The sequence below is a fragment of the Bombina bombina genome, chromosome 5 (assembly GCF_027579735.1).
Source record: "Bombina bombina isolate aBomBom1 chromosome 5, aBomBom1.pri, whole genome shotgun sequence".
NCBI lineage: Eukaryota > Metazoa > Chordata > Amphibia > Anura > Bombinatoridae > Bombina > Bombina bombina.
The window spans coordinates 106,924,576-107,068,754 of NC_069503.1; the positions used below are offsets into that span (position 1 = coordinate 106,924,576).

A 144,179-nucleotide genomic window follows, 5' to 3' on the forward strand; every position below is an offset into this window, starting at 1 on the left:
TATCCAGCATAAAGAAGCTGTGATTTTGCAGTAGCTGTATGAACAGCAGCCATCAGATAGTAGAGCATGAAGCAACTGATTAGCAGAATAGTTTTGCTTGCTACAATCTGTATCATCTGAATGTAGTAGTTACGTATCTACTGCAACATTACTAGTTCTTTAGCTGGATGGGAGCCAGCTGTTACCAACCCAGTTCCCAATGTAGCAGAGTCAGGAAAGTAACTATAAGCACTGTGCCTGTTTTGTAATCTATGTGTTTATTTAGCAAGGATGGAGGGTTGTGTGTTAGAGAGGCAGAATAGCAGCTGGGTATAGATGACTGAGAAGTGGCTGTGCTGGTACATGGTAGTCACAGATAGACATACAATAATGTTATATATCTGTATGTATCTCAGAAAAAGAAACTGAGTGAACTGAGTTTCCGGGATAGTGTATGTAATTTGCGGTGTCAGGGAGCTGCTAGTACAATGTGGGAGACTCCCGGACCTTCCAGGAGACTTGGGATGTCTGATATAAATATCCTATGCACAGTAAACCATTTAATTACTGTAGTGGTCACAGAGATGCTTACTTCTAAAAGGAAGTGTTTCTTTGACAACTGTTCTGGCTAGAGGGGAAATTATTATCCAATAAAAGAAGATGTTATACACTGATTATTATTTAAGTTTCAAATATCACTTATAACCCAGTTGTGGACTATAATTCCCATTATTCTAAGCCAGCACAAAACCTCCCATCATGCTGGCTGTGCATCATAAGAAATGTGTTGCATAGCATCATCAACAAGTCTTAACCTTTGTTCCATAAAATTCAAAAGAGAGAGAACAGCACTCCATGAGATAGAACAGAAGCTGGAATAACTTCCATGCATGTTCATTTTTATTGTAATTCCTCAGGGTGCGCGTTCTTTTTGCACACTATGCCCCTTCACAGAGAAAAAATATCCAGTAGCATATCAGTCTGACCCTGCCCAATGACAGTCTTGCGCCGAAATACCAGGCAATTCTTCTCTGAACAAGGAAAGCAACAACCCCAGTTTTTTTCTTTGTTCCATACCTGGGGGAGGTTTACCAGTGTGATCCATGGAAATGAAGGAGGGCTAATCTCATAAAGTATTAACTTCCATATCTCTTACATCTTGAAAGTTAATACTTATTATAATAAAATCAGCAATATTAAATATGATAATAGGAGATGCATTACTTGTAATTTTATAGAACACAATACTAAATAATTTATTTCTTCTGTTATAGGACAAGTGTATAATATAAAATAATCCAATAATGTGTAGAATAGCCTTCCATTCCCTGCTTCCTACACCCTGGTGGTATGTGGGTGGTGCAGTTTGTCACTGCTGAATGTATCTTGGTCTTGTGCAGAGCTTTGGGGCAGGGTTATAATAACATCCCTCACAGGCCAAATGGACACAGTGGTGTGCAAAAGCACTGAATGGTCTGTGCATGGACATGCACTCCTGCATGCTACCGAATACCGCCTCTTGCATGATAGATCTAACGGAAAAAATAGTTGATCTGTCCTGATCTAATGTATATCTATCAAAATCAATAAAATTTGGTCCAGATTTCAGTTAAGGGTGGGCTAGCCCAGTGATAACCCCTCCCAGGCACACAAACTAGGATTGTGAATACTGCCTCTTGCGTGATTGATCTACAAAAAAAAACTGTTGATCTAACGTATATCTATCAAAATCAATAACATTTGGTCCAGATTTCAGTTGAGGGGGGGGGGCTAGCCCAGTGATCACCCCTCCCCCGCACACAAAATAGGATTGTGAATACCGCCTCTTGCGTGATAGATCTAACAAAAAATAGTTGATCTAACCTGATCTAACATATATCTATCAAAATCAATAAAATTTGGTCCAGAATACAGTTGAGGGGGAACTAGCCCAGTGATCACCCCTTCCCCTCACACAAAAAAGGATTGTGAATATCGCCTCTTGCATGATAGATGGAATGAAAAAAAAAAATGTGATCTAACCTGATTTAATGTATATCTATCAAAATCAATAACATTTGGTCCAGATTTCAATTGGGGGGGCTAACCCGTGATCACCCCTACCCGCACACAATATAGGATTGTGAATACCTCCTTTTGCATGATAGATCTAAAGAATAAAATTGTTGATCTAATGTGTATATATATAAAAATCTATCAAATTTGGCCCATATTTCTGTTGAGGGGGGCTAGCCCAGTGATCACCCCTCCCCCGCACACAAACTAGGATTGCGAATACCGCCTCTTGCGTTATAGATCTAATGAAAAAAACTGTTGTTCTAACCTGATCTAATATATATCTATCAAAATCAATAAAACTTGCTCCAGATTTCAGTTGAGTGGGCCAACCCAGTGGTCACCCCTCCCCCACGCACAAACTAAGATTGTGAATACCGCCTCTTGCATGATAGATCTTATGAAAAAAACAGTTGATCTAACCTGATCTAACGTATATCTATCAAAATCAATAAAATTTGGTCCAGATTTCAGTTGAGGGGGGGGGGGGCTAGCACAGTGATCACCCCTCCTCTGCACACAAACTAGGATTGTGAATACGCCGCTTGCATGATAGATCTAACAGAAAAAACTGTTGATCTAACCTGATCTAACGTATATCTATCAAAATCAATAAAATTTGGTCCGGATTTCATTTGAGGGGGGCTATCCCGGGATCACCCCTCCCCCGCACAAAACTAGGATTGTGAATACCGCCGCTTGCGTGATAGATCTAACGAAAAAAAAACAGTTGCTCTAACCTGATCTAACTTATATCTATCAAAATCAATAAAATTTGGTCCAGATTTCAGTTGAGGGGGGCTAGCCCCCCTCATTAAAAATGCAATATCTCAGTAATTAGACTAGATCTAACAAAACTTTTGGCTGATCAAACCTGATCTAACATTGAGGGGCTGGCTATGGGTTATCCCCCCTGAAAAAGATTGTTAATATTTCATATTTTTAGAGTAGATCTAACGAAAAAAACAGTTGATCTAACCTGATCTAACAAAGATCTAACAAATGGAATAATCATTTGTTAAAATTTTGAATATGGGGGGGCTAACCCAGATGAGGTGTCATTCCTTAGTCACTGCAAGCTGTACATTTTGCACAATAATTGTAAGCAGCTGCCTACCAAGACAGAGTCTGATAAGCCCCACCCTTCACCCACCTATGTAGGTAGCACGAAATCATAGTCAGTAGTTTATTAGGGATCTTTTTCTATGGGCCTCTGACAGTGTTGGAATCTGCTTAATTTTGCAAACTTGAGCCTCAACGATTATTGTCTTATTTTGAAATAGACAATTGGGGCACGATCCGATATACGGCGCAGGTTTCGGCGCAAGCATGGAAACCTGTGCCGCCCGTAGTTTCAGCTCGCACAGCGAGCTATCACATATACGGCGCCGGCAGTTGCTAAAGTGCCGTAAGTCGGCCAAACTAGCAATGTCCAGAAATAAGCGTAAGTACAAATTTCTGGAGTCGCCAGTGACTTACGGCACTTTAGCAACTGCCGCTGCATAAAAAAACTGACTAAAGTATAAAATCTCCCGTTACTGTCTAACATGCCTCCCAAAAATAACCCAACACGTATACCCCTCTATCCGCAATCCCCCCTCTCACTCCTAATAATAAATATATTAACCCCTAAACCGCCGATCCCAGACCCCGCCGCCAGCTACATTAAATGTCTTACCCCCTAATGTGATCCCCTTACACCGCTGACACCTTTTGTAATATAGAGTAGTGTATTTAACTGTAATTTAGTTGAGATCCTTGTAGTTTATTTAATTAATTTATTGATAGGGTTAGGTGTAAAGGTAACTTAGGTTAGGATTTATTTTACAGGTAATTTGGTAATTATTTTAACTAGGTAGCTGTTAAATAGTTATTAACTATTTAATAGCCATTGTACCAAGTAAAAATAAATACAAAGTTACCTGTAAAATAAATATAAACCCTAAAATAGCTACAATGTAATTATTAATTATATTGTAGCTATGTTAGGGTTTATTTTATAGGTAAGTATTTAGATTTAAATAGGAATAATTTAGTTAATATTATTAATATTATTTAGATTTATTTTATTTTAATAATAATTAAGTTAGGGGGTGTTAGGGTTAGACTTAGGTTTAGTGGTTAATAATTTTAATATAGGTGGCTGTGGTGTAGGGGGATTAGATTAGTGGTTAATAATTTTAATATAGGTGGCGGCGGTGTAGGGGGATTAGATTAGGGGTTAATAATTTTAATATTAGTGGCGGCGATGTAGGGGGATTAGATTAGGGGTTAATATAGTTAATGTAGGTGGCGGCGGGGTAGGGGGCTCACATTAGGGGGTAATAATTTTAATATAGGGGGCGGCGGTGTAGGGAGATCACATTAGGGGGTAATAATTTTAATATAGGTGGCGGCGGTGTAGGGGGATTAGATTAGGGGTTAATAAATTTAATATAGGTGGCGGCGGTGTAAGGGGGTCAGATTAGGGGGTAGTACATATAATATAGGTGGCGGCGGGGTAGGGGGCTCACATTAGGGGTTAATGTAGTTAAAATACGTGGTGGCGGGTTAGGGGGCTCACATTAGGGGGTAATAATTTTAATGTAGGTGGCGGTGGGGTAGGAAGCTCACATTAGGGGGTAATAATTTGAATGTAGGTGGCAGCGGGGTAGGGGGCTCACATTAGGGGGTAATAATTTTAATATAGGTGGCGGCGTTGTAGGGGGATCACATTAGGGAGTTAGACATTTAATGTAGCTTGCGGCGGGGTCCGGGAGCGGCTGTTTAGGGGTTAAGCACTTTATTAAAGATTGCGGTGAGGGATTGCGGTTGACAGGTAGATAGACATTGCGTATGCGTTAGGTGTTAGGTTTTATTTTGCAGGCAGTTTAGGGAGTTACGGGGATTCAATACTCAGCGTAAGGCTTACTACGCCTGCATTTTGTGGCAAGGTGAAAATGGAGTAAGATTTTCGCCACGTAAGTCCTTACGCTGTATATTGGATACCAAACTGCCCGGGTTTGGTATACCAGTCTATGGGCCAAAAAACTATGGCCGAAGACAGAAATATACGAGCGTAACTTCTATGCTTCTGCGGGCGACACTGCATATCGGATCGGGCCCTTGTAGTGTGTTTAATCCAGATGCTCCAATATTTGTATTTTTAATTTTTGAGAGTAAAAGTTGTTTTATTTTTTGGCTCCCTTTCTGCCGATCTACCTATGGGTTTAAGTATGTGCCAAATAGTGGTTTTCTTTTTTCTTTTTCCTTGGGATTACACTGTATACCAACCACTAGGGCACCCACTGCACTCCCCTAAGGAATATGAGTGTATGGGTTATAGAGGGAACCATAATTTGATGAATAAGGCAGTTCTATACCTATCTCATTGATATACTTCATATATTTTACCTTTTCTGAATAAGTAACTGGTATTTTAAAAGGATTAAAATCATTTGGGCCATTTATTTCTGCGTGGATACATACACGACATAAAGCCCTACATAGGATAAACATATTTTCAGCCTGGCCCAAAGGTTTCTATGGCAAAAAAAAAAAAACTATTGCCAACCTTGCCACTTCATATATTTGACCTTTTCTAAATAAATAACTGGTATTTCAAATGTCTTAAAATCCTTTGGGCCACTGTTTACTGTGTGGATATATACCGGGAGTGAGCCCCTTCATAGGATAAATATGTTCTTAGCCTGGCCCAACGCTTTTGTAGCAAACAAACTGGTGCCAACATTGCCATCTCATATATTTATAAATTTCTGAATAAGTAACTAGTATTTTAAAAGGTTTAAATCCTTTGGACCACTCACTTCTTTGTGAATACATACAGGGCGTGAACCTCTACATGGATTAAACATGTTCTCACCCTGGCCCAATGCTTTTTGAAGCAAACTGGTGACAACCTTGTCACCTCATATAGTTTACCTTTTTCTAAAAAGGAATCAGATATTTTAAAAGGGTTAAAATCCTTTGGGCCCTCATTACTGTGTGGATATATAAAAGGAGTGAGCCCCTTCATATACAAGGAGTGAGCCCCTTTATAGAATAAACATGTTTTCAGCCTGGCCCAAAGCTTTTTGTAGAAAACAAACTTGTGCCAACGTGGTCATCTCATACATTTACCTTTTCTGAATAAGTATCTGGTATTTTGAAAGGGTAAAATACTTTGGGCCACTCATTTCTATGTGGATATATACAGAATGTGAGCCCCTTCATAGGATATATATGTTCTCAGCCTGGCCCAACACTATTTATGGCAAATAAACTGGTACCAACCTTGCCACTTTATATATTTTACCTTTTCTAAGTAAGTTAATAGTATTTTAAAACAGTTAAAATCCTTTGGGCCACTGATTTCTGAGTGGTTATATAGGGCGTGAGCCCCTTTGTACAATCCAAGTGTTTTCAGACTGTCCCAAAGATTTATATGGCAAAGAAACCCTTTAAATAGCAGTAACTTATTTAGAAAAGGTAAAATATGTGATTTGACAAGGTCGGCACCAGTTTGTTCGTCATAAAAAGCATTGGGCCAGGCTAAGAACATGTCTGTGCTATAAAGGGGCTCATGCCCTGTATATATCCACACAAAAATGAGTGGCCCAAAGGATTTAAACCCTTTTAAAATACCACTTATTCAAAAAAGGTAAAATATGTGATTTGACAAGGTTGTCACCAATTTGTTTGCCATAAAGAGCATTGGGCCAGGCTGACAACATGTCTGTCCTATGAAGGGTTCATGCCTTGTATATTTCACACATAAATGAGTGGCCCAAACCTTTTCAAATGAACAGAAAAGATCAAATATATGAGATGGCAAGTTTGGCACGTTTGTTTGCTATAAAAATCATTGGGCCAGGCTAAAAACATGCTTATCCTGTCACGCAATGTATGTATCCACACAAAAATTAGTGGCCCAAAGGATTTTAACCCTTTTTAAAACACCCGTTACTTATTCAGAAAAGGTAAAATGTATGAAGTGGCAAGGATGACACCAGATTGCCTTAAAAAGCAGTGGGTCAGGCTGAAAATACGTCTATTCTATAAATTGGGTTAAAGCTACGTTTGCCTCCCACCCCCGGTTTCACCGGGACAGTCCCGGTCAGAGGCTCTTTGTCCCATGTCCCGGAACTAGCCTCAAATGCCCCGGGCTAAGCGCTCCCCTGGCGCAGCAAGCAGCAGTGAGCACAGACTTTTACTTTACAAAAAACAAGCTGGCCAGAGGAGCGCTTAGCCCAGGGTAGTTGGAGTCTGCAGTAGAGACAGAAGATGATGTGGGAGTGGGGGGCGCTTCTATACTTAGTGGGTGTGTTTGTGTGAGAAACCAATGGGCTGATTCATCTGAGTGCTGGGAGAAAGAGACATTACTCCAAATGTTGTCACTAACGGCTGCAGCCGCCTAACACTCTGTCATAGGTGTGTTACCAGAAGGGGGAGATGGAGGAGGTGCCATACTCAATGCATCCTGTGAAATAAACCAACATGGGGAACAGCTCCGCCTCCAGGCATAGCAATGGCTCCTACATGTCCAGCCGCCTGGGCCTATGAGCGGAGCGCGGGCACGGCCGGAATCAAGCCCAGGTAAGGCGGGGTCTCTATTGGGGGAGGTGCTTTAGGAAAGTCTGGGGATGTGTGGCCTTTATGATTTATTTTATTGTATAATGACCAGGGCTTCCCCCACTTTAGTGTACACAAACCACAACAGGTCTGACCTTACACACAGGCTAGTTCCAAACCAGATAGGAAGGGGCTCCCGGAGCGGCTCATGGGGAGGGGATAGAAGCAGCCAGCAAAGGCTGAGGAGGCAGCATAAGCTTGGGACTGGCAACCTCTCCCCAATATATATATATATGTTATATATATTTTATATATATATTTAATATATATATATATATATATATATATATATATATACATATTATATATTATATATATATATATATTATATATATATATATATATATATATATATATATATATATATATATATATATATTATATATTATATATATATATATATTATATATATATAATATATATTGATTTCCTAATGAATTTGAGGCCGCGAGAAGCCACGCCCCAAGCCACACCCTGAGACATACCCTCTCCACGCCTACTTACAAAGTGTCCAGGAATTTTCAAGGCAAAAGGTGGCAACCCTAGTTAAAGCCCTGTATATATCTACACAGAAATGAGTGACCCAAATTATTTTAACCCTTTTAAAATACCAATTACTTATTCAGAAAAGGTAAACTATATGAAGTGGCAAGGTTGGCACCAATTTGTTTGCAATAAAGGGCACTGGGTCAGGCTGATAACATGTCTATCCTATGATGGGTCACGCCTTGTGTATATATACACACATAAATGAGTGGTGCAAAGGATTTTATCCTTTTTTAAATACCAATGACGTATTTAGAAAAGGTAAAATATATAAAGTGGCAAGGTTGGCACCAATTTGTTTGCCATAAAGAGCGTTGGACAAGGCTGATAACGTCTGTCCCATGAAGAGGTTCACGCATTGTATATTCCACACATAAATGAGTGGCACAAAGGATTTTAACCCTTTTATAATATCAGTTACTTATTAGAAACAATTATGCCATGTTTGCCATCTGATTATTGCAATATCATTTTTTTATATATATAAAATGTAAGTTTGTATAGGTTTTTGGAAAGTGTATTATTTTATTTAAAATAAAAATAATGCTAGATATCTTTATTTTACAAATTGTAATCAGTTGCAGAATAAGAAGCTGACTGAATAAGAATCCAACTTCAGCCTTGTACATTTTCAGCTTTCTTGTTCTTAATGTTTATTCACAGTAGTTACCTTATAAATGACAGTCACAGTGGTTACCTTATAAGTGACAGTCACAAGTAGTTACCTTATAAATGACAGTCACAGTGGTTACCTTATAAATGACAGTCACAGTAGTTACCTTATAAATGACAGTCACAGTGGTTACCTTATAAGTGACAATCACAGTGGTTACCATATAAATGACATTCACAGTGATTACCTTATAAATGACAGTCACAGTAGTTACCTTATAAATGACAGTCACAGTGGTTACCTTATAAGTGACAGTCACAGTAGTTACCTTATAAGTGACAGTCACAGTGGTTACCTTATAAATGACAGTCACAGTGGTTACTTTATAAATGACAGTCACAGTGGTTACCTTATAAGTGACAGTCACAGTGGTTACCTTATAAATGACAGTCACAGTGGCTACCTTATAAATGATAATCACAGTGGTTACCTTATAAGTGACAGTCACAGTAGTTACATTATAAATGCCAGTCACAGCGGTTACCTTATAAGTGACAATCACAGTTGTTACCTTATAAATCACAGTCACAGTGATTACCTTATAAGTGACAGTCACAGTGGTTGCCTTATGAATGACAGTCACAGTGGTTACCTTATAAATGACAGTCACAGTGGTTACCTTATAAATGCCAATCAGCAAAAACCACTGTGTCTATAGGTTGTTTGCTACATTAAAGTTGATTTAAAAAAAAAAAAAAAAGAAAAAGCTTTGAGTGGAGGTCACATGTTTCTTGTCTAGAGTGGAGCTCCAGTCTGCAGCTATACTCCCTTTGCATCTGCCCTGTGTGTTCTGTCATCATCAGCTACAGCCCTGCATTCCATCTGCCTGTGTGTTCTGACATCATCATCAGCAGCCCTGCATTCCATCTGCCTGTGTGTTCTGACATCATCATCAGCAGCCCTGCATTCCATCTGCCTGTGTTTTCTCACAGCTACGTATTCAGGAGATAAAGTAGTGTTTGCTAACACAGGATTCATCTGCCTCCCTCTACTCACAGCTCCGGTCTGGCTCTTCACACAGCTGAAGTTTCCTTTGTCTCAAGTACTAGCAGGTATTGCTAACAGCTCCTCTACATAGCTCTGCAGTGACTATTAGCTAAGTTTTCATTCTGTGTCAACTCTTTTCCCCACCAGTAACTCTGCCAGATCTCCATGGAAGAAAGGTCTGTTAAGTTATTTCTATTTGCTTTGCATGTAATATATATTCTCACAGCTCTTATCCAAGTCCTGAAATTTATATAAACTCAAGCTTTATTCTACACAATCCATACCTGCTTGTGCATAGTCTGCAATATCTTTGTAGTACCATTACTGCACTTTTGGTTTTGTTTGTCACAGGATGTACTAAAAGGAATGACAAGGGTGAATGACAAAATGGAATGCCCATAGACAATAATGTGATTACATTTAGTGCTATAGCAACAAAAATATCAGACATGTCAAATAGATATTTACCAGATATGTTCCCCACGTACAGTAGCATATTCTGAAAGTGAGACTATAGCTGCTTTCTATGGAATGACAAGGGCGAATGACAAAATGGAATGCCCATAGACTATAACAGGATTACATTTAGTCCTATAGCAACAAAAATATGAGACATATAAAGTAGATACTTACCAGATATGTTCCCCAGGTACAGTAGCATATTATGGAACTGAGATTACTTCAGATTATAGCTGCTTTCTATGGAATGACAAGGGTGAATTACAAAGTGGAATGCCCATAGACTATAATAGGATTACATTTAAAAGTGCTATAGCAACAAAAATATCAGACATGTGAAATAGATATTTAGCAGATATGTTCCCCAGGTACAGTAGCATATTCTGAAAGTGAGATTACTTCAGATTATAGCTGCTTTCTATGGAATGACAAGGGTGAATGACATAATGGAATGCCCATAGACTATAATGGGATTACATTTAAAACTGCTATAGCAAAAAAATATGAGACATATCAACTAGATATTTACCAGATATGTTCCCTAGGTACAGTAGCATATTCCGAAAGTGAGATTACATCAGATTATAGCTGCTGTCTATGGAATGACAAGGGTGAATGACAAAATGGAATGCCCATAGACTATAATGGGATTACATGCAAGAAGTATATATAAACTTCCCAGTTATCACATAAAGTATTTCACAACGGATATAGAACCAACATATTAAAATATCATAGAAAGTAAGTGGTATATAGTTGTACGTACAATATATAATACAGAGAATATAGGGTAAAACTCCAAAGTGATCTGTATACTTATAACCAGATCAGAAAAGTGTATATATTACCCCTGTTGGTATGTAATTTCCTGCATATGATGGAAGCAGAGGAAAAAGTATTTACCAATATATGTCCCTGGAAAGAGGTGTGGACAATTCCAAGCGATGGCCTCTGAAAATGCTGTCAATGGATGCTGCTCTAATTATACTGAGAGGACTGTGATCTTCCTCCCAAATGGACCTTGAAAGACAAAAACAGAGAGCGCAAACCACTCTAAGAGTAAAAGTATTTAATACAAAATGTGAAGCGCAAGTAAAAAAATATACGTACAGGTGGAGCTAGCCAGCAACCAGAGTGGCAGCACTGGAGAAGAGCTCCATAAAAAAAGTAGAGATATAAGTGTTTATAGCTGATTTCTGCAAATAAAATTGCCAGAATCCAGCTCCTAATATTATCAACATCTGATGGGAACTTGGTGGAGTGATTTTGAGGCAGTTTGGAGGGACCGCAAAACAGACCGGAACAGAGGACCAGGCCACAACTAGGAAAGCCCATGGATGCGGCCTTACCCCGGGCCTCACGGACATAAAAACAGGGCTTAAAATCAACCAGTTCCCTGCCCTTCAGACCCCCGACAGGTAAAGTGCACTAAAAGTACCCAGAACTAGTGACATTAAGCTATAAAAAGCTCTACCAGAAGCACCAGAATCAGGGTAAGTTGCGGGAAAATCGCCATCTTTTCTGCTGAACACACTCAGACTTACACCGCACTTCAACTCAAGGACTCACAAAAAATTGTAGCATACAATATAAGAGGAGTTTATTAATCACTGGTGTACATTCAGTCTGGTTGAAACTGACTCACCGAAGCATCTATTCATCAATAGCAATTGATATAGATAGAGGTGCATTCTGACATCTACTACTACCCTGACATGGCAACTTACTCACACAACTGATAAGGTGCTTAGATACACCAGCAACCTCACAAGCCTCTATCCATTTATGAGAAAATAATAACATTTGGCTAGGGACCTGGCCTTTAAAAGTTCTTAATACACCACTATTTTTTCCAACTTATATCTCATTAACCAGGTATTGCATGCATAGTGAGCAATATCAGGACACACTTAAGGAGACTTGGAGTGGTATTGGATGTCAATCAGATACAAGAACACCAGGACCCTGACCGCTAAGTGGGCACACACATATCATATTAGGAAATTCCTATCTATAAATGAAGATCTAGAGGCTTAACTTGGAGTGGTCTCAGATAGATGCAGACGACATCGGCAAAAAGGATGATTACACAAGTAATAACATGGAAATATTGCAAGCTAGAGTGAGGAGAGGGAGATGTGGGGGCTGCAGGGGGAGGGCAAGGTGACAATAATACAGTTTGAACAGCTTTTGGATTCACTTTTTTTTTACACACTATTTGAAAGAAACCACTTATCAATATGAAAAGTAGAAACCTAAACAGTAAAAGACTGTTTATCCAAGTCACAGTTAAAGGTCAAGGCTATGGATAAATCAATATCCCCGCTGAAACAAATTAGTGGAATGGAAACCACAGATGAAGATACTTCTTCAAGGAGAGATATCCCGAACAACAAACTGATAACCCAAATCAAATCCTTCTTCTCATGAAGAACTGAAAAACTGCAATACATGACCTTAAGCAGGATATAAGAGAAATAGGTGGGGAGAACCACAGAACTTAAAAATAAAATTGATGACATCACTGAGGAAATTCCTCAACTTCAAACACCCCCTTGCTCGACCACTCCATCTATATTAAAAAGCTCAAAGATCAGGTGGAAGACTTTAGAAAATCAATCACAAACGATCAAACCTGTGCATTAGAAATCTTCCAGAGGATTATAAAAATCTTCAGGCAGATGTTACTGAGATATTTCACCAACTCATACTGACATGGAACCTAACATGCTATTATTTGAACAGAGTTCACAGAGCCCTTCACTAAACCCTCCCAAATCCAAAACCAGGGACATAATAGTTAAGCTTTACTATTATCACCGTCAAAGAGCTGATCCATTCAGGCAGCAAGAGACGCAAGAACAGTCACCTATGAGGGCCATAGTATCCAAATCTACTCTGACTTATCTCCCATAACATTAAGGAGAAGAAGAGAGATGAAGCCAATAGTGAATGTTTTGATCAAAGAAAAGATTAGATACTGGTTGAACTTTCCTTTAAGCTGATCTTTACTCATCCCCAAAACCACAACTTAGTCCCCTGTTCTTCGGTAGAAGAGGGCCAAATTATACTCAGCAAACTCGAGATACAATACGAGTAGTCAGAACCACAGACCCTTCAGAAGATGACAAAGAAATTACCCCAGAGGGAATAGACACTTGTATCCAAAATGGAAAGGCCTATTTGATCAAAACCAACTACATCTCCCCAGATCAGATATCAGTTCTTCCCAATGACAAAGAACCCTTCAGTCCCCTAAAACACAAAATATTCTGGACCTTATATCGTAAAGACCTAGAGGCGAATGCGTCTATGACATGCTATGCTGAAGGGTTATAAGTACAATATGAGTGTCCAATGGTCCACAAACTATCTCTATAGCTAAAATGACAGGTACAGTGATGTTTTTACTCCACATCCTTGCCCCTTTGGGGCTTTGCTCCCTCTGTCCTCCTACCCCCTCCTCTCTCCCTTTCCTATATCCTTCCACCTCCCCACCTGAACCGATGTCTAATAATGATAAAAAGGTGTACTCTCAGAAAGAAGAGATGATACAACTATTATGAGGCTACTCCATAATAGATTTTGGAAGTAATGTTTTCAATGCATTTAAAGGCACCAAGGTTTATGTTATGTTAATTTGTTATATGTTAATTTGTTCAGTCTTACATGCCGACTTTCAGGAGTCAAAAAATCTAAGGTTACTAGAAATGTTTCAACATGGGGTTTCATCCCAAGCCTCTGCTAGTCCTATAACCCTATAAGGGAGAAGGATTGCCCACAAATCCTAACAGTACTACTCATTAGCATAAAATTTAGGGGACAAATATGCAGATTTAGAATAATATCCCCATAACACTAGGGGTCTCAATTCCAATTTAAAGAGGGAAAAAAACCATAATTGATTATAAGTCACAGAACGCCAAGATAGTGATGCCTACCGGAAACCCACATATTAGTTAAACTAACTTAAAAAATAAAAATGAGTCGTTTAGACATAGTCCTCTTTAGGCAGCTTCTCATAGAACAGCTAGATACCAAGATGGATACTAGCAAGCGCCCTAAAGCACTTTTTAAAATAAATGGCGGGTTTATATAGCTACACTAAGTATTGAACATCAGAGGCGGATCTTGACACCCTTTGCCATACTGAACTGATGCCTCCCCTGAGGGGTGAATGGGGATTTCTATACCAACAAATAGGCGGTGGAGGGGGAGGGAGGGATTTAGAGACATATCAAGGTGCTTTCCTTTTTTTTTTTTTTTTTTTTTTCTTCCTCCGCCATCATTAAGGCCAGAGATTTGTGTAGACCACAACGGTGCCAATTAGAAGGCCTCATATTGTCAACAGTAGACTCATACTAAAAGATTATGGTTTGTTATAGTTTATAAAGTTAAATGGAGGATGAGGTATATTATAGTCACCATTGAAGCTTAATCACTAAAGAACACAGAAATCTGTATGTAAGAGTGAGGCAATCTCTTACTAATTACTGAAGTATGATGCAATGGATTCTACTGCCCTCACCAATGATACACTGCTAATTGTGAAATCTATCTGTACTTCTTTATTGTAAGCATTACTGAAGGGTACACTTGAAATTGTAATGTTTGTAATGTGTATTTCATTTCCTATATCCTCAATGAAAAGTTAATTTAAAAAAAAACTCAACTCAACCAACTTTATCTAGATAAAGAGGCAATTCTCCCTCATGCAAAGCATAGACACAAGATACTACTCACATACGGCAACAAACCAGATAAAATGCTGGCAAACAAATTGAAGAACATAACCAGAGCAACTTCTATTCCACAAATCCAATTAGCAAATGGGAAAGTTACTAATGACCCCCTTCAAATTGCCGATGTATTCGCCAGTTATTACAATACATTATATAACTTACCTAAATCTACACATAAGCTTGATAAAATAATGGAACTAGACAATTTCCTGGAAAGCTGCTCACTCCCAAAAATCTCTCAAGGAGATCTTGATGCTTTAAATAAGCTTATAACACTACAGGAGGTCTCTCTAGCCATTTAAGAATTAAAGAGAAATAAAGCCCCAGGCCCTGATGGGTTCTCTGGAGCCCTTTACAAAGACCTTCAAACTTCCTTAGCCCCCCATTTAGTGGTTATCTTCAATAACATTTTACAGGGAGTCTACATACCACAGGACATTTTGACTGCGAGGGTGACAGTAATCCCAAAACCGGGAAAATGTAAACAATATTGCCAGAATTATAGACCAATTTCTCTAATCAACCAGGACCTCAACTTGTTTACCGAAATCTTAGCGAATCGGCTAATGTCCCCCATCCAAAGCTTAATAAATACGGACCAAATTGCATTCATTATGCAAAGGGAAGCCCCGATAATATAAGAAAAGTTGTAGATCTGATAAATTGGGCTACAGTTAGAGGAGTACCTTCTCTGTTCCTGACTCTGGATGCAGAGAAGGCCTTCGATAGGGTCAATTGGGACTATATGTTGGCAGTACTAAACAAAGTAGGAATAAGTGGCCCTTTCCATTTGGCCCTGCGGAAACTATATTCAAGCCCAGATGCTTTTATCAGGCTCTCAGGATACCAATCAGTGCCAATTACAATTAGAAACGGAACTAGGCAGGGGTGTCCATTATCACCGTTGTTATTTGTGATATGCATTGAACCCCTCACACAGAAAATTAGAGATAATCCCAATATTGCGGGAATTAGAGTGGGGGAAAAGGAATACAAAATTTCATTATTTGCCGATGATGTCATCCTCGCAGTCACTAAGCCCCTACTATCCCTTCCAGTAATTTATTCAGAAATAAGTAAGTTTGGATTGTTGTTGGGATATAAGGTAAACAAGAGTAAGTGTGATATTCACTTACCAAATCACACTAAGAAATTACTAGAAATTAATTTTGCCTTCACATGGGCAAAGACCTCTATTAAATACTTGGGTATTAACCTTACAAATAATGTTAAAACACTCTATAAAGAAAACTACACGTCTATGTTCACACAGATTAAGAAGCTAATGAACAGTTGGTCCAAACATAATCTCTCATTATACCGGAGAATTATATCCATCAAAATGACAATACTACCTAAAATCCTTTATATGTTCCGATCACTCCAGATAACTGTACCGATAACAGAGCTACATTTGCAGAAAGATATCCTTAGATTTATATGGCAGGGGGAAAGGGCGAGAATCAACAAAGATATACTGACTAGGCATAGGGAGGGTGGTGGAGTGGGCCTCCCAAATGTAATATCCTATTACCATGCAGCTAGAATGGCCCAGACCCTACATTGGTATAAGATAGCTAATGCACCACAATGAGTTCAATTAGAAGCAGACATCATAGGAATTGGAAGGATAGATAAATTGCTCTGGACAGGTAAACAAAGTAGACCTCATTGTATTAGACAGTTCATCTCAATTCACCACACCACATTTTTATGGGATAAGCTGATTAAGACCTATTCTCTGATCACTAATAGATCTAAAGTAACTCCTCTGGTGCATATCAACTCAACAATAAATTTACAAATACAGAGAAAATGGGAAAACAAGGGCTTGTATCGTATCACAGACACATTCATACACAATAAAATAATTTCATACGAACAATATGCAGAATTGGGGGACCCTGACCAAAACATATGGTTTCACTACTTGCAACTCAAGTCCAGAGTTCAGGAGATTTTGGGAGGCACACAACCATCTAACCACACTATGATTGAATCCCTTTGTTTATCAAGGGAGCCCAGGAAGGGTATGATTACTTTATTATACCCAATATTTAACATTAAGGATAAAGACAAAAAAAATAGCACCAACATCAAGTGGGAAAGAGACCTGGGCAGATCATGGTCGGTGAAAAATTGGGTTAAAAACATTAAGAGAGGGCTAATGTTCTCGCCTAATGCATCACTAAAAGAAAAATATCTGAAAGTTTTATATTAATGGTATATTTATCCTACTAGACTATCCAAGACAGGAGATCTAACTCAACACCTTTGCTACAGAGGTTGCGGGGAAATAGGTACCTATCTACATATGTGGTGGCACTGCGACAAAGTTAAACAAGTGTGGGACCATATATCATCAAATTTAAGTGCAATACTAGAGAGGGAGGTCAATCTCACACCAGAGCAAGCTCTGCTTCACTTTCCCCTAGAGGAGTCCCTAAAGAGACATTCCAAACTAGTGAATATGATATGCACCGTAACAAGATTAAGTATTGCAAAGTACTGGAAAACTGATCACCCCTCATTTGCTTATATTGAAAGTAGAATTAAATATCACTATAACATGTCGGGTGCTACAGAAGAACTCTTGAACTCTAAAGACCGTTTTATTGCGGATTGGGAACCCTATATCATGTACATTGAAGGGGTAAGAAGAACAAGTCTAAATACTACATAACTTATTTAATAGGATAGGTTGTCCAGGAGATGATGTGGGATGGGGGGGATCCCCCTATATTCTGTAACTACCCAAACCAAGAAATTACATATGTTTGAAGGGGATTAATACAGTAGTTGGTGGTAATTCTAAGAGAGGACGTAGCTACAATTTGCTTGGTAGTGTGGAAGATTATCCATTTTGTATATCAAGCAATACCTTCTTGTACCAAAATTTAATTGTATGTTTTTCTTAATTTGATTTTTATTTTTTCAAGGCATATTTACAGACTGAACCATTTTTGTTTATGATTATGTTTGTACTGAATTGTGTAAAGTTGTAAACTCAATAAAAATTATTTCAACAACAACAAAAAAATATACATACAGGAATTAAAAACAACAAAGCATATAGTGCTCTTACTAAAACTAGATTTAGTGAACATTGCTGTAATATCAAAAACAAAATCGAGACCCATAGTGTACCTGACCATGTCAGACACTTTCATAATGCTAATTCTACAGGACTAAAAATCAAAGTCATTAACTGGATTCCACCTAATAGTTCCAATAATAGATTAAAAACTCTATGACAGCGTAAAACATACTGGATTCATGAACTCCAGACTCTGAACACAGTCAATCATAAAGGTCTTAATATAGACTTAGACCTTCAGGCTTTTATGTAACTATGTTGCAGCACTTTGGGTGTTCTCATTTGAATTTGAAGATTAGGATTTGGGGGATTCTTTGACATAGGTTTTTCGCCTTAGTTATATGTAACATTCCTCTATGTCTCACATACTTTGTATTGCATGTAGGCACACTGTAAGGATTATTTACACATGTCCTTTTTAATGTTCATTTCATAATCCGTATAGGCTTTTGGAGTCTAGCTAGTAGCTATTCCCATAAGTACATACATATTTTTGATCTTTGGTTTTACACGCCATGTTGTATCACAGAGAGTAGTGTTTCTATATCTCATCTCTCCCCTCTTTTAGTAAGGACAGTGTTTTAGCGGTAGCAGCTGATAATCTTCAAAGCTATCTGAAGTCACATAATAGTCACCATTTTTGATAGCAGATATGATTTCAAATTTAGTATCCTGGATCGTTTTCTCATATCACAGTATACAATTACTTACTTAATTAATTAACTATTGATAGTTTGTATTTTGTCTGCCAGATAGCCTTTTACGTATTCTAATGTTTTCAATCATAAGCATTTTATTTGCTTTGCAATGTTTTTATATTACTGATTTTTTTTTTACATTGTACCCCTTTCACAGTGTTACTTAATACGTGCTTGTATGTGTATAGCTATATAAGTATTGTCCAATAGCTAGGTATATGCCTTCTTAGCACTTTATGTATTATATCACATATTGCTATGACAGCTGCTTGTGAGGATTTCATTGGCATTCAGTAGCCAATCATTAAGTGACACGTATTCAGCCAATCAGATGCTGCAACATAACTGACCTTTGACAGCCCACTGAATTCAAAAGGAAGTAAGCGGTTTGTTGATACATCACCTCTTGATGAGGAGCTATATCTTAATCACATGATCTCCAGACACAGGCTATTACAACTTTGAGTAGATCTGCACCTCCAAGTCTTCACAGCGTTTCAGTTGTGCTTAGACTGTACAAAGGATCGAGTGGCACAAGTCAACACTCATGTGGCCTGAAACTAAGTTTCTGTGGTGATATGCACTATATGCTTTGTTGTTTTTAATTCCTGTACATATATTTTTTACTTGTGCTTCACATTTTGTATTAAATACTTTTACTCTTAGAGTGGTTTGTGCTCTCTGTTTTTGTCTTTCAAGTTCCATTTGGGAGGAGGATCACAGTTCTTTCATAATTAGAGCAGCATCCATTGACAGCATTTTCTGAACACACTCTTTCCAGGGACATATATTGGTAATTTTTTTTTCCTCTGCTTCCATCATATGTAGGAACTTGCATACCAACAAGGGTGATATACTTTTCTGATCTGGTTTTACATATACAGGTCACTTTGGAGTTTTACCCTATGTTCTCTGTATTATATATTGTACGTACAACTCTTACTTTCTATGATATTTTAATATGTTGGTTCTATATCCATTGTGAAATACTGTATGTGATAACTGGGAAGCGCAGATTATATATACTTGTTGCATGTTATCCCATTATAGTCTATGGCATTCCATTTTGTCATTCGCCCTTGTCATTCCATAGAAAGAAGCTATAATCTGATGTAATCTCACCTTCAGAATATGTGCTACTGTACCTGGGGAACATATCTGGTAAATATCTAGTTGATATGTCTCGTATTTTTGTTGCTATAGCACTTTTAAATGTAATCCCATTATAGTCTATGGGCATTTCATTTTGTCATTCACCCTTGTCATTCCATAGAAAGCAGCTATAATCTCACGTAATCTCACTTTCAGAATATGCTACTGTACCTGGGGAACATATCTGGTAAATATCTAGTAGATATGTCTCATATTTTAGTTTCTTTAGCACTTTTAAATGTAATCCCATTATAGTCTATGGGCATTCCCTTATGTCATTTACCCTTGTCAATCCATAGAAAACAGCTATAATCTGACATAATCTCACTTTCAGAATATGCTATTTTTCCTTGGGTACATATTTGGTAAATATCTAGTTGTTATGTCTCATAGTTTTGTTACTTCAACACTTTATTTTACATCTCATTATAGTCTATGGGCATTCCATTTTGTCATACACCCTTGTCATTCCTTTTAGTACATCCCATCAGATTTGTCTCAGAGTTTCTCCATACTGTTGGTTTATCACTAACAACAGCTGGAGTTATTTTAAACACAAAAACAATTATTTTTTACTATTGTTTAGTTCAGCAGCTGAGTTATCCATAACTAAGAAATTGTTGCAGAGAAAATAGACTTTCGATATTTTTGCGTAAAAATGTGGTGAACTGAGCGCTGTAGTATCCTAATGCTCTCCTCCAAATGGTCCCCTAGCGGACTGGGTAAAACAGAGTAAATAGGTAACGGAGGGAGCGCTAAAAGCTTAATAGGATGTAGGATAGTGCGGCAATACTATAGCTGCATAAAGAAGATGTCTAGGCTGATGTGTGAAATAAGTGACAACAGTGAATCTGCTGTGAAAATAAAAAAACTTTTTATTTTCACAGCAGATTCACTGTTGGAATTATAGCGAAGAAAGTTTTTTAAACTTAGTGTAGACAAAAGCTGCAGATCCACTCCAGTGGATTTCCACGTATAGTATAGTGGGGTAATCCACGATACCGAGGAGTACAGTAAGATTACAGGTTACATTTATATAGCAGCACCTTCAAGGGACATAGATATTTCTGATAAAAACTACCAATTGAGGGCATTATGTTAGAGCATTACTACTAGCGATTTCGCTATTTGGCTCCACATACATCTCCCTTCACTGCACACAACTCACGAATGGGGTGACCTGTTACAGAATTGGAGAGAAATTCAAGCCTATAGGGCGCTGCAGGAGGAGTGGCAAATACGTCATGTTAGTAAACTATTATACACACACTCCACGCAGCTTAGATCTGATCCGCAAATATGAGTGTTTACATTTGATATATCAGCCAGTAGCAACGGACCAAGTCATTTTTTTTCTTTTTTCTTTACTCTTTATTAACGCAGTGACGGTCAAAGAACGCATGATACTTGTGAGCATATTTAAACAAAGTAAATAGTCACAGTGATATACAATGGTAATTTATAAAACATGTTATACGAAACAATGCCTAATTAGATGTATAACACTTATTTGTTGAACAGAGGTGGCGATGAGCAGTTTCATGCTAAAAAGTGTGACAGCATTGGAAAGTTTATAGTTAAAACTTTATGAGGGCTGAACCAACATCGCCACATCTGACAGCAGTGATGTCAGTAGGGAATTCAGGTGTCTTGTATAAATGAATGTTTGTATTGGTTAACGAATTTAAAGGTGTGAACTTCACATCCAATTGAAACACAGAGGTGGATTTTTAAGTTGTGAACTTACAAACACTTTTTAAGCAGGCTAGGATTAAGGCAGACGCCGAAACCGGTCAGCCTTTTTGCTCTCTGTACTTCAATTATATTTTTATTCACTCTTAATTAACCCTTTTGTCAAACAATAAATTTTTGTTTTTCACATGCTTTTTGGTGCTCCAAACATTTTTTGTTTTTGAATTCTACATTTATTAACCCCTAATCTGCCGACCCCAATGACGCTGCCACTAGAATTATTATTATTATTCTTTATTTATAAAGCACCAACAGATTCTGCAGCGCTGTTCATAGGTAACAAAGATAAAAGGACAGTACAATATGAGACACCAGACAAAATTTAATAAACAAATACAGGAGGAATTGGGAGACCTGTTCCCGTGGGAACTTACAATCTAAATGGGTAGGAGGGTGAGAAACAGGAGGTGGGGACTGCAAAGGTGGGAATGATGTTAGTGTGAAGTTAGATGAGGGCAACTATTAGGCAAGTGGAATTCATTAGTTACTGATTTGGTGATAGGCTTCCCTGAACAAGAAGGTCTTTAGGGAACGTTTAAAGGAGGAGAGGTTGGGGGAAAGTCTGACAGCTCGAGGAAGTGCGTTCCAGAGGGTTGGTGCCGCACGAGAGTAATCCTGTAGTCTAGCATGAGAGGAGGGGATGGTAGAAGAGGCAAGGAGTAGATCGTTGTTGGATCTTAGGGGACGGGCTGGGCTATATTTGTTGATGAGTGAGGAAAGGTATGGGGGGGCTGCATTGGTAAGGGCTTTGTAGGTCAGAGTGAGAAGTTTGAATTTAATTCTGCTGTGAATGGGGAGCCAGTGAAGGGACTCACAGAGGGGTGCGGCAGATACAGAGCGTGGGGAGAGGTGGCTTAGCCTAGCAGAGGCATTTAGGATGGATTGAAGGGGGAGAGGCGGGAGAGAGGAAGGCCAGTTAGTAGGTTGTTACAGTAGTCAAGCCGGGAAATTACTGGGAATGGATTAGCTGTTTAGTAGTTTCAGCACTCAGAAAAGGACGAATTTTGGAGATATTGCGTAGGTGGTTGCGTCAGGATGAAGAGAGCGATTGGATGTGGGGTATGAAGGACAGATTGGAGTCGAGTGTAACTCCTAGGCAGCAGACTTGGGGTGATGGGGAGATAGTGGTGTCACCGACAGTGATAGTAAAGTTAGAAACTGGAGTAGAATTAGTTGGGGGGATTAGAAGAAGCTCAGTCTTGGACATGTTGATTTTTAGGTGGTGAGAGGCCATCCAGGAAGAAATGCCAGATAAGCAAATAAAAAATAAATTTATTAACTCCTAACACCCCCTAACTTAAATATAATTTAAATTAATCTAAATAAATATCCCTATTATTACCTAAATAATTCCTATTTAAAACTAAATACTTACCTGTAAAATAAACCTTAATATAGCTACAATATAACTAATAATTACATTGTATCTATCTTAGGGTTTATTTTTATTTTACAGGCAAGTTTGTATTTATTTTAACTAGGTAGACTAGTCATTAAATAGTTATTAACCATTTAATAACTACCTAGCTAAAATAAATACAAATTTATCTGAATAAAAACCTTACCTGTTCTACACTAACACCTAACCTCACAATACAATTAAATCAATTACCTACATTAAATACAATAATCTAAATTACAAAAAAAAAAAAACACTAAATTCAAAAAAGAAAAAAGAAATGACAAGTTTTTTTAAACTAATTACACCTAATCTAATCCCCCTAACAAAATAAAAAAGCCCCCCCAAAATAAAAAAGCCCTACCCTACACTAAATTACAAATAGCACTTAAAAGGGCCTTTTGTGGGGCATTGCCCCAAAGAAATCAGCTCTTTTACCTGTAAAAAAATACAAATCCCCCAACATTAAAACCCACCACCCACACAACCAACTCTACTCTAAAACCCACCCAATACTCCCTTAAAAAAACTAACACTAACCCCTTGAAGATCACCTTACTGGGAGAAGTCTTCATCCAACCGGGCCGAAGGCCTCATTGAAGCCGGGAGAAGTCTTCATCCAAGCCAGGTGAAGTGGTCCTCCAGACGGGCAGAAGTCTTCATCCAGACGGCATCTTCTATCTTCATCCATCCAACGCGGAGCGGCTCCATCTTCAAGACTTCCGACGCGGAGCATCCTCTTCATCCGGAGTCTTCTTACTGAATGAAGGTTCCTTTAAGGGACGTCATCCAAGTTGGCGTCCCTTGAATTTAGAATAGAATTTTATCAGCCAATCGGAATTAAGGTGGGACAAATCCTATTGGCTGATTGGATGTTAGGGTTAGACAGGTTTAGGGCTTAATATGTTTATTCTAGTGGCAGCGACGTTGGATTAGGGGTTAATAATTTTAATGTAGTTGTCGGCGATGTTAGGGATGGCAGATTAGGGGTTAATAAGTGTAATATTGTTTAGACTCGGGGTTCATGTTAGGGTGTTAGGTGTAAACATAAGATTTGTTTCCCCATAGGAATCAATGGGCTGCATTATTGACCTTAACGCTTCTTTTTTGCAGGTGTTAGGTTTTCTTTTCATCCGGCTCTCCCCATTGATTCCTATGGGGAAATCGTGCACAAGCACGCAAACCCATCTTACTGCTGACTTAAGCAGCGCTGGTATTGGAGTGCAGTAAGTTACGCAATAGGGCTGCAACAACTAATCGGTAAGATTGTTCATAAAAATAGTTGTCAAAGAATCTCATTATCAATTAGGTGGTCAGCGATTAGTTGGTTAATTGCACAGCACCAGCTGCTTCAATCCGATGAGCTCCTGCACATGATATTGTGCAAGCATTTTTATTCATTATTATTTTTTCTATCCGATTAATCGGATGATTATTGTCCGATTAATCGGATAGAAAAAAGATTTAAAAAAATAAATAAATTCAAGTTTTTTTGCACAATCTTAGTTGCAGTAGATCATCAGATTAAAGCAGCTGGTGCTGTGCAACTGACCAACTAATCGTGGACCACCTACTTGATAATGAGATTTGTTGACAACTATTTTTAAGATCAAACTTACTGATTAGTTGTTGCAGCCCTATTACGCAATGGAGCTTAACGGCATTAAAAAAAAAAAAGGTGCAATGCAATTACTTACAAGTTATTATCACACCCCATACCGCAAAAACCTAGTAATCTAGCCATTAGTTATTAAATAACCTTATAATAAGTGAAATCTGAGATGGGGGGGGGGCAATTGACTAGTAACATTGCGTCATAGAGAAACCTTTTGTATTTGTACTTTGAGAACTTTAGAACCCAAAGGTATGAACAGGGACATTGATTTGAAAGCCTTTTTAATTGAGGAGTAGCTCCAGGTTTCAGGAGCTTGCTTGTATGTTAACTTTATAGATGATATAATATGTATTTTTGACCATTTTTAATCCGATTTACTTATCTCTTGATATCTAGTGGTTCTGACCGAAGATTGGTATTGTTTTTTGGAAATTTTCTTCAAATGCTTCCCTTATTTAGGTGTTTGATCTATTATATTTATTACAATTTGGCCCCTAAAACTTTATATTTCGAGTGGAGGGAATATATTTTATTCATACATAAATATTTGATACTTGTCTGTCTGTGTTTTGAGGAATATTCTTATCCATATGTTGGTATTGTGTATTTGTGTGTGTATATGTATATGTGTGTGTGTGTATATGTATATATATATATATATATATATATATATATATATATATATATATATATATATAATGTGTGTGTGTGTATATATATATATATATATATATATATATATATATATAAATATGTGTGTGTGTTGTGTATATATGTATGTATATATATATATATATATATTATATATATAATATAAAAAAAATTCAAATGATGGGAAGGCACTCTCCGTATTAGAAAAATTCACTTTATTTAAGCGGTAAACTTTTTTGCGGTCTCCTTGTCCTCAGACCAACAGAATAAAAAAACGCTCACCCATATATGCAGAACCCTCCACTGTGAAATTCCAGGCAGCTGTGCTCCTTCACATCTAACCGGCGCCACTGCGCATGTGCTTGGAAGCTATGGAGCGTCGCAAAGGAAAAACATCTAAAAGTATATAAAAGCAATCACCAAAGTATTCACCAACATATTGTGCACAGTATACGCAATGCAATCCACAGGAGATGAGCGGAGTGTCAGCCGCTTTGGAATCAGTCCGGGATGCAACCCAACTGCTAGCGTGAATAGAAAGCACACGCTAGCACACTGAGAAATATCCAGGACGTGACCCACTCAGGAAACAGATGAGAAAGATTACAAAAAATAATAGTTGCTCCAGAATGCAGGGAAACCACAAAGGAAAAAACGTCCCTTTAAGCAGGTCAAAGAATATAAAGGAAATGCTCTTATTTGCAGCTTAGAAAAAAGGTCCTCATTAGCAGGCTTGTAACAAAGTTCCCTTTTGCAGCTTTGAAAAAGTAAATGTCCCTTTAAGCAGGTTATAACAAAACAGAAAGTCAAAGTTCTCCTTTGCACTTGTAAAAGAAAATGTCCCTTTAAGCAGGTTATAACAAAACAGAAAGTCAAAGTTCTCCTTTGCAGTTTGTAAAAGAAAATGTCCTTTAAGCAGGTTTTATTAATCAAAGAAATGATTGTGGAATAAGGCAAAAGCAAGGTCAGGCAGGCAGAAGTCGGCATCCAAACATAAGCAAAAAGGGTTAAGGCAAAAGGCTTGGTCAGACAGGCAGAAGTCGGTATCCAAATATCAGCAAAGGGTTAAGGCAAAAGGCTTGGTCAGACAGGCAGAAGTCGGTATCCAAATATCAGCAAAAGGGTTAAGGCAAAAGGCTTGGTCAGACAGGCAGAAGTCGGTATCCAAATATCAGCAAAAGGGTTAAGGCAAAAGGCTTGGTCAGGCAGGCAGAAGTCGGTATCAGGAAAACAGATTTTGACAAGGTACTCACAAACTCCAAGGGAAACAAACAAACGGGCCCCGATTCAGATCTCCCGCCGTGGTTTAAAGGCAGGAGCGGCAACGTCATCAGAGGGGTGTGTCGAGAAAGCGTCACGTTGCTAAGCAACATGACGTCAGTCACACAGAGGAGATCCGGGAGCCGCGGCGACACGGCAATGAACGGACGAAATCATGACAGCACCCCCCTCCTCAAGGACCCCTCCGGGGGACAGGACCAGGCCTATCAGGATGAGTCTTGTGGAAGGTCTTGATCAAAGTAGGAGCATTTACTTGATGAGCCGGTTCCCAAGAACGTTCGTGACTGGATAACCTTTCCAATGAATGAGATAATACAATTTCTTGCCACGCAACTTGGAATCTAGAATATGGCTGATCTCAAACTCAGGGTGTCCATGCACAAATAACGGTGGAGGTTTAGAAAAAGGCTTAGAATACCTGTTAGTCATCACAGGTTTTAAAAGAGAAACATGGAATACCGGATGGACTTTGAGAGTCTTGGGTAAAGCCACCCGATAAGCAGTAGAACACACCTGACCCAGTATTCGGAAAGGACCCACGTATCGTGGTCCCAATTTGTTAGAAGGTTGTTTCAGGCGAAGAAATCGAGAGGAAATCCAAACTTTATCACCAGGGCGATATTTGGGAGCTTTCTTCCGTCGAAGGTCTGAAAAGAACTTGTAACGTCTAGAAGTTACAGAAAGAATACGATGTATTTTCTGCCAATGTCGAGTTAATCTTCGGGCTGTAAGATCAGAAGCAGGATTCACTGTGGAGGAAGTATGCAAAGGAATGTTCTGGGCTGATATCCGTAAGCTGCATGAAAAGGAGAAGTCTGAAGGGAGGAATTGTACCGGGCATTATGAGCCAATTCAGCCAAAGGAAGGTAAGAAGTCCAGTTAGAGTGATAATGATCCACATAATGTCTAAGATATGTTTCAAGACACTGGTTTACTCTTTCAGTCTGGCCATTCGATTGTGGGTGGTGAGAAGTAGAGAGAGATATAGTAGTTCCAAAATGTTTACAAAGTGACCTCCAAAATCGAGAAACAAACTGTACCCCTCTATCTGAAACAATATCTAGAGGAAATCCATGGATTCTTACAATATGTGAAATAAAAAGTTCAGAGAGTCTTTTGGCAGATGGTAATCCTGGTAAGGGTACAAAATGGGCAGTCTTAGTGAACCTGTCGACCACCACCCAGATAGTATTGTTTCCAGCGGACAAGGGAAGGTCGGTAATGAAGTCCATGGATACATGAGTCCAAGGCTGGTGAGGTATAGGCAATGGTTGGAGCAATCCTGAAGGAAGTTGGCGTGGAGTTTTGTTCATGGCACATTGTGTGCATACTGAGACGTAATCCTTCACATCTTGAGAGAGAGTAGGCCACCAGACATGTTGTTTGAGGTTTCGAGTGGTAATACTGATGCCAGGATGTCCAGAAAGGGACTATCATGAGCCCAAAATAAAATCTTGGAACGAAGGCGTTCAGGAACAAAGAGTAAACCATCGGGAGGTTTACAGGACAAAGGAAGATTCCCTTGAGCAGACTGTAATTCTTGTAACCAGGAAGTTGTTAACTGGGCTATGACTTCATGAGGTTGGAGAATGGTACCAGACTCAGGAACTGGGGAATCTTGAAATTGTCTGGAAAGGGCGTCTGCTTTAATATTTTTTGAACCAGGTATGTAAGACAAATTATAGTGAAACCGGGAGAAGAATAATGACCAGCGTGCTTGCCTGGAATTCAATCGTTTGGCTGTTTGGAGATACAGAAGGTTCTTATGATCAGTGAGTATAGTAAATGGCAAAGAAGTACCTTCCAGCCAATGTCTCCATTCATCCAATGCCATTTTGATGGCAAGCAACTCTTTATTCCCTACGTCATAGTTAAATTCAGAAGGAGTGAATTTTTTAGAGAAGAAAGCAACTGGATGAATCTTTCCAGTCTCTGGTATTCGTTGAGACAGAACAGCTCCAGCAGCAACAGAGGAAGCATCAACTTCCAGGATAAATTGAAACTCAGGATTTGGATGACGGAGAATAGGTGCAGAGGAAAAAGCTTCTTTGAGAGACTCAAAAGCTTCTATAGCCTCAGGAGGCCATTTTTTACAGTTTTGTCCTTTTCTAGTGAGAGCAGTAAGAGGAGAAGTAATAGTAGCAAAATTCTTGATGAACTTCCTGTAGTAGTTGGCGAAGCCTAGAAAACTTTGTAAAGCCTTCAAAGAATCAGGTCTAGGCCAATCCAAAATGGCAGAAAGTTTAGTAGGGTCCATTTCAAATCCAGATGCCGATATTACATAACCCAGAAAGGGTATGGATTTTTGATGGAAAGAACATTTCTCCAATTTAGCAAACAGATGGAATTCTCTTAAACGTTGAAGTACTTTCTTGACGTGGTGCACATGATCTTGGTGATTCTGAGAAAAAATTAAGATGTCGTCAAGGTATATGATGACAAAATATTCAAAAAATCACGAAAGATCTCGTTTACAAAATGTTGAAAAACCGCCGGAGCATTGCATAGCCCGAAGGGCATGACCAAATATTCATAATGCCCAAATCGAGTGTTAAAGGCAGTCTTCCACTCATCTCCTTTGCGTATACGGATCAGATTGTATGCACCACGTAGGTCGAGTTTGGTGAATATGGTGGCTCCCTGAAGATAAGTAAAAAGTTCAGGAATAAGGGGTAGAGGATAACTGTTCTTGATGGTAATCTGATTTAATCCTCGATAATCAATACAGGGTCTTAATCCGCCATCCTTTTTTCCTACAAAAAAGAAACCAGCCCCTACAGGGGAAGAGGAGGGTCGAATAAATCCTCTAGCCAGATTGTCTTTAATATATTCTTCCAAAGCCATGTTTTCTGGTTTAGAAAGTGGATATGTCTTGCCTCGAGGATAGGCAGCCCCGGGAAGGAGATCAATGGGACAATCAAAAGGGCGGTGAGGAGGAAGACGTTCAGCTTCTTTTTTGGAGAAAACATCCACAAAGTCATGATAAGGCATAGGTAAGGAGTCCGGGTTTCAACTGTGAGAGAATAGTGAGTGGTAACTTGATAATCTTTTGAAGACATTTAGTCTGGCATGTAGATCCCCAGGAAGTGAGTTCACCGAAAGTCCAAGAAAAAATGGGATTGTGAATTTGGAGCCAGGGTAATCCCAAGATAATAGGAAATTGTGGAGTGGGGATGACATCAAAACAAATTGTCTCGGAATGAAGTATTCCTACGGTGAGGAGTAAGGGTTGAGTAGAAAACTGAATATATCCAGAACCCAAAGGATCTCCACTGACCGTAGAGACTGAAATGGAATACTCCTTCTTTAGTAAGGGTATAGAGTGAGTAGAGACGAATGAAGAGTCAATGAACACTCCTCCAGCACCAGAATCAATTAGAGCTTGGGTATAAATCTTCTTATGTCCAATTAGAAGGGTTACTGGAACAAAGAGTTTCTTGTATAGGGAATGGCAACTGTTTTGGCTTAACTCAGTTCCCTGGACTAGAGTTAAGCCCTGGCTTTTACTGGCCTAGTAGACAATCCCTTAATAAATGCCCTTTAAGGCCACAGTACAGACATAAGCCAAAGAGTCCCCCCCCCCCCCCCCCCCCCCCCCCCCCCCATCCCCCCCCTCTCTCGCGTTTAACAGTCTCAGTTAATTTTATACTTCCCACTTCCATGGGTTCAGCCTGATCAGTAGTAGGAGAGACTGGAGTGACTGGATTAGAAAAACGAGGAGCCAAACGAAAAGGAGTTCGAGTTGAAGACCTCTGTGTTCTATCCTTTTCTTGTTGGCGTTCACGAAACCTGGCGTCGAGACTGATACAGAGATTTATTAAGGCTTCTAAGGACTCTGGAAGTTCACGATACACCAATTCATCCTTGAGACGCTCAGAAAGTCCTTTACGGAAAGCGGCTCTGAGTGCTCCCTGATTCCAAGTGGTTTCAGAGGCAAGGTGCGGAACTCAATAGCGTATTGAGAGACTGGTTGATTACCTTGACGTAAATCCAGGAGAGTGGCTTCAGCAGCGGATGACCTTCCAGGTTTATCGAATACATTTGAGAACATAGATAGAAATGTATCAACATCCAAAAGTATAGGATCATTCTTTTCTAGCAAAGGTGATACCCAAGCCAAGGCTTTTCCTTTCATTAAGGAAATAAGAAATGTGATTCTAGAAGAGGAGTAGCAAAAAGAGTAGGGCTATTCGGAAATGAAGACGGCATTGATTCAGAAAGCCTCTACATTCTTCAGGATTCCCATCATATTTATCCGGAAGAGGTATCCTGGGACTGATTGTTAGGAATCGAAGGAGGTAATGCCTCAATAGGATTGGATTGGGATTAGGATTGGGAGGTGCGGTAGCAACCAAATTTTGTAATAGAGCAGTTATTTGATCAATTTAGTGTCCAGAGACTGCAAGTGAGTGGCATGAGATCCCAAAAGCTGTCCTGGTGAGCCACGGCCATGGATAATTCAGTGGGGTCCATTTTTAAGGCCCGTTTGTAATGTCAGCCGCTTTGGAATCAGTCCGGGATGCAACCCAACTGCTAGCGTGAATAGAAAGCCATGCTAGCACACTGAGAAATATCCAGGACGTGACCCACTCAGGAAACAGATGAGAAAGATTACAAAAAATAATAGTTGCTCCAGAATGCAGGGAAACCACAAAGGAAAAACGTCCCTTTAAGCAGGTCAAAGAATATAAAGGAATGCTCTTATTTGCAGCTTAGAAAAAAGGTCCTCATTAGCAGGCTTGAACAAAGTTCCTTTTGCAGCTTTGAAAAAGTAAATGTCCCTTTAAGCAGGCTTATAACAAAACAGAAAGTCAAAGTTCTCCTTGCAACTTGTAAAAGTAAATGTCCCTTTAAGCAGGTTATAACAAAACAGAAAGTCAAAGTTCTCCTTTGCAGTTTGTAAAAGAAAATGTCCTTTAAGCAGGTTTTATTAATCAAAGAAAAGATTGTGGAATAAGGCAAAAGCAAGGTCAGCAGGCAGAAGTCGGCATCCAAACATAAGCAAAAAGGGTTAAGGCAAAAGCTTGGTCAGACAGGCAGAAGTCGTATCCAAATATCAGCAAAGGTTAAGGCAAAAGGCTTGGTCGACAGGCAGAAGTCGGTATCCAAATATCAGCAAAAGGGTTAAGGCAAAAGGCTTGGTCAGACAGCAGAAGTCGGTATCCAAATATCAGCAAAAGGGTTAAGGCAAAAGGCTTGTTCAGGCAGGCAGAAGTCGGTATCAGGAAAACAGATTTTGACAAGGTACTCACAAACTCCAAGGGAAACAAACAAACGGGCCCCGATTCAGATCTCCCGCCGTGGTTTAAAGGCAGGAGCGGCAATCTTCATAGGGGTGTGTCGAGAAAGCGTCACGTTGCTAAGCAACGTGACGTCAGTCACACAGAGGAGATCCGGGAGCCGCGGCGACACGGCAAATGAACGACGAAATCATGACACGGAGAAGTATATACAAAATATAACAACAAGCACTCAAAAGTGTTAGTAGTGGACTTCCAGCTATGTCAAGCATGATATACTATGTCTAAACCATACTTAATACACGTGAGCATTAATGTCAACATAACAGTGGCCCTCAATGGTATCCTAGTAACGGACAAACATCTATGTTAAGCGCTATTCACTAAGTCTGAATCACACTGCATAAAAGCATTACCTATTTAGCCATCCATAAACTGTGCAAATGAAATATGCAATCAATCTGATGTAAAATTTCTAAATGGCATAGGCTATACAAAGATTACATTATACATCGTACTGTCCGTAAATGTGTTATACTAACCTATCAGCACGTACATAATCTAATGGCAATGATCCAATATTAAGCAACCATTAATGTACTATAATATCAGGACTAGTGGTAATATATTACATCTATCAATCTTAAATAAACCAAAAAGATCCTAAGCCAATTCATAATATCGCCTATGGTACATAGTGTTCCATCCTTCCTATTGGATTCCATAGAGCTGATCAAATTACTACAATCCTGGCATGACTATTCGTTGGATGATGTGCTGCTCACACTGGATGTGACCAGTTTATATACTATAATTCCACACGAACAAGGTATGACTGCTGTTTGCAAGCATCTACTAAGAACCCCTTACATTGGTCCCCCAGTTGATGTCATCATGCAGTTATTGGACTTCTGCTTGAAGTCCAATTACTTCAAATTTGAAAAATACTTTTTCCTACAGATCTCTGGCACAACGATGGGGTCGAATGCAGACCCATCCTTTGCCAATTTATTTATGACATTTTTTGAGATGGAGGAAACAGACCTGTTCAAGGACATGAGGGTCAAACTCTTTAGGAGATATATAGATGACCTCTTTATATTCTGGGGTGACTCTATTGCAGATCTCCACCTGTGGTTTGAGGATTTGAACAAGGTGAACAACATTCGTGGCTAATCATAGCATATAACACACATGCATAAACATATTGCTTGATTCTAGTATGATAGTATATATGGCGGTACATAGAAAAGTAATGAGCGCTTTGGCACTCAGTCTATTGCCATAAGATTAGACTAAGTATACTACCATTATTGTGTGTTAAAGTCCTTGAGTATATGTAGCCTGCAACATGAGCTGTTAGTTTTAATGTTCTGAGCCACAGCGTAGCAGATAGTTGTTACTAATAGCTACATATTGTTACCACTGGAGGTTAAATTATAATAGTTACCATATACTATACTTTGGTTATATGGTAAAATAACACCTGTTTTCATATTTTGCGTTTAACTAACTGTTAATTATAATACCCTATACCACTCACCTAAGGGTAACAATGTATGTGAACTGTTAGTTCAGTTTAGCGTTGTGCTAAAGGTATTGTTGGTCATAGCCACTCAGGTGCTAGTGATTGCTAATTTTTAACCTGGTTACTCAGCATTGCTAAGAATGGTATATTAAAGTGCTGTTACTATGCTTCCGTTGATAACACTGTACCTCTTAGAATATTATACGTTAAGTAAAGCCACATAGCCTTGCAAGACGTATATATGGTGTTTTGTGCTCAAATCAGTAGTGCGTGGTTAATTGGTAGTACTTGAATGAAGCGGTACAGGTTTCTCCTTACTCTGATACAAACAAAGTCATTGGATTAAACACTTTATATCAGATATAGACCACAATGGGCATCTAATCAAGCCCCATTATTAAGATTGCCCCAGTTGTAAAATTAACACTACAGTAAGGTTATGGTAGCCTAAGGCTAGCTAAAAACACAGGAGCTTCTAGGACTCCTCACCAATGCCCTAAAGTTCCTGACATGTTTTGCCAAAAAATGGCTTTCTCAAAGGGTAAGCGCGCTGCACTGTAGTCGGCTATTTAAGGCAATTTGTATCACGCCCCCAATGGGCGTGTTAGTATCCGTCAGCCAATCTGACTCCGATTAGTCCCTGCTTGTCTTGATCGGGTTGTCTGGATGAAAATTAACCTACATTTTATTAAATGTTAATGGTGGAATAGCTAAACGATGTTGAAGGATTCCGATATTGTTATTATCCTAATGTTTGCTACTGGTTGTGGTGGAAAATATATATGCCCAACTTCTAAACACTTTGTAATATGACTATAATGATAAGTTAGCCTATGTGTATCTGTTCCGTAACAACTTGTGTTACTTCAACAAATATAATATAATATGTGGTTTGAATTGTTCTAGTGTAACAGTGTATTTACTATTTATATCTTTCCGTTTTGTGAATACCATATGGTATGGTATTCACAAAACGGAAAGATATAATAGTAGACTAATAGTTAACACTCTCTAAAGATATGACCCAACCGATCAAGACAAGCAGGGACTAATCAGAGTCAGATTGGCTGACAGATACTAACACGCCCATTGGGGGCGTGATACAAATTGCCTTAAATAGCCGACTACAGTGCAGCACGCTTACCCTTTGAGAAAGCCATTTTTTGGCAAAACATGTTAGGGACTTTAGGGCATTGGTGAGGAGTCCTAGAAGCTCCTGTGTTTTTAGCTAGCCTTAGGCTACCATAACCTTACTGTAGTGTTAATTTTACAACTGGGGCAATCTTAATAATGGGGCTTTATTAGATGCCCATTGTGGTCTATATCTGATATAAAGTGTTTAAAGGGACACTCAATCAAAATTAACCTTTCATTATTCAGATAGAGCAGCCATTTTAAACAACTTTCCAATTTACTTCCATTAACTAAATGTGCACAGTCTTTTTTATTTAAACTTTTTGAGTCACCAGCTCCTACTGAGCATGTGCAAGAATAAGTGTGTAGGCATTTGTGAATGGCTGATGGCTGTCACATGGTACGTGTATGCATTTGTGATTGGCTGATGGCTGTCACATTGTACAGGGGGAGTGGAAAAGACATAACTTTTAAAATTGTCAGAACAAAATCTACTACTCATTTGAAGTTTATACTAAGTGCTATTGCATTGTCTTGTTATCTTGCAATTGTTTATTATGCAAATCTACTGTGTTGACTGATCCTTTAATCCAATGACTTTGTTTGTATCAGAATAAGGAGAAACCTGTACTGCTTCATTCAAGTACTACCAATTAACCACGCTATACTGATTTGAGCACAAAACACCATATATATGACTTGCAAGGCTATGTGACTACTTAACGTTATAATATTCTTAGAGGTACGGTGTTATCAACGGAAGCATAGTAACAGCACTTTAATATACCATTCTTAGTAAGCTAGTAACCGGGTTAAAAATTAGCAATCACTAGCACCTGAGTGGCTATGACCAACAATATCTTTAGCACAACACTAAACTGAACTAACAGTTCACATACATTTTCACCTTAGGTGAGTGGTATAGGGTATTATAATCCCAGAGGCAGAACTTTTTTTCATTTTCTGCGATGAGATTTTTTTTGGTGAAAATTTTTCTGCAGTGTCTTTAAGAAGCTGGTGTTGCTGTGTTTGTTGCCCTTACTCAGTGTTGCATGAGGACAGGTTGATGTACAGCCTGTGTATATACCATATACACACATACCACCAGGGCCGCCACTAGAAATTTTGGGGCCCCTGACTTAACCATTGATCAGGGCCCCCCCCCCCACTTGACATGTGCAATTTTTGACCAAGTGAATAAAACGTATATGCACTTTATTCTTAAGTGTCTATTTAAACTTGGAAATGTTGTAAAGGTAGTAACATACAAACACACAGACACACTCATACACTGAAACACAGTCACACACACACTCACACATAAGGATTCACATATAGACACTCTAGCAGACACGCAAAGAAACACACAAACACACTCAGACACAGACACCCAAACAGACACTCAGCACTTGATTACATTGACCTGACAAGTAATGAGGTAGACTACAGTTTTGAAAAAAAAGGAGATTTAGAAAACAAAATATGGAGTTCTGATTATCTTTTTGTAAAGGAAGATGCCAACTAAATGATGACAACAGCATGCAGTGGCTGAAAGGAAGGCCCTGAACTGCCTAAACAATAATTTAAAGGTAAATTGGGGTTTGGTGACTTCCGTAAAGGTCTCATTAGTCTCAAAGTCTGTAGAAAGATGTGAATAATCAGTAGTAAGGTCAAAATGTCCTAAAAAGGAATGGACACACACAAACTCAAACTTGCACATACACCCAAGGAAACACCGAAAGAGACAGCCTCAGAAACAACACAAAGACATATACACACATACACACACAGAGACACCCATAGAAAACACACAAATACATACACACACACACACAGAGAGACAACCACATAAAACGCAGAAAGACATACATACACACACCCTCACTGAGACACCCACAGAAAACAGAGAAAGACATACACACGCCCTCACAGAGACACTCACAGAAAACACACACCCTCACAGAGACATCCACTGAAAACACAGACATACATACATACACACACACACCCTCACAGAGACATCCATAGAAAACACAGACATACACAACCACCCTCACAGAGGCATCCAGAGAAAATACACAAAAGCAAACATACACACATCCTCGCAGTGACACCCATAGAAAAAAGCTCAAAGACATATGTACACACCCTCACAGACATCCACAGAAAATGCACAAAGACATACACACCCACCCTCACAGAGAGACCCACAGGAAAAAAAATACATACACATTCATAGAGACACAAACCAAAGCACAAAGACATAAACACAGACACCCACAGAAACACTCACAGGAGGAAACATTTATGCACCTTGCATCCCCTAAATCAACAGTGTGTGGCATGATAAAAAAAAATCGCAGAAATTAAGAGATTACTTTTTAAAGAATCATATTTGTAAATGTGTAAACAAAAATAATTCTGTGAATTCAAAATTGTACATTAATAATCTGGGTAGATGGCTAAATGAAGAAAAGTTCTTTTAAAATGTTGACATATGTTTGTTTGTTTTGTCCCCATTTTCCCCAACCAAGAGCACCACTTCAAATATAGTGTACAAATGTTCCCATCTATCAGCTGTACTTATGGATTTTGAAAATGCTGTATTCTATATGGTCTTGGTGGAACCATAAGCTGTGGTACTCATACCATTAGATCTGGTTAAATGCAGGATTTAGGCTTGTTGGTATGTATTTCAAAATTAAAGGGACAGTCTAGGCCAAAATAAACTTTCATGATTCAGATAGAGCATGTCATTTTAAACAATTTTCCAATTTACTTTTATCACCAATTTTGCTTTGTTCTCTTGGTATTCTTAGTTGAAAGCTTAACCTAGGAGGTTCATATGCTAATTTCTTAGACCTTGAAGGCCACCTCTTTTCAGAATGCATTTTAACAGTTTTTCACCACTAGAGGGTGTTAGTTCACGTATTTCATATAGATAACACTGTGCTCGTGCACGTGAAGTTATCTGGGAGCAGGCACTGACTGGCTAAACTGCAAGTCTGTCAAAATAACTGAAATAAAGGGGCAGTTTGCAGAGGCTTAGATACAAGATAATCACAGAGGTTAAAAGTATATTATTATAACTGTGTTGGTTATGCAAAACTGGGGAATGGGTAATAAAGGGATTATCTATCTTTTAAAACAATACAAATTCTGGTGTAGACTGTCCCTTTAAGTCAGCTGTAGTGTAAACTGAACAGTTTTAAGTTAACCTGTCTTATTTCAAACACTGAGCAATCTTCGTCTGAGAGTATAACATGTTATGTAGATGTAACATCTTAGATAAAATGCCTCCTTGCATCTGGAAAGACCTTGCATAAAGGGGCAGTAAACTGGAATTTTATATATATATCTGCCAAAAGGGCACCTACCATTTGTGTATTGAGGAGGAAACATTTCTGCATGGTTTTAAATATAGAATTTCTACAGCATTGTCAAATAATCATAAATACACTGCTGCTAAAACAAATTGTTTTAATGGACCCCTGGCCCCACCATACAACTACTACCACACTGAAGTTACAATCCGAAAATGCACAAATAAATAAAAAAACATTTGCTAAGTAAGTCCTCCTCTGCAAATGAAAGTGATCTGCCGTGTGACTCAGGAACACACTGTGCAAACAAAGTGCCAAGTCAGTCTCACACTGTGCATAGTGTTTTAGTGCACACTCAGAAATCCTCTCAAATGCTAATACTTTACTCCTTGTAATAACATTTCCCATGCTCAATTAGCACTCTGCTGTAGTACCCACTGGTGGCTGCCAAAATATATTTTTTTTTTAAGTTCTTGCCTGATGGGGCCCCCCTGGCCCATTGGGCCCCTGACAAGAGTCACCCCTGTCACCCCCTGATGGCGGCCCTGCATACCACACACACACACACAATATACACAACTACACACACACACACACACACACACACCATATACAAACACCATACACACACACCACATATATATATATATATATTATATATACACATACACACACACACACGCTATATATACACACACACAACATGTAGTGTTGTGCTTACTATACACTCACAACATACACACACACCATATATACACACACACACACACACACACATACACACACACCATACATACACACACACACACACCATATACACACACAACATACACACACAACACACACACCATATACACACACACACCATATATAGCCTTTCAGTATGAATCGCCTTTTCTTATTTTTCACTCTGATAAGGTAGTTCTGCGTACTGCCTTGGGTTTTATTCCCAAGGTTGTTTCTGATAAGATATTAATCAGGAGATTGCTGTTACTTCTTTGTGTCCTAATCCTCCTTCTCATAAGGAGCGTTTGTTGCACAATCTGGTCGTGGTTCATGCATTGAAATATTATTTGCAGGCGACTAAGGATTTTCGCCAGTCTTCTTTATTTGTTGTCTTTTCTGGGAAGCGTAAGGGTCAGAAAGCTATGGCTACTTCTTTCTTGTTGGTTAAGGAGTGTTATTTGCTTGGCATATGAGACTGCTGGTCAGCAGCCTCCTGAGAGAATCATGGCTCATTCCACAAGGGCTATTTCATCTTCTTGGGCCTTCAAAAATGGAGCTTTTGTAGATCAGCTTTGCAAGGCTGCGACTTGGTCATCTTTGCATACTTTTTCTAAATTTTACAAATTGGATACTTGCTTAAGAAGAGGCTTCTTTTGGGAGAAAGGTTCTTCAAGCAGTGGTGCCTTCTGTTTAGGTTTCCTGTCTTGTCCCTCCCTTATCATCCAAGTCCTCTAGTTTGGGTATTGGTTCCCAACAGTAATTAAGATGATCCGTGGACTCACTGTGTCATTAGAAAGAAAGCATAATTTATTCTTACCTGATAAATTTATTTATTTCTTGACACAGTAAGTCCATGGCCCGCCCTGTATTTTCCAGACAGTTTATTTTTTTATAAACCTCAGGCACTTCTGCACCTTATATTACTTCCTTTCTCTTTTCCCTTTGGTCGAATGACTGGGGATTGTGGGTAGGGGGCAGTTATATTTAACAGCTTTGCTGTGGTGCTCTTTGTCTCCTCTGCTGGTCAGGAATAATATTTCCAACAGTAATTAAGGTGATCTTGGACTCACTGTGTCAAGAAATAAATTTATCAGGTAAGAATAAATTATGTTTTGGTTCTCAGTTGGCTTCAATCATTTTAACTATCACTGGGGGAGGAAGGGAGTTTTTTTTGCCTCAGAATAAAAGATCTAAGGGTAAATCTAAAGCTTCTAATAGTTTTCGTTCTTTTCGACAGAATAAAGAACAGAAAACCAGTCCTTCCACCAAAGACTCTGGTTCAAGTTGGAAACCTTCTTCAAGTTGGAATAAGTACAAGCCTTTTAAGAAACCAAAGCCAGCCCCCTAGTCTGCATGAAGGTGCGGCCCTCATTCCAGCTCAGATGGTGGGGGCAGATTAAAATTATTCCAAGACATTTGGACAGATTCTGTTCAAAATCAGTGGATTCAGAGTATTGTCTCTCAAGGGTATCGAATAGAATTCCAGAGTAAGACCTCCCTGTGAAAAGATTTTTTTTCCCTTTCATGTTCCAGCAAATCCAGTGAAGGCTCAGGCTTTTCTGAACTGTGTTCCATATCTAGAGCTTTCAGGGGTAATCATACCAGTTCCATTTCAGGAACAGGGTCTGGGGTTTTATTCAAATCTATTCATTGTACCAAAGAAAGAAAATTCATTCAGGCCAGTTCTGGATCTGAAGTTTTTGAATCGTTTTATAAGAGTCCCAACTTTTAAGATGGTGACTATAAGGACTATTCGGCCTTAGACTTACAAGATGCATATCTTCATATTCCGATTCATCCAGACCACTATCGATTTCTGAGATTCTCTTTTCTAGACAATCATTACCAATTTGTTGCTCTTACATTTGGTCTAGTGACAGCTCCAAGATTTTTTAAAGGTTCTCGGTGCCCTTCTCTCTGTAATCAGAAAACAGGGTATTGCAGTGCTTCCTTATTTGGATGATATCTTGGTACTCGCTCACTCTTTACATTCTACCGAATCTCACACGAATCGACTAGTGTTGTTTCTTCAAAGACATGGTTGGAGGATTAATTTACCAAAAAGTTCCTTGATTCCTCAGACAAGGGTCACCTTTTTAGGTTTCCAGATAGATTCAGTGTCCATGACTCTGTCTCTAACAGACAAGAGATGAATGAAATTGGTTTCAGCTTGTCAAAACCTTCAGTCTCAATCTTTCCCTTCAGTGGCTATGTGCATGGAGGTTTTAGGTCTCATGACTGCAGCATCGGACGCAATCCCCTTTGCTCGTTTTCACATGAGACCTCTGCAGCTTTGTATGCTGAATCAATGGTGCAGGGATTATACACGGATATCACAATTGATATTCTTAAATATTTTATAACTCTGCTAAAGAGAGAACCATATATTTGTTTTTAGACAGACAATATCACAACTGTGGCATATGTCAATCATCAGGGTGGGACTTGCAGTCCCCTAGCTATGAAAGAAGTATCTCAAATACTTTCTTGGGCGGAATCCAGTTCTTGTTTTATTTTTGCGGTACATATCCCAGGTGTAGACACTTGGGTAGGGGATTATCTCAGCCATCAGACCTTACATCCGGGGGAGGGGTCTCTCCATCCGGATGTGTTTTCTCAGATTGTTCAGATGTGGGGTCTTCCAGAAATAGATTTGATGGCTTCCCATTTGAACAAGAAACTTTCTAGGTACCTGTCCAGGTCCAGGGATCCTCAGGTCGGAGACAGTGGATGCTTTTGCAGTTCCCTGGTTTTACCAACCTGCTTATATCTTTCTACCTCTAGTTCTTCTTCCAAGAGTGATCTCCAAGATCATCATGGGACAATTGTTTGTGTTTCTGGTAGCACCAGCGTGGCATCACAGGTTTTGGTATGCGGACCTTGTTCGGATGCCAGTTGCCAGCCTTGGCTACTTCCTTTGAGACCAGACCTTCTTTCTCAAGGACCGTTTTTCCATCAGGATCTCAAATCGTTAAATTTGAAGGTATGGAAATTGAACACTTAGTCATAGGGGTTTCTCTGATTTCAGTGATTAATACTATGCTACAGGTTTGTAAATCTGTTTAAAGGAAGATTTACTTTTGAGTTTGGAAGACCTATATTTCATGGTGTTCTTCTCATAAATTCTCCTGGCATTCCTTTAGAATTCCAAGAATTTTACAGTTTCTTCAGGATGGTTTGCATAAAGGTTTGTCTGCAAGTACTTTGAAGGGAATAATCTCTCCTCTTTCTGTTTTTATTTCACAAAAAGATTGCTAAGCTTCCTGATATTTACTGTTTTGTGCAGGCTTTGGTTCATATTAAGATTGTTATTAAATCAATCTCTCCTCCTTGGAGTCTTAATTTGGTTTTGAAGACTTTGCAGGCTCCTCCTTTTGAGCCTATGCATTCTTTGGATATTAAACTACTTTCCTGGAAAGTGTTGTTCCTTTTGGCCATCTCTTCTGCTAGAAGAGTTTCTGAATTGTCTGCTCTATCTTGTGAGTCTCCTTTTCTGATTTTTCATCTGGATAAAGCTGTTTTGCAGACTTAATTTAAATTTCTTTCTAAGTTTGTGAATTCTACCGACATTAATAGGGAAATTGTTGTTCCTTCCTTGTGTCCTAATCCTAAGAATTCTCTGGGCAGATCCTTACATCCTTTGGATGTTGTATGAGCTTTGAAATATTATGCTGACGCTTCTAAAGATTTCAGAAAGACTTCTAGTCTATTTGGGTTTTTTTTCTGGTTCTAGGAAAGGTCAGAAAGCTTCTGCCATTTCTTTGGCATCTTGGCTAAAGCTTTTGATTCATCTGGCTTATTTGGAGGTGGGTCAGCCCCCGCCTCAGATAATCACAGCTCATTCTACAAAATCAGTCTCCACTTCTTGGGCTTTTAAGAATGAAGCTTCGGTTGATCAGATTTCCAAAGCAGCAACTTGGTCTTCTTTGTATACATTTACTAAATTCTACCATTTTGATGTATTTGCTTCTTCTGAAGCAGCTTTTGGTAGAAAAGTTCTTAAGGCAGCTGTTTCAGTTTGATTCTTCTGCTTATGTTTTTAAGGTTTTTTTTTTTTTTTAAATGTATGAGAAAAACTTTATTTTTTGTGTGGATTTAATTTTTTTCAGCAGAAAATGGCTGTTTTTATTTTATCCCTCCCTCTCTATTGACTCTCCTGTGGATTTCCACATCTTGGGTATTTCTATCCCATATGTCACTAGCTCATGGACTCTTGTCAATTACATGAAAGAAAACATAATTTATGTACGAACTTACCTGATAAATTGATTTCTTTCATATTGGCAAGAGTCCATGAGACTCACCTTGTTTATGGTGGTTATGATTTTTGTATAAAAGCACAATTATATTTCCAGTTCCTCTTTTTGCATGCTTTTTACTTCTTTTTTTCTATCACCCCACTACTTGTCTATTCATTAAACTGAATTGTGGGTGTGGTGAGGGATGTATTTATAGGCATTTTGAGGTTTGGGAAACTTTGCCCCTCCTAGTAGGATTGTATATCCCATACGTCACTAGCTCATGGACTCTTGGCAATATGAAAGAAATGAATTTATCAGGTAAGTTCTTACATAAATTATGTTTTCCTTTTACACAATAAACCATCTAAATACTTCTCGGCCTCAAATATTGTACTACTATTAAAAAAAGATAGAGATTCTGAATCAATGGATTTATATTGCCCCATCTTTCTTCTTATTTCAGATTACAAGCTATTAATGAACATTATTTCAAACAGACTTAAAATAATATTAGGAGACATAATTCACCCTGATCAGACAGGATTCATGAATGGTACAACTTCCCTGAAAAACATAACAGTTGTGACACTATTTGAACACTCTCAGAATGGTGATAGATCTTAAACTAAGCAGAGTGACTTTGCTTTACTTACTGTAGACGCAAAGAAGGTTTTTAATTCTATATCATGGGATCACCTGTTTACCACTTTAGGCAAATTTTAGGTTCTCAGGTAATTTTTTCATAATCTTATTACATTTATTTATGACAAACCAATTTCTTTGTCAAGTATCAATAGTACTCTCTCGCCCAATATAACACTGCAAAAGGTAACTAGACAAGGTTGCCCTCTATCTCCGTTATTATTCAACATTGTATTAGAACCTTTTTGCAGTATGATGTAGAAAAGAACTGGAAGGGGTAGTGATTGGTAAAAGGAAATTTGTTCTTTTGCTTAATGCAGACGATATTCTATTCTTCATGGGTAACACAAAAATATTTTTTCCCTGACTCTTAGATATAATATCCGAGTATAGCACTTTTTTAGGTTACAAAATTAATTTAAATAAATCAAAAATCTTGTAGATTATCAATCAAAAGGAAAGATAGTGGTGTTTTTTAAACAATCCTTTTGTCTTAGCAGAAAGGAAAATAAAATATCTGGAAATAATCTTAACTAAAAATCCAGAGTGGTACCATCAGCACTTTTCACCAATCTGGAAGAAGTTTTCTGCCTCTTTTAGGATATGGTCAAGGCTTTCCCTTACTTTGTCTGCTAAAGTGACCATGATCAAAATGATAATTTTTCCAAAAATACTATTCCTTTTCCAAAATATTCCCATATTTTTACATAGTAAAGACATAAAAACTTTAACTACCCCTGCTCTAGATTTTTGTGGGGAAGGGGGAAACCACGTATCTCGTTATCCAAACTCTCACACAGTAGGGAAGACGGAGGCCTTGCACTTCCAAACATAAAATTGTATAATTGGTCATGTATGACTAAAGGGCACTAGACTGGCTTACAGGAGCTAATTATATTACACACTACGATGAAGAAGAGGCCATGATTCAACCTTATTCTCTTAAGGCACTTCTGCATAAATTTCAATTCTCTAAAAAAAAAAAATTCCATAGTGTTTATTTCAAAACATAATTCAAGCTTGTATGAAATGATGCAGAATACTACGGATTGAGAACACGAGTTCTAAATATTTACCAATCAGAAGTAACCCTGACTTTATACCAGGGCTTAATTTTTTATGTATTCAAAATTTGGTCTCAGAAAGGCTTAAAATATATCTCACAATTAGTAGAACCCCAATCCAAAACTATTAAATAATTTAATCATTTATCTCTGGAATATACTTTAAATAAAAAGCTATTTTTTGCATATTTACAAATCAGACATTACATATCTAAATTAAATGTGGGGGGAAATTCTACTTGGTCCTTGGGGTCCCTGTAGCCTATTATTAATTGTTATTGTATGGGGTTACACTCCATATACTTAACATATAAAACCTTAATAGCACAAGTTGCATTGACCAATCTAACTCGCCTCTATCAAAAGTGGTTATACGAGTGTGAAAAATTAGAGTTTGAGGCATTTAGTAAGAGTATCTCTTCTATTTTGAAATATTTAACTGCATTTTCAATAAAGGAATCTCATATGAGGCTAATGCACAAATCTTATATGACCCTAAGAGGGATGGCCAAATGGTGTGAGCAAGAGAAAATCTGTCCCAAGTGTATAGCCCCTGTAACGGAACTCGTACATGTATTTTGGTCCTGTCTGAAGCTCTAAAAATGTTGGCATCAAGTTGCCTATTGAATTAATACATTTATACCTGCCAAAATAATTCTTGACAACTATCATATCTTCTTCCTGGTTAAACAAAGCTCAATTCAGAATAAATCTTTAATCAACAAGGCCATTCTTACGGCCAGACAAATGATACTAAGAAAATGGAAGAATAGAAGGCCACCAGGTTTAACGGAGTAAATTGAAAATATGCTATGCTAAGTTATTATAGATCAACATGACCCAATGATTTATACGGAGGAAAAATTTGAGAGCTTTTTCTTTCTAATGACACAGTGAGTCCACAGATCATCTAATTACTATTGGGATATTCACCTCCTGCCCAGCAGGATGCGGCAAAGAGCACCACAGCAAAGCTGTTAAATATCACCTCCCTTCCCTCCAACCCCAGTCATTCTCTTTGCCTACGTTAGAGTAAGGAAGTGGTAAAGTTAGGTGCTGGACTTCAATCAAGATTTTATTATTTTATTTGCATTACTAGTATGTATACTAGTATGGGCTGTTTTTACTCCAGGGTGTAGCTGTAGTCCATTTCAGTCTCTTCAGTAGATCATTGGTGGCTTTTGAGCAAAGGGAACTTGTGGGACATAATTCTCATTGCGCCTCCCTCATATTTAAATAAAAAATGCTGCCCTTATTATTTTCCACAGGTCAATGTGAGGGAAAGGCAGATTATTGAGGTAAGTGCTAATTTATTTTCTTAAGCAGTTTTAAGGAAAAGACATGGCACTTTACTATTTCCCTAACAGGGATATTTAATACATTACTCCTAGTGTTGTAAGGGGATTATGTATGGCAGTTTTGCAGGCACTGTGGACTTGAGGAGAATTTGGCTCATTTTGGTGGTTTTATTATTGTTTTTTTCATTAATAGGTCTACTGAGATGTTATAATTGACTTGTGTGAGGTAAAAATGTATTTTTTTCGCACTTATTTTTCTCTCACTTCCTGTAAATGGAGGAGAGATATCTGCATCTTAACGTTTTTCAAATTAAACGGTTTTTGCTAACCTGACATTTATGAAACAGCTCCAGTTTGAATTTTAAGAAACAGCTATTTTGTTATCCTGCAAGGTAGGCACCTCAGCAAAGCTATAGCTGAGGTGTAGATGTTGTTTTAGGTATTATTAAGATGTTTTTATTTCACATAATCTTGAAAAATAAAGCAGTAACATTTTTATTTTATTAAAAAAATAAAGCAGTTTTTAAAAAAAAAAAAATGTAAATAGACAGTAACTTTCTTTATTAAATTTCAGCTAGATTACGAGTTTTGCGGTAATGTGAAAAAGCAGCGTTATCAGGTCATAACGCTGCTTTTTCACCACAGCTGCTATTACGAGCCTTGGAAAAAAGGCTGCACCGCTCACTTTTTTTTTGCCTACCAAAAAATACCGCACATCACCTTATGCAATTTACGTAAGGATTTTTTAACATCAGATTTTCCTAGCACCGGTAATTACAAGTTGGTTTTGGAAGCCCAAAAATGTGAAGCGTTACAGCCCTTAACGCCAAGGTCCATAACGCATTCTGAGAGCAGTAGTTATGAGTTTTACGCTTACAAATCTGTAACATAAAAACTCATAACTAAAGGGTTAGAAACTACACTAAACACCCATAAACTACCTAGTAAACCCTAAGCCGAGCCCCTCCCGCATCAAAAACACTAAAACATTTTTTATTAACCCCTAATCTGCCACATTGCCACCAATAGAATAAACATATTAACCCCCTAAACCGCTGCACTCCCACATCAAAAACACTAGTTAAATATTAATTAACCCCTAATCCTGCCATCCCTAACATCGCTGCCACCTAACCTACATTTATTAACCCCTAATCTGCCGACCCTAACAACACTGCCATTATACTAAATGTATTAACCCCTAAACTAAGTCTAATCCTAACACCCCCCTAATTTAAATATAATTTTAATTATTCTAAAAAAATATTAGTATTAATAAATAAATAATTCCTATTTAAAACTGAATACTTACCTATAAATAAAACCTTAACATAGCTACAATATAACTAATAGTTACATTGTAATCTTTCCTTACGGTTTATTTTTATTTACAGACAAGTTTTTATTTATTTTTACTAGGTAGATAGTTTTATTAAATAGTTATTAACTATATTTACCTGTAAAATAAAACCTAACCTGTTCTACACTAACACCTAACACTACACTACAATTAAATAAATAACCTACATTAAATACAATTATCTAAAATTAAATACAATAATCTAAATTACAAAAAAACCACACTAAATTACAAAAAATTAAAAACAAATTACAATTTTTTTTAAACTAATTACACCTAATCTAATCCCCCTAACCAAATAAAAAAGCCCCTCCAAAATAAAAAAAAAGCCTACCTATGCCTAAATTACAAATAGCCCCTTAAAAGGGCCTTCTCGCAGGGCATTGCCCCAAAGTAATCAGCTCCTTTACCTGTAAAAAAAAAATACAACCCCCCCCAACATTAAAACCCACCACCACACAACCAACCCCACTCTAAAAACCCGCCCAATACCCCCTTAAAAAACCTAACACTAACCCCCTGAAGATCACCTTACCTGGAGAAGTCTTCATTCAAGCCCGGCGAAGTGGTCCTCCAGACGGGCAGAAGTCTTCATTCAAGCTGGGATGAAGTGGTCCTCTAGACGGGCAGAAGTCTTCATCCAGGCGGCCTCTTCTATCTTCATCCATTCGACGCGGAGCGGCTCCATCTTCAAGACATCCAACACGGAGCAATCCTCTTCATCCGGAGTCTTCTTACTGAATGAAGGTACCTTTAAGTGATGTCATCCAAGATGGCGTCCCTTGAATTCCAATTGGCTTATAGAATTCTATCAGCCAATCGGAATTAAGGCGGGACAAATCCTATTGGCTGATTGGATCAGCCAATAGGATTAAGCTTCAATCCTATTGGCTGATTGGATCAACCAATAGGATTGAGCTCGCATTCTATTGGCTATTCCAATCAGCCAATAGAATGCGAGCTCAATCCTATTAGCTGATCCAATCAGCCAATAGGATTTGTCCTGCCTTTATTCCTATTGGCTGATAGAATTCTATCAGCCAATCGGGAATTCAGGGGACGCCATCTTGGATGACGTCCCTTAAAGGTACCTTCATTCAGTAAGAAGACTCCGGATGGAAGAGGATGCTCCGTGTCGGATGTCTTGAAGATGGAGCCGCTCTGCGTCGGATGGATGAAGATAGAAGAGGCCGCCTGGATGAAGACTTCTGCCCGTTTGCAGGGACCACTTTGCCCGGCTTGAATGAAGACTTCTGCACGTCTGGAGGACCACTTTGCCCGGCTTGAATGAAGACTTCTCCAGGTAAGGTGATCTTCAGGGGGTTAGTGTTAGGTGTTTTAAGGGTGTATTGGGTGGGTTTTAGTGTAGGGTTAGTTGTGCGGGGTGGTGGGTTTTAATGTTGGGGGGGTTGTAAATTTCTTTTACATGTAAAAGAGCTGATTACTTTGGGGGCAATGCCCCGCAAAAGGCCCTTTTAAGCGCTATTTGTAATTTAGCATAGGGTAGGGCTTTTTTTTTTATTTTGCGGGGGCTTTTTTATTTTGTTAAGGGGATTAGATTAGGTGTAATTAGGTTAAAAAAAACTGTAATTTGTTTTTTATTTTTTGTAATTTAGTAGTTTTTTTTTTTGTAATTTAGATTATTGTATTTAATTTAGATAATTGTATTTAATGTAGGCAATTTATTTAATTGTAGTGTAGTGTTAGGTGTTAGTGTAGAACAGGTTAGGTTTTATTTTACAGGTAACTTTGTATTTTTTTTAGCTAGGTAGTTATTAAATAGTTACTAACTATTTAATAACTATTCTACCTAGTTAAAATAAATACAAACTTGCCTGTCAAATAAAAATAAACTCTAAGATAGCTACAATGTAACTATTAGTTATATTGTAGCTATGTTAAGGTTTATTTTATAGGTAAGTATTTAGTTTTAAATAGGAATTATTTCTTTATTAATACTAATATTTATTTAGAATAATTTAAATTATATTTAAGTTAGGGTTAGATTTAGGGGTTAATACATTTATTATAGTGGCAGCGATGTTGGGGGCGGCAGATTAGGGGTTAATAAGTATAATGTAGGTGTTGGCGATGTTAGGGACGGCAGATTAGGAGTTAATAAGTGTAATATTAGGGTGTTTTAGACTCGGGGTTCATGTTAGGGTGTTTGGTGTAAACATAACTTTAGTTTCCCCATAGGAATAAATGGGGCTGCATTATTGACCTTACGCTGCTTTTTTGCAGGTGTTAGGTTATTTTTTCAGCCGTCTCTCCCCATTGATTCCTATGGGGAAATCGTGCACGGGCAAGCAAAACCAGCTTACCGCTGACTTAAGCGGCGCTGGTATTGAAGTGCGGTAAGTTACGCAATGGAGCTAAACGCTGCCATTGTTCCAGCTAACGCACGCAGACTTGTAATACCGGTGTTACAAAAAAAGTTGTGGTGCGAAAAATTTGAGCATTAGCACCGCAACTCATAATGCGGAAAACTCGTATTCTAGCCGTTTGTTCATAATTGAATTATTTATATTTATTCTGTTAAGATGGACCAAGACTGTGTTATAGATTACAGATGTCCTTTATGTTTGAGTGATAATATTGAACCACCAATCCCTTTTTGTTCCTCGTGTATTGAGAGAACATTAGATTTTAAAGATAGACTTTTTGAGCCTATATTGTCTAAGACGGATGCTGTCCAGGAGTCTTCTGACAATATTCAAAATATGTTGCATTTTTCCTTTTAGGTGTCCCAAATTTTAGTACCCATTAATTCAGTGCCCTGCACTTCCTCTCAAGCTCCGTCTGGGGTCTCTTTGCAAGACATTGTCCTCTGCAGTTTCTGATGCATTGTCTGCTTTTCCCATGCTACAGGGAAAGTGCAAGAGGAAGTCTAAAGAATCAGTGCATAAGGTGTCGGACTCAGTAATGGCTATTCTGAATATTCCCTCTCATAGATCTGATGAGGAGGATTCTTCGGTGGCATCTGACTGTGAGATCTCAGATTCTGACAGTGTAATTCCTTCCTCCTGACTGACTGAGGTTGTATCCTTCAGGTTAAGCTATGAGCACCTACGTTTACTACTCAAGGAGGTTTTGGCTACTCTAGACGACTCTGACACTACTGTGTTCTCGACCCTAAAAGTCTAGTAAACTTAACAAGTATTATGATGTACCTTCCATTTTAGAATGTTTTCCCATACCAGAACGGTGCTACAGAAATTATTGTTAAGGAATTGGGAGAAGCCTGGTATTCCCTTTTCTCCCTCTCCTATTTTTAAGAAGATGTTTCCCATTGATGACTCTATCAAGGAGTCTTCTCAGACAGTCCCCAAGGTGGAAGGGGCAATTTCCATTTTAGCTAAAGAGAACTACAATTCCTATAGAGCATAGCTGTTATTTTAAGGATCATATGGATAAGAAACTGGAGGGTTTTCTTAAGAAAATGTATGTTCACCAGGGTTTACAATGGCAACCTGCGGTGTGTATTGCTACCATTTCTAGTGCGGCGGCATACTGGTTTGATGCGTTGTCTGATTCCATTCAAACAGACATTTCCCTTGAAGAGATCCAGTACAGGATCAAGGCTCTTAAATTGGCCAAGTCTTTTTTTTTCTGATGCTTCCCTCAGGTTATCAAATTGGGAGCAAAGATTTCTAGTTTTTTCCATTTTGGCTCGCAGTGCCTTATGGTTGAAATCTTGGTCTGCAGATGTGTCGTCTAAGTCTAAGCTTTTGGCTATTCCTTACAAGGGTAAGACCTTGTTTGGCCCAGCTTTGGCTGAGATTATTTCTGAAATTACAGGAGGAAAAGGACATTTCCTCCCTCAGGATAAGAGAAATGAGCAGAAGCGACATTAGAGTAATTTTTGTTCTTTTCAAAACCTTCAAGGGTAAACCTTCCTCTCCCTCTACAAACAGGAACAGTCAAGCCTTCCTAGAGACCAACCAATCTTGGAATAAGGGAAAGCAATCAAGAAGCCACTAATGATCCAAAGTCAGCATGAAGGGTCTGTCCCCGATCCGGGACCAGTTCTTGTGGGGGGCAGATTTTCCTTTTTCGCTCAGGCTTGGGTTTGGGATTTTCAGGATCCTTGTGTGATGGACATCATGTCCAGGGATACAAACGAGAATGCAAGACTTTTCCCCCCAGGGGCTGATTCTCCTCTTAAGATTATCCTGTTGACCAGATAAAAAGATAGGTGTTCTTACGTTGTGTTCAGGATCTATCCGAAATGAGGGGTGATAGGTCCTGTTCCAGTTCAGGAGCAGGGTCTGGGATTTACTCCAATCTGTTTGTGGTTGCCAACGACAGAGGGAACTTCTGACCAATCTTGGATCTCCTCAGTGTACCGTCCTACAAAATGGAAGTTTATTCATGCCATTCTTCCTTTAGTTCAAGAGGGTCAATTTATTTGGGTCTTAAGGATATTACAGCAGCAGCAAAAATATGGGGAACATTTATTGTTCTTAATGAAATAAAAGTTAAATAATTTTTAACCAGCGATGGGACAATTTGCTGCTGAAGGATCCTATAAAATTTGATAGGAAGACAGTCTGGACCTGCAAGCCTTGTTAGTTTTGGCTGTCATAATTGCCGCAAGAGTCTCCTCTTCCGTTATAGGAACATTGATCTCTGACAAAATTTCGGTAGAGATTTTAGGGACCAGAATTTTATTCCAAAAGATTTTCATCTTATCTACTTCATGTTCCTCTGCTCTATATAATTCTGTAAAATAGTCATAGAAGACTTTAGTAATATCCGCATTATTAGTGAATCTTTCAGTACTGGTTCTAATAGCTGTTATGCTATTTCTATTAGTAGCTTTAGTCAGTCTAGCCAAAAAATTTGGCAGATTTGCCCAGCAAAGCCGCCCATAGAGAGCTTTTTGTCTTTGTACCACTAATGTGGTCTTTTGTTTAATAAGTACATCACGTGCCGACTTAGCACTTATGTATTTCCGCCAGTTAACCATAGACCCTCTCACCCAAATATGCTCTATATGCGTTCTTTACTTAATTAGACATCTGAGATTCCTGTTGTCTGATTCTTCTTCTTTAAGGTTGCACATATATGCCTTGATCTTGCCTCTTAACACAGCTGTCGCTGCTTCCAATACACTTTCAGGTCTGTCTTTATAAACACTATTATAGCTATCATATTCTCTCATTGATTGCCCAACACAGTTATGAAATTTAATATTATCATAAGTATTTTTGGGAAAAAAAATAGTCTGATTAGCAGACATATTCGTCCGAACTGGGTTAAGTGTTAATGTAATCACTGCGTGATCCAAAATCATTATAACTCCAATGTCTGTTTTCCACTCTAGACCAATCAAGGGCTCTGCAATCAGAAAAAAATCTAATCTGGACAAAGATTGTTGACCCCTTTGAGAGACACGTATAGGATCTCAAATAAGGATTTTGTGAGCGCTAAATATCTATTAAGCCCAGTTGAGAACATAATTTCTGCAAAATATGAGTTTTCCTATCACGTGTGACCGTAGGGACTTTATTAGCTCTATCCAGGATAGGGTCCGCTATTAAGTTAAAATCTCCTGCAACTATAAGATTTTGGCCTGTAAATTTGTATAGATATAACACCATCTTATCCCAGAATTCTTTATCTATTTTATTGCCCTTCCAGATCTATAACAGAAGATTCTATTTTATATTATAGGTTTTTATTAAAAAGGATTGCCACTCCTTTCTTACGTGCATTATAGGGGGCAGCAACAACCTCACCCACCCAGTTGGTCTGAAGTTTCGGAATTTCAACCGCTTTTAAGTGAGTCTCCTGTACAAAAGCAATGTCTGGTTTCATTTTCGCTAGATGCTTAATTATTGCTTTCCTTTTTATTGGGGAGGTTATGCCCCCTACATTCCAGTAGGTCAATTTAAAAGTAGCTGACATAGGCCGTACGTAATACAAAATCTAACAATCCTATTCTGTACAGTATATAAAAATAAAAAGGTGGGAGAAGGGGAGGAGGGGGGGGGGGGAAATAAACCCCAAAAACACAAGCCTCACATTCCTGTACATATAAAAAAAATCCAAAACCTAAAAAAACAATATACTCCATTCTTAAACTTAGAGACAATGTCCCAATACAACTTTCCTACTGTATGTATATATATACTCATGGGGATGCCCATCTCTTTACACAAGGCTGTCACTTCGTTGCTATTATTTAATGTATAGGCGATACCTGCCTTAACAACTAAAAGTTTGGCAGGATAAACCCAGTCTAACACTGCATTCTGCTTTCAGAAACTTTGCAAAAAAAAGGGAGACATTATTTTTCTTTTAGCCACAGTCTCGGAGGAAAAGTCTTGGAAAATCAAAATTTTATGTGTATCAATATAAAGGGGATTCAGTTTTCCTATAATGCTTCAAATATAACACCTTATCTTGATAATTCATAAATTTAAAGATAATGGGTCTTGGTTTTGACATAGTGTTATTTTCTCTAAGTGCGTCAATTCTACGGGCTCTCTCGATCAGGAAGGGTATAGGGGGAGGGGGGATCAAAAGCGCTGAGGTAAAGTGACAGAAGCAAAAAGTAACAAGTCTTGGAAATCAGCTGTTTCAGGAAGGGCTAATAACCCCTCAAATTATTACATCTTGACCTGTCTTCAAGGTCCTCTATCCAAGCTTATAGCTGGGAAATGGCCTTACCCTGAGCAGATTGTAGCTGAGCCATAGCTATTTAATTTGTCCTCCACGTCAGACACTCTTGTTTCCCACCTCCTCCATTCTAGCTGTAAATTGTCTAATCTCATCCGTCAGATTAGATATCTCTGCTTTTATTTCGTGCTTAATTACATCCAGGTGAGGTGCCATCATTTTGGCCACTTCCACAGCGAATTCTGACATATCATTAACACAAAAATTGGCTGCTCTGCACTCTTGTGAAGTATCAAGGGACCCGTCTATGTTTTTAGTATTGCCTCGCTTGTCTTTTTGTTTTGGCGGCATATTAGGTGAAGAACCTTTCTGATAAGAAATAAATCTGTCCATTCACTACAGTGAGGTTGTGACTTATAGTGTGTAGGGAATTATCTAGTGTCTTTAAAGTGTATCGATAGTCCCCTAAAAGCAAATAACTATAGTTATATGTATACATGCACAAATCTACATACGTGTTAAAAAAAAAAAAGTGAATACGGGCTGCGCTCAGCCCAAAATATCAACTAAGGTGAAATATTTTACGTGAAAATACAAAAAATGGATCTGGATTGGACCCTGTGTAACGTGTTTAAGGAAAATAGATGCCTGCAAAAGTCTCTGACACTGCGGTTCTTACCTAATACTACCCTACATTCGACCCCTTCTTTCCTTTTCTTTCCCTTTCTCTTTTAAGATTAAAGATAGCAGGCCCTCACTTAAAGTCTGAACTTCTTAATTCAGAAAACCACTAGTTACTTTGCAAACTTAAATATAGTAATGAACTACGTACCTAGGCCTTGCTACTTTAGGGGCCTGATACTGAATTGGAACATTTAGAAACATTTGTATCAAAAAGCAATTACTCACTAACATCCTTTCCCCTTTCTGATTCCTTACTACTTCCTCCCCCTCTTGCCAAACTCTTCCTTCTCTTACATTGAGATTTACCCTATTTACATGCTTCACAGGAAGTTAAGTAGAGGTTAATTACATTCAAACAGCTGGAAAATATACAATAGCTTGCACATAAAAACAGACAAACAAATTTTGTTAATCCTATGTGGTTTCCTGTGATTAATTCATATTTAAGGTGCACAAAACTAGTTTTATAGTACCACCTGGTACAGATCTAAAGTAATCAGTTTAGGGTAAACTTTAAGAAGGCCTTAATTTAACACAAATATCTCTTCAGATCTTATTGCACGCTAATCAAAAAACTAAATAATAACAATTCACTAAGGGTTAACTGACACTCACTACTTAGGATCAGATATTTAAATGCATTAATTTGAAAACATTAGTTTCATAAATTTGCAAAACAGTATTCAAAACAAGCTTTACCCTTTCACAAGAAAAGAAAAAAGAAAAAAAATACCACCTAGCGATATTAACCCCAATGATAGTTATTACACATTCTGTCAATTTTGTGCACAATTATGAATGAACACAATGAGTCCCACCTTCAGGGCACTCCTGCCCTAACCCCACAGGGACTATATTGTGTAAATGCCCCACTTGAGATATAAAATATAATACTTCCCTCTGTAGAGACCTAAAAAGAACTGAATTAAAGCAAAGTTTCTATCTTAACGTCTTTTTTAAGGATCACTTACGATTACCACTCAAGTAGTACGAGAAGGTATGTCCATGTTCACTGGTTATAGTCCCTGTCCAAGCGTCAGTGCTCAAAGAATGCCAACGAGGCGAACAAGCATTCAGCTTCACCCGGCCCCCATGCTGTGATACTGACAAGGAAAAGTGCATCCACAAAATATACCCCGCTAGTACAAAAGGGTAGTTGCCAGACTCCCTCCTGCTTCTCCTATAGTCCAAACTGCAACTCTGGTAGTACCTCTTACCCAGATATAGAAAAAACCTGCCATACTTGGTACTCACAGGCGTGTATTTAACAGCTGGCTGATTCCTCTGTGCGATAGGGCCGAATCCTGTAGGTGTAACTGCTTAGGGCCTTATGTGTGGAATCACTTGTGACTCAGACCCACTTATGTTGAGAGCGCTATCAGGGAACGTCAGCCATTCCCCATACCGGGACACCAATATACACACACCACCGGTCAAAATACAGATTATCCAGCTTCACAACTCCCCGAACAACGCCACCAGCTTGGGAAGGTGTGTCTGCAAAACCTAACAGGATTGGACCAGCGTGCAGATGCCGGGTACATACCTTCTTTTCCAACAAGCCGAGTTACCGCACTGATTCAGGGTTACTTCCACCAGGTAAGGAGACAGTTCAAAGATAGATATATGCAGGGCCGTGGGATTTGCCCATCCCTCCTCTTTTGCACCCGCCTCAGGATTCCTGTGTTGATGTCCCGTGTTCCTATATAGGATTGACCGCGCTACCACTTCAGAGCTGTTAATTCACCAGTTATCTGAGCGCCTTATAACCTCCGCTAGGAACCACTGCCATTTCTCTTTACTTTAGAGCCCATTATTGCAATCTTCATCTGTGGTAACCAACCTCTAGCTCTCTCAGGGTATCCCAGCAAGTAACGTATTATTCCTCAAGCCGGAAGTCTCCCCTGCTTGTCAAAATAAAGATCCAGAATTGCCAGGTTCATACAGTATCAGGTTAGGAAAAGTCCAGAAGAAGACCCAAATGCTAGGGTGAACTTAAACAACACCCTTGCACTCTGAGTTTAATCCAGGACGTGACCCCACGACAACCTCTAAAAAACAATGTACTCATGATATGGAGCAGGGTTAGCCTGTGTAAGGAATATCCAATAAAGGAACACAAAATACAGATATTATAATAGGTTTGTATCACTGCTAGTAGTGAGTACCCAATTTCTTTAAGGCAATCTGATACAGTAGTGAGTTAATATAGAATGATTGTGTCATAAGAACCAAAACTAATGTGGTTCTGATAGAGTTTATAAAAGAAAAAAGAAATGGCAAATAGATGTGGAATTCAGAGTATCAAATATCAGGAATGAAAGGTAATTTAACTTAGCTATCCTTTTGTGAAAGACAACTGAGGAGAACAATTATAAGCAGATATATTTGTTTGATTATCACAGAATATTATAAAGTATAAAGGCTTAGTAGTCTTATTAAACAGTTCCTCAATACATTGATAAAGCAGAGATGTTGAAATGCTTTCAGTTTCCCAGAAATGTATTAGGCAAAGATAGTTGTTAATGTCTCAATTTGATACCTTATTCCCCAGCAGAGAGTTATCCCTTTTACCTGTCAGCACTCTGGTATTGAGCTGTGCTGTGAGACACTGGTTTGTGTTTTAACAGGAAGTTCCGGTTTTAGTCCAGAGGCCTTCTGGGAAATGTAGTTCAATACTGCATGGAAGGCAATAAACAAAGTAAAATGTAAATACTGGCTGTTTAAGGATTAGGAGTAAAGTACAGCTTGCCAGGTCGAAATACTCAATCTCCAGTAAGTTGAAGGAGGGTAAGTGAGGAATCCTGTCCTGTAGTGGAGCTGGTAATGACACAGCTTAGTCATGCAGAGATGAGAGATTCAGCTTACTGAACTTGGAAAAGAGGCTTGGCACTCAGGTGTTCGTAGAAACGAATTAGAATAACTAAGCAATGATGCTTAGTTGTTCTTGCTATTTAAAGGGGATTTACCCAATTAACAGGTAGAATGAATTAAAGGCACAGTATCCCTTACAGCCTGAGTCCAAAGTAATTCAAGATATCAGCCAAATAGACCACTGAGTAAGGAACTGTTTACAGGAAAAGTCTTCCACAGAATCAGGAGAGCAGGGATAGTCACTTATACTCAGACAGAGGAAGGTAACTAAGAAACAGTTAATAATGCAGGAGTAGGTAACTTGTTATCACGCAGTTTGAGGGTTAATACTGTGTAGTCAGTCCTTGAAGAGTTTGGCAACAGGTTATCAGGCAGTTTGTAGGTTTATACTGAATAGGCAGTACATGCAGAGTTAGATAACAGGATAACAGGTAGTTTGAGGGTTAATACAGATTAATCAGTACTTGCAAGGATTGGCAACAGGTTGTCATGCAGTTTGAGAGTTTCACAGAATAAACAGTCTTTGCAATGTTTGGCAACAGGATATCAAGCAGTTTGAAGGTTTACACTGAATTACCAGTATTTGCAGAGTTTTGGCAACAGGTAAACATGCAGTGTGAGAGTTTCACAGAATAGACAGTCTTTGCAATGTTTGGAAACAGGATATCAAGCAGTTTGAAGGTTTACACTGAATTACCAGTATTTGCAGAGTTTTGGCAACAGGTAAACATGCAGATTGAGAGATTCACAGAATAAATAGTACTTGCAATGTTCGGCAACAGGTTATCGGGAAGCTAGAGGATTAACCCAGGATAGTCAGTCTTTGCAGAGTTTGGCAGTTAGAGAGATTCCACAGCGAAGTCCTCACAGGAGCCACAAAGAGAAACAAACAGCCACTGAGGAAACAGGAAGCCCAGAATAAAAAGCCTGGTAGTGACATCATCAGGAAGGGGCGGCTCAGACTACCTGTCAATCAAGCACACAGAGAGGACAGCTGGAGCTTCCCAGCGGCCGATTGTGACATACAGGCCTATCTCCATATTAAATGCGGACTATAAGCTGTTAACTTCTATTTTAGCAAAAGCCGCATTTAGGTCTAATAATTCATGAGAAACAATCTGGCTTTATGGCTGGGAGGAATCCAGCCAGAAATATACGTAAGATTATGACATTATTAAAAAAATTTTTGGAATAAATTTAGGACATCAAGGCACAGAGACATGGTAGACTTAGCCTTATTAACAGTTGCGTTTGACCGCATCTCCTGGAAGCATTTATTTTTTTCCTTAGAGCAGTTTGGACTGAGTGGACATTTATATGAATTTATCCGTATAATATATTGCGCCCCGATCTCATCGTTACTTATTAATGGTGAGATTTCACAGTGTTTAGTATTGCAAAGGGGTACTCGCCAAGGCTGTCCCCTATCTCCATTGTTGTTTAATATTTCTTTAGAACCATTGGCAATTTTGCTCCGCCAACAATTGGACAGGATAAAGATAGGGGGTCAGAAACTGGTGTTATTAATATATTCAGATGACATACTTTTGTGTCTGAGTAATATAAAAAAGAGTATCTCTTGTTTTGGATATGATTGAAACTTTTGGTTTTCTCTCAGGATACAAAATTAATTTGTCAAAGTCTTTTATGGCTAAATAAAAAAGATCAGGGTATCAAACATCCATTTAGGGAAACATTGCAGATAACATATCTAGGCATTAAACTAAGTCCAAATCCGGATGATTGGTACAATTTGAATTTTAGCAAATGCTTTTTAGATTGTAGGAAAAAAATGGAAGACTGGATAAAGCTTCCAATTTCTTTAACAGCTAGGGTTATGCTTACAAAAATAACCTCTTCCCAAATTATTTTATCTTATACAGAATATTCCATTGCCTATTCACAAAGCGGATATAAAAAACTATAATAAGGCATGTTCTAAATTGCTTTGGAAAGGCGCAAAAGCGTGTATCTCTGTGTCCCAGCTTATGTTGGCAGCCGTGTCAAGGTTGCAGTGGACTGGTTAACAGAACAAGTCTCCGCGGTGGTTTAGGAAGCTTCCTTAGCAGCACCTTTTCGTTTAGATGCAATTACTGCTCTCCCTGCTCTCCCTTCAACAATTTTTTCACTTATAACCTTTAGATATATTATTATAGCGTGGCAAAAAATGTGTGTGGTTGCAGGGTTCTCTCTACATGTCTCTAAATATTTACCCATTATAGGTAACTCAACCTTTACTCCAGGGATGACAGATGAGGTTATCTAGCTGGTATAAGACAAGGAACGTATGCTCCAGATGTAGTTCACCTTCGGCAGATCTTTTACACTGCTTCTGGGCATGCCCAAAGATTGGTTAGTTTAGGTCCAAGGTAAAATATTGGATGAATGTAACCCTTAAATTAGAATATGACATGCAGCCAATAGAAATATTTTTTTTAGTGCAACCACAGGTAGCTTTGCGAAATTTTAAATTAATTTGATCATACTTCTTGGACGTAACTTAATATTGAGAGCATGGAAGGCTTAAACAGCACCTAGTCTGAAAGAGCTTAAGAATGCGTTAGTCTCACAATATATACTCAACAATGTAATTTACAAAGCCCAACTGATGCACGGTTAGCACTTTTTCTTAAAGGGACACTGAACCCAAATTTTTTCTTTCATGATTCAGATAGAACATGCAATTTTAAGCAACTTTCTAATTTACTCCTATTATCAATTTTTCTACGTTCTCTTGCTATCTTTATTTGAAAAAGAATGCATCTAAGCTGTTTTTTGGTTCAGTACTCTGGACACCACTTTTTTATTGGTTGATGAATTTATCCACCAATCAGCAAGGACAACCCAGGTTGTTCAAAAATGGGCTGGCATATAAACTTAACTTCTTGCATTTCAAATAAAGATGCTAAGAGAAAAAATAAAATTTGATAATAGGTGTAAATTAGAAAGTTGCTTAAAATTTCATGCTCTATCTGAATCATGAAAGAAAAAATTTGGGTACAGTGTCCCTTTAAACATTGGAGAGTTTTTATTTTATCGCTCTCAGTTGCGACCCAACAGGTTCTAGTTAAACCATTCAAGGAAACTGCTTATTTCCAATTACAAGTGCTTGCCGGATACTTTCCTAGTGCATGGCTTGATGATAGCGGAGAGCTGGGCGGGGAATAGGAGGAGTGATGGGAGGATGTCCCCCTTTTTTTTTGGGGGGGGGGGGGTAATAATAAGTTTAAGTATGGCTACAATTGTGTCTGTAGTCAGATACACTGGTAATCACCTTTTACTGTTCTGAATCAGGAATCAAACCTTAAAGGAGGGGAAAGTCAAGAACACAGCGTATTGGTATTTAGGCAATAATAGGAGTGATATTTGTTTTAAGCAGGTATTTTGTTTTTGTTTAATAGAAAAAATAGCAACAGGTATGTGTGTCATTGGGTCAAGCTTAAAGACTTATTTGAGTTAATGACTCAGAAATTGACGTGTATTGGAGATAAAATTTGTAATAGATGTTTTTGCTTTTTTCCTTTTTGATGCTGTAATAATATGTAAACATTCCTGTTGCTGATTAATAAAAAGTTAAATTAGGGGGCGTGTCTGAACAGCGGCTAAGATGGCTGCTTTTCTTCAAGGCTAATGACAGGAGCTGGGGAATCCGCTATTTTCCACTTCTTGGATCTGTTTTCTAACTACAACAACTTTATTCTGGGAAGTTTAACAATTGTGGAGCAATTTGATATACTTTTTATGACAAGATTTAGCCTGTAAGACCTTAATAGATGATGTGCGTAGCGGAGGCTAACTAACAGCCTAAGCCTTCATCGCGCCCTCCCCATTTTCCTGTAATAACAGGAGGAACAGCAATAATAGCTGTATTCTTTTCACCTGCTTTCATTTCTGTGGGATCAGTTTATTTTGACCTACGCATGGCTAACATGGAACATTCTAACCACATTATGGACACCATATCCTTAAAATTGCAGGCCTTATTTACTAAATTTGAAGCAGAGATACTTCAGAGTATCAGAGCCTACTCAGGGGAACATCAGCCGAGAGACGGGCCGGAAAGAGAGCCCCCGCAATGCCCCATGCAGACAGAGATACATTTGGAGCAGCAGCACCATACTACTACTGCTGAGTCACTGTCTTGGGCTGACTCTGCTCCTGCCCCATCTCAAACTTCAACGAGGCCATCTCAGCTCCCGGTGCGTGCCACGGAAGATGCGACCGATCCTTGTGAGCAGAGCTTGAATGCTTTGGAAGTCCAGAGAGAATTCGCAGAAGTCATATACAGAGGAAGCTATGGCCTTCTACCCCAGCTTAATGTGGTGTGGCACGCAGATGCGGACTTGAGCTACTTGATCGGGAGTGAGCGGTTCCCAGCCAGAGACAGAATATTTGTGAGTGACTCTTGTGCTTCCCCCCGGCTCTCTGGGGGGCAGCACATTACATTATTTGACCATAAGATGAGGAGAGTGGGTGTGGGGTAGGTCTGCAAATTTTATTTGCCCCGGAAAGCTCCTCAAAATTATTCTAAGGAGACTCTTTCATATACCGTTCTCCATTATGAAACTGCTTATGACGACTTGATTGTCTGAAGCCTGAAGCTCACAGACGTGTCCAAGCTCCAAAGTTTCAGAACTTTTCTATATTCATTTAGCATTTTAGCTGAATGTCTGTTATAAACAAATTAGCTTGCTTTGTCCTACCTAGAGAAGTATTGTTATCTTTAATGCCAGAAAAGTTGTTTTGCATTAGTTCATTTGGTCTGATCACATTAGAATGTTAATTGAAGACAGCTTTATTACTTGCCCATAAGCAAAGAGCACTAGTTTTATTTCATATGTGTTCTATACATTTATTATCTACCTGACAACACTGCTCATAAATATTCCACCATTGGTAAATTGTACATTAATCTGTTTCCTTAAGGCAGTTTCTGTTTATATGTTTACATAGAGCAGGGGGTTTTGTACTCTTACTAGTCCAGTTTAGAGTAGTTTTACTATATATGTCTGTACAGCTTGATACCCTTGTCCAAACAATGCATGCTTCACTATGTCTGGTTAGGGGAACTTCATTGACATGCACTGTTCAATAACTTCTGCTTGCATTAACATTACTTAATTGGTAGACTAAACTGAGCTAATAAGTTCCATTAATGATGCTCCCTATATTTGGATTTTATATTTATGCAGAGTCCAATCTACCCATAGCTTTGTAACAAGCACACTAGCCAGAGCAGAAACTTATATGTCTGTAATAGATATTTTTGCTATGTAGTATCTAAAATAGAGGAGTGATGGTGGCCTAAACAGCGTTGTAATGCAATGTTCAACTTTCTTTTTATTCTTATTTCTCTTATTAGCTGATAGTACAGATTTTTTCATTGTTCATAAATACATTTTGAGGTCCATTCGATCAGTCAGCAAAGTTGATCTTTGCTTGGTATAAGTATTCATAACCTTAAACCCTTCATATATGTGTTTTGTTTCTGTTTTTTTTTTTTAAGGGACAAAATATGAGGTTCCATACTGTAACTACTCTCAAGTAAGAATTATGACCATATTTATGTAACTTTATTTTGGTAATGTTCCATGCAATGTAATTCTTCTTATTATGTATGACTAAGAACCTTAATAAAAATCTTTGGGAAAAAAAAAAAAAAAGTTAAAATTTAAAAAAAAAAGGTCAATTTATGACAACAGTAGATTTAAAGGATGCGTACCTTCATGTTCCCATCCACAGGGATCATCACAAGTTTCTGAAATTTGCCTTTCTCCACAAACACTTCCAGTTTGTGGCTCTTCCTTTCGGACTTGCTACAGCTCCTAGAATTTCTTTCAAAGGTTCTGCGATCTCTGTTGGCTGTGCTCTGGTTACAAGGTATTACAGTGGCGCCTTATCTGGACGACATTCTGGTTTAGGCCCAGTTTTTTTTATCTAGCAAGCTTCCACATGGAGATGCCTTTATCCTTCCTGCACTCTCACGGTTGGAAGGTTTTGGGAACTATAATAGATTCCATTCTTGTCTGTCTCTTCAGTCCTCTCCTTAGCCATCAGTGGCTCAATGTATGGAGGTAATTGGTCTGATGGTAGCAACCATGGATATTATTCCTTTTGCTCATTTCCATCTCAGACCTCTGCAGTTATGCATGCTCAGTCAGCAGAATGGAGATTATGTGGATCTGTCTCCGTGAATTCATTTGGCTCAGATGACAAGAGATTCTCTACCTTGGTGGTTGTCTCAGGATCATCTCTCCCAGGGAACTTGTTTTTCGCAGAACTTCCTGGGTGTTAGTGACTACAGACGCCAGCCTGATAGGTTGGGGGGCAGACTGGGGCCTTCTAAGAGCTCAGAGGACATGGTCTCGGGAAGAATCTGTTCTTCCTATAAACATTCTAGAGCTAAGAGCAATCTTCAATGCTCTTCTGGCCTGGCCTCAGTTAGCTTCTGTCCAGTTTATTAGATATCAGTCAGACAACAAAACCTCAGCGGCTTACATCAACCATCAGGGTGGAACTCAGAGTTCTCTGGCCATGAAAAAGGTGTCCAAGATTATTCAGTGGGCAGAGACCCACAACTGCTGTCTATCTGTGAGCCGCATTCCAAGAGTGGACAACTGGGAAGCAGATTTTCTGAGCAGACAGACCTTTCACCCGGGGGAATGAAAACTACATCCGAAAGTGTTTTCCAACTTGATACTCAAATGGGGACAGCCAGATCTAGATCTCATGGCATCTTGTCAGAATGCCAAGCTCCAGAGGTACGGGTCAAGGTCCAAGGACCCTCAAGCGGTTCTGATAGATGCTCTGGCAGTTCCTTGGAATTTCAATCTTGCATACCTATTTCCTCCATTCGCTCTCCTTCCTCGGGCCATTGCTCGGATCAAGCATGAGAGGGCTTTGGTGATTCTCATTCCTCCGGCATGGCATGGCCTCGCAGAATTTGGTATGCAGACCTAGTAGAGATGTCATCTCTCCCTCCTTGAAAACTTCTTCTAAGAAAGGACCTTCTACTTCAAAGGCCCTTCCTTTATCCAAATCTAGTTTCTCTGAAGCTGTCTGCTTGGAGATTGAACACTTAATTTTATCTAAACGTGTTTTTTCAGATCAGGTCATTGAAACTATGATTCAGGCTTGCAAGCCTGATACCAGGAAAATTTACCATAAGAGTTGGCAATATATTTATTGGTGTGAATCCAAAGGCTACTCTTGGAGTAGAGTTCGGATTCCTATGATTTTATCTTTTCTCCAAGAAGGTTTGGAGAAGGGTTTATCAGCAAGTTCTTTGAAGGGTCAAATTTCTGCCTCGTCTAGTTTGTTACATAAACATCTGGCAGAGGTACCAGATGTTCAATCGTTCTGTCAGGCCTTGGTCAGAATCAGGCCTCTGTCCAAACCTGTTACTCCTCACTGGAGTCTTAATCTTGTTCTTAAGATTCTTCAGCAGGCTCCGTTTGAGCCTATGCATTCCTTAGATATTAAGTTGTTATCTTGGAAGGTTTTGTTTCTTGTTGCTATTTCTTTTGCTTGTAGAGTCTCAGAACTCTCTCGGCTTTACAGCATGAGTCTCCCTATATTATTTTTCATTTGGATAAGGTTGTTTTACATACTAAATTAGGTTTTCTTCCTAAAGTGGTTTCTGATCAGAACATTAATCAGGAGATTGTTGTTCCTTCTTTATGTCCTAATCCTCCTTCTCATAAGGAATGTCTTCTACACAACCTAGACCTGATTCATGCTCTAAAATTCTATTTACAGGTGACTAAGGATTTTCATCTGTCTTCTGCTCTGTTTGTAGTTTTCTCTGGGAAACGTAAAGGGCAGAAAGCTACGGCTACTTCTCTTTCTTGGCTGAAGAGTATAATTTGCTTCGCCTTTGAAACTGCTGGACAGCAACCTCCTGAGAAGGTTACGGCTCATTCTACGAGGGCTGTTTCCTCTTCCTGGGCATTCAAAAATGAAGCTTCGTGGAACAGATTTGCAAGGCTGCAACTTGGCCCTCTCTACACACTTTTTCAAAATTCTATAAGTTTGATACTTTTGCCTTGGCTGAGGCTTCCTTTGGGAGAAAGAGTCTTCAAGCAGTGGTGCCTTCTGTTTAGGTTCCCTGTCTTGTCCCTCCCTTATCATCTGTGTCCTCTAGCTTGGGTATTGATTCCCATTAGTAATTAGATGATCTGTGGACTCACCGTGTCATTAGAAAAAAAATGACATTTATGCTTACCTGATCAATTTCTTTCTTTCTTGACACAGTGAGTCCACAGCCCACCCTATTTTTGATGACAGTGTATTTTTTGTTAAGTTATAAACCTCAGGCACCTCTGCACCTTGTTGCTTCCTTTCTCTCCTTTACTTCGGTCAAATGACTGGAGTTGGAGGGAAGGGAGGTGATATTTAACAGCTTTGCTGTGGTGCTCTTTGCAGCCTCCTGCTGGGCAGGAGGTGAATATCCCAATAGTAATTAGATGATCTGTGGACTCACAGTGTCAAGAAAGAAATACATTTATTAGGTAAGCATAAATTTCATTTTCTAACAAGTGGGATAATGTGATAATGTAATTTCCCCTTTCCACTCAAAAGCAGATCTTATACCCCTTTCGAACCTCTCCTTGCAGTTGATGCATTCAGAATCCTACCCCCACATTGGAGACAAACATTGTAATCTAGCCCTTTATTTTTAGTGAATAAAAATGTGTGACAGTGAGATTAGTAGGACGTACAATACCAATACTGCAATATTTGATTTAACTTACACTTTAACAACTCTTATTTAACATTTCTTTTCAGGAATATTGTTGATGTGTAAGTGCCGCTCTTTCATATAAAGCAGTGTTTTCCAATCCCAGTCCTCAGGACCCTTACTCAGGCCAGATATTCATTATATCTTAACTAGAGCACAGCTGATTAGTAACCATGGTTACTAACCTGCGCTCACCCATCAGCTGATTGTTTCACCTGTGCTCTAGTTAAGATATAGTGAATGTCTGGCCTGAGTAAGGGTCCTGAGGACTGGGTTTGGCAAACACTGATATAAATGATATTAGAAATGATTATAATATATTTATAAGGCTGTGGTTTGTCCCACTTATAAATAGATTGTCTGCTCCTGAGCTTATATTGTAAAGTTCCAGATTTTTTTTTATTTATGGTGCAACTGTAATACCCACAGAGCTAACTGTATTAAATACTTGTGCTGAATCAATAGCACATATGTAATAACCTAATCAGTTGATCTGTATCACATGAATTGTTATGCGTGCCTTTAATTATACCATATGTACAGTTAATCAGAACCATTATTTATTATTATCTGTCTAAACCATTTAATATACATTTTACAGACACGTTCAGAGCACTGAGAGATATCAGGTATTGATGTAACTGGAGTGAATAAGGGAACCTTCTTCCTGAGCACAGACATTGGAGCCTGTTATCAGCATGAACTCATATGTGTTAGGTGAGTAAAATAGATAGTATAATAAAACAACTACAACAGCAAGCTAAGAAGCATCATAAGATCATTGCTCCTTAGCCTTTCAAAATATCTCACACTAATTATTAGTTTGTGATGATTAAGCCATCATATTTTTACCCAACTTGTTTAGTATGAGCCGGACAGGGCTGTATGTGCATTTGCTTGTGCAATGTTAAGAGAATGGTGGATGCCACCTCTCTTGACGGGAATAGAGGTGTACTTGTTCCCTGGCTAAGAACATTATCCACACACGCATTTTTAATGGGGACCTATAACTTGTTTTAATCAGTAATCCGTGTTTTATTTTATTATGATGAAGAAATATTTGCATGATTTATCTTCCGTTGTTTGAATTTAAAAATTAACATAAAGCAAAAGACATTTTATGGAGTGTAAATAAATATGTTTTTTTTAAAAAGATGGATTCCATTATAAAGAATAAACTTTTATTTTCTTTATTCCTTTATGACAGGAAGCATCAGAATGATACCGCAAACTCCAAAAGTCTTAGACACCAATGACAATTCACCAACATTGGGGAACGCACAGCAGATATTTGTTAAATTGGCAGGAACTGAGCAGCAGTCTTTATGTACAGAGAGTAATTTAATCATCAAACAAGAGGACAATATGTATGCCTTATCTAGTGAAATGATTATCCCAGAGGATAAACCACACACATTTACTGGGTTTTCAAAACATTTAAAAGAAGGGAAACACCTTAAGTCTAGTCAAATGATTCATACAAATAAGAAACCATTCAAATGTACAGAATGTGAGAAAGGCTTCACATGTAATTTGCATCTCCCTGAACACCACACAGTTTACACAGTTGGGAAACCTCACACATGTACAGAATGTGGGGGATGTTTTACTTCCAAGGGAAACCTCATATCTCATGAAAATACCCACACAGAACAAAATCCTTTCACATGTACAGAGTGTGGCAAATGTTTCATACCAAGGACAAGCCTTATACCTCATGAAAGGACCCACACAGGGGAGAAACCATTAATATGTGCTGATTGTGGGAAAGGTTTTAGATTTAAGTCTGATCTGAAATCTCATGAAATAATTCACACAGGACAAAAACCTTTCACATGTACAGAGTGTGGAAAAATGTTTACACACAAGAGTAATCTAAAATCTCATGAAAGGAGTCACACAGGGGAAAAGCCTTTCACATGTACAGTGTGTAGAAAAAGTTTTACACATATGAGTAGTCTGAAAACTCATGAAAGAAGTCACACAGGAGAAAAGCCTTTCACATGTACAAAGTGTGGAAAACATTTTACACAAATAAATAGTCTGAAAACTCATGAAAGGATTCACACAGGGGAAAAGCCTTTCAAATGTACAGAGTGTGGAAAATGTTTTACACAAATAAATAGTCTGAAAACTCATGAAAGGATTCACACAGGAGAAAAGCCTTTCACATGTACAGAGTGTGGAAAAAGTTTTACACAAATAAATGGTCTGAAAACTCATGAAAAGAGTCACACAGGGAAAAATCCTTTCACATGTACAGAGTGTGGAAAAAGTTTTACACATATGAGTAGTCTGAAAACTCATGAAAAGAGTCACACAGGGAAAAATCCTTTCACATGTACAGAGTGTGGAAAAAGTTTTGCACAAATAAGTCATCTGAAAACTCATGAAAGAAGTCACACAGGAGAAAAGCCTTTCACGTGTACAGAGTGTGGAAAAAGTTTTACACAAATAAGTCATCTGAAAACTCATGAAAGGATTCACACAGGGGAAAATCCTTTTACATGTACAGAGTGTGGAAAAAGGTTTACACGAATGGATAGTCTGAAAATTCATGAAAGGAGTCACACAGGAGAAAAGCCTTTCACGTGTGCAGAGTGTGGAAAATTTTTTACACTTATAAGTCATCTGAAAACTCATGAAAGGAGTCACACAGGAGAAAAGCCTTTCACATGTACAGAGTGTGGAAAAAGTTTTACACAAATAAATAGTCTAAAAACTCATGAAAGGATTCACACAGGAGAAAAGCCTTTCACATGTACAGAGTGTGGAAAAAGTTTTACACAAAAGGGTGATCTGAAAAAGCATGAAAGGAGTCACACTGGAGAAAAACCTTTCACATGTGCAAATTGTGGAAAACGTTTTGCACATATAAGTCATCTGAAAACTCATGAAAGAAGTCACACAGAAGAAAAGCCCTTCACATGTAAAGAGTGTGGAAAAAGTTTTACACAAATAAATAGTCTGAAAACTCATGAAAGGAGTCAGTCACACAGGAGAAAAGTCTTTCACGTGTAAAAAGTGTGGAAAAAGTACACATAAAAGTAATCTGAAAACTGATGAAAGGATTCACGCAGGGGGAAAGCCTTTTACATGTACAGAGTGGGGAAAAGGGTTTACATGAGTGGATAGACTGAAAACTCATGAAAGGAATCACACAGGAGAAAAACCTATCAAATGTTTATAAAGTAGAAAAAGGTATCCCGTGCCAGTCAGGTATCACAAAACACAAAATATTTACTCACAAAATAAACTTTATTTGCACTGTGTGGAAACCTTTTAAAAATTATCATAAAGAGGACAAACTCTCTAAATAGAAGAGTCAAAAAAGGATAGCATTGTAAATAATACTTTCTAAATCCCAGTTACAAAATCTCCATATTGAAAGTGCTCTCCTGCTGTCCTTTGTTCCTCTAAACATGTGCACCTCAGTTTCTCTCATATCAATGTGATAGAATCTAAACACCACACAGTAATATACAAATGTGTCCTTATACTGACCAGTTTACACAAACATTCAACAACAAAGCACCCCAGTGTTATTTATTAATATGCCAGTGTGTTAGGAGTTGTATGTTTTATTTACATAGGGGAGAAAATTATTACATTTACAGAATAAAGGAGTCTTTATATGAATAGAGTGCTTGAAAATTATATAAACAAGAACATCAGCCTTTAATAATTTATGTTCAGTCTCCTATAGAAAGAAACAAAAGAAGAGGCGCCTCATAGTGTAATATGTCAATTCAAATTGAGATTAGGGTCGGGTATTATTGCACTCACTTATGGTAAAGCACTAATGTGCTAGTCAAGAATGCTGGGATCTCAGAGCCTCTTGGCTGGCTCCTTTCCAGGACTAGTAGCAACATCCTTGCTACATCCAGCTGGGCTCCAATACCGTCAGGAGAGGTATGTACTGGAAAGTAATTCTGTTCTAACTCACACAGATGAGCCCTCACTAAAGGATAAATCCACAAGAGGAAGAGGGTATGACTCTACAACTCAAAAGCCAATTCCTCTAGTTTGCACCAAACCCACCACAGCACAATTTGGTGTGGTTATCCTAGTGGCAGCTGGGTAGATTAAATGAACAGTGAGTTGTCAAAAGTTAAAACATTTATTAACCCCTTAATGACCACAGCACTTTTCCATTTTCTGTCCGTTTGGGACCAAGGCTATTTTTACATTTTTGCGGTGTTTGTGTTTAGCTGTAATTTTCATCTTACTCATTTACTGTACCCACACATATTATATACCGTTTTTCTCGCCATTAAATGGACTTTCTAAAGATACCATTATTTTCATCATATCTTATAATTTACTATAAAAAAATTTATAAAATATGAGGAAAAATTGAAAAAAAACCCAATTTTTCTAACTTTGACCCCCAAAATCTGTTACATATCTACAACCACCAAAAAACACCTATGCTAAATAGTTTCTAAATATTGTCCTGATTTTAGAAATACCCAATGTTTACATGTTCTTTGTTTTTTTGCAAGTTATAGGGCAATAAATACAAGTAGCACATTGCTATTTCCAAACCATTTTTTTTCAAAATTAGCGCTAGTTACATTAGAACACTGATATCTTTCAGGAATCTCTGAATATCCATTGACATGTATATATTTTTTTTTAGTAGACAACCCAAAGTATTGATCTAAGCCCATTTTGGTATATTTCATGCCACCATTTCACCGCCAAATGCGATCAAATAAAAAAAATGTTCACTTTTTCACAAATTTTTTCACAAACTTTAGGTTTCTCACTGAAATTATTTACAAACAGCTTGTGCAATTATGTCACAAATGGTTGTAAATTCTTCTCTGGGATCTCCTTTGTTCAGAAATAGCATACTTATATGGCTTTGGTGTTGCTTTTTGGTAATTAGAATGCCACTAAATGCCACTGCGCAACACACGTGTATTATGCCCAGCAGTGAAGGGGTTAATTAGGGAGCATGTAGGGAGTTTTTTGGGGTAATTTTAGCTTTAGTGTAGTGTAGTAGACAACCCCAAGTATTGATCTAGGCCCATTTTGGTATATTTCATGCCACCATTTCACCGCCAAATGCGATCAAATTAAAAAAAAACGTTAAATTTTTCACAATTTTAGGTTTCTCAATGAAATCATTTACAAACAGATTGTGCAGTTATGGCACAAATGGTTGTAAATGCTTCTCTGGGATCCCCTTTGTTCAGAAATAGCAGACATATATGGCTTTGGCGTTGCTTTTTGGTATTTTGAAGGCCGCTAAATGCCGCTGCGCATCACACATGTATTATGGCTAGCAGTGAAGGGGTTAATTAGGTAGCTTGTAGGGAGCTTGCAGGGTTAATATTAGATTTAGTGTAGAGCTCAGCCTTCCACCGTAAACATCAGACCCCCTGATCCCTCCCAAACAGCTCTCTTCCCTCCCCCACCCCACAATTGTCCCCGCCATCTTAAGTACTGGCAGAAAGTCTGCCAGTACTAAAATAAAAGCTATATTTGTTTTTTTGGTGGGGGTTTTTAAAAGCATATTTACATATGCTGCTGTGTACTATCCCCCTTAGCCCCCAACCTCACTGATCCCCCCCAAACAGCTCTATAACCCTCCCACTCTAACTTAATGGGCGCCATCTTGGGTACTGGCAGCTGTCTGCCAGTACCCAGTTTAGACAAAAAAATGTTGTTTTTTTGCATTTTTTTAACTTTTCTGTAGTGTAGCTTCCCCCCACACAAAAACCAACCCCCCACCCCTCCACGATCTCTTTTTGTGGGTTTTTTTGTATTTGATTATGGCCCTTTTAACTTTTTATTGTTAATTGATTTTCTGTAGTGTAGCGGTTCCCACCCGCTCCCGCCCCGTGCACGCGCCCGCCCGCCACCCTCCGTGCGCGCCCCCGACGGTGCCGCCCCCGATCCCGCCCCCCCCGACGTCACACGGCACACCGATGGCCGCCCACCCGCCTCCCAAGTCGGCTCCCACCCACCAACGATACCGGCCATCGATGTCCAGTGCAGAGAGGGCCACAGAGTGGCTCTCTCTGCATCGGATGGCCATGTATGGTTATTGCAGGATGCCTCCTTATCGAGGCATCACTGCAATAACCGGAAAGCAGCTGGAAGCGAGCAGGATTGCTTCCAGCTGCTTTCCACACCGAGGACGTGCAGGGTACGTTCTCAGGCATTAACTGCCTTTTTTTTGAGGACGTACCCTGCACGTCCTCGGTCATTAAGGGGTTAAAAACGTGCACAGCAACGCATTTCTCGGCTGACATCGCCATTTTATCAGTCTGTATTAACAATATAAAACAGAAACTTCAAAGATTCACAGTCCCCTGGCAAACAGTCGAGTGTTTTAAACAATAACGCCCACACCAACGACTCACTCTGAGTCCCACATGTTGTGGCTAGTGTGAGGATATTAAAAATATAGTAGATCCCAAACAGTCAGTATAAACAGAAATGAGGCGTAACCGTGTAGTCTTTAAAGCCAAGATTCAGAAAAGTCATGTTCTGAAACTACTCACCGCTAATCCAACTGCAGTAGTACGTTCTGGCTGCTGTGCAGAACTTGCACTCATGGCATGTATTCTCACTCCTGTGCTGGTTCCTGTGATGTCGGCCCTGATGCTGAAGTGGCTGGGGCTCTCCACTCTGCCCCTAAGAAAGCAAATAATCCAAAAATAGCAACAATGTTGTCACTCTAGAGTTAATGGAATCGGTAGAGGATATTGCATTTAAAACATACACTTTATTATGGTATCCATAAAAGTTTCACAGGGCACAGCAAGTAGACAAACAGCTGACGCGTTTCCTGCCTCAAGGGCACTTCATCAGAGCTAAAGATCAGTTGTGTCATCAGGTAATAAATTGCAAAAGTAGTCGTCCGTTTGGACCAATCAAAGTACTAGTTTTCCGGTACCACACATATAACCTTAAAGGATAACCTCCAATTTGCAATTTTATCAATAATTATACATTAAAGCTTACTTTATAACATGTATAACTTCTGACACTTTGTTAAAAATACAATATTGAAAGAAAAATATGCATAATGATCTACCTAGCAAAAGTTGCGAAGGTTGGGTACAGAATGTTGATTCACCTACAGTAAAAAAAAATCCATAGTTGTTATATATCAGTAAAATACTGCATAGATAAATACCAATCCTCAAAATTAAAATGTGTTTAAATACTTTAGATTTTTGATATTATTATTATTATTATTACACCAGGGTCAAATGTGTACTTGGAATGCCTTCCCAAAGGATCCCCTGCATAGTTTCATTTGTATAGATAAGATAAATGTATAAATATGTAAATTAATATTAGTTATTGGATAAATCCTTTGTAATAAACTGTATAATTGTATGTAAATTTACACCTATACTGTGTTTAATACACCACAACATATCTCTGCCAATTCCAAATTCACACGTATTTTAAATTTATCCACAGTAAGATTCCTAGTCTGAAAAACCTTACAGAGTGAGCGCTAATAAATATCAACTAAAGGTAAATATGGAATAATTGACGCAATAAATACTTGCTTAATTTAATGTCTACAACAGTATTTAATTGATTCTTTTAAAACCTGTTTAAAACCTATTTGCTATAAAAGGCAGTATTTAAAACACAAGTTATTTTATCTTCTAAAAATACAATCATAAAATCACAATTCATAAAGGATAACAATATAGAGTGCTCACTCTTAAAACATGAAAAAATAAAACAAATAAAAAAAGGGGGGGTCTTCCCTCTGTGGTTGAAGTTAAGTGGGCCTATAGCCACAACTAAGTAATGTTCCTTATTGGAGTATCGCAAAAACATATGGCTCGCACCTTCTGCTCTGAAGGCTCACTGAAATGCCACTTTTATTATGTGTTTATACTTGCACTGTGTTTTAGCATCCAACACTTTAAACTCTCCTGTATGCAGCTTGTTCTCTGTGTTTTCTGTTACCTCTTTCCCCAGGTTCCTTTATGCAGTCAGAATCTCCTTAGGACTAAAAGGTTACTGTGTTAGCAGCTTGTTTCATCCGGTCACTAAATGTGTAGGTGATCCGGTCTGTAATCACAGCTAAGGGGTCATTCCAGAAAGACACAATAGTTTTCTTTAAGCAGTTCTTTTTCTCTTGTTTGCAGTCTTGGAAAGTCTCTAGCACTGTTAAACTAGTGCCTTAAAAGGAGTTCAATCAGAATGTTGCTTTTTTGCCCCTTGCAGATCCTTGTAACAAACAGTGTTTGTGCTCCAAAAAGAAAAACAGTCCAACAGCAGCTAATCAATTTCAACTAGTTTCAGCCTTGTGCAGTAGTTTCAGCCTTGTGCAGGCCTTTCCTAATTGAGGCGCTCTGAACATAACCCCTTATAAAAGATAAGTGCACTGCAATGTTCCAATTGCAAGAATTTAAACCAAAGGCAAGAGACCACCAATACACATTCATAACCCGAATAAATACTTATCCCATGTTTTAGAAAAAAAATGGAAAAAAGAAGAACATCTTTAAGAGAGATTTCTATACAATAAATCTCGATCAATAAACAACTTTACATCACTAATCTTATTAATTCCCAAAGGGGACCCTGTTTTTAATGTGTGGATCCAAAATACTTCTTTCTTACTTAGTGCCAAAAACCTGTCCCCTCCTCTAGCCCCTACATTTACTTGTTCTATGAAAAAATAAAGACAACCTGTGTGATTTGCTAAATGTTTTGCCACCGGCGTCTTTGGAACCTCTGCTTCCAAGAATAGCAGGTGTTCCCTAATCCTGTCTTTCAAAAATCTGGAAGTGAGTCCAACATATTGAAAATCATAAAATCCACAAATTATCAGGTATTTAACAAAGGTAGAGTTACAGTTAATCCTGTCTATAATCTTGTAAATTACGCCCGTGTTGGAGGATTTGAAACTGTCACCAACTAGAGCATAATTACAACACTTACACGGTTTCACACCACACTTGTAAAAGCCAGCTTTCTTGGAAAGCCAGTTGCTTCCTTTGGCAGTATTTTTAATAGTATTAGCGTTGAAGTTCTTTGCAACTTTGTCTCCTATAGTTTCAGACTTACGTGAGATATTTTGCAATTAAACATTCCATATTTCCTCCATGAACAGAGTTACAGTATCTAGATACATTGTGACCTTTTAGATTAATACATATATTCCTATGATGTTCAGACCATCTAGAACTCCTGCAAGTGCGACCTACATACTTCATTCCACAAATGCAATCCAATCGGTATATGACATAATTCTGTGCACATGTTATGGGTGACATTATAGGATACTGGATAAACTTCCCTGTTTTCCCTTCAAAATTAGTTTTCCCATGTGTTATACATTTTTTTTAAAAAAACTTTTATTTATAACCAACAGAGGTTACACTAATATACAGCATATCATCAACACACCTCACAGGATATGATAGGAAAGTAAAAAATAGAAATTGATGACACAATAAAATGTAGCAATATATATTGTCAGATATATGAAGAATATAATTGTCCCAAATGCAATGAAGATGTTGGGATTTTTCCCGGACTGAATAGCAGTCCATGATACAGTCGTATGTACCACAATGTTGGGATTTTATTATTTATGTACTAACCTAAACCAACTATAATTAAACTAAACAAATTATATAAAAAAAAAAAAAATACAAACCCAAACAAAAACCCTAGAAGGCAAACAAAATGAAGTGATATATGATGGCCAATTTGATAGAAAAATAATTCTGGGGTTGAGCATGTATGGCAGTCTGAGTGCATATTTCAAATCTTCCGTTATGAAGAGATTAGACTTGTTGTGGTCAAAAAGTATAGGTTAGCCAAGTGAGGTATTGGGGAGTTCTCCTGACCTCGCTAATCCACATAATACAATGACACGTTCTATATTATTCGTGTGGGTTCACAATATTCAATGTGGGCATTACTGGAAAAACATACAAGTATAACATTAAAACTCAAACCAGCATATCAGCAGGTGTTTATAGGTGGCTTAGGTGGTCAATCCACATTATGCACCCTGATGCCTATAATGGTTAGGAACCAAAATTGTTGAAGGAGCATATGTACACAGCCCCGTGTCGGAGCACATATTAACTGTAAGGCAGCCATTATATGAGACATCCCTGTTACTACATCATATGCCACCACCTTAGTAATAGGGATTAATACAAGCAGAATTTTACATCAGATACTAATCAGGCCTTAAACTTGCACAGGATACACACTCTTTTGACATGACAAGATAAATATGAAGCATAGTAATTCAGGTGGGGATACTCTATTCTCAGTGTGGCATTTATACAATTCAGCTCCCATTGTAGGACTAGGAAACAAAAAACAAAACCACAACAAAAAAACACTAAGATATTGAACAAAATAACCTATTTGCCTTGAACCAGCAGGCCAATCAGTGTGCTTCTGGATCAGTTATCAAATTAAGAATAACCTATTTTACATATTGATACCTGATCACAAGAGTATAATAATGTGGGGTGAAATTTGCTGTATCTCATTAAGAATTAGACTTATAACACATTTTAACCAGATTATCTTGGAGCTCTTATCATGCAGACATAATGTAATCAGCAGTTTTGAGCAAAGTAAAAAGTATAATTTTGTCTTATCCCAATGCCCAATATGTAGAGGGACCATTTATTGCTAATTAATGTCTAGATAACAAGTTTTTGCAGGAAAAGCGGTACGATAATAATTTGCAAGTTATTGCACCGCATCTGTTTTTTTAACGCACCTATTACAAGTTTGTAAATAGCATGCGTTAGCTGGAACAATGGAAGTGTTAAGCTCCATTGCGTAACTTACCGCACTCCAATACCAGCGTTGCTTAAGTCAGTGGTAAGCTGGTTTTACATGCTCGTGCATGATTTCCCCATAGACATCAGTGGGGAGAGCCAGCTGAAAAAAAAACTAACACCTGCAAAAAAGCAGTGTTAAGGTAAATAACGCAGCCCCATTGATTCCTATGGAGAAACTAAAGTTATGTTACACCTATCACCCTAACATGAACCCCGAGTCTAAACACCCCTAATCTTATACTTATTAATCCCTAATCTGCCGTCCCCGACATCGCTGACACCTACCTACTTTATTAACCCCTAATCTGCCGACCGCAATGACGCCGCCACTATAATAAATAAATAAATGTATTAACCCCTAAGCCTAACCCTAACACCCCCTAACTTAAATATAATTACAATAAATCTAAATAAATATTACAATTATTACCTAAATAATTCCTATTTAAAACTAAATACTTACCTTTAAAATAAACCTTAAGATAGCTACAATATAACTAATAATTACATTGTATCTAGCTTACGGTTTATTTTTATTTTATAGGCAAGTTTGTATTTATTTTAACTAGGTAGAATAGTTATTAAATAGTTATTAACTATTTAATAACTACCTCGCTAAAATAAATACAAATTTACCTAGAAAATAAAACCTAACCTAAGTTACTCTATCACCTAACCCTACAATTAAATTATCTAAATTAAATAAGCTAAATCACAAAAAAACAAACACTAAATTACAAAAAAATAATAAACAAATTATAAGTTTTTTATACTAATTACACCTAATCTAATATCCCTATCAAAATAAAAAATCCCCCCAAAATAAAAAAAAAAAACCTAGCCTACGCTAAACTACAAATAGCCCTTAATAGGGCCTTTTGTGGGGCATTGCCCCAAAGAAATCAGCTCTTTAACCTGTAAAAAAAATTACAAATACCCACCCAAACATTAAAACCCACCACCCACACAACCAACCCTACTCTAAAACCCACCCAATACCCCCTTAAAAAAACCTAACACTAACCCCCTGAAGATCGACTTACCGGGAGAAGTCTTCATCAGTGATGTCGCGAATCTAAAAATTTTGGATTTGCGAACGCGAACTTCCAGAACTGTTCGTGAATGGGCGAACCGCCATAGACTTCAATAGGCAGGCGAACTTTAAAACCCACAGGGACTTTTTCTGGCCACAATAGTGATGGAAAAGTTGTTTCAAGGGGACTAACACCTGGACTGTGGCATGCCGGAGGGGGATCCATGGCAAAACTCCCATGGAAAATTACATAGTTGATACAGAGTCGGGTTTTAATCCATAAAGGGCATAAATCACCTAACATTCCTAAATTGTTTGGAATAACGTGCTTTAAAACATCAGGTATGATGTTGTATCGATTAGGTGGTGTAAGGGTTACGCCTGCTTCACAGTGACAGACCAAACTCCCCGTTTAACGCACCGCAAACAACTGCAAACAGTCCATTTGCACAACCGCAAACTCCCCATTTGCACAAGGTTGGATACCAAGCTAGCCATGTCCCGTTCCTTGTCCTCACTGTTGTCATTGAAGGTCTCTTCCTCCACTCAGTCATGTACAACACCAATGGTCCCCGAAAGGTGACAACAAGCCCCCTGGGAAGCCTGCTGTGTTTGGTCTTCCACCTCCTCAAAGCCACCTTCCTCCTCTGACTCCTCTTCTTCAGACTCCTCTCTCTGCGTTGCCTCTCTCTGCATTATTATAAGGTGTGTTAAGTAGTACTATTCCTATCAGTTTAATCCCTGTTACGTCCCCTATCAGGGGACGTGTATATGGCATCGATTTTAGGAACCGGGAGATGGAAAAAGATGCTTGGTCGGTCCTCCTACTTCAAATTTGGGGCACTGCGCGTGCAATCTAATGTGCCACCAGATAGGAGTTGTGTGTTAAGTAGTTCTATTCTTATCAGCTTAATACCTATTACGTCCCCTATCAGGGGACGTGTATATGGCATCGATTTTAGGAACTATTATTTAACACAGTCAAAAAAGTTTTTTTTTTTTTTTAAATGTACACTACTGTTACACCAGATATGAGTTGCACTGGGGTGACACTGTGCCCTGGCAGGCACTGAAACGCACACGTGTGAAGGAAACTGACTGCTATTATTTAACACAGTCAAAAAAGTGTTGTTTTTCTCTTGTAAGGTGTATCCAGTCCACGGATCATCCATTACTTGTGGGATATTCTCCTTCCCAACAGGAAGCTGCAAGAGGACCACCCACAGCAGAGCTGTCTATATAGCTCCTCCTCTCCCTGCCACCTCCAGTCATTCTCTTGCAGCTCTCGACAAGAAAGGAAGTAGCTAGAGATGTGGTGTTTTTATTTAGTTTATCTTCATTCAAAAGTTTGTTATTTTCAAATGGTACCGGAGTTGTACTATTTTAGCCTCAGGCAGAAAGTAGAAGAAGAGTCTGCCTGTGGTCTTTAATGATCTTAGCAGGTTGTAACTAAGATCCATTGCCGTTCTCACACATAACTGAAGAGAGAGGTAACTTCAGCTGGGGAATGGCATGCAGGGTTTCCTGCTATGAGGTATGTGCAGTTTAAATTTTTCTAGAGAAATGTAAATGCTAGAAAATGCTGTTAATACCGGATTTATCTGAGGTAAGCCTGATTACAATGATTTAACAACAACTAGTATCATGCTTGCTGTTAGAGGTAATACTCTTATTATTTTTCACATTTCTGACATATAAAAAGTTTGCTGGAAGTGCTTAAACGTTTTTTATATGCATATTGGTGATAAAACTTTATTGGGGCTTAGTTTTTTCCACATGGCTGGCTAATTTTTGCCTAGGGATAGTTTTGTTTGGCCTCTCACTGTGAATACATAAGTGGGAGGGGCCTAATTTTGCGCCTAAATGCGCATTAGATTTTGCTGCCTGAGACATCCAGTTTCCCTGAAGGAGTCCCCTGAATGCTTAGGACCTCTCTGAAGGGTGTTTGTGCTTTCCAAAGTCGATTGTATGGGAAGGTAGGGCCACAGCAGAGCTGTGGCAGTTTGTTGTGACTGTTAAAAAACGTTTATTCGTTAATCATCCATTTGCAAGTGGGTGCAATGCTCTGTTAGCCTATTATACACACTGTAAAAATTTTGTTTGATTTACTGCTTTTTATCACTGTTTTTCAAATTCTGACCTTTTTTATTTTTCTTAAAGGCACAGTACCGTTTTTATTTTTTGCTTGTTTACTTTCATTAAAGTGTTTTCCAAGCTTGCTGGTCTCTTTGCTAGTCTGTTTAAAAATGTCTGACATAGAGGAAACTCCTTGTTCATTATGTTTAGAAGCCATGGTGGAACCCCCTCTTAGAATGTGTACCAAATGTACTGATTTCACTTTAAGTTATAAAGACCATATTCTGTCTTTAAAAGATTTATCACCAGAGGAAACTGACAAGGGGGAAGTTATGCCGACTAACTCGCCTCACGTGTCAGAACCTTTAACTCCCGCTCAAGGGACTCCCGCTCAAGAGGCGCCAAGTACATCTAGCGCGCCCATGGCGTTTACTTTACAAGACATGGCGGCAGTCATGGATAATACCCTTTCAGCGGTATTATCCAGACTACCTGGGTTACGAGGAAAGCGAGACAGCTCTGGAGTTAGAAGGAATGCAGAGCACTCTGATGCTTTAGTAGCTATGTCTGATACCCCCTCACAATATGCAGAAGCTGAGGAAGGAGAGATTCTTTCTGTGGGTGATTTTTCTGACTCAGGGAAGATGCTTCAACCTGATTCTGATATGTCAACATTTAAATTTAAGCTTGAACACCTCCGCGTGTTGCTCAGGGAGGTTTTAGCTACTCTGAATGACTGTGACACCATTATAGTGCCAGAGAAAATGTGCAGATTGGATAAATACTATGCAGTGCCTGTTTACACTGATGTTTTTCCAATACCTAAAAGGTTTTCAGAGATTATTACTAAGGAATGGGATAGACCAGGTGTTCCGTTCTCTTCCCCTCCTGTCTTTAAGAAAATGTTTCCCATAGATTCTGCCACACGGGACTTATGGCAAACGGTCCCTAAGGTGGAGGGAGCAGTTTCTACTCTAGCTAAGCGTACTACTATCCCTGTCGAGGACAGTTGTGCTTTCTTAGATCCAATGGATAAAAAGTTAGAGGGTTACCTTAAGAAAATGTTTATTCAACAAGGTTTTATTCTACAGCCTCTTGCATGCATTGCCCCGGTCACTGCTGCTGCGGCCTTCTGGTTTGAGTCTCTGGAAGAGGCCTTACAGGTAGAGACCCCATTGGATGATATACTTGACAAGCTTAGAGAACTTAAGCTAGCCAATTCATTTGTTTCTGATGCCATTGTTCATTTAACTAAACTAACGGCTAAGAATTCTGGTTTTGCTATTCAGGCGCGTAGGGCGCTATGGCTTAAATCATGGTCAGCTGACGTTACTTCAAAGTCTAAGCTTCTTAATATTCCCTTCAAGGGGCAGACCATATTTGGGCCTGGATTGAAGGAGATCATTTCTGATGTTACTGGAGGAAAAGGTCATGCCCTTCCTCAGGATAGGTCTAACAAGTTAAGGACCAAACAAACTAATTTTCGTGCCTTTCGAAACTTTAAGATGAGTGTGGCATCAACTTCCTCTAATACAAAACAAGAGGGAAATTTTGCCCAGTCCAAGCCAGTCTGGAGACCTAACCAGACTTGGAACAAAGGTAAGCAGGCCAAGAAACCTGCTGCTACCTCTAAGACAGCATGAAGGATTGGCCCCCGATCCAGTAACGGATCTAGTAGGGGGCAGACTTTCTCTCTTCGCCCAGGTTTGGGCAAGGGATGTCCAGGATCCCTGGGCGTTGGAAATTGTGTCCCAGGGATATCTTCTGGACTTCAGAGCTTCCCCTCCAAAAGGGAGGTTTCACCTTTCACAATTATCTGCAAACCAGATAAAGAGAGAGGCATTCTTACATTATGTTCAAGACCTCCAAGTTATGGGAGTGATCCACCCAGTTCCAAAGGAGGAACAGGGTCAAGGTTTCTATTCAAATCTATTTGTGGTTCCCAAAAAAGAGGGAACCTTCAGACCAATATTAGATCTCAAGATCCTAAACAAATTTCTCAGGGTCCCATCATTCAAGATGGAGACTATTCGAACCATCCTACCTATGATCCAGGAGGGTCAATACATGGTTACTGTGGACTTAAAGGATGCTTATCTTCACATTCCGATACACAAAGATCACCATCGGTTTCTCAGGTTTGCCTTCCTAGACAGGCATTACCAGTTTGTGGCTCTTCCCTTTGGGTTAGCTACAGCTCCAAGAATCTTTACGAAGGTTCTGGGGTCACTTCTGGTGGTCCTAAGGCCACGGGGCATAGCAGTAGCCCCTTATTTAGATGACATTCTGATACTTCTGATACTTCTAAATTCTTGCCGTGTTCTTTATTCTACTTCTCGCCCTTCGGTGGCTCAGTGTATGGAAGTAATTGGCTGAATGGTAGCAGCAATGGACATAGTTCCGTTTGCCCGCCTACATCTCAGACCGCTGCAACTCTGCATGCTCAGTCAGTGGAATGGGGATTACACAGATTTGTCCCCTCTACTAAATCTGGATCAAGAGACCAGGGATTCTCTTCTCTGGTGGCTATCTCGGGTCCATCTGTCCAAAGGTATGACCTTTCGCAGGCCAGATTGGACAATAGTAACTACAGATGCCAGCCTTCTGGGCTGGGGGGCAGTCTGGAAATCCCTGAAGGCTCAGGGATCGTGGACTCAGGAGGAGGTTCTCCTCCCGATAAACATTCTGGAACTAAGAGCGATATTCAATGCTCTTCAGGCTTGGCCTCAGCTAGCGACAATGAGGTTCATCAGATTTCAGTCGGACAACATCACGACTGTAGCTTACATCAACCATCAAGGGGGAACAAGGAGTTCCCTAGCGATGTTGGAGGTTTCAAAGATAATTTGTTGGGCAGAGATTCACTCTTGCCACCTATCAGCTATCCATATCCCAGGAGTAGAGAACTGGGAGGCGGATTTTCTAAGTCGTCAGACCTTTCATCCGGGGGAGTGGGAGCTCCATCCGGAGGTGTTTGCACAGTTGATTCAACGTTGGGGCAAACCAGAACTGGGTCTCATGGCGTCTCGCCAGAACGCCAAGCTTCCTTGTTACAGGTCCAGGGATCCCAAGGCAGCGCTGATAGATGCTCTAGCAGCGCCTTGGTCCTTCAACCTGGCTTATGTGTTTCCACCGTTTCCTCTGCCCCCTCGTCTGATTGCCAAAATCAAGCAAGAGAGAGCATCGGCCACGCAGGACTTGGTTTGCAGATCTGGTGGACATGTCATCCTTTCCACCATGGACTCTGCCTCTCAGACAGGACCTTCTACTTCAGGGTCCTTTCAACCATCCAAATCTAATTTCTCTGCGACTGACTGCCTGGAGATTGAACGCTTGATTTTATGAAAGCGTGGCTTCTCTGAGTCAGTCATTGATACCTTAATTCAGGCACGAAAGCCTGTCACCAGGAAAATCTATCATAAGATATGGTGTAAATATCTTCATTGGTGTGAATCCAAGCGTTACTCATGGAGTAAAGTCAGGATTCCTAGGATATTGTCTTTTCTCCAAGATGGATTGGAGAAGGGTTTGTCAGCGAGTTCCTTAAAGGGACAGATTTCTGCTTTGTCTATTCTTTTGCACAAGCGTCTGGCGGATGTTCCAGACGTTCAGGCATTTTGTCAGGCTTTAGTTAGAATCAAGCCTGTGTTTAAACCTGTTGCTCCGCCATGGAGTTTAAATTTAGTTCTTAAAGTTCTTCAAGGGGTTCCGTTTGAACCCTTGCATTCCATAGATATCAAGCTTTTATCTTGGAAAGTTCTGTTTTTGGTAGCTATCTCCTCGTAGAGTTTCTGAGTTATCTGCCTTACAGTGTGATTCCCCTTATCTGATCTTCCATGCAGATAAGGTAGTTTTGCGTACCAAACCTGGGTTTTTACCTAAGGTGGTATCTAATAAGAATATCAATCAGGAGATTGTTGTTCCATCACTGTGTCCTAATCCTTCTTCAAAGAAGGAACGTTTATTACACAATCTTGACGTGGTTCGTGCTTTAAAGTTTTATTTACAAGCTACTAAAGATTTTCGTCAAACATCTGCATTGTTTGTTGTCTACTCTGGACAGAGGAGAGGCCAAAAGGCTTCGGCAACTTCTCTTTCGTTTTGGCTAAGGAGTATAATACGATTAGCTTATGAGACTGCTGGCCAGCAGCCTCCTGAAAGGATTACAGCTCATTCTACTAGAGCGGTAGCTTCCACATGGGCTTTGTAAGAATGAGGCTTCTGTTGAACAGATTTGTAAGGCGGCGACTTGGTCTTCGCTTCATACTTTTTCAAAGTTCTATAAATTTGATACTTTTGCTTCTTCTGAGGCTATTTTTGGGAGAAAGGTTTTGCAGGCAGTGGTACCTTCCGTTTAAGTTCCTGCCTTGTCCCTCCCTTCATCCGTGTCCTATAGCTTTGGTATTGGTATCCCACAAGTAATGGATGATCCGTGGACTGGATACACCTTACAAGAGAAAACATAATTTATGCTTACTGATAAATTTATTTCTCTTGTGGTGTATCCAGTCCACGGCCCGCCCTGTAATTTTAAGGCAGGTATATTTTATTTTTAAACTTCAGTCACCACTGCACCCTATGGTTTCCCCTTTCTCTTGCTTGTCTTCGGTCGAATGACTGGAGGTGGCAGGGAGAGGAGGAGCTATATAGACAGCTCTGCTGTGGGTGGTCCTCTTGCAGCTTACTGTTGGGAAGGAGAATATCCCACAAGTAATGGATGATCCGTGGACTGGATACACCACAAGAGAAATAAATTTATCAGGTAAGCATAAATTATGTTTTTTTAAATGTACACTACTGTTACACCAGATATGAGTTGCACTGAGTTGACACTGTGTCCTGGCAGGCAGGCACTGAAACGCACACGTGTGAAGGAAACTGACTGCTATTATTTAACACAGTCAAAAAAGTGTTGTTTTTTTTAAATGTACACTACTGTTACACCAGATATGAGTTGCACTGGGGTGACACTGTGCCCTGGCAGGTAGGCACTGAAACGCACACGTGTGAAGGAAACTGACTGCTATTATTTAACACAGTCAAAAAAGTGTTGTTTTTTTTAAATGTACACTGCTGTTACACCACATATGAGTTGCACTGGGGTGACACTGTGCCCTGGCAGGCACTGAAACGCACACGTGTGAAGGAAACTGACTGCTATTATTTAACACAGTCAAAAAAGTGTTGTTTTTTTTAAATGTACACTACTGTTACACCAGGGGCCCGATCCGATAAAAATTGTCGCTCGCAAAAGCTGGCGACGCCAATATTTGCGCTGGTTTGGTATCCTATATACGGCGTAACTTAGAAGTTACGCGCGTAGATTTCTGGCGTCGCCCGTCGTTTTTCGGGCCATAGACAGGTATACCAAACCAGCGCAGTTTGGTATCCAATATACAGCGTAAGGACTTACGTGGCGAAAATGGAGAAATCTTACTCCATTTTCACCTCGCCACAAAAAGCAGCCGTAAGAAGCCTTACGCTGACTATTGGAGCCCCGTAACTCCCTAAACTACCTGCTAAATAAACCTAACACCTAACGCAGGCGCAATGTCTATCTACCTGTCAACCGCGATCCCCCGCCGCAATCCTTAATAAAGTTATTAACCCCTAAACAGCCGCCATCGACATAAACTAACCCCCTACTGTGAGCCCCTAAAACCGCCACCATCTAACTGATCTATCCCCTAATGTGAACCCCTAAAACCGCAGCCATCTACCTTATCTATCCCCTAATGTGAACCCCTTACACCCCCGCCATCTACCTTATCTATCCCCTAATCTGACCCCTTACACCGCCGCCACCTATATAAAAATTATTAACCCCTAATCTAATCCCCCTATGCCGCCGCAAGCTATATTAATATTATTAACCCCTAATCTAATATCCCTAAAGTAATAAGCTCTATTACCAGCCCTTTTTGCCCTATAACCTGCCCTCCCTACACCGCCGCCACCTATATTAATAGTATTAACCCCTAATGTAAGCCCCTTACACTGCCGCCATCTATATTAAAATGATTAACCCCTAATTTAATCTACCTACCCCGCTGCCAGCTATATTATCTATATTAACCCTAAGTATATTATAGTTAATATAGTGATTACATTATATATATTAACTATATTAACCCTAATTATATTAGGGTTAATATAGTTAATATAGTTACTATAGTATTTATATTAACTATATTTACTCTATCTAACCCTAACACCCCTAACTAAATTCTTATTAAATAAATCTAATTCATATTATAAACTAAAATATTTCTATTTAAATCTAAATACTTACCTATAAAATAAACCCTAAGATAGCTACAATATAATTAATAATTACATTGTAGCTATGTTAGGGTTTATATTTATTTTACAGGTAAATTGTTAATTATTTTAACTAGGTATAATAGCTATTAAATAGTTATTAACTATTTAATAGCTACCTAGTTAAAATAATTACCCAATTACCTGTAAAATAAATCCTAACCTAAGTTACAAATACACCTACACTATCAATAAATTAAATAAACTACAAATATCTATCTAAAAATACAATTAAATAAACTAAACTAAATTACAAAAAAAAACAAACACTAAATTACAAAAAAAAAAAAAAGATTACAGCAATTTTAAGCTAATTACACCTATTCTAAGCCCCCTAATAAAATAATAAAGCCCCCCAAAATAAAAAATTCCCTACCCTATTCTAAATTATAAAATACCCAGCTCTGTACCAGCCCTTAAAAGGGCTTTTTGCGGGGTATTTACCCCAAGTTAACAGCTCTTTTGCCTGTAAAAAAAAAGAACACAACCCCCCCCCACATTACAACCCACCATCAATCAGCCAGTCGGATTGAACTTGAATCTGATTGGCTGATTCAATCAGCCAATCAGATTTTTCTACCTTTATTCCGATTGGCTGATACAATCCTATCAGCCAATCGGAATTCGATGGACGCCATCTTGGATAACGTCATTTAAAGGTACCTCATTCGTCGTTCAGTCGTCGGCCGGGATGGATGCTCCGCGTCGGAGGAGCGAAGAAAGAAGATTGAAGATGCCGCTTAATGGAAGATGCTGCCGGATGGAAGAAGACTTTGCTGCCGCTTGGATAAAGACATCGCCGGGATGAAGACTTCTTCTTTGCCGCTTGGATAAAGACATCGCCCGGATCGGATGAGGAGTTCGGCCCGGTTGGGTGAAGACAAGGTAGGGAGATCTTCAGGGGGGTAGTGTTAGGTTTATTTAATGGGGGTTTGGGTTAGATTAGGGGTATGTGGGTGGTGGGTTGTAAATGTTGGGGGGTAGTATTGTGTTTTTTTTTCAGGCAAAAGAGCAGTTTTCTTTGGGGCATGCCCCGCAAAAGGCCCTTTTAAGGGCTGGTAAGGTAAAAGAGCTTTGAACTTGTTTAATTTAGAATAGGGTAGGGAATTTTTTTTTATTTTGGGGGGCTTTATTATTTTATTAGGGGGCTTAGAATAGGTGTAATTAGCTTAAAAATCTTGTAATTTTTTTTTTTTTTTTGTAATTTAGTTTAGTGTATTTAATTGTAATTTAGTTTAGATATTTGTAGTTTATTTAATTTATTGATAGTGTAGGTGTATTTGTAACTTAGATTAGGATTTATTTTACAGGTAAATTGGTAATTATTTTAACTAGGTAGCTATTAAATAGTTATTAACTATTTAATAGCTATTGTACCTAGTTAAAATAAATACCAAGTTACCTGTAAAATAAATATAAACCCTAAAATAGCTACAATGTAATTATTAATTACATTGTAGCTATCTTAGGGTTTATTTTATAGGTAAGTATTTAGATTTAAATAGGAATATTTTCATTAATAATATTAATTTTAGATTTATTTTAATAAGAGTTTAGTTAGGGATGTTAGAGTTAGATAGGGTTATTATACTTAATATATATATAATATAATAACAATATTAACTATATTAACCCTAATATAATTAGGGTTAATATAGTTAATATATATAATATAATAATTATATTAACTATATTAACCCTAATATAATTAGGGTTAATATAGTTAATATAGCTGGCGGTGGTGTAGGGGGATTAGATTAGGGGTTAATGTGTTTAATATAGGTGGCGGCGGTGTAGGGGGATTAGATTAGGGGTTAATACATTTATTATAGGTGGCAGCGGTGTAGGGGGATTTAGATTGTAGGCAAAAGAGCTGATTACTTTGTGACAAAGCCCCGCCAAAAGCCCTTTTAAGGGCTGGCAAAAGAGCAGTTTACTTTGGGGTAATGCCAAGCCCTTTTCAGGGCTATTTGTAGGGTTAGACTTAGGTTTAGTGGTAGGGATAGTTTAGTATTTTAGGGGTTAAATAATTTAATATAGATGGCAGCGGGGTAGGGGGATTAAATTAGGGGTTAATAATTTTAAAATAGATGGCGGCGGGGTAGGGGCTCACTTTAGGGGGTAGGTAAGGTAGATGGCGGCAGTGTTAGGGGCTCACTTTAGGGGGTTATAGATTTAATATAGCTGGCGGCGGGGTCCGGGAGCGGCAGTTTAGGGGTTAATAACTTTATTAGGTGGCGGTGGGGTCCGTCAGCGGCGTTTTAGGGGTTAATAACTTTTTTTATTGTTAGGATAGTGAGGGGGGATAGCGGATAGAGGGTTAGACGTGTCGGGCTATGTTTAGGAGGCGTGTTAGACAGTGCGGGTGATTTCATACTTAAGTCAGGTTTTGTAGGCGCCGGCAGTTTCTAACGTGGCGCAAGTCACTGGCGACGCCAGAAATTTGTACTTACGCAGATTTCTGGACATCGCTGGTTTATCAGACTTACGGCACGTTAGCATCTGACGGCGCCGTATATTGGATAGCTCGAGTTGCGAGCTGAAACTGCGGGCGACGCGGGTTCCCTCGCTTGCGCCGCTAACTACGCCGTATATCGGATCGCGCCCTAGATATGAGTTGCACTGGGGTGACACTGTGCCCTGGCAGGCAGGCACTGAAACGCACACGTGTGAAGGAAACTGACTGCTATTATTTAACACAATCAAAAAAGTATTTTTTTTTTAAATGTACACTACTGTTACACCAGATATGAATTGCACTGGGGTGACACTGTGTCCTGGCAGGCAGGCACTGAAACACACACGTGTTAAGGAAACTGACTGCTATTATTTAACACAGTCAAAAAAGTGTTGTTTTTTTTAAATGTACACTACTATTACACCAGATATGAGTTGCACTGGGGTGACACTGTGCCCTGGCAGGCAGGCAGGCACTGAAACGCACACGTGTGAAGGAAACTGACTGCTATTATTTAACACAGTCAAAAAAGTGTTGTTTTTTTTTGTTTGTTTTTTTAATAAAGCTTTATTGATAAAAGATTTGACAATATATACATGCATATGAAAAACTATTACAACATAGCATCATTTTGTGATTATACACGTTATTCTAAGCTTGTCTTTTCTTGTACATTTTTTCTCTGATAGTGTACCGTTAAGCAATGAAAGTCAAATCTTTTGCTATACATATGAGCTTCATTTGTAAGAGTTAAACTATAAACTTTGTCAGAAACAGATTAATCAGGCTTTATAAAGAAGATAACAATTAACTGATCTTCGGCTTTTAACACACTGCCGAGAGCATCTAGATACCTGATATTAGTCATTCTGCAGATGCAGAGAGAGAAAGGTAACCAGACCGGAAAATTAGTAAGAGTGGGGGGGAAATAAGAAGAGTCGAGTAAGTAGGGGAAGGGGGGGAAGAGGGAGGGGAAAGAGAGGTGAGAAAGAAGGGGGGAGAGAGAGAGAAGAAAAAAAAAAGGGGGGGGTAGATTGAAGGGGAAGGGAGGGAGATATACATCATCCAGCCACTGTCCGCTGAGCTAAAGTCCCCGGCCCTCCCAGGTCAGCAACATCATTTCATGAGTGCAGAGTTTACCAATTCTTAAGTAGTGGTACCTTTCTAACCCTAACAGCTCTCCAACCTTAGCCTTCCATTCCGATATATTTGGAGTGGTTTGTTTTTTCCAGTATAAGGGGATGAGAACCTTTGCAGCATTCAGCATTAGGAGGAGGAGCAAGTATTTGTCCTCCCCTATAATCTTGGGCAGTTGGTGGTATATTAAGTAGTTAGGGCTTGGGGGAATAATAACCCCCAGTTTTCTGCTCATTTCTCCCAGTATTGCTTCCTAGTAAGTTTTTATATGTGGGCACGACCACCAGATATGGATGAGAGTACCCTCCTCTCCACATCCTCTCCAGCATCTCCCACCAGTCTGTGGATATATTTTTTTGAGTCTTTGAGGGGTGAGATACCATCTGCTTAGTAATTTATAATGTGATTTCTGTATTTTAGCCGAAACGGATGCCCTCCTCGCCCTCTCAAATATTTTTAACCATTCTTTGTCAGAAATTTCTTGTCCCAAGTCTTCCTGCCAAGCCTGTGTGTATGTTGGAATGGAAGCCCTGTTACCCGTGATCAAGAGTTTGTAAATTAGGGATATCAAATGTTTTGGTGTATGTGACATGGTACAAAGCATCTCAAAAGGCGTCCTTCTCCTGGTCAGGGCTGCTCTGTTCTTATGTGTGCTATAGTAATGTCTAACCTGTGCCTCTCTGAACCATGATGAGAAGATATCATCATCCCATTCAATCAGCTCTGGTCTAGTTTTTATCTTGTCTTGGTGAAGGATATTGAGCACTGCCGTGTCCCCCAGGTTGTAGACTTTATTTGGGAAATATGGCCCTGTTTCAACTCCCGTATCGGGATTCTCCCTTATCGGGGTGACCGGAGAGTCAAAGGAGGACAAGCCGGTGTCTTTGTTGATTAGTCTATCCCACCCTGAGAACACTTCGTTCAGTAGTGGGTATTTTCGAATTATAATCGGTCTATTATTAGGGGATATCCACGCCAGCGTCCCCGTGTTACCCCTCTGCAAGATTGCATTATCTAATTGGATCCATGCCTTATGCGGGGAGTTGTGGCACCACTCCACTACTCGTTGGAGTAATATAGCCCTTTGGTAGATCCGCATATCAGGGACTCCTATTCCCCCCCCCTCCCTAGTCATGTAAATGTTTTTTTTCCTTATCCTAGGCCTGCAGCCGTTCCATATATAGGACTCCATAGCTGACTGGATCTGATGCAAATAGTGTGAGGCCGACGCTAAAGGAATGGTTTGGAGGATGTAGAGGACCCTGGGCAACACATTCATTTTAACAACCCCCACCCGGCCCAACCAGGAGATGGTTTTGTTCTTCCAATTTGCTAGATCCCGTAGCACCTCGTCTCTAATACGTTTATAATTAATCTCTGCTATATCTTTTATCTTCGATGTGATTGAGATACCTAGATATTTCAAGGTATGGTGTGCTACTTTTACCGGGCAATCCTGACTAAGAGCCTCAAACCTCCCCTGTGGGACAGAGATGTTCAAGATCTCAGATTTGGAAGGGTTAAGTAGGAAATTCAACACATCGCCGAATCTTGAGAACTCATCTAAGGCGGCCTTTAAAGACCGGTCGGGGTCAGTGATCGTCAAAAGTATATCATCCGCAAACATTGCGAGTTTGTGTTCTGAACCTCCGACTGTAACTCCCTTTATCTGTGGATGAGCCCTGATTTTGCTGGCCAGTACCTCTATCGTAAGCGCAAACAGGAGGGGGGACAGGGGACAGCCCTGTCGCGTCCCGTTGTTCATCAGGAATGTATCAGACAGGGTTCCATTTACCCGAACTTTCGCGTTTGGCGCAGAGTACAGTGACATAGTTCTGTTAATAAATTTGGGCCCAAAACCAAATTTTCCCAATGTTTGTTGCATAAATGACCAGTCAATCCGGTCGAACGCTTTTTCGGCGTCAGTTGATACCTGGTCTGCTGAGGCCCCCGGCCTCCTTGGTGGTGGTCGTATGCGGAGACCCAAAGCTTGATTAAAAGAAGGCAGGTCCTCCATGTTTCTGAAAACATGTGTTGCGTTGTTCCTTGTTACGATTAAACAAGTGGGGAAACCCCATCTATAGAGGATCTTTTTGTCCTTCAGCGTGGTGGTGATAAATCGGAGGTCCCGTCTTTTCTGTAGGGTGGCTGGACAGAGATCGGAGTATACCTGTATTTCAGATTCTCTGAATTCTATAAGCTGTTTAGACCTGGCCATCCGTAGAATGTCCTCTTTATCCTTAAAAGACAACAGTTTTAAGATTATGTCTCTGGGAGGGGCCCTGTTTGGCGGTTTAGGGCGCAAGGCCCTGTGTGCCCTTTCTATCATAATTTCAGGGCCTGCTTCTGCGTTCTTAAGGTATTTAACAAAGTCTTGTATATAGGCCTGGATCGCCGGGGGTTCAACCGTTTCCGGAACGCCCCTCAATCTCAAATTGTTTCTGCGGCTCCTGTTTTCCAGGTCCTCTATACGGTCCATTAACGTGTGTACTGTGCTTTCCTGAGCCTGTATAAAGCTAGCCTGGAGCTGGAGATCTGAGTTGAGTGCCTCATGTTTCTCTTCGATTTGAATAACTCTATGGTCAACTGCAGCTATCTCTTTCTTCAGCTCACCAAACATGGACTTGAAGTCCTTCATAGCCTCCTTTATGTCATCTTTAGAGGAGAGATGACTGATATCTTCCTTTGTAACGAAGCCTTGATGCCTTCCCACAGGCTCAGAGCAATGGGCTTGTGCTGTGGCCGCTACAGTATGTGTTTCAGGTCTGGCAGGCGGAGCCGCCGCTTCCACAGCAATCAGGTAGTTCTCCATCATGGAGGACTGGGTGCTTTTTGCAGGTTTAGGGTTTCTTTTACTGGTCATTGCCGCAGACAAGCTGCAGCCCCCGCCACCACCAGCAAGAGATAATTTCAGTACACTAAGTTAGTGACTGCAATACTCTAATGGAGGGATAGTTAGTTCCAGTCAGCTGCTTTGAGTTTATAATAAAGGTTTCAAGTGTACTGAATTACTCTTCAGGGAAAAGCTTATATTCTCATTCGGCCACTCTCCTATGAATAAGGCAGCCTATTTGTAAGGAGATTCAAAAAGTCTCTATAGGGGGAAATTCAGGCTCCAGACCCAGCTGCACTACCAGTGATGACCCCCTCTACTGTGCTTTGATTTTTAATCTCCTTGCCTGGTCGATGGTTAAAGAGCACAGACACAGCTCGGCACTTCCCCTCAGTTCTGTTCAGGAACTTATAGGCCCAAATCCCATCTGTGCGTGGGTGCAGTGTAGTTCCCCTGACTTTACTATCTGAGCCAGAATCGGCCTCAACGGTCAATGTTGTGGGGCTATTCCCTCCAGCCCCTCCCGCATCAGGTGCTCACAAAGTCCGGGGCTATTCTGAGAAAGGCCTCTACACCGCTCCGCCGCCAGCTCACTTCAGTGACGCTACCTCTCTCTGGGCTTCCGTAGCGGCAGTCATCACAATACTTTCAACCGCGGGACTTCAGTTGAATCGGTAAGCTGTTAAATTGTCCCAGCGCAGATCAGGAGCGGCAACAGAGCGGTAAGGGGGGGCAACAGGGAACAGCAGCTCGCAACCAGCCAGGCCCTCAGCCGTTGCTTTTTCAGGTCTCTGAATAATTTTTATAGGCCGCAGCCGGACACGCAGCTTCCCAGGCTCCGGTTCTCCTAATCTGCTGTAGAAAGTTGGTCTCTTTAATAGGGGAATCCGTTCAGTGCATCAGCCATAACAAGTTATAGGGTATAGAGCGATAATTAATGTATTTGTTGCATTGTGAGAATAACAGGGACTACGGAGCTTTCTCAGCAAGCAGCCATTTCCATTCGTGGCTTGGCTCCGCCCCCAAGTGTTTTTTTTTTTTAAATGTACACTACTGTTACACCAGATATGAGTTGCACTGGGGTGACACTGTGCCCTGGCAGGCAGGCACTGAAATGCACACGTGTGAAGGAAACTGACTGCTATTATTTAACACAGTCAAAAAAGTGTTGTTTTTTTTAAATGTACACTACTGTTACACCAGATATGAGTTGCACTGGGGTGACACTGTGCCCTGGCAGGCAGGCACTGAAACGCACACGTGTGAAGGAAACTGACTGCTATTATTTAACACAGTCAAAAAAGTGTTGTTTTTTTAAATGTACACTACTGTTACACCAGATATGAGTTGCACTGGGGTGACACTGTGCCCTGGCAGGCAGGCACTGAAACGCACACGTGTGAAGGAAACTGACTGCTATTATTTAACACAGTCAAAAAAGTATTGTTTTTTTTAAATGTACACTACTGTTACACCAGATATGAGTTGCACTGGGGTGACACTGTGCCCTGGCAGGCAGGCACTGAAACGCACACGTGTGAAGGAAACTGACTGCTATTATTAAACACAGTCAAAAAAGTGTTGTTTTTTTTTTCCCCAAAAAGCTTTATTGACACGTATATATAAACATACAAATTTCTCAAAGCATGGGCAAAGTAAACATGCGAATAAACATTTTTATAACATTTCCAGAATGTCCAGAACCGCATTATCCTCTGAGAAAGTCACTCATATAAAGCTTGAAGGGATTTTTCATTTTTTGAGACTAAAACAAAACAGTTAACAGAACTAAAATAACATAACAAAATTCACATCTAGTCTGGAACATTTGTGAGTTACTTCCCCCCCCCACTATTTGGGGTAAAGTTTCGCAGTCTTACATGACAACATTACAGTAGTGCAGTATCACAGGGTTGGTCTTTACTCATTGATTAATTAAGTCTGTGTGAGAGGGGTTAATGTTAGTGCTATCTAAGTTCTCCTTGGGCGTATTTACCTTATAAATATACATTTCTCAGAAAAGAGTCATGGCACAATAGAAGTCCAGCCTATTGGTTTTGTGATAATGATATTTCTCCAGGGACAGGAGTGTAGTTACATGCTGCCTCCAGCTTGTCAGTGATGGCATTACTTGCTGTTTCCACAGGCGCGGGATCAACTGCTTAGCACTACTAAGCATAATATATAGCAATGTAGACTTATACTTGCATGTAATCCCTGGAGGCTTATTGAACAATAGGACTAAAGGTTCAAGTGGGATCTTATGGGAAAGGACTTGTTGTATTTCCATATGAATGTCTTGCCAAAAAGGTTGTAGTATGGGGCATTCCCACCATATATGAAATAGTGTACCTACTTGTTTACAGGCTCTCCAACAAAGAGGGTCTGCTTGTTTGTAGATTTTAGCTAATCTGCTAGGGTAAAGATACCATCTTCCTAAAAGTTTCATATTAGTTTCAGTGATGCTTACAGAGGAGGGTGATTTACTCATCTGATGAAAAATAGTGTTCCAGGTCTCAGCCGGAATTTGTATTCCCATTTCCAGCTCCCATGATTTAACATATGAGGGAGGGTTTCTGGATTGTGTGTCTGTTAAAATCTTATATATTGTTGATAGGGTGCCCCTCGTAGTGTTAGTTGACCCACATAGAAGTTCAAATGGGGTGAGGTTTCTAATCAAGCTAGGTTTATCTTTATTTTGATTAATAAAATGTGACAATTGGAGATATTCATACCAATTGTGAAAGTATGGAATGGCTTTGTCTATTAGAGATGCTCTTGTAACTATGGCTCCTCGCTCTATTACTGAGCGGCATGGTAAGCCCGATACTATGTCATATGTATCATTCGCCCAGATGTGCTGATAAGGGGGGAATTCCGGGTTATGGAAGATGGGAGTAAGGGGTGAGGGAATCGTAGAAATACCATAACGGGGCCTAGTAACGACGTCCCAAGTGTTCAGGGTGTCTTTAATTAATGTAGGGATGGGTGTTGAAATATTCCTATATTGTCTACGTGTCCAACACATTGCCCCTTGGCTTTTTGTGTTGGCTAGGTCATGTTCTAATCTCACCCATTCCTTATGTTGAGCATTTTTGCTCCAATCTACAATCCTGGTTAGTTGTGACGCTTGTTTATATAGGTCTAAATTAGGCACCCCCAACCCTCCTCTATCTCGGCTCCTATATAGTGTGGATTTAGTTATTCTGGGCTTCTTATGTGCCCAGATAAATGTGTTAGTGATTGTTTGCGCCGTATGTATATAATGTGCCGGTAGTTGGATTGGTACTGTCTGAAACAAGTATATAAACCGAGGGAGAATACACATTTTGAAGGTGTGTATCCTTCCCAACCAGGATAAGTGTTTGCTTTGCCAAGTTTTTAGGTCTGTTCAGATCGCCTTAATGAGGTTTTGATAGTTCAATACAAATAGTGACTGGGATGACTTTGCTAGTTGGATTCCTAAATATTTTATTGAGTTAGGGTTCTGAGAGAACTGGTATTGTGTTTTAATTTGACTATTTATCTGCTCAGGTAAGCCTACTCCCATGAATTCTGATTTGGACACATTTATCCTATAGTTTGACAGGGAACTATAAGATTAAATTTCCGACATAAGCGGCGGAAGAGATTGTTGCGGGGAAGACAATGTGAAAAGGACATCATCTGCGTACAGTGTTGTCTTGTATTGAATGTTTCCTACTTGGATCCCTCGTATATTTTTATTGTGTCTTACGTTAGCCGCTAACACCTCCATGGCCATCACGAACAATAGGGGCGAGAGAGAGGACATCCCTGTCTTGTCCCGTTATGGATGGGGAAAGGATCTGATAAGGAATCATTTAATTTGATACAGGCTTTTGGTGTGTGATATAGGGCGAATATTTTCCCTATGAGTTTCTCACTGATACCAACCCTGAACAAAGTGGATTTTAAAAATAACCAATCTAGCCTATCAAAGGCTTTTTCGGCATCGACAGCCAGAAAGATTGAGGGAGTGCCCTGGGTTTGAGAATATTCCAATAGGTTTAATACCTTAATGGTGTTATCTCTCGCCTCCCTATGGGGTATAAAGCCCACTTGGTTGAAATGTATGAGCTGAGGGAGGAATCTATTGAGGCGAATGGCAATAATCTTTGCGTATAGCTTAATGTCCACATTAAGCAATGAAATGGGGCGAAAGTTGGCAGGGTCATCCATTTGTTTTCCAGGTTTTGGAATTACTGAAATGTGCGCTTCCAACATTTCTGGAGGGAAGGGATGTTGTTGATCTGTTTTATTAAAGAGTGAGCACAAATGTGGAATCAAGATAGGTGCAAATTTTTTATAATAATGAACCGTGAATCCATCAGGACCTGGGCTCTTTCCGGTGGGCATTTGTTTAAGGGCTGCCAGAATTTCCATTGTCGTTATGGGAGCTTCTAATTCATCTAACTGAGATTTAGTTAATTGGGGCAGAGGGGTCCTAGACAGATAATCTTTAACACTTTCTTCCATACCTGCAGTGGGGTTTTCCTTAGTGATATTATAAAGACTAGCGTAATAAGTCATAAACTGGGACAGAATTTCTGGCGTAGTAGTCACCTTTTCCTTTGTGGGGGTTTTTATTTCGTGGATGAAGGTTTTCAATTTCTTTAATTTAAGGGCCCGAGCTAAGTATTTTCCTGGTCTGTTGCTTTCAAAATAAAATTTTTGTTTAGTTCTTAACGCAAAGGCGTTAGCTTCTTTCAGCAGATGGTCATAAACCATTTTCCTAGCTTTTACCAGTTCCTCTAAGATATGAGTATCTGACGGGTTTTGTTTGTGTGTATATTCTAGTGAAGATAATAGCTTTGTCGTCTGTTGGTAGTGTAAACGAGCTTTTTTCTTTATATAAGCCTGCTGTCTGATAAACTCGCCTCTGATAAAACATTTGTGTGTTTCCCACACCACAAAAGAGTCAGTTTCAGGTAGGGAATTAAGTTGGTAAAATTCTGGGAGCAATTTTTCAATCCTATTTTTTAAATCAGGATATTCTAATAAACTCTCATCTAATTTCCAGATGAAAGCGCTCTTGGGTACGGAGGGCCAGCTCAGCTGCGTGAGTACCGCCGAGTGGTCAGACCATACAGTATGCGAAAGTCTGGATGACAATACTCTAGATAGGCCCGTTTGATTTGTTAAGTGGTAATCGATTCTACTATAAGTTTGGGGCGGGGAAGAAAAAAAGGTGTAGTCCTTTTGTGATGGGTGTTTAAATCTCCATATGTCAAACAATGTAAGGTCTCGCATTAATTTCCACAGTTGAAGTGTTGTTTTTTTTAAATGTACACTACTGTTACACCAGATATGAGTTGCACTGGGGTGACACTGTGCCCTGGCAGGCAGGCACTGAAACGCACACGTGTGAAGGAAACTGACTGCTATTATTTCACAGTCAAAAAAGTGTTTGTTTTTTAAAATGTACGCTACTGTTACACCAGATATGAGTTGCACTGGGGTGACACTGTGCCCTGGCAGGCACTGAAACGCACACGTGTGAAGGAAACTGACTGCTATTATTTAACACAGTCAAAAAAGTGTTGTTTTTTTTAAATGTACACTACTGTTACACCAGATATGAGTTGCAGTGGGGTGACACTGTGCCCTGGCAGGCAGGCACTGAAACGCACACGTGTGAAGGAAACTGACTGCTATTATTTAACACAGTCAAAAAAGTGGTTTTTTTTTTTAAATGTACACTACTGTTACACCAGATATGAGTTGCACTGGGGTGACACTGTGCCCTGGCAGGCAGGCAGGCACTGAAACGCACACGTGTGAAGGAAACTGACTGCTATTATTTAACACAGTCAAAAAAGTGTTTTTTTTTTTTTAAATGTACACTACTGTTACACCAGATATGAGTTGCACTGGGGTGACACTGTGCCCTGGCAGGTAAGCACTGAAACGCACATGTGTGAAGGAAACTGACTGCTATTATTTAACACAGTCAAAAAAGTGTTGTTTTTTTTAAATGTACACTACTGTTACACCAGATATGAGTTGCACTGGGGTGACACTGTGCCCTGGCAGGCAGGCACTGAAACGCACACGTGTGAAGGAAACTGACTGCTATTATTTCACAGTCAAAAAAGTGTTTGTTTTTTAAAATGTACGCTACTGTTACACCAGATATGAGTTGCACTGGGGTGACACTGTGCCCTGGCAGGCACTGAAACGCACACGTGTGAAGGAAACTGACTGCTATTATTTAACACAGTCAAAAAAGTGGGTTTTTTTTTTAAATGTACACTACTGTTACACCAGATATGAGTTGCACTGGGGTGACACTGTGCCCTGGCAGGCACTGAAACGCACACGTGTGAAGGAAACTGACTGCTATTATTTAACACAGTCAAAAAAGTGTTGTTTTTTTTAAATGTACACTACTGTTAAACCAGATATGAGTTGCACTGGGGTGACACTGTGCCCTGGCAGGCAGGCACTGAAACGCACACGTGTGAAGGAAACTGACTGCTATTATTTAACACAGTCAAAAAAGTGTTGTTTTTTTTAAATGTACACTACTGTTACACCAGATATGAGTTGCACTGGGGTGACACTGTGCCCTAGCAGGCAGGCACTGAAACGCACACGTGTGAAGGAAACTGACTGCTATTATTTAACACAGTCAAAAAAGTGTTGTTTTTTTTAAATGTACACTACTGTTACACCAGATATGAGTTGCACTGGGGTGACACTGTGCCCTGGCAGGCACTGAAACGCACACGTGTGAAGGAAACTGACTGCTATTATTTCACAGTCAAAAAAGTGTTTGTTTTTTTAAAATGTACGCTACTGTTACACCAGATATGAGTTGCACTGGGGTGACACTGTGCCCTGGCAGGCACTGAAACGCACACGTGTGAAGGAAACTGACTGCTATTATTTAACACAGTCAAAAAAGTGTTGTTTTTTTTAAATGTACACTACTGTTACACCAGATATGAGTTGCAGTGGGGTGACACTGTGCCCTGGCAGGCAGGCACTGAAACACACACGTGTGAAGGAAACTGACTGCTATTATTTAACACAGTCAAAAAAGTGGGTTTTTTTTTTAAATGTACACTACTGTTACACCAGATATGAGTTGCACTGGGGTGACACTGTGCCCTGGCAGGCAGGCAGGCACTGAAACGCACACGTGTGAAGGAAACTGACTGCTATTATTTAACACAGTCAAAAAAGTGTTTTTTTTTTTTTAAATGTACACTACTGTTACACCAGATATGAGTTGCACTGGGGTGACACTGTGCCCTGGCAGGTAAGCACTGAAACGCACATGTGTGAAGGAAACTGACTGCTATTATTTAACACAGTCAAAAAAGTGTTGTTTTTTTTAAATGTACACTACTGTTACACCAGATATGAGTTGCACTGGGGTGACACTGTGCCCTGGCAGGCAGGCACTGAAACGCACACGTGTGAAGGAAACTGACTGCTATTATTTCACAGTCAAAAAAGTGTTTGTTTTTTAAAATGTACGCTACTGTTACACCAGATATGAGTTGCACTGGGGTGACACTGTGCCCTGGCAGGCACTGAAACGCACACGTGTGAAGGAAACTGACTGCTATTATTTAACACAGTCAAAAAAGTGGGGTTTTTTTTTAAATGTACACTACTGTTACACCAGATATGAGTTGCACTGGGGTGACACTGTGCCCTGGCAGGCAGGCAGGCACTGAAACGCACACGTGTGAAGGAAACTGACTGCTATTATTTAACACAGTCAAAAAAGTGTTTTGTTTTTTTTAAATGTACACTACTGTTACACCAGATATGAGTTGCACTGGGGTGACACTGTGCCCTGGCAGGTAAGCACTGAAACGCACATGTATGAAGGAAACTGACTGCTATTATTTAACACAGTCAAAAAAGTGTTGTTTTTTTTAAATGTACACTACTGTTACACCAGATATGAGTTGCACTGGGGTGACACTGTGCCCTGGCAGGCACTGAAACGCACACGTGTGAAGGAAACTGACTGCTATTATTTAACACAGTCAAAAAAGTGTTGTTTTTTTTAAATGTACACTACTGTTACACCAGATATGAGTTGCACTGGGGTGACACTGTGCCCTGGCAGGCACTGAAACGCACACGTGTGAAGGAAACTGACTGCTATTATTTAACACAGTCAAAAAAGTGTTGTTTTTTTTAAATGTACACTACTGTTAAACCAGATATGAGTTGCACTGGGGTGACACTGTGCCCTGGCAGGCAGGCACTGAAACGCACACGTGTGAAGGAAACTGACTGCTATTATTTAACACAGTCAAAAAAGTGTTGTTTTTTTTAAATGTACACTACTGTTACACCAGATATGAGTTGCACTGGGGTGACACTGTGCCCTAGCAGGCAGGCACTGAAACGCACACGTGTGAAGGAAACTGACTGCTATTATTTAACACAGTCAAAAAAGTGTTGCTTTTTTTAAATGTACACTACTGTTACACCAGATATGAGTTGCACTGGGGTGACACTGTGCCCTGGCAGGCAGGCACTGAAACGCACACGTGTGAAGGAAACTGACTGCTATTATTTAACACAGTCAAAAAAGTATTGTTTTTTTTAAATGTACACTACTGTTACACCAGATATGAGTTGCACTGGGGTGACACTGTGCCCTGGCAGGCAGGCACTGAAACGCACACGTGTGAAGGAAACTGACTGCTATTATTTAACACAGTCAAAAAAGTGTTTTGTTTTTTTTAAATGTACACTACTGTTACACCAGATATGAGTTGCACTGGGGTGACACTGTGCCCTGGCAGGCAGGCACTGAAACGCACACGTGTGAAGGAAACTGACTGCTATTATTTAACACAGTCAAAAAAGTGTTGTTTTTTTTTTTTAAATGTACACTACTGTTACACCAGATATGAGTTGCACTGGGGTGACACTGTGCCCTGGCAGGCACTGAAACGCACACGTGTGAAGGAAACTGACTGCTATTATTTAACACAGTCAAAAAAGTGTTGTTTTTTTTAAATGTACACTACTGTTACACCAGATATGAGTTTCACTGGGGTGACACTGTGCCCTGGCAGGTAGGCACTGAAACGCACACGTGTGAAGGAAACTGACTGCTATTATTTAACACAGTCAAAAAAGTGTTGTTTTTTTTAAATGTACACTGCTGTTACACCAGATATGAGTTGCACTGGGGTGACACTGTGCCCTGGCAGGTAGGCACTGAAACGCACACGTGTGAAGGAAACTGACTGCTATTATTTAACACAGTCAAAAAAGTATTGTTTTTTTTAAATGTACACTACTGTTACACCAGATATGAGTTGCACTGGGGTGTCACTGTGCCCTGGCAGGCAGGCACTGAAACGCACACGTGTGAAGGAAACTGACTGCTATTATTTTACACAGTCAAAAAAGTGTTTTTTTTTTTTAAATGTACACTAATGTTACACCAGATATGAGTTGCACTGGGGTGACACTGTGCCCTGGCAGGCACTGAAACGCACACGTGTGAAGGAAACTGACTGCTATTATTTAACACAGTCAAAAAAGTGTTTTTTTTTTTTTTTTTTAAATGTACACTACTGTTACACCAGATATGAGTTGCACTGGGGTGACACTGTGTCCTGGCAGGCAGGCACTGAAACGCACACGTGTGAAGGAAACTGACTGCTATTATTTAACACAGTCAAACAAGTGTTGTTTTTTTTTAAATGTACACTACTGTTACACCAGATATGAGTTGCACTGGGGTGACACTGTGCCCTGGCAGGCAGGCACTGAAACGCACACGTGTGAAGGAAACTGAATGCTATTATTTAACACAGTCAAAAAAGTGTTGTTTTTTTAAAATGTACACTACTGTTACACCAGATATGAGTTGCACGGGGTGACACTGTGCCCTGGCAGGCAGGCACTGAAACGCACACGTGTGAAGGAAACTGACTGCTATTATTTAACACAGTCAAAAAAGTTTTTTTTTTTTTAAATGTACACTACTGTTACACCAGATATGAGTTGCACTCGGGTGACACTGTGCCCTGGCAGGCAGGCACTAAAACGCACACGTGTGAAGGAAACTGACTGCTATTATTTAACACAGTCAAAAAAGTGTTGTTTTTTTTAAATGTACACTACTGTTACACCAGATATGAGTTGCACTGGGGTGACACTGTGCCCTGGCAGGCAGGCACTGAAACGCACACGTGTGAAGGAAACTGACTGCTATTATTTAACACAGTCAAAAAAGTATTGTTTTTTTTAAATGTACACTACTGTTACACCAGATATGAGTTGCACTGGGGTGACACTGTGCCCTGGCAGGCAGACAGGCACTGAAACGCACACGTGTGAAGGAAACTGACTGCTATTATTTAACACAGTCAAAAAGTGTTTTTTTTTTTAAATGTACACTACTGTTACACCAGATATGAGTTGCACTGGGGTGACACTGTGCCCTGGCAGGCAGGCACTGAAATGCACACGTGTGAAGGAAACTGACTGCTATTATTTAACACAGTCAAAAAAGTGTTGTTGTTTTTTAAATGTACACTACTGTTACACCAGATATGAGTTGCACTGGGGTGACACTGTGCCCTGGCAGGCAGGCAGGCACTGAAACGCACACGTGTGAAGGAAACTGACTGCTATTATTTAACACAGTCAAAAAGTGTTGTTTTTTTTAAATGTACACTACTGTTACACCAGATATGAGTTGCACTGGGGTGACACTGTGCCCTGGCAGGCAGGCAGGCACTGAAATGCACACGTGTGAAGGAAACTGACTGCTATTATTTAACACAGTCAAAAAAGTGTTGGTTTTTTTTAAATGTACACTACTGTTACACCAGATATGAGTGGTGGCACTGGGCAAGTGGGCACAGTATGCACTGTGAGCTTGACACACACGCTGGCAGGCAACTGCAATTAGAATACACAGGGAAAAAAAAAAGCAGACTGATGTTCTAGCCCTAATAAGGGCTTTTTGGGGTGCTGTCCTTACAGCAGAGATAAGATGAGTCCTTCAGGACTGTAGTGGACACTAAATACACTAGCCTAGCTATCTATTTCCCAATTAAATCAGCAGCAGCTACACTGTCCCTCCTCTCACTAAGAATGCAGCTTCCGAATGAATCTAAAATGGATGCTGTCCAGGAGGTAGGAGGGTCTGGGAGGGAGGGTCTGCTGCTGATTGGCTGGAATGTGTCTGCTGACTGTGAGGTACAGGGTCAAAGTTTGACTCAATGATGACGAATAGGGGCGGATCGAACATCGCATATGTTCGCCCGCCGCGGGGAACGCGAACATCCTATGTTCGCCGGGAACTATTCGCCGGCGAACTATTTGCGACATCACTAGTCTTCATCCAAGCGGCAAGATGTCCTCAACGAAGCCGGGTGAAGTGGTCCTCCAGACGGGAAGAAGTCTTCATCCAGTCGGCCTCTTCTATCTTCATCCATCTGACGCGGAGCGGCTCCATCTTCAAGACATCTGACGCAGAGCATCCTCTTCATCCGGAGTCTTCTAACAGAATGAAGGTACCTTTAAGTGATGTCATCCAAGATGGCGTCCCTTAGATTCCGATTGGCTGATAGGATTCTATCAGGATTCTATCAGCCAATCAGAATTAAGGTTGAACAAATCCTATTGGCTGATTGGATCAGCCAATAGGATTGAGCTTCAATCCTATTGGCTGATACAATCAGCCAATAGGATTGAGCTCACATTCTATTGGCTGATCGGAACAGCCAATAAAATGCAAGTTCAATCCTAAGGGGGTATTGGGTGGGTTTTAGAGTAGGGTTGGTTGTGTGGGTGGTGGGTTTTAATGTTGGGGTGGGTATTTGTAATCTTTTTTTACAGGTAAAAGAGCTGATATCTTTGGGGCAATGCCCCACAAAAGGCCCCTTAAAGGGCTATTTGTAGTTTAGTGTACTGAACGGCGCAGAAAAATATAAGAAAGGCCATGACGATAATCGAATATATATTAACATCCCATAGGACAGGGTCAGGCACAAAGCAAGACTTTGCTCTATTAACGGTTGACGCAGAAAAAGCCTTCGACTCTGTCCTATGGGATCATCTATTAACCACTCTAAATAATTTTGGATTTAAAGTCCATTTCTATACTTATATGTCTTTATTATATCAGAATCCAATTTCATATCTTAGTATAAATAATATTCTTTCTCCCCCTATAACTCTGTGTAAAGGAATAAGACAAGGGTGTCCCCTTTCACCGCTATTATTCAATCTAGCTATTGAACCCCTAGCCTAGCCTAGAGTAGAGAAATATTGGAGGGTATTAAGATAAAACAGCATAAGGTAACATTATCATTATACGCTGATGACATTTTATTTTATATAAAGAATTCAACTAAAAATATTCCAGTTTTAGTAGATATCTTAGTGGAGTTTAGCAAATTTGCCGGGTACAGAATAAACCTCTCTAAGTCCGAGATCCTATGGGTAATAAAGAATAAGAATAGTCTTTTGGAGAACCCTTTTAAATTAACCGACAAGTATATCAAATACTTAGGAATAAACCTCTCTAGAAACCCAGAAGAGTGGTATGATAAACTTTACCTTCATATGGAAGAAATGTCTCTCTGAGATGCAGAATTGGAGTAGATTGCCTCTCTCACTTTCGGAAAGGATAGCACTAATCAAAATGCGAATACTCCCAAAAATTCTATTTGTTATACAGAATATCCCTACATTTATACGCAAGGTGGATATCCAAAAATTCAATTCAGGCTGCTCCCGTTTTCTTTGGGCCTCCAAAAAAACGCGTATTGCACTATCAAGATTAATGCACCCAAAAGATATGGGTTTTTTGTTTTTTTTAATCTGGTAAATTATAATCTGACATGTTTTGCTAGAATTGCTCTAGATTGGCTAACCACAGCCAACTATGTTACCAGTTCTGAGATAGAAGAGAATATAATGTTCCCCTATGCCCTTAAAGCACTCTTACATGTTTCTCGTCATACAAAGGTACGAGAATTTACATTAAAATATACAATCCATAATGTAATTATAGCATGGCATAAAATTTGTAAGTCATTGGAGATAAATCATATACTCTCCAAACATTTGTCTATCAGAGGAAATCCGGATTTTGAAAGCGGCTGTAGATTTTTCCCTTTAGAAAATGGTCAGCAAATAATTTGAATCTCTTGATCCAAATGGTAGATCCGGTCTCCAACCATATAAAAACATTCAAATCTTTAATTAGAGAGTTTAATTTAGATAGGAGATCATTTTTTCCCTATCTACAAACCAGACACTTTTATTACAATCAGAAAGTTCCGGAAGGAGATATCTGGACACTGGGTCCATTGGATGCTATTATTAGTAGATTTTCTAGAGGTGATCACTCTATCTCACCCATTTATAGATTACTAACACTTAAGGATGCAGAGGCAAGGGTAGATAGTCTTCTATGTATTTGGAAACTAGATTTTCCTGAAATCGATTTAGAATACTTTCAAAAGAGCTTTAATAGGGTAAAAACGTTTTCAAATAATATGGCAATAAGAGAATTGCATTTGAAACTTCTTAATAGAGCTTATCTGACTCCTAGCAGAATGGGCAAATGGAAAGGGGATATGGCTTGTTATAGATGTAAATTTCCCTTGGCTGATCTATTCCATGTTTTTTATGCATGTCCAAAAACTATTAAACTATGGAAACAAGTGGAATACTGGCTAAACAGATTTTTGCCAGCTAAGGTATCACTTAATCCGTCATTTATTTTTTTTCTGGTCCATGATCAGACCCAGAATAAATCTTTGATTAATACAGTAATCCTATTAGTTAGAGAGATGATTTTAAAAGTGTGGAAGGACAAAAATGGGCCTGGTATAGCCTCTGTCATACGCAATATCCAATATCAAATGGTGTTAGAACAATATGATCCATTAATATTTGAAGAAAATTTTTTAAAAAATTACCTAGCAAAATGGGATAAAGTAATATTGGGTCAGCCTAGAGAGGTTCAGTTACAGATACAATTAATACTATCAGACAGATACCCCAAATTCTGGAGACAATATCTCTTTTGAGGTTGGGGGCTCGGGGAAGGAGAGAGAGCATGGGAGTTGTTTCTTTTTTTTTCTTTTTTTTTTCTTTCTTTCTTTGTTGTTTTTTACATGAGAATATATTATATTCTCCCACTCACGCTTTAGCTTTTTGCTACAAAATATATTTTTGTCATTTTTAATGTGATTTTTGTCTGTTATTTTTCAATGTGATATTTGTAACAAATTTTTATTGAAGCATAATTTGCAATCTTAGGATCCAATAATTTAATTTTACTATTAGTATACCAGGTTTGATATACACGATATATTCAGTGAGCAATACTTTTATATAGATGGTTTAAAGGGAGACGTCCCAGATTTTAATATTTGTATGAACATATTTTTTAAAACTTATATAGCAATTTAATAAAAGTTTTTAAACGTATCTGTTGCATATGTATTATTTGATAGTGATATTGCAATTAATTGTTTACATATAGGAATCTTAAGCTCGCTGTAGCGCCCTTTTAATACCCCCTGTATTTTTTGTATAACTATATACGCAACCTAGAGGAGGCTGTGTTTTTTAAGAGAGGTTTGATTTCACCTAGTTCAGTGCAATTACTACTCTCCATAATTGTTGTAAAACTGTAGATTAGCAGTGTAAATGTGTCACTCATAAGAAAGCAGCATGACCAAGTTTTTACATATTGTGAGAGATATGACATATATTAAGTCCTTACAAACAGCATTAGGATTGTGCAGCAGTTCAAATAAACCTTTTTTTGTGTCAGAGTAAACGGTGCTGAAACGTGGTAAACCCCATATGATATAAGTGGAATAAAGTTTAGCCCATGCCTTAAACGACTGAAGAAATGTAATTAGAAGTAAATGGAGGAACAGCGTGCATGTGGGAGTAATAGTTCAGCCGACTCCCATAGATAAGCAAACTTCGTGTTGCCTGGGGTTCCCTTTGAAAAGCGTTTTCATACTATGTCTCCTCTTCTCAGGCAAGCCAGCAACAAGTGACGCAACATAGAAGAAAAAGCACAGAGCACTATATTTGACCATGTTTGCCATAGGGTTACCTGTGCTGCGGATAAGAGGAAACTCTTGTGTCTCCCAGTGCACTGAAAGATGCTGCCATGAAGCAGGAATTAGATAATCAGAGGGACAGTTGTTAACCCCTGCGACGAATTGCGGAGCTTGGAAAGGAGTAGTGTTCTGTAACGGATCAAGTGCAGCTGTGGGTTGTCTACACTGCTGTGGAACTGGGAACACATCAGCACAATCTGCTCCTCATGGGTATATCGCAAATTGAGAATCCATAGTCTCTGTTCTTCATCGCCTGGTCAAGATATTGTGCGGTTATGGTGTCAAGGCTCAGGGAGGAGGTGGTAATATGAAAGCAGGGTCGCATGCCGATAACAAATGTGTCTGTTGCCAGAAGGGTCCCAACCACCCTCGGCTTAGTTAGTGAGACCTGCTTTGATTCAATCGGGCAAATGAGAGAGAGTTTGGGGTGTTCAGGTACGTGAAGCTCGTGTATTTCACAAAGAAGTTCCCCCATAGCTACTGTAAGGGAATCCAATGATGGCGCAAAGACATCAATAAGGACTGCGGTAAGGTGCTACATACTGAGCATGTCTGAAAGGCTCAAAGACTGGATTTGACTTTTTAATGCCTTCTCGGTGGCAAAGTGTTGTAGTATCTTGATCCTGTAAGTTTCCTGGGCACAAGTATTCCCAAGTGAGGTCTGGATGGCTTGGGGTTCTGCCATAGTGCCGTTATGAGCGAGATTCATTCACGGAGCATTGTGAAGCTGTGACCATCTTAGTCAGCCGCCTACCGGAAATCCATGTGTTATATATTTACACTTTCTGGAACCACATCTGTAGGAACCATTCTTATTCTTTATCTTTAAAAACAATTACCCATAGTTCCAATTTTGCTTTTGTTTTTGTTACAATTGGATTTGTGTTTCACCACCTTACTTTCTTACTTTCTCTACAATATTTCTGAATTTTTTTTAATGATTATTATTGTATTGAGTAATGAACATAATTTCTCCTGTAGTATTATCTAAATTTGAGGTATCTTTTTGTGTGCGTCGGGTTAGCACGTGATTGAAAACAGTTTACTTGCAACTCATAATAGGAGCGCAACCCGACTAGAGCAAAAAGCTTACTTCGACTCAGATCTTTCTTTCACTCCTCACATCCAGTCATTGGCTAAAGCCTGCCACTTCCACCTTAAAAACATCTCTAAAATTAGACATTTCCTTACACAAGACACAACTAAGATTTTAATCCACTCTCTCATTCTTTCCCGCCTCGATTACTGCAACTCTCCCCACCTGCCGCCTAGCTCCTTTACAATCAATAATGAATGCCTCTGCCAGACTCATCTTCCTTACACGTCGCTCTTCATCTGCTGCACCTCTCTGCCAAGCCCTTCACTGGCTTCCTCTTGCCTCTAGGATCAAACACAAAATTCTCATTCTGACATACAAAGCCCTCAACTGCACTGCTCCCCCCTATAGCTCAGACCTTGTCTCCAGATACTCTCCCTCCCATCCCCTTCGCTCTGCTCACAACCTCCTACTCTCCTCGTCTCGTCACCTCATCACACTCCCATTTACAGGACTTCTCCAGACTGGCTCCCATCTTGTGGAACTCTCTGCCTCGCTCCACAAGACTCTCTTCTAGTTTTAAAAGCTTCAAGTGCTCCCTAAAGACTCTACTGTTCAGGGATGCATACAACCTACGCTAACCTTTCTTTATACCAGTTCCTCTCCTCCATTGCTATCCCCTGAACCCCCTTAGCATGTAAGCCTAAGAGTCCAGCTGTTGATCACCTTCTTAAGAGCTGACTACAGCAGTGCAACTCTTGGCAGGGCCCTCTACCCATTTGATCCCTATAATTGTTTTGTTGTACTCCGCATTTGTTTATAGCACTGCGGAATCTGTTGGCGCTCTACAAATAACCGATAATAATAATAATAATAATTGTAGTGCAGTTACCAATCGTAGCATTAATTAGCTTTTCAGTTGTTTTCTGACCCTTAGTTGTATGTAATCAGTGGTGCAATAAACTGATCGAACATATTAAAATATAATTTCCACTGTTACATCCCTTTAATTAATAACAATAAATAACAATTATATTCTAGCTAATCAATATCTTGTTAGATTTGTCACAATGTTATCTTCATTAAACAAATCCTCACAACAAGATAGCACAAAGCTAGATCTGATTAAAGGGACAGTAAACCCCTTGAGACTGTAATATAAACTGACTAATTTTTCCCTGGAAAACATCTTTACTATATACTTTCATTGTCTAATAGTATTGTTATATCAGCTGTGTGCCGGGATATTATCTGTGTGTCACAGACGTACAGTGACTAATAATGCAATAAACACATAGAAATAACATCACTGACTCACTATTTAATGTCTAATAGTATTGTTATATCAGCTGTGTGCCAGGATATTATCTGTGTGTCACAGACGTACAGTGACTAATAATGCAATAAACACATAGAAATAACATCACTGACTCACTATTTAATGTCTAATAGTATTGTTATATCAGCTGTGTGCCAGGATATTATCTGTGTGTCACAGACGTAAAGTGACTAATAATGCAATAAACACATAGAAATAAGTTCAGTGACTCACTATTTAATGTCTAATAGTATTGTTATATCAGCTGTGTGCCGGGATATTATCTGTGTGTCACAATTGTACAGTGACTAATAATGCAATAAACACATAGAAATAACTTCACTGACTCCCTATTTAATGTCTAATAGTATTGTTATATCAGCTGTGTGCCGGGATATTATCTGTGTGTCACAGACGTACAGTGACTAATAATGCAATAAACACATAGAAATAACTTCACTGACTCACTATTTAATGTCTAATAGTATTGTTATATCAGCTGTGTGCCGGGATATTATCTGTGTGTCACAAATGTACAGTGATTAATAATGCAATAAACACATAGAAATAAGCTCACTGACTCACTATTTAATGTCTAATAGTATTGTTATATCAGCTGTGTGCCGGGATATTATCTGTGTGTCACAAACGTACAATGACTAATAATGCAATAAACACATAGAAGTAACGTCACTGACTCACTATTTAATGTCTAATAGTATTGTTATATCAGCTGTGTGTCGGGATATTATCTGTGTGTCACAAACGTACAGTGACTAATAATGCAATAAACACATAGAAATAAGCTCACTGACTCACTATTTAATATCTAATAGTATTGTTATATCAGCTGTGTGCCGGGATATCATCTGTGTGTCACAGACGTACAGTGACTAATAATGCAATAAACACATAGAAATAAGTTCACTGACTCACTATTTAATGTCTAATAGTATTGTTATATCAGCTGTTTGCCGGGATATTATCTGTGTGTCACAAACGTACAGTGACTAATAATGCAATAAACACATAGAAATAAGTTCACTGACTCACTATTTAATGTCTAATAGTATTGTTATATCAGCTGTGTGCCGGGATATTATCTGTGTGTCACAAACGTACAGTGACTAATAATGCAATAAACACATAGAAATAAGTTCAGTGACTCACTATTTAATGTCTAATAGTATTGTTATATCAGCTGTGTGCTGGAATATTATCTGTGTGTCACAGACGTACAGTGACTAATAATTCAATAAACACATAGAAATAAGTTCAGTGACTCACTATTTAATGTCTAATAGTATTGTTATATCAGCTGTGTGCCGGGATATTATCTGTGCGTCACAAACGTACAGTGACTAATAATGCAATAAACACATAGAAATAAGCTCACTGACTCACTATTTAATATCTAATAGTATTGTTATATCAGCTGTGTGCTGGGATATTATCTGTGTGTCGCAGACGTACAGTGACTAATAATGCAATAAACACATAGAAATAATTTAATTGACTCACTATTCCCTTTTCCCTATTCCGGTTGAATCATAGATCCGTATGCAGAAAGAGCATCCCACTCGATTGTGCTACTAGTCGCTTCCGGTCATGGCGAGTTTCCTGTGTTGCTTTACGTTTCCTTCGGCAGCTGCGCGCTAACACTTCAGTGGTACAAAGGATCCCCACTGCTATAGTGATTCCTCTATTCACTACATATAAACTGTAATAAACAAACAGCAGGGAACAGTCCTATGGATTAAGGTGGCTTTATTAGAAAGATGCAATGTTATCGTGACCTCTTATTGTGACTTCATCAGACACGTCTGACAAAGCACTTGATGAGTGTCTTCTTTTTAATAAAGTAGCCATAATCCATAGGACTGTTCTCTGCCATTTGCTTCATTTATTACATTTACCTTCCTTATTTATTTTGCCCTATTTTATTGAAATTCAAAAACATGTATTTTCAGTCCTGAAAATTGAAAGTGCATATAGCAGCATCACATATCTGTCCCTTATTGTCCTCAGCAGAAAAGATAAGTTTACAAACTGCAAACTGGGTAGAGGTTGATCATTGAAAACAAATGCAGCAAACAGTTTTAAGTTGTTCTAGTAACATTAGAAGACTACAGGGAAAAAAATAATTTTAGAAAAACAATATTAATATTTGTATGTCTGTTATGTTAACAATGAGACTTTATGATTCCTATAGACCATGTGATTTTAAGTGACTTTCCATCTTCTATTATTAAATTGTGCTCAGTCTTTATATAGACTCTTTATGAGGCACCAGCTACTACTGAGCATGTGCAAGAGCTCACAGTGTATATGATTCCGTCACATGATTGGTGTATGAGTCTGTCACATGGCTGATGGATGTCACATGTTTTAGGGGGCTGGCAAATAAAAATACATTGTGTAATCTACCTAAATAGATTGAATGTATTGAAAAATCCTTTTCAGGATATAAATTTAAAAAATCTAAATCAGAAATACTCTGGCTGAATAAAACCAATAACTCTGCAAAAAATTCCTTTTAAAATAGTTTCCAAAGTGATTAAATATTTAGGAGTTAGAATTTCCTAATCTCTGGTTTGAGTTAACAAACAGTCATGTATCATGTACATGACTAAGGACTGAGGTCTGAAACATTGTATGTTTATATTGGCTTAATAAATCTTTTTAAGTAAACAGTGCTGCTGCAGTTTTGACTGTTTGGCTATCTATTTGGGGTTTTGGTATAGACCCTAGCAGCTTGCACTTATCTACTCCACCCGAATGCTGAACAATTGTATTTGTTTGTTTGAGTTAAAGGGACAGTCTCCTCCAGAATTGTCATTGTTTTAAAAGAAATATAATCCCTTTATTACCTATTCCCCAGTTTTGCATAACCAACACTGTTATATCAATACACTTATTTCCTCTGTGATTACTTTGTATCTAAGCCTCTGCAGACTGCCCTTTGTCGCAGTGCTTTTGACAAACATTCATTTTATCCAATCACTGCTGACTCAAAAATAACTTTATGAGAGTAAGTACAATGTTATCTATAAGGCCCACATGAACTAGCTCTGTCTAGCTTTTACAAAATGTCACCGTGCACTAAGCTAAGAGGTGGCTCTCAAGAGATTAGAAAAAAGCATAAAAGCCTACCTAGGTTTAGCTTTCAACAGAGAATACCAAGAGAACAAAGCAAATTTGATGATAAAAGTAAAAGGAAATGTTGTTTAATTTTGGCTAAACTGTCCCTTTTAATTATAGAGAGATATTTAAGAAAATACAATCTAGGTTACAAAGATGGGCTTCATTTCTGATAATTTTATCTAAAAAGATCACCTTAATGAAAATAGTTATTGTCCCACAGATTATGTACTTAATGCAGAATATCCCATTGATGGTCAAGAAAAAAGATATAATATTACTAAATAAAACCATATAAATTCTTATGGGAAACTTCTAAAGAACAAATAAACTATATCTGAATAATATGAGGGCTCTTGCTTTACCAAACTATCTGCTAGATTACGAGTTTTGCGGTAACAGGGGTGCGTTGCTAACGCTCCAGCGCTCACTTAAGACGATGCTGGTATTACAAGTTTTCTGAATGGCTGCATTAGCCTCAGAAAAGTGAGCTTTGAGCAAAATTTAGCTCCACATCTCACTGTAATACCAGCATTGCTTAAGTCAGCGGTAAACTGGTGTAAGGTGCTCGTGCACGATTTCCCCATAGGAAACAATGGAGCTGAGACGGCTGAAAAAAAACCTCAAAAAAGCAGCGTTCAGCTTCTAACGCAGCCCCATTGTTTCCTATGGGAAATACTTTTTATGTCTACACCTAACACCCTAACATGAACCCGAGTCTAAGCACCCCTAATCTTACACTTATTAACCCCTAATCTGCCGCCCCTGACATCGTCGCCACCTGCATTATACTATTAACCCCTAATCTGCCGTTCCGGACACCGCCGCCACCTACGTTATACCTATGAACCCCTAATCTGCTGCCCCTAACATCGCTGACACCTACAATATATTTATTAACCCCTAGTCTGCCACCCCCAACGTCACCGCCAACACCTACCTACAATTATTAACCCTTATCTGCTGCTACCAACGTCGCCGCCACTATACTAAATTTATTAACCCCTAAACCTAAGTCTAACCCTAACCCCCCTAACTTAAATCTAATTTAAATAAATATAAATAAAATTACTATAATTAACTAAATTAATCCTATTTAAAACTAAATACTTGCCTATAAAATAAACCCTAATATAGCTACAATATAACTAATAGTTACATAATAGCTATTTTAGGATTTATTTTTATTTTACAGGCAACTTTGTATTTATTTTAACTAGGTAGAATAGTTATTAAATGGTTATTAACTATTTAATAACTACCTAGCTAAAATAAATACAAAATTACCTGTAAAATAAATCCTAACCTAAGTTACAATTACACCTAACACTACTCTATAAATAAATTAATTAACTAAATTAAATTAAACTAATTACAATTAAATTAAATAAACTAAATTATGAAAAAAACACTAAATTACAGAAAATAAAAAAGAAATTACAATTTTTTAAACTAATTACACCTAATCTAATCCCCCTAATAAAATAAAAAAGCCCCCCAAAATAATAAAATTCCCTACCCTATACTAAATTACAAATAGCCTTTAAAATGGCCTTTTGCGGGGCATTGCCCCAAAGTAATCAGCTCTTTTACCTGTAAAAAAAAAATACAATCCCCCCCAACATTACAACCTACCACCCACACACCCCTACTCTAAAACCCACCCAATCCCCCCTTAAAAAACCTAACACTAACCCCCTGAAGATCACCCTACCTTGAGCCGTCTTCACCCACCCGGGCACAAGTGGTCCTCCATACGGCAGAAGTCTTCATCCAATCGGGGCAGAAGAGGTCCTACAGACGGCAGAAGTCTTCATCCAGGCTGCATCTTCTATCTTCATCCTTCCGGAGTGGAGCCGACGCAGAGCATCCTCTTGAAATGAAGTCCTAATGAAGAATTAAGTTTCCTTTAAATGACATCATCCAAGATGGCGTCCCTTGAATTCCGATTGGCTGATAGAATCCTATCAGCCAATCGGAATTAAGGTAGGAAAAATCCTATTGGCTGATGCTATCAGCCAATCGGATTGAAGTTCAATCCGATTGGCTGATCCAATCAGCCAATAGGATTGAACTTCAATCCGATTGGCTGATAGCATCAGCCAATAGGATTTTTCCTACCTTAATTCCGATTGGCTGATAGGATTCTATCAGCCAATCGGAATTCAAGGGATGCCATCTTGGATGACATAATTTAAAGGAACCTTCATTCTTCGTTAGGACTTCATTTGAAGAGGATGCTCTGCGTCAGCTGGATTAAAGATGGACCCGCTCCGCGCCAGAAGGATGAAGATAGAAGATGCAGCCTGGATGAAGACTTCTGCGGTCTGGAGGACCTCTTCTGCCCCGATCGGAAGAAGACTTCTGCCGTATGGAGGACCACTTGTGCCCGGCTGGGTGAAGACGGCTCAAGGTAGGGTGATCTTCAGGGGGTTAGTGTTAGGTTTTATTAAGGGGGGATTGGGTGGGTTTTAGAGTAGGGGTGTGTGGGTGGTGGTAATTGTATTTTTTTTTTACAGGTAAAAGAGCTGATTACTTTGGGGCAATGCCCCGCAAAAGGCCCTTTTAAGGGCTATTTGTAATTTAGTATAGGGTAGGGAATTTTATTATTTTGGGGGGGCTTTTTTATTTTATTAGGGGGATCAGATTAGGTGTAATTAGTTTTAAAAAATTTAATTTCTTTTTTATTTTCTGTAATTTAGTGTTTTTTCGTAATTTAGTTTATTTAATTTAATTGTAATTAGTTTAATTTCATTTAGTTAATTAATTTATTTACAGAGTAGTGTTATGTGTAATTGTAACTTAGGTTAGGATTTATTTTACAGGTAATTTTGTATTTATTTTAGCTAGGTAGTTATTAAACAGTTAATAACTTTTTAATAACTACCTAGTTAAAATAAATACAAAGTTGCCTGTAAAATAAAAATAAATCCTAAAATAGCTATAATGTAACTATTAGTTATATTGTAGCTATAATAGGGTTTATTTTATAGGTAAGTATTTAGTTTTAAATAGGATTAACTTATTTAATTATAGTAATTTTATTTATATTTATTTAAATTATATTTAAGTTAGGGGTGTTAGGGTTAGACTTAGGTTTAGGGTTTAATACATTTAATATAGTAGCGGCGATGTTGGGTGCGGCAGATTAGGGGTTAATAAATGTAGGTAGGTGTCTGCGATGTTAGGGATGGCAGATTAGGGGTTTATAAAATATGACTAGTGTTTGCTAGGTGCTGCGGTTTAGGGGTTAAAGGGACATAATACTCATATGCTAAATCACTTGAAACTGATGCAGTATAACTAAAAAGCTGACAGGGAAATATCACCTGAGCATCTCTATGTAAAAAAGGAAGATATTTTACCTCACAATCTCCTCAGCTCAGCAGAGTAAGTTCTGTGTAAAAAGTTATACTCAGCTACTCCTAGCTGCAGGTAAAAAAAATAAAAAAAATGAAGAAATGAACAGCAGCCAATCAGCATCAGCAGTACTGAGGTCATGAATTCTTTTACTGTGATCTCATGAGATTTGACTTAACTCTCATGAGATTTCATAGTAAGCTGAATAGGGAAATAATATGAGAGTGCACGAGGCTCATCCTTTCAGCTGTCCCAGGACAGACATACTAATATGCTGCTTAGAAATCCTTTACAATGGGAGGTGGCTACTGAGAAACTTTTGAGGTAAAATATCTTTCTTTTTTACATAGAGATGTTCAGGAGATATTTTCTAGTCAGCTTTTTACAGCTATACTGCATCACTTTCAAGTGTTTAAACATTTGGGTATTATGGCCCTTTACGACATTTATTAAAGTGGCGGCGATGTCCGGTTGGCCGATTAGGGGTTAAAAATTTTTATTATAGTGTTTGCGATGTGGGGGGGCCTCGGTTAGGGGTTAATAGGTAGTTTATGGGTGTTGGTGTACTTTTTAGCACTTTAGTTAAGAGTTTTATGTTCCAGCGTTAGCCCATAAAACTCTTAACTACTGACTTTTAAATGGGGTAGAAGTCTTAACAGGAGAGGGTGTACCGCTTACTTCTTCCAAGACTAGTAATACCGGCGTTAGTAAAATCCCATTAAAAAGATAGGATATGCAATTGACGTAAGAGGATTTGCGGTAGCCTCAAGTCGCGGAAGAAAAGTGAGCGGTACACCTGTACCTGTCAGACTCGTAATACCAGTGGGCGTTAAAAAGCAGCGTTGGAACCGCTCAACGCTGCTTTTTAAGGCTAACGCAGAACTCGTAATCTAGTCGTATATCTTGTTATACTGAGCTAAAATAGTTATAGATTGTACTACAACAACTATACATTGTACAAACTATAACTTGTTATACCAAGCTAAATTAGTTATAGATTGTACAGCAGCAGCTATACATTGTACAAACTATAACTTGTTATACTGTATGTGAATTAAGGCCCTGCATTGAAATCCTGCTATTCCCTGCTTTTCTGTCATTTTACTCCAAGTCTCTCTGTGTATATGTATATTGAGGACATGAATTTAGGCTGTTAAAATTAAGTCCTGCATTTATTGTAATGATTTTTCACAATGTCTCAATTCTAGGCCTCGATCCGATATACAGCGTCGCCCGCAGAAGCCGGCGACTCCAAAATTTGCACGGGTTTGGTATCCAATATACGGCGTAAGGACCCTTGCACTGACTTAGAAACCAACGTAACTCTCTGAAGGCCTAACAAGTGCATGCTTAACAACATACATATCAGCAGCTTGATCACAAATAGTTAACCTCTTCAAAGCATTTATTATTCCTGCCCCTGCAAGTTTGTCAAACCAATCACAAAGGGGTGCATCATGGGGCACAAGGGGTCATCATGGGGCACAAGGGGTGCTGGAAGCCCTACAATCCCCTGTTGTTCTGTCTACACATGCTGATTCTATAGTTGCTGCTGAGGTCCATGGTGATGGTGCTGCCCCTGCTGCAGCTGGTCATTGAATTACATACTGCGGATTTCCACTGCATGTAAGTGAAACTGCTACATCCCACCCCCATTCCCTTAACCACCCTAATTACTGAAAATATATCATTAGTTCAATTCATGTTTTGGTCACTATGATTTATTGACTATCATTTTGAGGAATGAAAATGGATGTTTGTACCTTATGTTCACACCTTCTGAAAAATATTATTATTTAGATATATATATACCCATGTGCAGGGATAGGCAAGGTGTCCTTCACTAAAAGTCTTTACCTTAGAAAATGTCCTCCACAGCCTTGGCTTGTGCCTATCCCTGCACATGGGTCATTTTCTATTGGATGTGAGAAACCTTGATTTACATCTTAAAAGTAAATATCACTATATGTACCCTTCATACACAACTATGTGATGTGGTTTAGAGAACATGAATATGTCATAAACATGATGATATTACCTTTTCTGGGCCATTCCCACACAGGCCTTATTATATTTTTCAAAAATATTAGTGTGCTAAAACACCCCTCACATGGATGTGGATGACAATTATATGGTAAATAACAGAGGACAAGATTTAGGATGAAATATAACAATTTTTTTTTTTTTTGGCTTATTAGATGAGGGGGCTGAGGTGCCTCTCCTGGCTCTCCTGCCTCTCCTGGGTTGTGTGGATTCAGAGGATTCTGCAGGAGTGCTGGCCACAGATGAGAGGCTGGAGGCAGTGTCCTGCTGGTGTGTGAAATGCTCCACCAACACACCCAACAGTTGGTTTTGTTCCAGCCATCTGTTGTCAGTCTGCATATCCAAAATAGCTCTCAGCATCTGAGATTGGTTCTGGATGATACCACTTAAAGATGCTGCCATGTCCCGTTGCAGCTCAATGGAACGCTGTAGTAAAGTCTGTTGGCTCCTGTAAAACCTGCGTTGGTCTCTCTGCATTCTCTCGCAGGTTGATGTGAGCCTCTCGCAGGTTGATGTTTGCCTCCTCTGGAGGGCAATGTATTTGTCGCCCACGGCAGAAGTCAGAGGATCTAAAGGCTCTTCACCAGCAGGGATTCTAGGCGCAGGTTCACCTCTAGCTGCTGTTGCATCTGGAACAATGTCAGCTGTTGCTTCAGGAGGAACAATGATGGCTGGTGCCTCAGGAGGAACAATGATGGCTGGTGCCTCAGGAGGAACAATGATGGCTGGTGCCTCAGGAGGAACAATGATGGCTGGTGCCTCAGGAGGAACAATGATGGCTGGTGCCTCAGGAGGAACTACCACAGCTATATGCTCCTCTTCATATGCTGGAGCTCTTCCAAGGGAAGCGGATGGTGGAGCTCTCCCGGTGGACTGGTAGTCCCATTGACGACTGGTGTGCGACCACTCAGCCTGACCAGTTTGTATGTCCTGGTGGTAACAGTCCTGACTGGCCTGATATTGTGAGCAGGGGGGTAAAGACATCTACCCTTTGGGGATGCCTTGGCTGCTCCTCATAACCAAAAGAATAGTCCTCCATCCAGGGCTCCTGCCAGGGCTCCTCTTCAAAATTTGGTGGCATGACGTATGGGTCCTCAACAGAGGCAATCCAACCCACCTCATGCCTGGGAGCATAATGTTGAGGGATTCTCTGGCCTGGTGGTTGTGGTGGAGCCATTCTCTGGCCTGGTGGTTGTGGTGGAGGCATGCCTGTTTGCACCCTGGTGACAAGAGGTTCTGTGGAGGAGTCAAATGATGAGAGGTATTAGTACAATCATATATATATCCATGTGGGCATACAATGTACATTGATACATGCTAGGGCCTATACTCATTCTCATGTCAAACTCTATAACATGCATGTAGATGAAAAGAAAAACAAGAGAGGCGCCAAACATAAAACAGTATCGTCAGATCAATGGGCCAAGAGCCCCCCCCCCTGTGTGCAGGATATACTCACAAAGGCAGCGGCACACGTACTGTGCCTGTTGAAGCGGATCGGGACTGTTCAGAGTCGCCCGACGGACACACACAGGAGCCGGTACACGTGATCTCTGGATATCCAATAGCAGACCACTTCACCTGTCGGGTCCGGATTAGCGGTAGCTCACAGGGAATGAGTAATTTCGGTCTCTACCAGGAGAGACACTACCATGGAGAGACACTGATGTCGGATGGAAATTGCACCAGGGCAATAATAGACAGGTAGCAAGGTGACTCAAATAAAAAAGGTTTATTCAGATAAAAACAGTCACAGCAACGCGTTTCTCAGCAGAATTGCCGTTTCATCAGGGCCTGATGAAATGGCAATTCTGCTGAGAAACGCGTTGCTGTGACCGACAGGTGAAGTGGTCTGCTATTGGATATCCAGAGATCACGTGTACCGGCTCCTGTGTGTGTCTGAACAGTCCCAATCCGCTTCAACAGGCACAGTACGTGTGCCGCTGCCTTTGTGAGTATATCCTGCACACAGGGGGGGGCTCTTGGCCCATTGATCTGACGATACTGTTTTATGTTTGGCGCCTCTCTTGTTTTTCTTATCATCTACAGCCGGGTATTCCTTTGGATTACTTCCAAGAGTGCAGCCACAGTTCCACGAGGATTGAGTACAGCCATCACACAGTAGTCGATACCAGCTCTTTCCAAGCACTAGCGCACCTCTGGGGATCATCTGATCTTCAATATTTTTTCCTAATAACATGCATGTGCACATTGTGATTTGTGATATGAGGGATTTGAATATGCAAAGTATACATGTATGTGTTTCATACAATAGTTCTGTGTACATGTCAGTGATGGAGAAAATGTGTTCTTTAAGTGACACTATGGTCACACAATTTCCTTTAGCCTGATGTAGGCACATAACGTGCTTTCTTGAGCTAAAAGTATTGCAATGGCTATAGTGTCCATTTACTGAAAACTCTACATGTGGCTTGTGGCCTGTGCTACTCCGAGACATGTTAGTATTTAACTATTCCACCTCATATCCTGAATTTCAATGTGTTAAGTAGCATTAAATGGACATTAAACCCATTTTTATTCTTTCATGATTCAGCTAGAGCATGCAATTTTAAAAAACTTTGTAATTTACTTCCATTAGCTAATTTGCTTCTTGATATTCTTAGCTGAAAAGCATATCTAGATAGGCTCAGAAGCTGCTGATTGGTGGCTGCACATCAATGCCTCATGTGATTGGCTCACACATGTGCATTGAAATTTAATAAACAAAGAATAACAAAATAATGAAGCAAATTAGATAATAGAAGTAAATTGGGATGTTGTTTAAAACTGTATTCTCTATCTGAATAATGACATAAAAAGCTTTGGTTTAATGTCCCTTTAATGTGAAATCTAATTGTAGATGTTTTTGTTAGTAGGCCAAATACCATGCTCCTCATTGTGTACATGAATGTGTGACATTAAAGGATGTTATATCTCAAATACATATAATACTGGTGTGTGGGATGTTACTCACCAGCATGCTGTGCTGATGTTGCAGTCCCTGAGTCACGAGCCCCTGGAAGTCCACGGACTGCTGTGACGCTCAGGAACCTCCGAATGTTCTCCTGCCACTGATTATATTCCGCCTCCTGGGGAGGACCACCGCCTGTTCCCCTCTGGTGCATGGCTTCTTGGCCCATTTTCTCCTTGACCCGCCTCTTGCAGTCATTCCACCTTTTCTTGAGCCCATCCACATTCCTCCTCTGCTGGGCCACACTATTGACTGCCTCCTCAACCCTCAGCCATGCATCTTTACACCTTTGGGCAACTCCTTTGCCCTTCTCTTGGCCAAAGAGGGCAGTGTGGTTCTCCATGATGGCCTGGACTAGCGCGAGGTTTTTTGGCAAAAGTGAAGTTGCGGCACCTCATGCGCTCCTCGTCCTGGGCCGCCTGGCTCCCTCCCTGGGATGTCCCTGGTGTGGGTTCCGTTGTTTTTTATGATTCGTAGGCTAATTTGCATAAAACTACACTTTGAGACTTTACGTGAACAAAATACTGGCGTAAGTACTTGCGACAACTAAAATGTGTATTTGCGCACATTTTAGTTGATCGCCGGTTTTTGCTACTTACGCCAGTTTAGCATCTGACGGCGCAGTATATTGGATAGGTCGAATTGCGAGGTGAAATTACGGGCGGCGGGGGTTCCCTCGCTTGTGCCGCAAACTACGATCTATATCGGATCACACCCCTGATGTCTAGCTAATTGTCATGTGATGCGCAATCCTTATCAATACTTGCTATAACTCTAAAATGTATAGTTGTCTTATGTCACAGTTTAACCCCCTCCAAATTTTATTGTCTGTTTACTTAACTCAACTCACCCTGACCAGATTTTAACATTCCAATTGGCCTTACCAACTGTCTTTGATTAGCAATCAACTAAATTTATTGGACTCAGCTGACTGCCCTACCTGTATATATTTCAGACTAGTTTGGGGATGTGCAATGTATAGGGGTGTGTGCATTGCTTACAGGGCAGTTTACTTTTTAACAATAGCATATGTTCACATTTTCAAAGTGAACATTTTATAAGTGAGGCAGTAATTTTTAAGAATTATACAAGAATTGAACAAGGATTGAGCAAGGGGCAAGACACAAGGCAAGTACTCCTGTAATACTGTGTTGTATGTATGTCATTGTATCCTTTTGCAAATGCTGCTGTAACACTGTGTCTTATGTGTTTACTTGGTTCCCACTTTCATAATAATGCTTAATATCTTCATATTCCTTTTTGCTACCTCTTGTCTCTATAGCAAACTACATTACTCAATTACTCCTTCTCCCTCTCCACCTGCACTGTTCATTAGCCCATCTCTCTTATACTCACCTTACTTTTGTACTCATGAACTTTACCTATTCCTAAACACTCTCTCTCCCCCTGCACTTCAGCCAAAAAACAGTCTCACTACTGCAAATCTGCTTCTCATCTCATGTCACTCTCCCTCTTGCTCATACTAGCTGCAGACAACATCTCCCCTAATCCTGGTCCCTCACAACCTCCTAGCCTTTCACTTCCTTGTGTGCCTTTCAATAGACTTCATAAACTAAACTCTGGTAACCTTAATCACATTCCTCTTACATCTAAAAACCCCTCCCCCTTCACTTGTGCACTCTGGAACTCTCGCTCTGTTTGCAACAGGCTCACTTCAATCCATGATCTCTTTATCTCCCACTCTCTTAACCTTCTGGCTCTTACAGAAACCTGGCTCTCTGCTTCAGACACAGCATCCACTGCTGCACTGTCACATGGGGGTCTCCATTTCAGCCACACTCCTAGGTCTAGCAATAGACAAGGAGGTGGTGTCGGTATTTTACTTTCCTCTCGTTGCACCTTCCAACAAATACAGCCCTTCTCTTCACTCACATTTTCTTCATTTGAAGCACACATGATTCGGTTATTCTCTCCCCTCTCTATACGTGTTGCAGTCATATACTGCCCCCCTGGCTCCCCAACTCAATTTTTAGATCACTTTGCTGCCTGGCTTCCTTATTTCCTTTACTCAGACACCCCTGCCCTCATTCTTGGCTACTTTAATATCCCTCTTGACAATCCCACTGCCTCTTCTGCAAACAACTTCTTCAACTTACTTCCTCTTTTGGCCTGTCACAATGGACTAACTCTCCCACTCACAAAGATGGTCATTCCCTTGATCTGACTTTCACCTATCGATGCACTCTTTCAAATTTAACAAACTCCCCTTTTCCTCTCTCTGATCATCATCTCCTAACTTGCAACATCACTTCCCTACCTACAACTCCCCCTCCCTCTACCCCTCACACCAAACTTCACAGAAGCACTAAGTCACTAGATCTGCATCAGCTCGCTAGCTCTCTCAAACCTCTCCTCTCATCCATCACCTCCTTTTCCTGCCCTGACCAATCTATCTGCCAGTATAATTCCACCCTTACATCAGTCATTGACACTCTGGCCCCTCCAACCTTAGCTCAGAAACCACACTCTCATCCTCCTCTGACACGATACCTACGCAGATGCTCCTGCTGAGTGACATTGGAGGAAATCTCGGAGTTCAGCGGACTTTCTTCACTACAAGTTCATCCTGAACTCCTACTATTCTACCCTTAATCTTTACAAGCAACAATATTTTTCTAATCTCATCTCTACTCTTTCCTCTAACCCTAAACGTCTGTTCTCCACATTCAACACTCTTATCCGCCCACCCCCACCTCCTAACACAACCTCTCTCTCAGCTCAAGATTTTGCAAGCCACTTCAACAACAAAATTGACTCCATCAGAAGTAAAATCAGCTCTCAACATACTTCCAATCTCTCACCCCCTCAAAAGCTCACGATCACCCAAAACCCAAATATCCAAAAATTCAGCTCTTTTGCCCCTGTTAATGAGGATAAAGTTTCTGCCCTTATACTGTCCTCCCACCTCACTACCTGTCCCCTCGATCCCATCCCCTCACAGCTACTCCCCTCCCTCTCTTCTACCCTCACCCCCATTCTCACACACATTTTCAACCGCTCCCTCAGCACTGGTATATTTCCCTCATCTCTAAAACATGCACTGGTCACACCTATCGTCAAAAAACCTTCCCTCGATCCAGCCTCCCCTTCCAATTATTGCCCTATTTCCCTACTCCCTCTTGCCTCAAAGCTCCTCGGAATGCTAGTTTACACACGTCTATCCCATTTCCTTACACTAAACTCTCTTCTTGACCCACTGCAATCTAGATTTTGTTCCCATCACTCTACAGAGACAGCAATTGTCAAGGTTACCAATGACCTAATTACAGCAAAATCCAAAGGCCACTTCTCTCTCTTTATCCTCCTTGACCTGTCTGCAGCCTTTGACACTGTTGACCACCCTCTTCTGCTCCAAACCCTCCAATCCTTCGGGAAATATGTGACACAGCTCTCTCGTTGTTCTCTTCCTATCTGACTAACCGTACATTTAGTGTAGGCTTCTCCGGAGCATCCTCTGCCCCGTTACCACTTTCTGTTGGGGTACCTCAAGGCTCTGTCCTTGGTCCCCTTCTCTTTTCAATCTACACGTCGTCACTAGGTTCCTTAATAAAGTCCCATGGGTTTCAATACCATTTGTATGCCGATAACACCCAAATCTACCTCTCTGCACCAGACCTACCTCCTTCCTTAATAACCCGTGTCACTAACTGTCTTTCTCACATCTCATCTTGGATGTCCTCTCACTACCTTAAGCTAAATCTATCCAAAACTGAACTCATTATTTTTCCCCCTTCTTCCAATGTCTCCACCCCCAAAATTTCTTTAACTGTTGATAATTCCATCATTACCCCTACCCCGCACGCCCGATGTCTTGGGGTCACACTTGACTCAGATATTTCCTTCACTCCTCACATTCAGTCCTTGGCTAAAGCCTGCTGCTTCCACCTTAAAAACATCGCTAAAATTAGACATTTCCTTACACAAGATACAACCAAGATTTTCATCCACTCTCTCATCCTTTCCCGCCTTGACTACTGCAACTCCATCCTCTCTGGTCTACCTAGCTGCCGCATAGCTCCTTTACTTTCCATTATGAATGCCTCTGCCAGGCTCATCTTCCTTACTCGTTGCTCTTCATCTGCTGCACCTCTCTGCCAATCCCTTCACTGGCTTCCTCTTGCCTCTAGGATTAAACATAAAATCCTCACCCTGACATATAAAGCTCTCAACTTCACTGTTCCCCCCTACATCTCAGAACTTGTCTCTAGATACTCTCCCTCCCGTCCCCTTCGATCAGCTCAGGATGTCTTCCTCTGCTCCTCTCTTGTTACTTCCTCACATTCCCGTTTACAGGACTTCTCCAGACTGGCCCCCATCTTGTGGAATTCCCTGCCTCGCTCCATCAGACTCTCCCCTAGTTTTAACAGCTTCAAGCACTCCCTAAAAACTCTACTATTCAGGGATGCATACAACCAACACTAACCTTTCCTAACTCCATTGCTTTCCCCTTGAACCCCTTAGAATATAAGCCTATGGGCCCAGCTGTTTACAGATTGCCTCATAAGAGCCGACTAAAACAGTGAAACTCTCGGCAGGGCCCTCTACCCACTTGACCCCCACAAAAGCTATCCTGTACACCGCCTATGTTTACAGCGCTGCAGAATCTGTTGGCGCTCTACAAATACCTGATAATAATAATAATACCGAGCTAAAATAGTTATAGATTGTACAGCAACAGCTATACATTGTACAAACTGTAACTTGTTATACCGAGCTAAAATAGTTATATATTGTACAACAACAACTATACATTGTACAAACTATCGGCTAGATTACAAGTCTTGCATTAGCCTTTAAAAGCAGCTTTGAGAGGTCCCAACGCTGCTTTTTAATGCCCGCTGGTATTACGAGTCTTGCAGGTACAGGTGTACCGCTCACTTTTTTGGCGCAACTACAAAATACTGCAAATCCACTTATGTCAATTGCGTATCCTATAGTTTCAATGGTATTTTCCTAACGCCGGTATTACGAGTCTTCCTAAAAGTGAGCGGTACACACTCTCCTGTCAAGACTCCTACCGCATTTGAAAGTCAGTAGTTAAGAGTTTTATGGGCTAACGCCATAGTATAAAACTCTTAACTAAAGTGCTAAAAAGTACACTAACACCCATAATCTACCTATTAACCCCTAAACCAAGGCCCCCTACATCGCAAACACTTCAAATTTTTTATTAACCCATAATCTGCCGAACCAGACATCGCCGCCACTTTAATAAATATAACCCCTAAACCGCCGCACTCCCGCCTCACAAACACTATTTAAATACTTACCTATAAAATAAACCTTAAGATACCTACAATATAACTAATAGTTACATTGTATCTAGCTTAGAGTTTATTTTTATTTTACAGGCAACTTTGTATTTATTTTAACTAGGTACAATAGTTATTAAATAGTTATTAACTATTTATTAACTACCTAGTTAAAATAAAGACAAAAGTACCTGTAAAATAAAACCTAACCTAAGTTACACTAACACCTAACACTACAATATAATTAAATAAATTCCTAATTTAAATTAAATTAATTACAATAAAATAAACTAAAGTACAAAAAAAACACTAAATTACAGAAAATAATAAAATAAGTACAAGAATTTTAAACTAATTACACCTAATCTAATCCCCCTAATAAAATAAAAAAGCCCCCCAAAATAAAAAAGCCCTACCCTATACTAAATTACAAATAACCCTTAAAAGGGCTTTTTGAGGGGCATTGCCCCAATGTAATCAGCTCTTTTACCTGTAAAAAAAGTACAACCCCCTCAATATTAAAACCCACCACCCACACACCCAACCCTACTCTAAAACCCACCCAATACCCCCTTAATAAAAACTAACACTAACCCCTTGAAGATCACCCTACCTTGAGAAGTCTTCACCCAACCAGGTTGAAGTCCTCAACGAAGGCGGGCGAAGTGGTCCTCCAGACGGGCAGAAGAGGTCCTCCAGATGGGCAGAAGTCTTCATCCAGATGGCATCTTCTATCTTCATCCATCCGGCACGGAGCGGGTCCATCTTCAAGCCAGCCAACGTGGAGCATCCTCTTCATCCGACGATTCCCGACGAATGAAGGTTCCTAAATGACGTCATCCAAGATGGCTCCCTTGAATTCCGATTGGCTGATAGAATTCTATCAGCCAGTTGAAATTAAGGTGGGACAAATCCTATTGGCTGATTGGATCAGCCAATAGAATTGAGCTTCAATCCTATTGGCTGATTGGATCAGCCAATAGGATTGAGCTTGCATTCTATTGGCTGATCGGAACAGGATTTGTCCCACCTTAATTCCGATTGGCTGATAGAATTCTATCAGCCAATCGGAAATTCAAGGGACGCCATCTTTGATGACGTCCCTTAAAGGAACCTTTATTCTGTTAGAAGCCATCAGAAGAAGAGGATGCTCCGCATCAGAAGTCTTGAAGATGGAGCCGCTCCACGTCGGATGGATGAAGATAGAAGAGGCCGTCTGGATGAAGACTTCTACCCGTCTGGAGGAACACTTCGCCCGGCTTGGATGAAGACTTCTGCCCGTCTGGAGGACCACCACGCCCAGCTTGGATGAAGACTTCTCCCGGTAAGGTGATCTTCAGGGGGTTAGTGTTAGTTTTTTTTAAGGGGGTATTGGGTGGGTTTTAGAGTAGGGTTGGTTGTGTGGGTGGTGGGTTCTAATGTTGGGGGGTTGTAATTTTGTTTTGGGATTCTATCAGCCAATCGGAATTAAGGTAGGAAAATTCTGATTGGCTGATGGAATCAGCCAATCAGAATCAAGTTCAATCCGATTGGCTGATCCGATCAGCCAATCAGATTGAGCTCGCATTCTATTGGCTGTTCCGATCAGCCAATAGAATGCAAGCTTAATCTGATTGGCTGATCGGATCAGCCAATCGGATTGAACTTGATTCTGATTGGCTGATTCCATCAGCCAATTAGAATATTCCTACCTTAATTCCGATTGACTGATAGAATCCTATCAGCCAATCGGAATTCGAGGGACGCCATCTTGGATGACGTCCCTTAAAGGAACCGTCATTCTTCAGTTGGACGTCGCCGGATGAAGATGGGTCCGCGTCGGAGGTCTTCAGGATGGAGCCGGTCCTCATCGGATGAAGATAGAAGATGCCGCTTGGAAGATGATGGTTGCCGGTCCGGATCTACTCTTCTTCCCAGATAGGATGAAGACTTTGGAGCCTCTTCTGGACCTCTTCAGCAACCGGATGATGGATCGCCAGCCCCCGCTTGGGTTGGATGAAGATTTTGGAGCCAGGATGGATCGGTGATACCTGGTGAGGTGAAGACAAGGTAGGATGATCTTCAGGGGCTTAGTGTTAGGTTTATTTAACGGGGGTTTGGGTTAGATTAGGGGTATGTGGGTGGTGGGTTGTAATGTTGGGGGGGGTATTGTATGTTTTTTTTTACAGGAAAAAGAGCTGAACTTCTTGGGGCATGCCCCGCAAAGGGCCCTGTTCAGGGCTGGTAAGGTAAAAGAGCTTTGAACTTTAGTAATTTAGAATAGGGTAGGGCATTTTTTATTTTGGGGGTCTTTGTTATTTTATTAGGGGGCTTAGAGTAGGTGTAATTAGTTTAAAATTGTTGTATTATTTTTCTTATGTTTGTAAATATATTTTTATTTTTTGTAACTTAGTTCTTTTTTATTTTTTGTACTTTAGTTAGTTTATTTCATTGTAGTTATTTGTAGATATTGTATTTAATTAATTTATTGATAGTGTAGTGTTAGGTTTAATTGTAGGTAATTTTAGGTATTTTATTTAATTAATTTAATGATAGTATAGTGTTAGGTTTAATTGTAACTAGGATTTATTTTACAGGTAATTTTGTAATTATTTTAACTAGGTAACTATTAAATAGTTCTTAACTATTTAATAGCTATTGTACATGGTTAAAATAATTACAAAGTTGCCTGAAAAATAAATATTAATCCTAAAATAGCTACAATGTAATTATAATTTATATTGTAGCTATTTTAGGATTAATTTTACAGGTAAGTGTTTAGCTTTAAATAGGAATAATTTATTTAATAAGAGTTAATTCATTTCGTTAGATTAAAATTATATTTAATTTAGGGGGGTGTTAGTGTTAGGGTTAGACTTAGCTTTAGGGGTTAATACATTTATTAGAATAGCGGTGAGCTCCGGTCGGCAGATTAGGGGTTAATGTTTGAAGTTAGGTGTCGGCGATGTTAGGGAGGGCAGATTAGGGGTTAATACTATTTATTATAGGGTTAGTGAGGCTGATTAGGGGTTAATAACTTTGTTATAATAGCGGTGTGGTCCGGTCGGCAGATTAGGGGTTAATAAGTGTAGGCAGGTGGAGGCGACATTGTGGGGGGCAGATTAGGGGTTAATAAATATAATATAGGGGTCGGCGGTGTTAGGGGCAGCAGATTAGGGGTACATAAGTATAACGTAGGTGGCGGTCGGCAGATTAGGGGTTAAAAAAATGTAATCGAGTGGCGGCAATGTGGGGGGACCTTGGTTTAGGGGTACATAGCTAGTTTATGGGTGTTAGTGTACTTTAGAGCACAGTAGTTAAGAGCTTTATGAACCGGCGTTAGCCCAGAAAGCTCTTAACTACTGACTTTTTTCTGCGGCTGGAGTTTTGTCGTTAGAATTCTAACGCTCACTTCAGACACGACTCTAAATACCGGAGTTAGAAAGATCCCATTGAAAAGATAGGATACGCAATTGACGTAAGGGGATCTGCGGTATGGAAAAGTCGCGGCTGAAAAGTGAGCGTTAGACCCTTTTTTGAGTGACTCCAAATACCGGAGGTAGCCTAAAACCAGCGTTAGGAGCCTCTAACGCTGGTTTTCATGGCTAACACCAAACTCCAAATCTAGGCCTAAGATAGATACAATGTAATTATTAGTTATATTGTAGCTATGTTAAGGTTTATTTTATAGGTATTTAGTTTTAAATAGGAATTATTTAGTTATTAATAGTAATATTTATTTAGAATAATTTAAATAATATTTAAGTTAGGGGGTGTTAGGGTTAGACAGGTTTAGGGGTTAATATGTTTATTCTAATGGCAGCGACATTGGGGGCGGCAGATTAGGGGTTAATAAATATAATGTAGGTGTCGGCGATGTTAGGGACGGCAGATTAGGGGTTAATAAGTGTAAGATTAGGGGTGTTTAGACTCGGGGTTCATGTTAGGTGTAAACATAACTTTAGTTTCCCCATAGGAATCAATGGGGCTGCATTATTGACATTAACGCTGCTTTTTTGCAGGTGTTAGGTTTTTTTCAGCCGGCTCTCCCCATTGATGTCTATGGGGAAATTGTGCACGAGCACACATAACCAGCTTAACGCTGACTTAAGCAGCGCTGGTATTGGAGTGCGGTAAGTTACGCAATGGATTTTAATGTTGCCATTGTTCCAGCTAACGCACCCTTTTTACAAACTTATAATATCGGCGTTAAAAAAAAAAGGTTGCGCTGCAATAACTTGCAAGTTATTATCACAACCAATACCGTGGAAAACTCGTAATATAGGCCTTAGTATGGGGGCTATCCAAATACAATTTAGTTTCCATACCCAAAATAAAGCTATTAAATACCTCAGAGCTACCCACTTGACCCCCACAAAAGCTATCCTGTACACCGCCTATGTTTACAGCGCTGCAGAATCTGTTGGCGCTCTACAAATACCTGATAATAATAATAATACCGAGCTAAAATAGTTATAGATTGTACAGCAACAGCTATACATTGTACAAACTGTAACTTGTTATACCGAGCTAAAATAGTTATATATTGTACAACAACAACTATACATTGTACAAACTATCGGCTAGATTACAAGTCTTGCATTAGCCTTTAAAAGCAGCTTTGAGAGGTCCCAACGCTGCTTTTTAATGCCCGCTGGTATTACGAGTCTTGCAGGTACAGGTGTACCGCTCACTTTTTTGGCGCAACTACAAAATACTGCAAATCCACTTATGTCAATTGCGTATCCTATAGTTTCAATGGTATTTTCCTAACGCCGGTATTACGAGTCTTCCTAAAAGTGAGCGGTACACACTCTCCTGTCAAGACTCCTACCGCATTTGAAAGTCAGTAGTTAAGAGTTTTATGGGCTAACGCCATAGTATAAAACTCTTAACTAAAGTGCTAAAAAGTACACTAACACCCATAATCTACCTATTAACCCCTAAACCAAGGCCCCCTACATCGCAAACACTTCAAATTTTTTATTAACCCATAATCTGCCGAACCAGACATCGCCGCCACTTTAATAAATATAACCCCTAAACCGCCGCACTCCCGCCTCACAAACACTATTTAAATACTTACCTATAAAATAAACCTTAAGATACCTACAATATAACTAATAGTTACATTGTATCTAGCTTAGAGTTTATTTTTATTTTACAGGCAACTTTGTATTTATTTTAACTAGGTACAATAGTTATTAAATAGTTATTAACTATTTATTAACTACCTAGTTAAAATAAAGACAAAAGTACCTGTAAAATAAAACCTAACCTAAGTTACACTAACACCTAACACTACAATATAATTAAATAAATTCCTAATTTAAATTAAATTAATTACAATAAAATAAACTAAAGTACAAAAAAAAACACTAAATTACAGAAAATAATAAAATAAGTACAAGAATTTTAAACTAATTACACCTAATCTAATCCCCCTAATAAAATAAAAAAGCCCCCCAAAATAAAAAACCCCTACCCTATACTAAATTACAAATAACCCTTAAAAGGGCTTTTTGAGGGGCATTGCCCCAATGTAATCAGCTCGCATTCTATTGGCTGTTCCGATCAGCCAATAGAATGCAAGCTTAATCTGATTGGCTGATCGGATCAGCCAATCGGATTGAACTTGATTCTGATTGGCTGATTCCATCAGCCAATTAGAATATTCCTACCTTAATTCCGATTGACTGATAGAATCCTATCAGCCAATCGGAATTCGAGGGACGCCATCTTGGATGACGTCCCTTAAAGGAACCGTCATTCTTCAGTTGGACGTCGCCGGATGAAGATGGGTCCGCGTCGGAGGTCTTCAGGATGGAGCCGGTCCTCATCGGATGAAGATAGAAGATGCCGCTTGGAAGATGATGGTTGCCGGTCCGGATCTACTCTTCTTCCCAGATAGGATGAAGACTTTGGAGCCTCTTCTGGACCTCTTCAGCAACCGGATGATGGATCGCCAGCCCCCGCTTGGGTTGGATGAAGATTTTGGAGCCAGGATGGATCGGTGATACCTGGTGAGGTGAAGACAAGGTAGGATGATCTTCAGGGGCTTAGTGTTAGGTTTATTTAACGGGGGTTTGGGTTAGATTAGGGGTATGTGGGTGGTGGGTTGTAATGTTGGGGGGGGTATTGTATGTTTTTTTTTACAGGAAAAAGAGCTGAACTTCTTGGGGCATGCCCCGCAAAGGGCCCTGTTCAGGGCTGGTAAGGTAAAAGAGCTTTGAACTTTAGTAATTTAGAATAGGGTAGGGCATTTTTTATTTTGGGGGTCTTTGTTATTTTATTAGGGGGCTTAGAGTAGGTGTAATTAGTTTAAAATTGTTGTAATATTTTTCTTATGTTTGTAAATATATTTTTATTTTTTGTAACTTAGTTCTTTTTTATTTTTTGTACTTTAGTTAGTTTATTTCATTGTAGTTATTTGTAGATATTGTATTTAATTAATTTATTGATAGTGTAGTGTTAGGTTTAATTGTAGGTAATTTTAGGTATTTTATTTAATTAATTTAATGATAGTATAGTGTTAGGTTTAATTGTAACTAGGATTTATTTTACAGGTAATTTTGTAATTATTTTAACTAGGTAACTATTAAATAGTTCTTAACTATTTAATAGCTATTGTACATGGTTAAAATAATTACAAAGTTGCCTGAAAAATAAATATTAATCCTAAAATAGCTACAATGTAATTATAATTTATATTGTAGCTATATTAGGATTAATTTTACAGGTAAGTATTTAGCTTTAAATAGGAATAATTTATTTAATAAGAGTTAATTCATTTCGTTAGATTAAAATTATATTTAATTTAGGGGGGTGTTAGTGTTAGGGTTAGACTTAGCTTTAGGGGTTAATACATTTATTAGAATAGCGGTGAGCTCCGGTCGGCAGATTAGGGGTTAATGTTTGAAGTTAGGTGTCGGCGATGTTAGGGAGGGCAGATTAGGGGTTAATACTATTTATTATAGGGTTAGTGAGGCTGATTAGGGGTTAATAACTTTGTTATAATAGCGGTGTGGTCCGGTCGGCAGATTAGGGGTTAATAAGTGTAGGCAGGTGGAGGCGACATTGTGGGGGGCAGATTAGGGGTTAATAAATATAATATAGGGGTCGGCGGTGTTAGGGGCAGCAGATTAGGGGTACATAAGTATAACGTAGGTGGCGGTCGGCAGATTAGGGGTTAAAAAAATGTAATCGAGTGGCGGCAATGTGGGGGGACCTTGGTTTAGGGGTACATAGCTAGTTTATGGGTGTTAGTGTACTTTAGAGCACAGTAGTTAAGAGCTTTATGAACCGGCGTTAGCCCAGAAAGCTCTTAACTACTGACTTTTTTCTGCGGCTGGAGTTTTGTCGTTAGAATTCTAACGCTCACTTCAGACACGACTCTAAATACCGGAGTTAGAAAGATCCCATTGAAAAGATAGGATACGCAATTGACGTAAGGGGATCTGCGGTATGGAAAAGTCGCGGCTGAAAAGTGAGCGTTAGACCCTTTTTTGAGTGACTCCAAATACCGGAGGTAGCCTAAAACCAGCGTTAGGAGCCTCTAACGCTGGTTTTCATGGCTAACACCAAACTCCAAATCTAGGCCTAAGATAGATACAATGTAATTATTAGTTATATTGTAGCTATGTTAAGGTTTATTTTATAGGTATTTAGTTTTAAATAGGAATTATTTAGTTATTAATAGTAATATTTATTTAGAATAATTTAAATAATATTTAAGTTAGGGGGTGTTAGGGTTAGACAGGTTTAGGGGTTAATATGTTTATTCTAATGGCAGCGACATTGGGGGCGGCAGATTAGGGGTTAATAAATATAATGTAGGTGTCGGCGATGTTAGGGACGGCAGATTAGGGGTTAATAAGTGTAAGATTAGGGGTGTTTAGACTCGGGGTTCATGTTAGGTGTAAACATAACTTTAGTTTCCCCATAGGAATCAATGGGGCTGCATTATTGACATTAACGCTGCTTTTTTGCAGGTGTTAGGTTTTTTTCAGCCAGCTCTCCCCATTGATGTCTATGGGGAAATTGTGCACGAGCACACATAACCAGCTTAACGCTGACTTAAGCAGCGCTGGTATTGGAGTGCGGTAAGTTACGCAATGGATTTTAATGTTGCCATTGTTCCAGCTAACGCACCCTTTTTACAAACTTATAATATCGGCGTTAAAAAAAAAAGGTTGCGCTGCAATAACTTGCAAGTTATTATCACAACCAATACCGTGGAAAACTCGTAATATAGGCCTTAGTATGGGGGCTATCCAAATACAATTTAGTTTCCATACCCAAAATAAAGCTATTAAATACCTCAGAGTTAATATCACACCACACTTAGAAGATATAATCACATTGAACTACAATTCCCTTAAATTAACCATACAAAATTTGCTACGCATCTGGAACCTAAAACCCTATTCGTGGTTATGAAAATTTAATGCAATAAAAATGATCATTCTCCCAAAGATCTTATATTTCCTCCAGACCCTACCCATACCCATACCAGACCACATACAAAAACAACTGAACTATATTATTTGGTCACACAAACAATCTCAATTTGCTACTTACACCTTATATTGCCCCAAAGAGCTAGGGGGAGTCGGTGCCCCTAACATATCACATTACAGACTTGCAGTTTTTCTAACAAGAATTGTGGATTGGTGTAATCATGCACCTAATAAAGAGTGGGTCCTAGTGGAACACTCACTTGCTGGCAGTCTTGACCTGGGCGGAAATTGCTGGATCCCAGCAACCCAATGCCATTATCAAAGCACAGTAACTAGAACTACAATAGAAACATAAAATCTATGGGATAAACTTATCAAGAAATACCCCTTGCTCTCTACCATATATTCACCTTTGATGCCACTGAGGACCAGCCCCACATTCCCATTCGCTGCCTACACCAACCACAGACAAAACCCTCTCTACAAAATTCACTACCACACTTACTTCTACATCACAAAGGCAAAATAAAAACATATGCCGAGTAACCTCTTGGGGCCTAAATTTCAGAACTGGTGTGTGTGTGTGTATATATATATATATATATCACACTATTTACTAACACATCCTTCTAAATCCCAATTCAGATGCCGGCTAACTATATGCTATTTTCCTCATAAAGGGATATTATCATTAATTCAAAAGTTATTGTTTCTCCCCCATATATGTAGCGAAATGGGAATTATAAATCGATTTTCTCTTGTTAAGTGTGTTCAGTCCACGGGTCATCCATTACTTATGGGATATATTCTCCTCCCCAACAGGAAGTTGCAAGAGGATCACCCAAGCAGAGCTGCTATATAGCTCCTCCCCTCACATGTCATATCCAGTCATTCTCTTGCAACCCTCAACAAAGAAGGAGGTCGCGGGAGGAGTTGGAGTTTTTACTTAATTATTCTTCAATCAAAAGTTTGTTATTTTAAATGGCACCGGAGTGTAGTATTTGGAAGAAGAAACTGCCTGCGTTTTCTATGATCTTAGCAGGCGTAACTAAGATCCACTGGCTGTTCTCGACATTCTGAGGAGTGGGGTAACTTCAGAACATGGGAATAGCATGCGGGGTCCACCGCAAATGAGGTATGTGCAGTACAATATTTTCTGGGAATGGAATTGACTAAGAAAATACTGCTGTTACCCGTATGATGTAAGTACAACCTTAAATGCAGTAGTAGTGACTGGTATCAGGCTGATAAATGTATGCACAGTAGAGTTATTTTCTAGGGACTAGAATTTGACTGTGAAAATACTGTTAATACTGAAATAATGCTTAAGCCTTACCTGCAGTGGTGGCGACTGATAGCAGGCTTAGTGATAACTTTGCATGACATTTAAAGAAGTTTATTTTCAAAACGTTTACTGGCATGTTATTCGTTTTGTGAGGTACTTTGGTGATAAATCCTTTGGGCATGAATTTTTTTCCACATGGCTAACGTATATTTCTGCTAGAAACCGTTATATCAGGTCTCCCACTGTTGTAAATGAGCGGGAGGGGCCTCTTTTTAGCGCTTTGTTGCGCAGTTAAAATTCTAGCAGTCTTCCTGCTTCTTCCTCCTTGATCCAGGACGTCTCTAGAGAGCTCAGGCGTCTTCAAAATTCGTTTTTTGAGGGAGATAATCAGTCACAGCAGACCTGTGACAGTGTGTTAGACTGTGATAAAAACGTTTAATATTAATTTGATATCCGTTTTTTTGGGTACTGAGGGGTTAATCATCCGGTTGCTAATGGGTGCAATCCTCTGCTAATTAATACATTTAAAGAATTGTTGACTATAACTATAATTATTTTTTTGTTACTCAACTGTGTTTTTTTTTTAAAAGCGCTGCAGCGTTTTTTATATTGCTTGCAAACTTATTGTATTAAGGACAGAGCGCGCCGATGACACGAGAGCCATGTCTGATACTGCGTCACAATTTGCAGAACATGAGGACGGAGAGCTTCATTCTGTGGGTGACGGTTCTGATTCAGGGAGACCGGATTCAGAAATTTCAAATTTTAAATTTTAAATTTAAGCTTGAGAACCTCCGCGTGTTGCTAGGGGAGGTGTTAGCGGCTCTGAATGATTGTGACACGGTGGCAATCCCAGAGAAATTATGTAAGCTGGATAAATACTACGCGGTGCCGCTGTGTACTGACGTTTTTCCTATACCAAAGAGGCTTACAGAGATTATTAGTAAGGAGTGGGATAGACCTGGTGTGCCTTTTTCCCCTCCTCCGATATTTAGAAAAATGTTCCCTATAGACGCCACCACACGAGACTTATGGCAGACGGTCCCTAAGGTGCAGGGAGCAGTTTCTACTTTAGCCAAGCGTACCACTATCCCGGTGGAGGATAGCTGTGCTTTCTCAGATCCAATGGATAAAAAATTAGAGGGTTATCTTAAGAAAATGTTTATTCAACAAGGTTTTATATTACAGCCTCTTGCATGCATTGCGCCTGTCAGTGCTGCAGCGGCATTCTGGTTTGAGTCTCTGGAAGAGGCGATTCGCACAGCACCATTGGATGAGTCTCTGAGTAAGATTAGAACCCTTAAGCTGGCTAATGCGTTTGTTTCGGATGCCGTAGTGCATTTAACCAAACTTACGGCTAAAAATTCCGGATTCGCCATACAGGCGCGCAGAGCGCTTTGGCTTAAATCCTGGTCAGCAGATGTAACTTCTAAGTCTAAATTACTAAACATTCCTTTCAAAGGGCAGACCTTATTCGGGCCCGGCTTGAAGGAAATTATTGCTGACATTACTGGAGGTAAGGGCCACACCCTTCCTCAGGACAGGGCCAAATCGAAGGCCAAACAGTCTAATTTTTGTGCCTTTCGTAACTTCAAGGCAGGAGCAGCATCAACTTCCTCCGCTCCAACACAGGAAGGAACTACTGCTCGTTACAGACAGGGTTGGAAAGGCAACCAGTCATGGAACAAGGGCAAGCAGGCCAGAAAGCCTACTTCCGCCCCTAAGACAGCATGAAGTCAGGGCCCCCTTTCCGGAGACGGATCTAGTGGGGGGCAGACTCTCTCTCTTCGCCCAGGCTTGGGCAAGAGATGTACAGGATCCCTGGACGTTGGAGATTATATCTCAGGGATACCTTCTGGATTTCAAAACTTTTCCTCCACAAGGGAGGTTTCATCTGTCAAGGTTATCTACAAACCTAGTAAAGAAAGAGGCATTTCTACAATGTGTACAAGACCTCTTAGTGATGGGAGTGATCCACCCAGTTCCGCGGACGGAACAGGGGCAAGGGTTTTATTCAAATCTGTTTGTGGTTCCCAAGAAAGAGGGAACCTTCAGACCAATCTTAGATTTAAAAATCTTAAACAAATTCCTAAGGGTTCCATCATTCAAGATGGAAACCATTCGGTCCATCCTACCCATGATCCAAGAGGGTCAATATATGACCACAGTGGATTTAAAGGATGCCTACCTTCACATACCGATTCACAAAGATCATTATCGGTACCTAAGGTTTGCCTTTCTAGACAGGCATTACCAGTTTGTAGCGCTTCCCTTCGGGTTAGCTACGGCCCGAGAATTTTTACAAAGGTTCTGGGCTCTCTTCTGGTGGTACTAAGACCACGAGGCATAGCGGTGGCTCCGTACCTGGACGACATTCTGATACAAGCGTCAAGTTTTCAAAATGCAAAGTCTAATACAGAGATAGTTCTAGCATTTCTGAGGTCGCATGGGTGGAAAGTGAACGTGGAAAAGAGTTCTCTGTTACCACTCACGAGGGTCCCTTTTCTAGGGACTCTTATAGATTCTGTAGAGATGAAGATTTACCTGACGGAGTCCAGGTTATCAAAGCTTCTCAATGCTTGCCGTGTCCTTCACTCCATTCCAAGCCCATCAGTAGCTCAGTGCATGGAAGTGATCGGCTTAATGGTTGCGGCAATGGACATAGTGCCATTTGCGCGCCTACATCTCAGACCGCTGCAACTATGCATGCTAAGTCAATGGAACGGGGATTACTCAGATCTGTCCCCTTTGCTAAATCTGGACCAGGAGACCAGAGATTCTCTTCTCTGGTGGTTATCACGGGTTCATGTGTCCAAAGGAATGACTTTTTGCAGACCAGATTGGACGATTGTAACAACAGATGCCAGCCTACTAGGCTGGGGAGCAGTCTGGAACTCCCTGAAGGCTCAGGGATCGTGGACTCAGGAGGAGAAACTCCTCCCAATAAACATTCTAGAATTAAGGGCAATATTCAATGCTCTTCTAGCTTGGCCTCAGTTGGCAACACTGAGGTTCATCAGATTTCAGTCGGACAACATCACGACTGTGGCTTACATCAATCATCAAGGGGGAACCAGGAGTTCCCTAGCGATGTTGGAAGTCTCGAAGATAATTCACTGGGGAGAGTCTCACTCTTGCCACCTGTCAGCGATCTACATCCCAGGCATGGAGAACTGAGAGGCGGATTTTTTAAGTCGCCAGACTTTTCATCCGGGGGAGTGGGAACTTCACCCGGAGGTATTTGCCCAACTAATTCTTCGTTGGGGCAAACCGGATCTGGATCTCATGGCATCTCGCCAGAACGCCAAGCTTCCTTGTTACGGATCCAGGTCCAGGGACCCGGGAGCGGTGCTGGTAGATGCACTAGCAGCCCCTTGGGTTTTCAACATAGCTTATGTGTTTCCACCTTTTCCGTTGCTTCCTCGACTGATTGCCAGGATCAAACAGGAGAGAGCATCGGTGATTCTGATAGCGCCTGCGTGGCCACGCAGGACCTGGTATGCAGACCTAGTGGACATGTCATCCTGTCCACCATGGTCTATACCCCTGAGGCAGGACCTTCTAATTCAGGGTCCTTTCAACCATCCAAACCTAATGTCTCTGAGGCTGACTGCTTGGAAATTGAACGCTTGATTCTATCAAAGCGTGGGTTTTCAGATTCGGTTATTGATACATTAATACAGGCTCGGAAACCTGTTACCAGAAAAATTTACCACAAGATATGGCGTAAATATTTATATTGGTGTGAATCCAAGAGTTACTCATGGAGTAATGTTAGGATTCCTAGGATATTGTCTTTTCTACAAGAGGGTTTAGAAAAGGGCTTATTCGCTAGTTCACTAAAGGGACAGATTTCTGCTCTGTCTATTCTTTTACACAAGCGTCTGGCAGAGAATCCAGACGTCCAGGCTTTTTGTCAGGCTTTGGCTAGGATTAAGCCTGTGTTTAAAGCTGTTGCTCATCCGTGGAGCTTAAACTTGGTTCTTAAAGTTCTCCAGGGTGTTCCGTTTGAACCCCTTCATTCCATTAATATTAAGCTTTTATCTTGGAAAGTTCTGTTTTTGATGGCTATTTCCTCGGTTCGAAGAGTCTCTGAGTTATCTGCCTTACATTGTGATTCTCCTTATCTGATCTTTCATTCAGACAAGGTAGTCCTGCGTACTAAGCCTGGGTTTTTACCTAAGGTTGTTTCTAACAAGAATATCAATCAAGAGATTGTTGTTCCATCCTTATGTCCTAATCCTTCTTCAAAGAAGGAACGTCTTTTGCATAATCTAGACGTGGTCCGTGCTCTGAAGTTCTACTTACAGGCAACTAAAGATTTTCGACAAACTTCTTCTCTGTTTGTCGTTTACTCTGGACAGAGGAGAGGTCAAAAGGCGTCGGCTACCTCTCTCTCTTTTTGGCTTCGTAGCATACGCTTAGCCTATGAGACTGCTGGACAGCAGCCTCCTGAAAGAATTACAGCTCATTCCACTAGAGCTGTGGCTTCCACCTGGGCCTTTAAGAATGAGGCCTCTGTTGAACAGATTTGCAAGGCTGCAACTTGGTCTTCACTTCATACTTTTTCCAAATTTTACAAATTTGACACTTTTGCTTCTTCGGAGGCTGTTTTTGGGAGAAAGGTTCTACAGACAGTGGTTCCTTCTGTTTAATGTTCCTACCTTGTCCCTCCCATCATCCGTGTACTTTAGCTTTGGTATTGGTATCCCATAAGTAATGGATGACCCGTGGACTGAACACACTTAACAAGAGAAAACATAATTTATGCTTACCTGATAAATTTATTTCTCTTGTAGTGTGTTCAGTCCACGGCCCGCCCTGTCTATTTGAGGCAGGTTCTAAATTTTAAATTATAACTCCAGTCACCACTGCACCCTATAGTTTCTCCTTTCTCGTCTTGTTTCGGTCGAATGACTGGATATGACATGTGAGGGGAGGAGCTATATAGCAGCTCTGCTTGGGTGATCCTCTTGGGTGATCCTCTTGCAACTTCCTGTTGGGGAGGAGAATATATCCCATAAGTAATGAATGACCCGTGGACTGAACACACTACAAGAGAAATAAATTTATCAGGTAAGCATAAATTATGTTTTTCACTATCTGGAAGTAATGGAAAGCAAAGAGAGGGGCTACAAAAATTCAGACATAACCAAGGCTATAAATGAGGTTAAACACCTAGATAGAAGATCTTTGCTCACCCCTAAAAGTGGTGATATCGCCTCATCCGAACATAAGGGAGTCACATTTGTTACCACATTTAGTGCTCAATACCAACAAATTTGTGGTATAGTTCGGAAACATTATGGCATGTTAAGGGCGGATGATAAATTAATTGACACTGTTGATAATGGTCTGAGATGCTCATACAGAAGGGCCTGTACACTTGGCAACATACTCTCCCCTTCCAAACTAAAACCTACTAAACAACCAACTAGTTCATGGCTACAACATAGGGGCATGTTTAGATGTGGACACACCAGGTGTAAACCATGTGATTATATGGATATAACAACTACCTTTTCCTCTACAGTCACAGGCAAAACATATGACATTGAAAGATGTCTTAACTGTTCATCTAGCAATGTCATTTATATGTTGGAGTGTACACAATGTCAGGTCCAATATATAGGACTTACGACTAGAGACGTAAGATCCCGTATGCGGGAACATTTTAGTACCATCAAAGTGGGTAAAGCAACCACTCCAATTGTGCAGCACTTTGTCACAAAACATCGCAATAGTATTGCTTCACTAAGATGGAAGGCCATTGAACAAGTGATTACCCCCCAGAGGGGGGGTGACAAAGAAAAACTGTTAGAAAAACGAGAAATGTTCTGGATTTTCCAGCTGGAAACCAGATACCCCAAAGGCTTAAATTCCCAATATGATCTAATTAATTATTGGGAATAATTCAGACAGATATCCCTTAGCTCTTTTGGATTCAAAGGAGTATATTAAAATTAAATTAAAATTTCATTCTGATTTATGTATTTGTTCCATCCTTAGGCATTAAGTCATACTCATTGACATATGTATTTTGATACACCTAACAACATTTAATCCATAGATTTATAGATTGGGTTTGCTGTACACTTATTGACATTTTTTCACTTACAGCTTTAGGATAGTCATTTATATATACATAGAGTATTACATATTTGAGACTGGTATAACTTTTATTAGTAACAGGTCAGTTTCAATTTATAAACACTGCAATATGATACATTAGGATAACTCTATAGGTTAGGTTTTACATTAGAGAAAGCCGATATACAGTGTTTGCAGTTCTATTCTTTTATATATATTTGTCTGTGAAATGCCTTATAATCATTGCTTTATTATGCTGGTTTGACTTGTAGTTGACACTTGTTAAGTTTCACAGGAAACTAATCAAAGTTCAAACACGCCTATTGTTTTTGAACCAATCACAGCCCAGGGGGGCCTTTTTAAACTGAATTGATTAGCAATGTGATATTGGCTATGAGTAAGGCTACGGCCGAAACGCGTAAGCCACAGTTCTAGGTGTTTTGGACTTTCTGTGTTCTGTCCCCATGTTTGGATTTTAAATTGTTACAATAAAGTTTTTGATTTTTTAAATCTGACCCCGGACCTGTTCTATCATTTTTGGATTCATTTTGCCGTTTCACCGAGGATCGGATTAAAGGAGTGAGTGCTGGTACTTATTGTCCAATGGGAGGAAGGAAGGTGTGCAACGGTTAACCAATCAGGATTGTTAACGTCAGCAGTGAGTCACGCCAAGGCCTGTGTGTGTTTGGATCTACCTGTTGGAGAGGAGTTTGTTTGGCGAGCGGTGTTAGGCATATTCGCAAGTAAACCCAGAGGAAGGAACCGCGAGACAGCCCAGGATCACCGGAGTCGCCAGTCTCCCTCAGAATTGACTGTGAGTACACGGATAACACTGTGGCAGGGCGGTGATTGCTATATATTGCTGTATAATTGGCTAAGTAATTCACTACACAATATTAAGCTCTGTTACCCAGTGTCTTACACGGATTGTACCGTATGAAGCGGTGTATGCATCAACTCACTATTCAACAACTATATTGCTCTAAACACACAGGCTGAACTGTATCAAGGAATTAATTGACAACAACTTTGTTGTGTATCACATACGTGTTTTATCACATGTGCCATTACACTCCCTAAGTACCAGCACCTTTTCCCAACATAGTATACATAATTTTGGGGACTGTATGAATAGGTGATCTTGTCAGCCAAATTGTTTTTTCTTGGATAGTAATGGAAAGCCCCATATTTACCACAAATAATAAGGTTTCCTTACACTGTCAAGCATAGGAATTGTGGAAGAAAATTAGGTCTCCTAAAAC

General features: G+C 39.5%; 1 protein-coding gene across 2 annotated transcripts; it reads left to right on the plus strand.

Annotated features, from left to right (window-relative positions):
• The first annotated feature begins 9,769 nt into the window (after positions 1-9,769).
• Positions 9,770-70,472, plus strand: LOC128660012 (oocyte zinc finger protein XlCOF6-like). 2 transcript variants are annotated; one of them, XM_053713614.1, is made up of 4 exons: positions 9,770-9,915; positions 9,998-10,026; positions 66,779-66,894; positions 67,385-70,472. In XM_053713614.1, exons 3-4 carry the CDS (start codon positions 66,876-66,878, stop codon positions 69,196-69,198), a joined length of 1,833 nt encoding a protein of 610 aa, XP_053569589.1. In that variant the 5' UTR covers positions 9,770-9,915; positions 9,998-10,026; positions 66,779-66,875; the 3' UTR covers positions 69,199-70,472. The 2 variants fall into 2 exon arrangements, with proteins under 2 accessions (XP_053569589.1, XP_053569588.1); XM_053713613.1 differs by lacking the exon at positions 9,998-10,026.
• Positions 70,473-144,179: the final 73,707 nt, after the last annotated feature.